Source organism: Panthera tigris, chromosome D1 (genome assembly GCF_018350195.1).
Source record: "Panthera tigris isolate Pti1 chromosome D1, P.tigris_Pti1_mat1.1, whole genome shotgun sequence".
Lineage (NCBI taxonomy): Eukaryota > Metazoa > Chordata > Mammalia > Carnivora > Felidae > Panthera > Panthera tigris.
The window spans coordinates 46,221,089-46,337,743 of record NC_056669.1 but is presented as its reverse complement, the minus strand read 5'-3'; the positions used below and the strand labels follow the sequence as shown (position 1 = coordinate 46,337,743).

The 116,655-nt window shown below is 35.6% G+C and overlaps 1 protein-coding gene and 1 long non-coding RNA gene across 12 annotated transcripts; both read right to left on the bottom strand.

The window, feature by feature from the left end:
- Window positions 1–15,070: 15,070 nt before the first annotated feature.
- On the bottom strand, window positions 15,071–115,708 carry PICALM (phosphatidylinositol binding clathrin assembly protein). Of its 11 annotated transcripts, none has more exons than XM_007078983.3 (22): window positions 115,175–115,708; window positions 82,483–82,625; window positions 79,065–79,140; window positions 75,905–76,007; window positions 69,241–69,334; window positions 65,969–66,080; window positions 64,597–64,703; window positions 62,563–62,604; window positions 60,085–60,170; window positions 57,895–58,018; window positions 57,496–57,632; window positions 55,039–55,142; window positions 49,367–49,516; window positions 41,056–41,163; window positions 38,584–38,715; window positions 38,459–38,489; window positions 38,186–38,285; window positions 34,114–34,137; window positions 32,647–32,706; window positions 31,035–31,139; window positions 17,710–17,812; window positions 15,071–16,442 (listed from the first exon to the last, which is right to left on the bottom strand). In XM_007078983.3, the coding sequence occupies exons 1-21, from the start codon at window positions 115,302–115,304 to the stop codon at window positions 17,720–17,722; spliced, it is 2,061 nt and encodes a 686-aa protein (XP_007079045.1). In that variant the 5' UTR covers window positions 115,305–115,708; the 3' UTR covers window positions 15,071–16,442; window positions 17,710–17,719. The 11 variants fall into 11 exon arrangements, with proteins under 11 accessions (XP_007079045.1, XP_007079046.1, XP_007079049.1 ...); XM_007078984.3 differs by having other exon boundaries at window positions 38,584–38,700; XM_007078987.3 differs by lacking the exon at window positions 17,710–17,812.
- On the bottom strand, window positions 91,163–94,284 carry LOC102951179. Its single transcript, XR_444591.3, has 2 exons — window positions 94,194–94,284; window positions 91,163–93,964 (listed from the first exon to the last, which is right to left on the bottom strand). It is a non-coding gene; the product is annotated as an uncharacterized LOC102951179 (long non-coding RNA).
- Window positions 115,709–116,655: the final 947 nt, after the last annotated feature.

The following is a 116,655-nucleotide window of genomic DNA, read 5'->3' as shown; positions in this document are numbered from 1 at the left end:
AGATTTAATAGCAAACATACACAAACTCTTTCAGAGAACAGAGAAAAAAGAAGCACATCCAAATCATTCTATGAGGCCAATATAATTCTAACACCAAAACCTGGCAAGACATTACAAGAAAAGAGAATTACAGACCAATCTCTCTCATGAATATAGATGTGAAATCCCTGACAAAATATCAGCTTATTGCATCTAGTAATACATATTTCATGATTAAAGAATGCAAGGTTGGTTTAACATTCAGAAATTAGAGTGTAAACACAAATAGAATCAGTGGATTATATCAATGTCAATATCCTGCTTTTGATATTGTACTATACTTTTGAAAAATGATACTATTGAAGGAAACTGGGTAAAGAGTACACATGATCTATTCATATTTTTTTTTAAGTTTTAATTATTTATTTATTAATTTATTTAGAGAGAGAGTGAGCAGGGAAGAGGCAGAGAGAGAGGAAGAGAGAGAGAATTCCAAGAAGGCTCTGTGCTGTTAGTGCAGAGCCTGATGTGGGGCTCAACCCCACAAACCATGAGATCATGACCTGAGCCAAAATCAAGTGTCAGACGTTCAACTGACTGAGCCACCCAGCACCCCATATCATTTTGTACAATTGTGAATTTGTGAATTTATGTCTTAAAATTTTTAAATCAAGGGTATAAAGAACAAAAAAATAAAATAAAAATCAAGGATATAATGAATGGAGCATAGGAGGTAATTCATATGATCATCTCAATAGGTACAGCATTTGATAAAATTCAATACTGTGAAAAAAATCATAATAGTATGATAAAATTCTCAGCAAACCAGGAATATCTAAAAAACACTATAGCTAATTTTAATAGTGAAATATTAAATATTTTCCCACTGAGGTCAGGAACAAGACACACATGTTCACTCTCATACTTCTATTCAGCAGTGTTTAACACAAGTGGAGGTTGGAACCAGTTCAATAAAGGCAAGAAAAAGAAATTAAAAGCATAGAGATTAGAAAGGAAGAAGAAAACTATCTTACTTATAGATATCAGGTTTCTGTAAGTAGATAATCCAAAGTAATCTACAAATTAGTAGAATTTATAAGTGAATTTAGCAAAGTCACAGGGTACAAGGTCAATAAAGATCCATTATATTTCTTTAAACCAGCAGCAAACAATTGGGAAAAAGTCAAATCATTTATAATGACATCACAAACATCAAAATAAATATGTCTAATGAAATATGAGCAAAATTCTATGCTGAAGACTGTGCAACATTGTTGAGAGAAATTCAAGACTTACATAAATGGGGTATAGAGACATATACAATCATAATGCATTGGGAGATTCAAAAGATTCAATTGGAAGATTCTTAACAGAGTTAAGATGTGAGTTCTTCCTATACCTGTAGACTCAGTGAAATCTCAATAAAAATTCCAGCTGATTTTTTTTTCTTAGAAATTACTAGTTTCTAACATTATTATGGAAATCTGTAGCATAGGAATAGACCTATGATAGCCAAAACAATCTTTAAGAAAAACAACAAAATTGGAGAACTTATTATCAAATTGCAAGAGTTTTTTTTTTTTTTAAGTTTATTTATTTATTTTGAGAGAGAGAGTGAGAAAGAGAAAGTGCAGGCAGGGGAGGGGCAGGGAGAGAGGGAGAAAATCCCAAGCAGGCTCCCTGCTGGCAGCACCAAGGCTGACACAGGGCTCAAACTCACGAACCATGAGATCATGCATGACCTGAGCTGAAATCGAGAGTCAGATGCTCAATAGACTGAGCCACCCAGGTGCCCCAAATTGTAAGACTTTTAACATTTCAGTAATTAAGACAGTGTGGTATTGGGCCAAGGATAAAGAAAAAGTACAATGGAACAGAATAAAGAATCCAGAAACCAACCCACAAAATCACTTAAATTCTGACAAACATGCCATTATAATTTGGGAGAAAGGAGTTCTTTTCAATAAAAAAATGATGCTCAGGCAACTGTATATCTATATGGGGAAAAAATGAACCTTGACACCTACATCATACCATACCCAAAAATCAATTCAAAGTGAATGAGAGACCTAAATATGGAAGGTAAAACAATTCAAGTAGGAAATAGAGTATCTTCATGTTCCCCTTTATACACCCAACAGATCCAATAATTAAGCCTATGCTTGAATTAAAACCTATACCTGGTAGGTGGGTAAATGTGGATTTGGCAGTGTTCCAAAAGTCCCCTTCCCCAAGCCTACTGCTTCCTATGCTACCTACCTCTTTGGGAGGAAAAAGGGACATAAAAATCACCAATCATAAATTGACAAATTGAATTTCATGAAAATTAAGATCTCTTTTCATGAAAAGATACCATGAAGAGTCAAAAGGCAAGCCACATACTGGGAAAATATATTTTCTATACATATATCTAACAAAGAAATGTCTAAAATATATAAAGAACTTTTACAAATCAGTTGGAAAAAAGACAACCATTTTAGGAAAAAATGGGCAAACGATTTAAATTGGTATTTAACAAAAGAGTATATCCTAATGACTAATAAACATAAAAAGAAGATTGGTATTATTAGTCATCAGGAAAAAGCAAATTAAAACGATTAGATACAACTATACACCCACTAGAATGGCCAAAATTAAAAGTTAAAAATAGCAAACATTGACAAGGATACAGAGCACTTGAACTATCATATAATTGTTGATGGGATTATAAATTGGCACAAACACTTTGTAATATGTTTGGCAGTATTTTATTAAAGCCGAACATATATATTTGTCATGATCCACCACTTCCACTCTTGGCTTAATATGGAATAGAAATGAGTGCTTATGGGGCACCTGGGTGACTTAGTCTGTTGATAATCTGACTTTAGCTCAGGTTATGACCAAGGTCATGGGAAGGAGCCAGTGTCAGTTTCCACGCTGAGCATGGAGGCTTGCTTAAGATTCTTTCTCTCTCTCTCCCTCTGCTCCTCTCCTCTGCTCAAGTGCTCTCTGTCTCTCTCTCTGTCTCTCTCTCTCTCTCTCTGAAACAAAAACATTTTTAAGAAATTAAAAAAAAAAAGAAATGAGTGCTTCTGTTTACCAGAAGATATGGATAAGAATATTACCAGCAGCTTTACTGATAGTAACCAAAAATTAGAAACAACCCTAATGACTATCAGCAGAATGTGTAAATAGTGACTGATACATGTGTATCAATATATATCAACCTATATACAGGCACATAGTGGAATAGTATACAGCAATGAAAAGGAATAAACAACTACCAAATGTAGCCACATAGATCAATCCTATACACATAAAATTGAGTAAAAGAAGGCAGACACAAAACAGAACATATGTTATGATTCCATTTATGCAAAACAGGACAAGCACACTAACCTTAATGACAGAAGTCAGGATTGTGGCTACTTTTGTGATAGGGAATGCCTAGGATGCTATAGGAAGGAGTTTTCTGGTAATCCTGATCTGAGCGAGTGGCAGTTAACATGGATGGTTCACTTTACAAACATTAAGCAGGACACTTAAGATTTGTGTACTTGACTGATATAATACTTTAAAGTTATCTCTCTGATGGGAATTGAGGAGGGCACTTGGGATGAGCACTGGGTGTTATATGTAAGCGATGAATCATGGGAATCTACCCCTAAAACCAAGAGCACACTGTATACACTCTATGTTAGCTAACTTGACAATATTTTTTTAAAAAGTTACCCCTCCCTCCCCAAATATCCCTAAAATACCCACCTTCCAATCAGTTCCATAAAGTAACAGAATGGAAAGGCCATGCTTATGTCTTGCAGTGTGAACGGAAGCAACAGTGTTTCCTGACTGGAAGGCAGAATACTTTGTTAGGATGGTCTTTCAAAGGTCAACAGAAACAGAAATGCCCTTGGAAAAGTTAGTAACAATATGGAGTGGATTTGCCAATTTTCTTTTTAAGAAAGAAGGGTAAACTTTTTATAGATAAGACTTATCTTTACTTTTCTCTGATAGAGGGGGAAAACTTACTGCCTTTCTCCTGGGACAAATCAAAGAGCTTCCAGTAAACTGACAAAGAAAGGCTATGTGACAGCTTGTTGGTTTCAGTAGGTCAGCAGAAATTGACATTGTTTTTCTATCACTCTTGGAAAGTTCAGACCATGAGATTATGGAAACAAGCCAGGCATAACATGGTAGGACTCCAGCATTAATTTATTAGTTGTGGCAATTTTTACTTTACAATGTGAATTTGAATCAGAAGAAAATATCAAATGGCTAAAAGTCTTGTTTGCTGCCAAGAAGATGTCAGAGTAGAAAAGGCATCCTTTGGAAAAGGAAAGGGAAGAATGTTCTTTCCTTCTGTTAGTATCATTTCTTGCGTTTAGAATTTGCAGAATAGCACTATCTCTAAAAAAAAAAAAATCTGCAGGTTTTTTTTTTTTTAACAACTCAAACTGTAAAACAGTATAGGTGTGATAACTTTCTTAGATGACAACATTCCAGAGCAAATCTCAAAAACGTTGCCTACCACAGCGAACTTCCTACAAGTGTCCCTCATTCAATGAAGTGTTTATTAAACAAGTCCCTCCAGCCACGCACTGTGTGTAAGGCATTCGGGAGGCAAAATGAAATTGTCTCTTTCTTCAAGATGCTAATGGGTGCTGAGAACTGCTTTCGCTCTTCATACTAGCAGCAAAGGAGGAAGCAAGAGAGGTGAGAGAAGACAGGACAAGATACTCTAGATGTGGTGGGTGGTTGTATTTAACTTACAATATTCTATTTTTAGCACCATTAATAATAACTTTGGAAAAGAAATTTAAGATGAGTTTAGGAGGATCTTATGCTTTTTATGTGGTTTCAGTTTTCAGAATAACCAAGCATGTGAGTTTTATATGTTGCTATTCAAGATTTGAGGGGCAGAAGGATAGAGACTGGTGGTCAGCAGCTTTAGCTTCAGGCTGGGAAATTGCTTTTTTGGGGCTAGAGATTAGATAAATCTGGAGAAATTAAGGAGGTGTAGAGATGAGGTAGAGTGTGGGAGAAAACATTTTGTGGAGTCAGGCCAGCTACCTTGAATCTTGAGCAGTCACTTAACTTATTTTAAGCCTGGTTTCTGCAACTTCATTACATGGACCTAATTCTCCTATGGCAGGATTATTTTAAGGATTAGAAAGAGTACATGTAACCTGCACATACTAGACATGCAAGATATGGCAGTTGAAATAATGACTGGCACTTAACGGTAATCACTGGCAGTGAGGCCCAAGAAGTCTTTGCAGAGCATTCACTACAAAGGCATAGAGAGTGCCTGGGTCCCATCCACCGGATGCTGTGAAGCGCTGACCTGTCTCTGATGGTAGCTGTATGAAGGGGTTCATTCTGTCCTGGGTGGCTGGGGACAGGGACTCAGCTGCCACCTGGTGTGAGGGCTCCAAGAGGCCATACCCAGCCTCTGCCAATCAACACCTGGCAGTAGGGACCAGTAGTAAACCCATTTCCAAAATTTTCATGAGTGTGGGGGAGGCAGGGCATGGCACTGTGGGCCAGTGGTTAACATTTTTGTTTCTTTTTGAATCTTCCAGCCAGACACTAGAGCCATTCAGGGAACAAGGAGGCCAGGGGATTTTTGTGGCAATAAAGGGCTGTTTGTTAAAGGCCCGCTTGATCCTTCCTTGTTTTACTAGAGCTCAACACAACAGTTTCTCTGTATTTTTCTTGGAGTAAAACTGGCTTTTGCACTAACTGCAAGGAAATGTGCTCTCAAAGCAACAGAGGCTTTCTAAATATTAGTGACTTTAACTCGGTTAAGTATTTCCATTTCCTATTCCTGGGACTTTATGAGGCTCAAGTTCCCTGAAAGGCTGCTTTTTTGGACTGTGACTCGGTTGGTTATGTTTTAAGTCATTCTGTTCTTAGGATCTGAGTGTTAAAAACCTTCAAGATGCTTTTAAAGAAGCATAAAGAAATGTTTTCAGATTTCCAGCAGAGTGAATGAGTTTGAAAGGGACTGCAGATTCAGAAATCCTCACAGATTCTTAGTAAAATGTTTTGTCAGCATTTCCTTCCTTAAGCTGGGTGCTCAACTCACTGACCTCCTGCCTTCTTGGGTTAGGGCCATCTTTTTGTATAGTCTCAGCTATAAAAATATGCTAGGCCTTGCAACATTTCCCTCCTAAGAGGAATGAAAATTAACTATGCTGGATTCCCCTCTGTGTGACTAACTGAGGCCAGCGAAGCATTTTTACCTTAAAGCCCTCACTCCAAATCCAAGTGCTCTGGCCTCATTTGAGGTTCTGGCACAAGTGTGCCAAGCACTTTGGATCTTTGATGTTCTTTGTTCTTTGTTATGTTTCACTTTTGCATCAGTTTCTTCTAGCCACTTCAAAAAGTGACTTCTGTGACTTTGGTGCTATTTATGTAAAACTGTCAATATGGACTCCTGCTGTGCCTGAAATTTGGTGTGAAGGTACACATTTTCAACATGTCTTGTAACACACACTGAGCATGAGCAGTTTGGATTCACTTTTTAATTTTTAAGCATTTGACACTTTTTCTATTTAATTTCTTTGAAATAACTCAATTGTAAAACTATATATATATATATATATATATATATATATATATGTATTAGTATATCTCAGATCTAAACTTACAATATGTCACATGGGAGGGATTTAAAGTCACTGATCAGAAAAAGGCTCAAGAAATTAGCAATTCTTTTAATGAAAATGAAACGATCGTGATAGTAGCTTCTAGTACTCCTTTGTCCCCCTTACGCTATAATAATGCATTGATTTAGCTATGTTGGCTGAATACATGGTCACCTAAATTAAAGATTATTTCCCAGCCTCCCTTGCAGCCACATGACAAAGTTCTGGCCAATGGAATATGAGAAATTGTGCACAATTCTTCTCCCTTTCTCCCTACTTTCTCTATCCTGCTGCTTGGGGTGGGGTTATGCTGCTCAGCCACAGAGAACTATGAGATGGAAGGAGCTCCTTAAGGACTATGGAACAGCAAGTAGGCACCTATCAATCTGATGAGCAAAGCTGCCATGCCAGCTCAGACTTTTATGTGAGAAAATAAACTTGTCTTCTTTGAATCATCGTATGAATTTTGTTACACAGAAGCCAAATCTAATACTAATACAGAGACTAGCATGAATATTTACCAAACAAGAAGTCAATGTTTCCAATAGTAAAACAGTCTCTTCCACTAAATAAGACTTGGGTAAGTATTTATTCTCTGTTAAAAAGAAAAAAAAGGAGGGGAGCTCAAATGACTTTAGAAAGTATTCTGCTTTATCTGAGGCATCTAAAGCTGCTGACCTAAGTATACTTAGATGTGTGGGGGCTGGCTATTTTCAAAAGTGTGTTCTGTCACACCAGACTCAGGAATTACTGCCGCTGCTTCAGAATCAAGGACTCCTGCTTATGTGAGGACGTGTGGAGTTAAGAGGTTCAGGGTTCTGCTTTGGAATCACGTCATGAGACCTCCAGCAGAGCACTGGGCTAACATCAGCACAATGCAAACAGGGCAGGGTGAACAAGTCCAAAGAGTGACATTTAAAAAGGCTCTTTAGTAATAACTAACAATGGCAAACACCTAAATGCTCTTATTATTGCACTTTACATATATTACATATATTTACATATATATGCACATATACATATATTATATGCACTTTACATATATTATGTATATTATATATTAACCTAATTGATCCTTCTTATAATCCTATGTAGTGGGTCCAGAATTATTCTCACTTTACAGATGAAGAAATAGGCAGAGGGAAATTTAATAAATTTCCCAAAGTCCCCCAGCTAGTAAGGGACAGAGTCAGGATCTGAACACAGATGTTTTGCCTCCAGAATCTAGGCTCTTGACCACAAGCTATTCTGTATTTCAAGAAGTGTACTGAAACTTTATTACATGCAAAGATGTCCTAAATGCCTCCATTTTTAATTCATTAATTACAAACAGCAGTCATATGGGGTAGGCGTTATTATGCCATTTTACAGATGGAGAAATTGAGGCATGGGCAATTATATAAATTGCTCAAACTAGGAGTTAAACCCCCAGCATGGCTGCAGACTCCATACTTACCATCTATGGAGCAACTGTCTCATCAAGCAGCAGGTGCCTCACTCAATGACAGAAATACTCTCTGAAGGGAAGAATGCTCTTCAAAGACAAATATTATGCAAATTGTCTTCTGTATATGTTCATATTCCAGGCTATCCATTTGCTTTTCTTTCGTCACTTACCCCATCTCCTCTCCAGTCTGATAACCACTCAGCATTTCCCTTCCTCCCATTGATTTTGCAACCTATCTCATAATGCTACATTTTTTTCATCTTTGAGACATAATTGACAACATTTTAAAATATTTAAAGTACATGATGTGATGATTTAATATATATATATGTTCTTTGTGAAGGGATTCCTCCCATAGAGTTATATACACATCCAACACCTCACATACTTACCTTTTTGGGGGGTGGTGGGGGGAGAGCATTTAAGTTCATTCTCTCAGCAAATCTCTTTTATATGACACAGTGTTATCAACTATATCACCATGTTATACATTAGATCCTCACACCTTATTCTTTTTATAACTTAAACTTTGCACCTTTTTACCAACCTCTCTCCCTATTTCCCCCACCCTCCAATTTTCTGTTTCTATTATTTTGACTTTTTTTTTCTTTTTTCAGAATCCACATATAAGTGAGACCAGGCAGTGTTAGTTTTTGTCTGGCTTATTTCACTTGGCATAATCCCTCCAGGTTCATCCAGGTTGTCATAAATGACAATAATTTCCCTCATTTTTAAGAATAAGTAATCAATATTCCAGTGTGTGTGTGTGTTTATGTATATGTATATATATCTTACAATTTTTTAAATCAATCCATCTGCTGATGGACACTTAGGTTATCTCCGTACCTTGGCTATAGTGAATAATACTTCAGTGAACATGAGAGTAAGGTATCACTTCAAGATCATGATTTTGTTCCCTGCAGATATATACCCAGAAGTGGGATTGCTGGATCCTAGTTCTATTTTTAATTTCTTGAAGAAACCCCATCCTGTTTTCCATCGTGGCTGTACTAGTTTACATTCCCACCAACAGCACACAGAGTTCCCTCCTCCACATCTTCACCAGCATGTTATGATTTCCTGTCTTTTTGAAAATAATCTTCAGCTCTGTTCTTTTCCTGGCCTTTACTATATATCCCTTAATAATGGAGATAATCTCTGGGATTTATCCCTGAACTTGCCCTTATTCCACACTTACACAGTTGTTTCTTTGATAATCTCAATCCCCCTTCCCCAGATATATGGTGCTGATAAAAACAGCTTGTTAAAAGTCCACCTTCTCTTTACTCCAGATCCCTTAATACTGGGATTTTTATGGAGGCTTCTAATGAGTGGCTTGGTTTTTCTAGTGACCAGCCTTCATCCTCTGAAGGCATCCAGGAGCCAAGAGTTGCCTCATTAGAGCAAGACACCCCTGGCACCCAGGAAATTCCAAGAGATTTAGTAATTTTGTGTTAGGAACCAGGGTCAAAGGCCAATTAAAACAAGAGATGCTCCTAGGACTAACACTTAAATTATAAGAGTTTTAGGAACTCTGTGCCAGGAGTAGGGAACAGAGACTTATATTTTCTATAATTTCCTATTATCCTATTGTATTGTTGCTTTTAAGCCAGAATGACACCAGTTTAACCTTTGTAAGATTAAGTGAACCGTCATTCTTTCATTTCTACTTCAGAGCCACTATGTGACGTAAATTCTATCACAAATTATTAAGGTCCACATATGAGTGTAATGGTTGTAAAAGATCAGCTCCGAGCAACAGGTGTTATGAACACCAAACAATGGGCACAGCCATCTTTATTGGGCTTCGTGTCATCTCTGTTTTTCCCCCCCTCCTACCACAGTGCCTCTGCCTGCCTTTTCCAGGCCCTTGGAACCTCCTTCAAGCAATTACATGGAAGCGAAAAGCTTTTCAATTCCTACCCTACTTCAGGACAAAAGTGACCAGAGAAATACAGATTTCATTTTGTGCCTTTTAACATGACCCCTAAGTTAGCTGGCAGTGCCGTGTGGTGTGCCTGATGCTTCCATGTAAAGAGTTCCAGAAAGGCCAAGGAAATCAACTGGAAGTTCTGCATTAGTGCAGACAGCATGGAGTCCAGGTGCAGGTGGGGAGTGGGGATATCTACTTTGCTGATACTTTCTTCCCTACAGTCCCAGTCGAGGGGCAAGGGCATGATAACCCTGTGCTTGTTTAAATGGGAGTATAAGACAGCTGACAAGTACCCAGTCTCAAGGGAGACAGGCAGGGTGCCTGAGTGTGGAAGGCTCAGACTGAGCTAAGGTTAGCTCCCCAGGCGATTCTCACACGGCTATTTTTATTTCAAAACCAACCTTAAAATAATTTTTGGGGGAAGCCTGGGTGGCTTAGTCTGTTGGTTGAGCATTGGATTCCTGATTTCGGCTCAGGTCATGATCCCCAGGGTCATGGGATTGAGCCCTGCCTCGGGCTCCATGCTGAATGTGGAGCCTGCTTAAGAATCTCTCTCCCAGGAAGATCTCTTATGCACTGCTGGTGGGAATGCCAACTGTGGAGGAGCTGTGGAGGATAAGCTTAGGAATCCCCAGGGCTTACACCAATGGATTAACAAGGCATAAAGAAGTACAAAGCCATAGGTTGCTCACAGGTGAGTTTGGGTAAACAAGATTAGGTAAGGATAGAGAAAGGGGGCTTAAGCCCCCAGAATAGAGAGGGAGAGGCAAAGGCCCCAAAATAGGGAGGTGCCCAGGCACCAATATAGAACATAGGTATAGGAAATAAACAAGATTAGATATTCAAGAGTGGAAGCACCCCCAATTTAGTACTATAGCAGAAAGCTGCTTTCAACAGGAAGAAAGGGCTAAGTTACGTAAACAGGTAAATAGGTCTATAGACCTCTGCGCTGCAGGTGAAGCAGCCCAGAGGAGAGATGGTTAACAAAAGAAAAGGTGCCTTGTCAACCCTGAGGTGATTTCCCCAGTCTCATCCCTTAGGCTAGCTAAGATAAACAGAGGTGCTGCCTCACGTCCCCTGCAAACAACCTTCCGCCAGGCTGCCCGCCGTCAGGATTTTGCTTTCTATTAACCCAAACCCCTAACCCCAAATATCTTGAAGACCCCCTTTCCCTCACGTCCACAAGTTAATGTTCAGAGATTTATTGTCTCTTTGTGCACATCCACCGCCATGTTTGTAAGCCTTCTGATCCTAATAAAAACAGGCAAGGACCCTTATTCGGGGCTCTTGTCTTTTCCTGGACATTTAGCCATCTCCTGCTTTTCATCCTGAGTCCTACTCTCTTGCCAGACAAGAGAGAACTTTAGACCCAGAGTCTATGACAGTGCAGCCATTCTGGAAAACATTATGGAGGTTCCTCAAAAAAATTAAAAATAGAACTATCCTACAACCCAGCAATGGCACTACTAGGTATTTATCCAAGGGATATAGGTGTGCGGTTTCGAAGGGGCACACGCACCCCAATGTTTATAGCAGCACTATCAACAATAGCCAAAGTATGGAAAGAGCCCAAATGTCCATCGACAGATGAATGGATAAAGAAGATGTGGTATATATATATATATATATATATATATATACACACACACACACACACACACACACACACACACACACAATGGAGTATTACTCGGCAGTGAAAGAATGAAATCTTGCCATTGGCAGCTACATGGATAGAACTAGAAAGTATTATGCTAAGTGAAATTAGAGAAAGACAAATATCATGACTTCACTCATGAGGAATTTAAGACAGAAAACAGATGAACATAAGGGAAGGGAAGCAAAAAGAATATAAAAACAGGAAGGGGGACAAAACCTAAGAGACTCTTAAATATAGAAAACAGACAGAGGGTTCCTGGAAGGGTGATGGGCTAAATGGGTAAGGGACATTAAGGAATCTACTCCTGAAATCATTGTTGCACTATATGCTAACTTGGATGTAAATTTAAAAATTTTGGAAAAAATACACTAAATGTGATGAGCACTGAGTAATGTATTCGTTTGTTGAATCATTATGTTGTGCACCTGAAACTACTGTAACACTGTATGCTAACTATATTTCCATAAAAATAAAAGGATTGTAAAATATGTATTTGTAGCTGAAAAAAAAAACCACTCCATCTCCCCTTCTGCCCCTGCCCCACTCGTGCATGCACGTGCACACTCAAAAAAATTACGTTTTGTAGCAGATAACTATTCTATGGTTTTTGTGTGTTTTTAAGTAGGCTCCAAGTCCAATGTGGGGCTTGAACTCATGACCCTGAGATTAAGAGTCACTTGGTTTACCACTGGGCCAGCCAGGTGCCCCATGGAAGAGCTCTTCAAAAATTTTTTTAATGTTTTTATTATTTTTGAGAGACCAAGTGTGAGCAGGGGAGGGGCAGAGAGAGAGGGAGACACAGAATGTGAAGCAGGCTCCAGGCTCGGAGCTGTCAGCACAGAACCTGACGCAGAGCTTGAACTTGTGAACAGTGATATCATGACCCGAGCCGAAGTTGGACACTTAAACGAGAAGCCACCCAGGCGCCCCTGGAAGAGGTATTTTAAATAAGAACCTATTGGAAAACAAAGCTTCTATAAAATTTTCCCTTCCCTTTTTTCTCCTGTCTGCCTCCCATCAGTGTAACCTACTATCCTGCCTCAAGAGAGTTGTACCTGCTCCCTCCCCCATACCACAGAAAGAACTTTACACAACTTTTGACAATGTGAGTAATTTCATATATGGCTTAAGAACTCAACTTGTATGCTTCAATAACATATGGGACATTCACTAAATGCTTACATGAAAATTAGACTACAAATACTAGCTGAAGACTTAGAAAACATTTCTAATTGGTGGCACACCGAAATAGATGATGATACTGCAGCTCTCCATTCAGAGCCCAGACAGCAGAATTCCAAGCTAGTCAGACCCATGGAAGGTAGCAAGTATGGCTGAACAAAGAACGAAGCTACTTGGGGAGGCCACTGATGGAAGCTGTGAAGCCGTCTTTTCTCCAAGAGTAAGTTCATCTGGCTGTGTGCTGTGACCTCTCCATACAGTCTGTGACCCAGCCACTGCTGAACACATGGAGCCACACTCATCCCGAATACTAAGTACATCAGTACTCTGAACCTCAGACTTTGAAAATGTTTGGTGATGATGATGAATAAATTATTCAGTTGAAGGAGAAACTTATCCCATAAAGGCCTATTTTTCAGGGGTCATGTTTTGTTGGTTTGTGGAGAAGTAAAAAATTCCTAGTGTAACATAGGTCTTTTCCTAAATATGGACTCTCACAGTCACTGGTTAAAAAAAGACAGCTTTAAAAAAATGAGTCTGGGTGGCTCAGTTAAGCCACCTGATCTCGGTTCAGGTCATGATCTTGTGGGTTGTGAAATCTAGCCCTACATTGGGCTCCGCACTGACAGTGTGGAGCCTGCTTGGGATTCTCTCTCTCCCTTCTCTCTCTGCCCCTCCCCTGTTCATACTCTTGCTCTCTCTCAAAATAATAAACTTTATTTTTTTTTAAAGATTTTTTTAAAGTTTATTTACCCATTTTGAGAGTGAAAGAAACAGCAGGAGTTGGGGAAGGGCAGAGACAGAGGGAAACAGAGCATCCCAAGCAGGTTCTGCACTGTCAGCACGGAGCCCAATGTGGAGCTTGAACTCACAAAACCATGAGATCATGACCTGAGTCGAAACCAAGAGTTGGATGCTTAACCAACTAAGCCATGCAGCAGGCACCCCTAAATAAATTAAAAAGTAAAAAAAAAAAAAAAAAAAAATTAAATTAAGAAATGCTGAATGATAATAACAAGATGTTAAGCCAAAAGCAAAAGACTAATTTTGAAAATGATTTGGGACGAGTATAGCTGCCCTCCGTAGCTAATAATCTAACTTCACTCTGCAGCCTCCACCAACTTGGTATTTGGGAACTAAGATGGTTTGGGCATGTACAGGTTTATAACCTAATAATATAGTTATGCATTCAACATCTAAGTTACCTCACTTGTTACATTGTGATTAAAGTTAATATGATCATATATTTTGTATATTTCCTAGTCAATAATGTCTGGGCATCAGAGCAGGAAGCAGGAAATGTGCTTCAGAGAGGAAGTCCGTGTGGAAATGAAGAGTAGTCATCGGTCTACACTGCACAGGGATACAAATCTTTGTTTAGTTTATACACCTGAATTAACAACAGCAGGTCATAAAAAGGACAATGGACCATGAAACTAAAGACCAGACTCCTCTATTAGCTTATCAACCTGATCAAGTTCCTTTTCTAATTCCTGATTTCAATTTGTAAAATGGGTAAAATATGGATAATACCTATCCAACAAGCCCAGAAGTTTTTTCAGCAATAGGATGAAAATATTTACAAAGCACCCTCATAAACATACAAAACACTACTGCTGCTGTAATTATAAAAGGAACAAGCCATAGACCTGAAATATGAACATCCACTCAACATAAGACAAATCAAAATCTGTGAGAATGTTAAGGAAGTTAACTACAAAAGTACAATTTCCCAGTTTATATGAAAATGGTTTAATGATAGTGAAACTTAAAAACTAGTAAAGTTAACAAAGTATATTGGCTACAGATGAATTTTTTCCAACCATGGCAAATACTATGCAGATAATTATCAACACAAAGCCTTTAATCCCTCTCTCATGTACTCTGAATCCTACTTACTCTTCAATATGAAACACGATACAGTCAGAGGTTTCCTTGGCACAATAAACACATGCATTAATATGCCAAACATCAAGCATTTTCTCCCTTAAACTTACCTGACTGAAGCCATCTGATCAAAAGACATAAACAATTTTAGTAAGTAGTTTAGATTATCAATGAGTCTAAAAAGTGACACAAAAGTACAAAGAAAAATCCTTAAGGAAATTAAGTTAAAACAAATAAAATTTACATTTTATTAAATCAGCAAATATAATCACCTGGGTATATTTTTATTAGCAAAAAATGATACTGATAAGGAAAAAGGAAAAAGGAAAAAAATGCACCTCAGACCAGAATACCATAACAAAAATTTTGTGGAAGCTGCATTTTATTTGAAAATCCACCCATTTTTGCTAACATACATTTTAATATTGTAAACAAAAATAGAATCTGCAGAGACAATGCAACAAGTATGCTTAAACTCATGTACAGAATTGCTTTCCTACAACGAACTGTCCTTCTTAAGGCCCCTCTCAACCGAAACGTTAAGATGTATTTACACAAAGCACCGATCAACAGTGCAGTTTAATTCTTCGTTAACTAAACTCTTGGCTAGACATTAACTTTAAAGATACTATTTCCCCTTATTTAAAAGGTACATGATCATAACATGGCATGAGCCAAATAAAAGGTTTCAAGGATTTTGTCCCCTTCCCTCCCCCCATAACACCTCCTAGAGTTTTACTGAAAAGAAGGAAAGTCTTGAAGTGAAAGCAATTCCTCACATTCATTTTGGAAAGGCCCTAATGTCAAATGGAAAATAATGACATGCCAAGCACAAAGCAGTAAAGTTCCTTCCCAATGCACTAATGCTGAATTTAAAATGTAGTGCTTTTCCTAGTCAGTGAACTGTTCCCTTGCAAAATCCTAGGCACAGAATTGACTATAAGGATTAATGCATTTATAATGCTTCCCTAAATCCCATAGAGACTGAGAATTCTGAAGCGATTCAGACCTATGGACTTGCCTTAAAATATTTAGTGCTCTGTATGTCAGCTGAAAAGCATTCGGAATCAGATTCATTCTTATGGATAAAAATCAAACATACTGTTTACATCCATACTCATTTTCATAAGGAGGTCTGATACAATATTAATGTTACGTAAATTGATAATCATAAATAAATACAAATACTTAAGGAATGTCTACTGCAAACTGAATATATAATTTTTTAAAAGAAAAGTTAATTTTAGTTACTGTTTCTGTGTCTGTGAGGACTGGAGAAAAGAAAGATACTGCATAATTAAGAATTATGATTTTGATCCCCCCAAAAGAGTCCTGTTGCATTACAGGAAAGGACACAGCTCTTCTCTCCAGGCAGCTTTTCCAAATACAAATTTCACACTTTCCAAATAAGGGCTTTTTTCTTGGTAGGTTACTGATTATGGGTATTAATAAGAGTTGAAAGAACTGAAGGGTTAGTCACCAAAAAGATCTTAGTCTGAAATCATGGCAATTCTCGGCTTTATAAACTGTATTGATACGTTCTCCTATATACTAGTCCCAATTTCCTTCATGGGCCTTCACTGGGTTACTGTAGCATTCTAATGGAAGAAGAGAGTTTAAGAGACAGCAGTTTGGATTTTGCTCGAAGTAAGTATTTGCTGCTTGAGCACTTGTCTTTTTGGAGTAATTCCATTCTCTTCCATCTAGTTACATAAACTGTATCTGGAAAAAAAAAAAAAAGAGTGTAAGTTGATTCACTGAATTCTAGGAAGTCTTCTCACAAATAAAAATGCTTTGTGGCTTTTACCATTCAACTGACCCAGAAATGTTTATAGCATGTTTATCACAACGCTGATCACCAAACTAAGTCAGTATTATCAGCTTATCATGTGTCAAAACTCAATATGTAAAGACTAACTATAGGGACTTCAAATAGATTTTTCTAATTATTAAAAACCAAGAGATGGGGAAGAAAGAATATGAACGAGCAACTTTTCAATAACAAGTTCAGAACATCTCTCCATAAACACAAATATTCTATGTGAAAAATCTCATTTAGAAAAGCAAAGTGTGAATTATTATTTACAAATGATGTCATAAAATTAGAGATAATTGAGGGAACTGTAATATGCTTACTAAATCATTTCTTTACTAACATAAATCAAAATCTCAAAGATCTACACAGGAAAAGATTTCAAATAGGGCATCACTATTTGCTCAGATACTTCACTCATGAATTCCCTTAAACTGTTCCTCCAAAGACATTACTGAAGTAGATGTGCTAATAAACTTGTCAAATCAGAAGAATACAAACTCTCAAAGATCTAGAAGCTATATACCTACACACTGGGGGTTAGAGCACCAAGAAGAACAAATTACACCGTCTTCCAACAAAAAGAGGCAGTGTGAATCAAACACAGAATCCTTCTATCAAAAAGGACAGAAGTGTTCCCTTGCCCTTAATTTAAAAATAAAACAAAAGTCTGTTTTGGGAAAATGTTACTATTTTTAAATGAAAAGGCACACATAAACATAACACTTTAAGAAACTGTTAAAATGAATTCTTCACAACTAACATTCAAGGACATTATATTAAAACTAGAGATGCTCCTAATCAAGCTCTAATCCAGTGTGTAAAATTATGTTTTCTATGCAAATCTTTTAAGACTGATGAAAATACCCAGTTTTTAAGGGTGGTATTTGATCTCATCCATCTGCTGTGGGCAGTGGATGCTCACATGTAAACATGAAAGATGGTTCTTTGATTTCACACCTTCTAATTATGTTAAAGGTATTTTCCAAAATTGTTTGTCCTTATGTCCTATTTTGATCTATTTTTATTCTTCACCTAAAGAACAGAGAAGGAGGAGGAAAAGAGAGAACCTAGAGTCCTTTAAAGAAACAAAGGAGAAGAGTGAATTGTGTTTAACACTTGATAAATTTTTAAAGTATATAAGTCCCCATCTCCCCCAACAAGCAGCAATAATACCTAAAGTGATTTATAAGAAATCCTCCAAAGAGAGCTCTGCAAAAGGGTCCTTTCCTGAAGCTCTGTGAGGACTGTGACTGGAGGGGCTGGATGCTGCCGACAGCTGGGGGAAAAGAAGACAGAGAGAGGGAAAGAAAAAAAGATCTCTGAATGACAGAACATGAAAGCAGAAAATGTAATGAAAGAAGAAGTGGTTTTTGTTTTGTCATCTTTAATAAATATAAAGGCAGCCTTTAGAGAAAATGGAATTATTAAAACAAAAGTTTCAATCACATGTCAATTTAAAGGGTATCCAAATGGCATGTGTTTTTCAGAAAACAAATTGTTTCTGAAATTCCAGAGGAATAAAGTATCTTATTCAAAAAGGTCGATAAAAGCTGACCCACAGTTAAGACTTCTATTGGGGGTGCGGGGGAGAGAAGAAGTGCTTGTGATTTTTTCCTTTTTAATTGAGGGAAGATGGCTTCGTGTATCCAGGCTATCTGTCAAAAGCTGTGCAAAGTCCAACCTCAGTCCAAACCAAATGCATCTAGCTGCCAATAGTCTTTCCTTCCTTCCTCCTAAGAGGTGGAAGGTCACACTTTTTTCACATGGGAGTTGTCTCCTGCCTGTTTCTCTGGATATGCTGTAGTTGATACATATACTAAGAGGTGAAAGTGATCTTTGAGGTCACCTAGTCTAACTGCCCACATAATACCTTGAATATAGGGAATACTTCATATCTTTGATTCTGTTTTCTACTTTATTACATTTGTTTGATTCTTGGAATTAGCTGCTATCATTTAATTTGAGGCAAATCGTTTATTAAACTCAATAACATATCTTTAGTATTCCTTCAAAGAAAGACAGTTCCTGAAGAACAAAGATGTTCATTTCCTTATGTCACCAAACCTACTTTGAGTATTCCAGACCAAACCCGAGCCATTTTAGTTTGGAGTAAACTTTTTTATGGTTTTTTTTTTTTTTTAATGTTTATTTATTTTTGAGACAGAGAGAGAGCATGAGTGGTTGAGGGGCAGAGAGAGAGGGAGACACAGAATCTGAAGCAGACTCCAGGCTCTGAGCTGTCATGGGGCTGGAACCCAAGAACCGTGAGATCATGATCTGAGCCAAAGTCGACATTAAACCGACTAAGCCACCTAGGTGCCCCTAGTTTGGAGTAAACTTTAATTTTTTTTTTTTTCCTCTCCCCCTGCAAAAGAATGCAAAGGCATGCAAGCACGGGGCTATTATGAAATGAGTCGTCCTTTTAGGGATGTTCAATTGAGTACTAAATCAAAGATGATCAAGTGGGAATGGTTTCAATTCATACTTCCAACATTCAAATTCTATAACAGATTTCAAGCCTCATAATCTGTCTTTGCTAGTTGAAGGTGATCTCATTTCTACCTTTAATTTTTTTTTTAAGAAAAGCACTATAGAAAATGGATAGCCAATGACTTTCAGCAAATATTACATCACAAGTACATGCAATTTGTTATTGTAGATGCCAAAGTCAATTTAAAAGTTGAAAAATCATCCTCAGTTATTTTAGTGGTTGAGTCATTTTCCTGATCCATACTTTGTTCTCAGAAATAAATGTTCTAAGACAATGGAAAGAGACAATGGAAAGATGATGGAATTACACAAGCAGCTACAGACGGGAGGATGGAGCAGCTCTCTGGGTTTGGGGATTCAAATAACATCCAGGTAGAGACAGATTAAGGTGCAGCTTAATTGAAAAGACGTCTCCTCCCCACTTCAATTTTGTTATTATTTTTAATGTTTATTTTTGAGAGAGACAGAGACAGAGACAGAGACAGAGCATGAGCTGGGGAGGGGCAGAGAGAGAGAGAGAGAGAGAGACAGAATCTGAAGCAGGCTCCAAGCTCTGAGCTGTTAACAGAGCCCAACGTGGGGCTCGAACTCACGAGCCTGAGATGAGCGACTGCGCCACCCAGGCGCCCCTCCTACTCCCCACTTCAGAGCAATCATGGATGACCATTCAGAAACAAGAATGATTATATGCAAAGTGATCATCAGTCACTGAGCTGGATAGAGTCTAAGATTAACTGGGTTTCTCTCCAAAACAGATTCTTTCACTTGAAGTTAGAAATAAAAACAACAAAAATCCCTGCTTATTGTGGACAGACTGCATCCAAAATATGAAGTCTCCTATGAGAGCCCACAGTAAAATGTCTTCTTAAATCACATGTTTTATGAGGACAGCAGGCAGTCTGAAAACCTGCCAGTCCTAGAGGAAAATGCCCCTTCTATTCTTCTCAATGTGGAGCATACTGATAGGGAGAAGTCCCACAGGCTTACAAATAATGTTTAAGAAGATCACTATCTTTGGAGGGGGAAAGTGCCAGTTTCTAATACTACTACTAGTCTCTTAAACTGGTAAATTTAACACGTTTATCTTACATTTATAAATATGTAGCTAAATTAAAACATGAGAAAACAAGATCTAATACCCCTGTAGTAAGTTTCAAATCATCAATGCTCATCCCAAGCATATGAAATGATGGCCCAAATTGGTTTGGCTGACTGGAGAGTGCTAAGGGAGGGGCCACGAAGCAGCCCTGGACCACCTGTACCCACCTCTTCCTGGCACCTGTACCAAAGCACAGACACACGATGCACTGGTGAGAAGTAGCCAGTTCTGAGTAGTAAATAAGGATAAAAAAGTAAAGGAAATATGCTGTAATAGCCCAATTACTGCTCAAGGAAAGGAGGAAGAACAAAAGAGCAAGACAGGGCAACAGGATCTGGTGGGAGCACCTGCAAGTAAAAGAGCTGACCCTCCTTTACTTAAGTGAGTAAATCAGAGCCTATGTAGGGCTCTAGTACTAAAATACAACTAATTTAAGAAAAAGAAAAAAATCCAACTATCTTCATTAACTGTAAAATCACCAACTTTTAAAAGTCAGCAAAAAACAAACTGTAGGTGACCATTCCAATTAAGTCCTATTACAAATATGCCATCACAAAAAGACAAAACATAGCCAATTACCCATTTATTTCAAGTAATATTCTCTATACCAATTCCCACAGACCTATAAAAAATTAGCATACCTATCACAGTTTGTTCAAATTAAACTGACCTATACCACAAAGGAATATGCCCTTTAAAGAAAGTAGTCATTTACCGTGAGTCTAATACAGACATATTACTTACTCTTCCTTTCTCATTTTATAGGAAAATAAAATACTGAGAAGCAGTCAAAGGGCAGCACATAAACAGAAGCACTAAGATTTACAAGTAACTGATGATGGTAACTCTTAGCTGAAATTCTTCTACCCCTTCCCTCCACCCTAATCAACCTTTAAAAAATAATGTTGACATGAAAACAAAAATTCTAATGTTACCAAAAACTTTTGCTTTTATCTACAGAGCAAAGATTTTTTTGGTTTTAGGTGTGTTTCGTATAATAAAGACAGAGTACAGAAAACAGAAGTTATCTTTAATAAATGGCAAACACACTTAAAAGGTTTTTTTTTTTTAAACAAAGAATTCTACTGCTACACCAAATGTCATAAAACAAAAATGGTTACTCCCTCATTAGACTCCTGTCCAACAGCAAAGAAAGAAAATTTCAGGTTAGAACAAGAAAATAACAGCAGTCTCAGAGAGAGACTAGTCCAAGTGAAAGCTTTGGAGAGAATGAAGAATTGATATTTAAGGATAAACTTCTGACATATCATTGGCTGTGCTTAAAATTCTTAGAGAAGAAGCAACTTTGCCGCATCTTTTCTTTCCATACGAATTCTGCAGTCACCCCAAAGCCTGGGTAGCAAATAGCAATGCTGTAGAGATTCACTTTGTCTTTGGTGGAGAAGTGAAGTCAACATCTTAAGAGAAAAATGGGTATTACTTCCTTTGTCCAGGATGACAGAGTTTCGAAGAAGGATGGCATTGAATCTAATCCTGGCTTTTTTATAAAATGGAGTTTAGACTATCTAGACCTGATATGCGTGTCTCCCTTTAAGACTATCTTGAGAATTAAAATATACATAAAGCAACCAGTATGTTGCCTGGCATATATTAGTAGCTCAAATACTAATTACACCTACAATCAAATGCTCTTCTATTCTTAAATAAGAGCCCAACTCTTAATCTATGTTGCTCATATTCTTCCACTGTGTTCTCAACACTCTGTGTTTCTCTTCTAATCGTTCTTATTGTACCATCAACCAGTCATTTGTTTGTCCATATTATACTCACCTTAAACGGAGAAAATACACTTTACCTGATTCTTGTTCAGGAACTAGCAACCATTTACACATAGTAAGCATTCTATAACATGTTAAATTAAAATGCTTTTTGGTGATAAAACATGCTGTGTATAAAAATAAAAATGATCTACAAAATAGGACATTAGAAATAAAACCTAGAACTTCTCTCTTAATTTTTACCTATTTAACACTTCTATTTTTGTATATTGCTGTAGGAATATATAATTTATAAATATACATACACTATGGGTTACATGCTTAAAAAAAATATTTTCCCGATAATGCTGTACAATCAAAACACTCAGAGGCAGAAATACCAGTTATAAAACTGAACACAGAGTTACAGAACATCAGGACAGGAAGTTGTTTTTGGATAATATGAACATATGAATATGAACAGAACATGGCCAGGACACTAGTGGTGCAACTGGATCCAGTTGCATAGGAACACAAGTATACAGTGTTGCATTCTGGTATTTTATATTAAAGATAAAGCTATTCCTCCTTTGTCCCTGTGAAGTGTGGCTAAAAGGATTTCTTTACTGTGGAAGGTAGAGGGCCTGCCCTGTAGGTTTACTCTAGTACCTCTGATAACTGCTTCTTGGGTTTGTGCTCAACATAACCCCATCTTGGGTTTCTGCCCATCAGTAATATCACAAAGTTATGCCACCATTATTCCTGTCACCCTCAAAGCACTACTCACCTTGAGGGCATCGGACTACTGCTAGAGTCTATAATAATTTACAACTGTTAATACGGAAGCAATAAGTTATTCCAAAATGGCATCTAACGTCATCTCATTAGAATTAGGGCAACCTACATTGACCAATAGTTAAAGAAAACCAAACTGGAGAAAGGGAAATAGATTACAAGATTTCCTAAACTCTGGGAGAAAATATTAACTGACCTAGCTAAAAATAAACATCCTCTGTATATCATAAGTGCTTCCTAGAGTAAGAGAAGTCCTTTTAAAGTCCTACTTAATGGGTGGGCATCACAGAACACTGGCTCAACTTAGTTGAAATAAGTGCTCACTGCTGATTCCTACTAGATTTCAACTTCTTACTCCTCAAAAACCAAGGAAAATGAAAAGCTAAGGTTTATGTCAACTGGTGCCAGAAGACAAAATAATGAAATGTGCCTATAATGTACTACTTATTTGCCATTTATTGGAAATGCAGCACTTCAGCTTGGCTAAAAAAGTTTTTCCAAACTGTCTTCCATATATGAGCTTGCTTTTGCCTGATTTATATACTGAGTTTCCACTAAAAATTTAAATATTGAATATATATTGAATTCAATATATATTGAATTTCCACAAAAAAGTTTACCCCTCCCCCAAAACAGAGTAGTTTGTTTATTTGGTCCAAAAAAATATTTCAATTATTATAAACTAAAGTTTTATACTTCTGGGTAACACTATCTTCCATAAATGGTGAGCCAATTAAGGTGCTTCTGATACAGTCCTGAAGAATGATGTATCTTGGTTCTTAAGAACGATGTCCACAGTACACTGTGCATGTGGACGATCCATGCCCTAAAGCACGCTGTGCTCAGCCCGACTTCCCCATCTCACCACCGTGGCCTATGCCTGCGTATTTACATCTGATGTTGTCAGACAATAGTGAGTCGTAATTAAGGTTTCAAAGTAATGAAGTATGAATTATTTACAATCAAGATTACTTGTAATGCATGGAAAGAAATATAAACTGTATTAGAATTAGAATAAATTAAATTAGAATATGGAAATAGAGACAAGCACTGAACATGAAGCAACCTTATAAAATTTCCTTCTAAAAACAAAAAAGTTCCTTATAATAATCAACAAAGAAAAATAACAAACCTCCACATCCCTAAGTCAATTTCAAATATTTTTATCTGATTCTTATGGCAAACATAAAGTACACAAGGTAAAATTACCATTTTACAGATATGGAAACTGAGGTCCATGCAAGTTACTTAGGCAACTTGCCCTGAAATACCGTTAGTGACAAGGTGACACTATTGAATTGTGTCCTCCCACAAAAACATGAAGACCTAAACCCCAGGACCTATCTCTGAATGTGACCTTAGGGAAACAGCGTCTCTGCGGATGTCATCAAGTTAAGATGAAGTCGTTAAAATGGGCCCTAATACAATGACTGGTGTCTTTATAAGAGGGAAATGCCACATGCAGACAGACACAGGAGGACGCCACGTGACAGAGGCAGAGACTGAAGTGCCAACCAAAAAGTGACTGGGGCTACATCTTTCCCTCTGAAAAGAAGAAAGGAAGGATCTTACTCTGGAGGATCTGGAAGGAGCATGTCCCTGCTGACACCCTGTTTTCAGATTTCTAGCCTCCTGAACTGTGAGAATACACTTCTGTTTTAAGCCATCAAGTTTGTGGTCCACCTTGTTACAGGCAGTCCAAGGACACTTAACAGTAGACTCAAAAGCAGATCTGCTGACACCAAGGCAGGTGCTTCGATTCCTCTCTAAAATCTGCTATCCCAATTAATTTCAACTTAGCTAGAATTTATGGCTATATTTAACATACAGGGAAAAATTATAGTGAGAGTAGAGAAATAATTTTTTAAAAGGGACTTCTCTAGTAAATGTTAAACAGTCAATAAACTGTTGTGTTTTCATCTATACAGTGCTGTATATGGTCACTGATGTTCATCACGAAGATTTTGTAGAACTTTACAGTCATTCAAGATTTTAAGAATATGTTCTGGTTTCAAGACAAGAAATTAGATCTCCACTTTTTACAAAGAAAGTCCTCAGCAAAAACCCAGTAAGAAGGTCTTACTGTACAGGTTGTCTTAATATCTTCAATTGTCAGCAGATGGGACTCCTCAAATTTTTGACTGATTCACGTGTGCCCTGGGGACTACAGAACCACTCTCACCTATGGTGCTAAATCCCAATTCCCAAAATAAATTTCCTTACAGTCTACCAGGCAAGAATAAATGAGCATAACACACTGCTGACAAGGCAAAAGGCCTTTTTCACAGAAATCCAGCTGGACAGATCAGCTGACAGAAGAGGCACTGCCAACACCCACAATTAATGCACCAGGAAAGTTTAAAAAAAAAAAAAGAAAGAAATAAAGAAAAAAAGAGAAAGAAACTAAGCCCCAATAACAAAAAGAGTCACTAATTCTGACACACAAGAAAGTCATTAAAAAGGCAATTTTTTGTAAAACTTGAATTATTCCTATATCTAACAATGTTCCTATTTAGAAGGGTAAAAGGCACTCACAACAAGCCTTTGTTTCCTTTCAGACACTTAACTGATGTCAGACTTATTTAAAATTGGCCAAACTGGCCATTACAAACAAAACACAGCATCCATTTTGCATCTTTAGCCATATCCTCCATAAACAAAACTGGCAAGCCTCCATTTAAAAAACAAACAAAAATACAACAATACCAATCAAAACCAATAAAACTCTTAAAAGCTATTTTAAAAATTAAATACCCAAGTGTAACATTCTGTTTTTCATATTGCTTTTGAGAAAATACATTGGTATGGAATCAGAGTGAGTTTCTCATACAAGGAAGTGATAAGAACATAACTAACACAACATTCACTCCCACCTCCCCCTGCCCCGCCCCGCCTTTAGGATCTTCAACAACATCTAAACTGCCTGATATTCAATAAAAGAGTGTTATTTCACATCATAATGACTTTCAAAAGAAAACTGAAACTAACTAGATTAACTGTCTCCATGCTTCTAATAGAATAGCTGCATATTGCAATGCAGGATAAGTTTAACAAACTACTGGTCAGCAATGGACATTTCCATGTGTACACCAGTAAGTATCAGTAAGATTTACATAAAACACCATTAAGAGAAGGTGTAAGAGTCCCATTCTACTCTAGTTAACAAAAAGGCACACTTGTAACAAGCCATTAAATAGTGAATAAAACTGAGAGGAAGCACAGAAGAGAAAAAAAAAATCACTAACCACAGGGAGCTGGTATTTTCCATGTAGTCAAACATCTAGGAAGATGCACTAATGTAGAACACATATATATTTTTTTAAGCTACAGTGTTGGGCATGAAACAGAACATAATCCCCATCTTTTTAAGCAACTAACAGTTACACAAAACTATCTAAAAAATACAGAATAAGCCTGCACAAAAAAATGAGATGAGAACAGGGTAAGTGTATAGAAAGTCATAATTTCACTACTATAGTGAATACTACAGTGTAGTCTATTAAAGACAATATACTAAAGAACAGAATAGTCTAGTCTGAGCTAACAGCCATCCGGAAGGTATTAGCTAACAGGCACTAATGCAGCACTTATAACCTAGATATAATGTAGGACACAGAACATATTGTTTGGAATGGCTCATTAAATGTAATAAGATGAACATATCTAGGAGGGCTGAGATACTCTCAAAAATATTAACTTTATTTAGAATAATCACAAGACCAGAAGATACAAGTAACGTTCTGGGTGAGTAACAGGACTCAAAAAGGCACTTCAAGGAGCAGGGAAAGATTTTTGGCACTAGGTGTAGTACTGGGAGTTGATTAAAAGGTTCTATTTTAATGGGATTTCATTTTACATTTAAATTACCATTTCATTTACCACGTACAAAGATGGTGTTGGTCTTCAAGTAAGTAGGAATCCAATTGAAAAAAGGGGCGGAGGAAATAATGAGAGAACTAAAAGGTAATTCATTAAGAAAAATTATTCTGGGGGGGCACCTGGATGGCACAGTCGTTTAAGGGTCCAACTTCGGCTCACGTCACAATCTGTTAGTTCGAGCCCCATGTCAGGCTCTGTGCTGACAGCTCAGAGTCTGGAGCCTGCTTCAGATTCATTCTCTCTCTCTCTCTCTGCCCCTCCCCCACTCGTGCTCCGTCTCTCAAAAATGAATAAACGTTAAAAAAATTTAAAAATGTAACTATCTGGTTACAGCTAGCATTTGAATGGACAAAATTAATTCAAGGGACTACCTAAGAACAATTAAAAACTAAAACATGAAAAATACCTACTTCAAACATAAATAGTTTAATTGTTTTAATTATTAAAAACAGTCAATCATAGGGGAGCCACAGTGGCTCGTGGCTCATGAGTTTGAGCACTGTGTTGGGCTCTATGCTGACAGTGCAGAGTCTGGAGCCTGTTTCAGATTCTGTCTCCCTCTCTCTCTGCCCCTTCCCTACTTGGGCGCTCACTTGAGCGTGCTCTCGCTCGCTCTCTCAGAAATAATAAATAAATAAACTTAAAAAAAATCAATCACAAAATTAAAAGTATCTTCATTCCTTAGGTGACAGTTGTCAAATATTTTAGGTTACAATAACCATTAGCTAACAAATTAAACCAATCTTAAACATTGCTCTAAATTATTACAGTGGTCATAAGTAAGTAAAAAGAGAGGTCAATGAGGAACAAGTAAGTTACACAACAGAAAAGGAAAGTTTTTCAACCAGATTCACTTGTTTGACAATGTTCAGAACTATTACGAGTCAGGTACTATTCTAAGAACCAGGGACACAGAAGTAAACAAGCCACATAGAAGCCTATCTCTAGGAGGCTTACAATCTACTACAGGAGTCTCTTGTTACACTGGATGGATGGATGGATGGATGGATGGACGGATGGATGGATGGATGGATGGACGGACGGATGGATGGATGGATGGATGGACGGACGGACGGATGGATGGATGGATGGATGGATGGACGGATGGATGGATGGATGGACAGATGGGACAGATGGGACAGATGAACAGATGTTAGATAGTGGTAAGTTCTATAAAGAAAAATAATACAGGATAAGGAAAAGAACTTTAGATCTCAGAAGTACTGAAAGGGCATGAGAGATGACTAAAGAATTAGTGAAGAATGAACACTGGGACATGTATGGAATTGTTGAGTCACTACACTATATACCTGAAACTAATATAACACTATGTGTTAACTAACTAGAATTAAAATAAAAACTTAAAGAATAAAGAATTAATCTACTTTATGACAGATAAAGGCCTTGTGGCAAAGATAGTAAGTAGCAGCAGAAAACTGGATACTTATGGAGAACTATAAAGGCATGGGAATTGAAGAACCTGAATATTCTGTTTACTCACTATTACTGTTACAAATATGGAGACTTTGTGAGGCAGCTGTTAAGCCAGAAGGAAAGCTAAGGGATGTTCATATGTTGTTATATTTAGATTCACTTCCTTATTTTTAAATATGGAGATAAGACGCTAAAAATACTGCCATATCAGATTACTGGAGTATTTATAAAATAGATTAAATTACAAGGCAAGATACACAGGGAAACTACTGCAAAAGAAACCTGAGATTAAGGGTCCCTGCAGAAGACAAGAAGGGTGGATCTAATGACAGCAGAGGAACAATTAGTAGGGCTTTGTGATGAGACACCTGGAGAACAAAGGGAGAAAAGGAATTAAAAGTAACATTAAAAGATTTAGGATTCTGCCGTTCAACTGATTCAAACTGACTGAAGCTTTTTTGAGTCACTTCATTGCCACCTGATTTGTTTTCCTGGTTATCCATTTGCTTCCTTTATGTGCTTTCTTTAATCTATAATATTCAAAGTTAAGTACTCACATCAAATTTGATTTCTTAACTGGAAGAAATCAGTTAATTATTATCAGCAATAATAGAGCATTATTGCTCTAATGTTTTCATTTCTTTTCTCTTTTGACATAATTTGATTAGGAAAAGGTAGTTCTGCCACTGTCTCTCTTCATGACATGAAAATTCTAGCATGTTTTTTGATGTTTCATGTTTGCATATTTTGGTGTTATGTGGATTTTAGAAGGCAACAGTATATAAAACCTGGATTAAGAGCAGATGCTAGGGAGTCAGCACTTTTTATAAAGGTAGATTTTTACTATGATTTTTTTAACCATATATTTTTTTAAAAAAGCAAAATTCATACAAAATGTTTCAGGAAGGTTGAAAGCATTCCCTACAACTATAGATGTTCTTGACATTTATAGTAGTTATATCCTGAAATGTGTAAATGTAGTTTATAATCCAGCAGGAAACTCAAAAGATTGGCAGAGTGGTTCAGTGCTACATGCTAGTAGAATAGCCATATGGACTCAGTCCCATTAGTACAGAGGCAGAGTGATACAAATGAGCACTGCACCAGAAATGAGGGATTCCTGGGGATAGTTGCATTTCACCATTTACTTGGCTGAAGAACGTTTCCAAGTCTCAGCTTTCTCTATCGGAAAAATAGGATGGTTGACCCATCCACCTTAAGTATTATGTTGAGAAGAGGGTGAAACAGTAAGTGCCTGCAAACAGTCTGGCGTTATCCAAGCTTAAGTTTATGAAGTATTATGTTTCCGAGACAGGAGCCTGCAAGATAAGACCCAGACTGGGGATACAGGGTTTAGTCACACATCAGGGAAAAATTACTGTAGTCAGTAGTTCCTGGTAAATGTATAGCTCTGGACTGTAGCTTTTTCTCTTAAATACATTTCAGGTGCTAATCACTTAGTCCAATCAGCAAAAAAAATAAAAGTAATTTTTAAAAATAAATGATACTGGGGCTCCTGGGCGGCTCAGTTGGTTAAGCATCCAACAACTTCGGCTCAGGTCATGATCTCACAGTTCATGAATTCAAGCCCTGCGTCGGGCTCTGTGCTGACAGCTCAGAACCTGCTTCAGATTCTATGTCTGCCCCTCTCTCTCTGTCCTTCCTCCCTGTGTGCTTGCTCTCTCAAAAGTAAATAAACATTAAAAAAATTTTTTTAATTAAATAAATGATACATATCTGAAGTTAAAAGTATAGATAACAAAGAAAAAACTGAAAAAGAAAAAAACAGCAAAACAAAATGACATGAGGAAGACATATAATCTCAAGAAAACATCTACACCAACAGTTAGGGAAATCATCAACATTTTAAAAGATTATCAAAATCTAATATATTTCTTTCTTTAGCAAGTTAAGTCAGTACTTAGGCCTACTACTGGTAAAAGAAGGGAAAGAAAGGTATACATATCCATAATCCATCTTATAAAAACAAATACATACGAAATAAGTGACTTATAAAAAAGTTACGGCTGCATCAAGTACCCTTACTCCCAGCAACCTTCATGGTAAATACTCTGATAAACAAACAGGAAGATCACTTTAACATGGAAAAAAGAGGCAAGAGGGTAAATACATGAATTGCAAAGAACATGGATTTTACCTTTTAATCAGAACGAAATTCACTACCCATTCCAAGTTACTGGTACTCCCTAAGATGCTAATTTATGAAATGAGTTAAATTCTTCAAAAGGGCTGAAAAACAAAAGGATCGATCCCCTTGTGATAGAAAAAAAATTCTATCACTTCCTGAGTGTCTCATCCACTAGTATGCCAGAAAGAAGGGACTAACAAATTTCATAGCTCTCCTACCCATAATGAGGAGAAACTTTCAAAAAACAAAACAAAACAAAAAATCCAGATTCCTCTAATGCTAACAAAAATGGGATGAAAAACAAACAGTATTTGGGGTGAAATTTCAGGACCTGGGAGAGGGTCTACGAAACATCTGAAAAGTCTCTCCTTCAAAGAAATTAGGTCAGCATGGCATTTCAAGTTTTTGTTTGTTTCTTTGTTTGCCTTCCTCCCCACACCCCCCCACCCCCACCCCCACCAGTTTGTGTTTAAATACAATCCTCAGTGGCAGGAAGTTATCTAATAAAAAAAAATAACATTCACATCTTTTTGTAGACGTGTCTTGTGGTACAAACATCTCAAGGGCAACATCTTTCGTGTAGCACCATTCAAACCAAGGCACTGGAGCTCAGTTTCTAGGGTTCACAAAGGAGAGCAAGCCAGAATCATGAACAGAAAGTAGGTTCCTTAATCTCAGAAAAACCACCCTCTGGATTGACCAACTACAAATTATCAAGAATTTTTCATCTTTAATGTTTGTAATCTGCTTGTGCTTTCCTTCCAAATAATATTCTTAAAAGCTCTTAGATGATAAAGAGGCAAACAAGACAACATCCACCATCAATGGGGAAAAAACACTAATAGCTTGTTTCTCAAGTTGTATAAGAGGAATTCTTAGTATTATATTCTTTCTACATCAAGCACATTAAAAGTTACATATGGCACATTAATACCTGTGCTCCTGATACAGGACCAAAGGGGTTTGGTGGTCTCATGACAGGCTGGCTATATATTAAGGTTGGTTGTGTCATTACAGGTACACTTCCCATTTGAGGAGGCTAAAAAAATAGAAAAATATTAAGTTAAATGATGTTGACGGACATCTTCCTTAAGTAGTACACAAGAAGGATGTCAATAATGAAAAATACTAGTACTTTTGCTTTAACTCAAAGGAAAAATTCTTGTAAATACAGCTACAAATTCTTAAGAGCTTTTTTTAAGTCTTTAATGTACTCACTTCTAAAGTCTGTTTTTTTTTTTTTTAAAAAAAAGCTTAAATTTAAAACATAAATCTTACTACAGTATGACAGAGAAAGCAATTCAAACCAATCCAAAATTTCCAAATTTGTCAGTTTTAGACACAGGAAAACTTAAAAAACTGTAAAATAGTGAAACTATTTCAAAGTAAACTGCCTTTGTATATTAGATCAAGTTCTTACATCATTATGCAAGTAATCACAAGTGAATAGAGTTGTTTCTTTGAAGAGGTTTACTCTCTATGGCTCTTTAACTTTATTTCTGCTGTTAGGGAGAACCAAGAAGAGGTTTAAACCAAGAAGAGGTTTAAATAACACATGAAGAGCTTAGTTCATTCTATAACTGAAAACAGAATCACAACCAACCATCTGTTTTTTTAAAAATCACCACTCCATGGTATAAAATCAGCATAAGTAAGTGACCAAACAGAACATACACAGACCACTATGTTATTTTGGTTAAAATGCCATACTCTGAAGTCTTATCTTTCCATAAGTTCTATTTAACCTTTCAACTAAATTCCTATTTATAGCAAGAGCTTCACTTTAACCTGTGAGATTTTGTGCACACTCCTTTCTTCTATAGTAACCACCCATCCAAAAGCTGTGAAACTTCTTCATATGTGGGAAACAAGCTACTTCCAGAAGATGTAAATAAAGAAGTAGCACAGAGTCTGCAGTAACAATACCAAGGAAGGTGGTGCTGTCTCCTACTGGTAACAGTACCTCAAACATGTGGGGGGGGGGGGTGGGGTTGAAGCCACTACCTCCATTTCTTATCTAAGTGAGTGTATATATTAAGAAAGCTAGGAGAGTAAAGGCACTGTAGAATGTGGATTGTAGGCAGCTTAAAGGTTTAAAGGACTATTTCTGTATGGTAGCAATCACTGTCAAAGGAAAGTTTCTCTGGCCTTTACTGGACTGAATTTGCCCCAATACAATTCAACAAATGTAATTCCTGCCCTTCCCCTACAGTATTAAGGTTTTTATAAGACTTCAATGGTATCAATGTAAGGTCACACAAACGGTTGGAGTTAAAATTAATGTTTAAAAGAGTTTGTAATGAAGTAGAAAATGCTTAGCAAAGTTATGAGGGAAAAAATAAGCTAAGTAATACTGGGAAAATTCATAAACAGTATCAGCTGTATAATGACTATTCTAGAAATATTTATGAAACCAATGCTGTAAGATTCTGTGTTAGGCACTAAGAGTATGTGTGGCACTAAGTGCTTTTTTTAGTTAAGTTTGAATAAATGCATGTTAAACATGAATTAATCTATTTTCAAAATGTGTCTAGAAAGATACTTACGATTCCATATCCTATCATGCCTGTTGGTGTAGTAGCAGGATAGGCCATTACAGGGGGTGCCTGACATGGTGAAGAAAAAATAAACAAGGATGTATATAACTTATGTGTGTCAACTGAGTACATGGAATTAATAGCTTGTGGTTCCACTAAAAAGAATTGCTAAGACAGCTGTGATTAAATGTGACACTTGTGATCATTAATAACTGTGTCAATTAATGCTCAATGAAAAAGAGTGTCTTGAAATTAGCAGAAAAGCAGAATTATTAGAAAGAAAAAAATACCATGTAAACTTAGATACAACAGTGATCTAAAATTTCTATGAGCTTTTTACAGCTTTAAAAATCTTCAGATTTTAAAAAATATTCAAGATTCTAAAAGTTAAAGTCCATCACTATCAGTAGCATAAAAAATGTTTACCTAGAAAAAGTTGTATTACTGAATGTTTTCCTAGGTACTTCATTTTTTGAGCAAGAAAAAATAATTTTTAAAGCTCCCCAATCAAATAACCTGATCTTCCAAAAAATTAGTTTCTAAAGACCTCATTTACTCTTTTCAAAGAGCCCCAATGATTTCAAAACACTACTGAATAGGACTATTTCTATGACGCACACAGTTCTTAACATGGAGTACGTACATTAGCATTCCTTCTAATCTACTCTATAAATTACTTAAACTATCTTCTGCAAAGCACCAATTTGGAGGAGCAATACATTTTTAAATCTGTTTATGCTTTAATGCTTAAAAAAGCCACCTAGCCCTAGGATGTTTAAGTTCCCTTTCTCCTCCTACTTTAACTCATGCTCTGTAAATATACAATCTGAGCACAGAAATCATTTTAGATATATTTGCTGTCTTAACAACATTCCCTGTGTGTATCTTATAATGAAAACTGAAACTGAATACAGGAGAAAGACCAATAACACTGCTGAAACATAAAAAATAACTGAAATTTTATGGCAATTTGAACATATGCATGGAGAAGTTAAATGAAGCATAACTAAAGTGAACAGTTAAAAGTTGAGTATTTGAGTAAGCATGTAGGACTTATTGGTCTCTCCCTACTTAAAAACCAAGAGCTGCAAGAGCAGTAGACAAACTGCCAAGTACAGCAGAAGCCTGTAAGATTTCATGCAATTGTTATTGTCAACATTACCACAATCAACATTTCCCTTCATTCAGAAATCATCAAGTGCATAGTGGCAGCACAGATACACACACAGACACCCAGCCATCTGGCAGCAAATGGCAGAATATTAAGCAAGAAAAAAAAATCTGTATTTCCCATGCCACCATCAGAATCAATTCTGCAACACATCCATGAAATCAGTAGATGCTAGAAAGAATTTTTGGCACATTGAAAATCTGAATGTGAAAACAAGTAATAGCTAGAAGGTTATGAGATTCGGCTACAGCAGTGGTTAATAGCATGCCAATTTATTGCAAAAAGGCTAGTTTTTGGTCACTTACGTATTGTGGAAAATGCATGCCATTCTGTTTTTCCCAGGAAGAACAATTACATAATGCAATAACACTGGATTAGAACAAGTACTTACACAACAGAAAATACACAGAGCATTTTAGTTCACATGTACATTCACTAACTACCTAAAATCTCTTGTATTTCCAAAATCTAATGGAAGAACACCTAAACTAAAACACTATCAAGGTTACTAGGAAAATTTAGTCTCCAGCATAATCCCCTTACATACCTAATAGTTTACTATTACAAGTATCATAAAACATAAATGCAAAATTCATTGCAGCCCATGAACAGGGTTGCATGTCTACCATAGAAAAAAAGCAAGCAGTAATTAAAAGTAATTAAAACCATATCTATTAATAAAATACCAATGAATTTTTTAATTAAAAAATGTTCAAAAACCTTGACAGTGTTTATGGATTAATAAAAAGGTTAGAAATGTAAAGACATGTCATAAGCAGCAGTTTATCTAAGTTGTGAATCACATCACCAGCCCTATATGTTAGTCATTAAAAGGAAACTCTATGAAATACATACATACAAATTTTAACATTTTAACAAAATTCTTAAGAGATGACACACATTGACACAATACCATAAATATCATCAACTTACATACAAATTCCAAATGGCTAAATGCCTATTCCATTCTGGTAGTCAATCTTAAGTCAAGTGTTGTCTACAAACTTCTAATATTTCATATAGTCTAATACTAATTTTATAACAAAATATTCATTGTATTTTCTTATCAGCATTTGGATTTATATTAGGTCTCATGTATTATCAATGTACAATTCACACCTGAGGCTACAAAATCCACTAAACTAACCTCTTGTCATCCCCTGGTCAGTGAGGTATGTTATAGTGTGGATAAACACTGGAATGGATTTAAACTAAAATCTGCTTTCTAGAGGCTTTGTACTTAAAAAAAAAAACAAAAAAACTGCATAACTTTATTCCTATAATTGGGATGATACCTATTCAAACTTCCCAAGAATGTACTGTTAACAGATTCAAGATAGTGAGTGAATACGTATGTGTAAAAACCTAACAAGCTACTTAACTGCAAGGATATATTAGTAGTAATGGCAGTGAACCTTATCAATGAAAAACTGTTGCCTTAAAAAGGTAGCTAAATTTCCTTGTTATTTTCCAATTAAGAAGATGGATTGGATGGAATGGATTTCAGCTAAAATCTGCTTTAGATGCTTTGTACTTAAAGTACTTTGTACTTAAAAAAAAATTGAACAACTTTATTCTTATAATTGGAATGGTATCAATTCAAACTTCCCCAAGAATGTACTATTAACAGATTCAAGACAGTGAGTGTATATGTATGTGTAAAAACTTAACAAGCTACTTAAATGCAAGGATTTATTAGTAGTAATGGCAGTGAACCCTCTCAATAAAAAACTGAAAAATTGTTGCCTTAAAAAAGGTAGCTAGGGGCGCCTGGGTGGCTCAGTAGGTTAAGCGTCCGACTTCAGCTCAGGTCACGATCTCGCGGTCAGTGAGTTCGAGCCCCGCGTCGGGCTCTGGGCTGATGGCTCGGAGCCTGGAGGGTGCTTCCGATTCTGTGTCTCCCTCTCTCTCTGCCCCTCCCCTGTTCATGCTCTGTCTCTCTCTGTCTCAAAAATAAATAAACGTTAAAAAAAAAAAAATTAAAAAAAAAATTAAAAAAAAAAAAAAAGGTAGCTAAATTTCATTGTTATTTTCCAATTAATTTTCCAATTAAGAAGACTAGAGCTGGGGTGCCTGGGTGGCTCAGTCAGTTAAGGGGCTGACTTCGGCTCAGGTCATGATCTCGCGGTCCATGAGTTCGAGCCCCGCATCAGGCTCTGTGCTGATAGCTCAGAGCCTGGAGCCTGCTTCTGTTTCTGTGTCTCCCTCTCTCTCTGCCCCTCCCCCATTTGTGCTCTGTCTCTCTGCCTTTCAAAAATGAATAAATGTTTAAAAAAAAATTAAAAAAAAAAAAAAAGAAGACTAGAGCTAACAAAACTTTTTGGGTATTGTCACAAATTTTATCAGCACACTATTTTTAGCTCAGCCCTAGTAATTTTAACATATGATCAACCCCAGGAGAAACAGGGTAGTGCTCTAGAAGGGATTTAATAACAAGTGGCTGTAACAGGGGTAATGGTGGTCTCTAACAACATCAGGAAGGCTACAATGTGTAATCAAAATGCTTCTATTCACAGTTATAAGAAAGCATGTTTTAAATTTTTCTATGAGAAAAATTTTCTATGAGAAAAAATTGGTTTTCTCTGATGCAGGAAAACTTATTGCACTGATGAAAACAGCAGCTGACCAAGGATGGGGGGGGACAGCCACAAAGCTAACTCTGGTACAACCATACTTCATAGTGATTAAAAATATGTGGGGTGCCTGGGTGGTTCAGTCGTTAATGATCTGTATTCGGCTCAGGTCATGATCTCACGGTTCATGACCTCAAGCCCCGCCTTAGGTGAATTTGAGCCACTGCTTCAGGGTAAAAAACAACCAAAAACCAAAAACCAAAAACCAAAAAACACATGAGCCCCTGCCTTGGGTGAGCCCTGCTCCTTCCCCCCGCCTCTCTCTCCCGCCTCTCGCTCACTTGCGCCCTCCTTTCTCTCTCAAAAAAATTAGTAGGACTTCTTCAGTACTAGATGGTAACTACTTAGCATATACAATTAATCCTCATTTTTCACAGATTCTGTATTTACAAACCTGCCTACTTGCTAACATTTATTTGTGATCCCCAAAGCAACATTTGTGGTGTTTTTGAGGTCACTGACAGACATGCATAGAGTCGTGAAAAATCTGTTGCCCAACGCCTTTGTTCCCACCTAAAGGTGACCAAGGTGAGGTTCTGCCTCCGAGGGTGGGGAACAGGGCAGGGTACTGCAAGCAGCTCTGACTCTGGCTATGGCTTGAGTCTCAAGTCTGGCACTTGTCAGTGCAGCAGCCTCAAGTAAGTAAGTCACCTAACACTTATGAACTGCATTTTCTTTTTTGTAAAATAAATTAAAAAAAATAGCATCTACTAGAATGAGTTTGATTAGGATTTAAAACTATAATATTTGTAAGGATTGTGTATGTGTTGATTCTCCTTATTTGCTGCACTTATGTTGTTAAAGTAACACAACACAAAATCAATGATTGCTAAACCATTACTAGAGGAAATAGGTATGTATGTGCGTGTGAACCTAGCAATGGTCAGTGCTCAGGGGATTTTAAGAATATAATTACAGCAAATAAGGAAAACCAACTGTATGAACTATTTGACAATATTAACAAAAACCAAGCAATGTATAGTTTCTTTACCAATGGTGAGATCAAAAAAATACTAAAGATTTTATATTCTAGATAAATAATAGATTTGAGACCAGGAGTAGAGGGTAATGTTTAAAAGCATTAATCATTAACTGCTCTGAGGTTAGACTGCCCGGGTTCTAAAAATTCACCCAATCACTTAAGAACTCTGGGAGCCAAGGGGCGCCTGGATGGCGCAGTCGGTTGAGCGTCCGACTTCAGCCAGGTCACGATCTCGCGGTCCGTGAGTTCGAGCCCCGCGTCGGGCTCTGGGCTGATGGCTCGGAGCCTGGAGCCTGTTTCCGATTCTGTGTCTCCCTCTCTCTGCCCCTCCCCCCTTCATGCTCTGTCTCTCTCTGTCCCAAAAATAAATAAAAAACGTTGAAAAAAAAAAATTTAAAAAAGAACTCTGGGAGCCTAGGCATATTATGTAACAACACTGTGTCTCCATTTCCTCATCTGAACACTGGGGACAGTAATAGTTACTACCACGTAAGGTTAATTTGAGGATTATACAAAACAAAGCCACATATTATTTATTGAATGATGCCTGCAACAGAGGAACCTTTAAATATATGTTAGCTACTAAAATGTACTCGGAAAAGATAGTCAAACAGATTCCTTTAAAAACAAAACAAGAACAAGTTTCTTATATTTCTAAAACTGAATAAACAATCTTTCCACTTATAGTTATCACTTTAAAAACATTTTCATGTCACACATTCACCTAAATTATTCTCGTTACTGTGAGCTTTTTCAACTCACCATTGTTGCAGCATTCCAAGCAGTTGTTGGTGCAACCTTTGGTTGCCAGTTAGATCCTCCAGTTAGCTTCTTTTCACCTGGCTGACTCCAATTTACATCACTTTAAATAAACATAAGTGAGAACATTAAATGTCTGTAATTATAAACGTTCTTTCCTATACATTGAGATTGAACAAAAAGATGTAGGTTTGGCATCTCTACACATACTTTGGAGATGAAAGCCAAATCAACTTTTAAATGGTACATGAGAAAATAACACAAATAAACACTCACTTCTTAGTGGTTCCATTTCCAATGCCAAGATCTATGACAGGAGAAAAAGAAAGCATTTAAAAACCAGACTCATTTTTATTACAGCTTATTTTAAAGTAGATTAAAAGAATCCAAAGAATACTTACTGCCCACAAGGTTTGCTAAGGATGAATCCAAGTCATCAGATACTAACTTGTTAGGTGGAAGTTTGGCAACAGGAAGACTCTGGTTCTGAGAAGCCACTGTTGGTTTGAGAAGTCCACCTAGTTCATCAAAGCCTTAAAGTTACAAACAGACGAAATAGGATATGTAAGGGACTTTATGGTGCTACAGCTTTCTAAAGGAGATCTTTGCCTTTTCTACTCGTTTGTTTGTTGGAAAAGTCCACCAGAACATTGGACATTAATAAATGTCCTTAAATGAAAAAAGGGAGAAATGCGTCATTTGATTCATGAACTGATTGAAAAGGCAAATTTGCTTTGATAGAAATCATGTCTTACTTCATGACAAAATTGTATTAAGGTTATAAGGATGAAGAAAGAGGCGCCTGGGTGGCTCAGTCAGTTAAGTGTCCGAATTCAGCTCAGGTCATGATCTCACAGTTCGTGGGTTCAAGCTCCACATCAGGCTCTGTGCTGACAGCTCAGAGCCTGAAGTCTGCTTCGGGTTCTGTGTCTCTCTCTCTCTCTGCTCCTCCTCTGCTTGTTCTCTCTCTCTCTCTCTCAAATACAAATAACAAACATAATAAATAATAAAAAAAGAGAGATGAAGAAAGAAGGATTCAGGTAAACAATTTTTATTCCAAAGTGGTGAAAGAGGAGGGAATAGAATGTAATTCTCCCCCTCGCTTGGAAAATTTTCTGAAGACTCACTTACACCTGAAGAAATATAGATAAAAATACATCCCTGTAACTTTGAAAAGTTTTTCTTCTAAGAAATATCTCCTAGACCTCTTTACATTCTTCAGCGTGGAGAATGTAAGGTATCTGTAAACCAGTATGTTACAAGCAAGTGAAAATGAACTGCTTGATCATCACTTTTCTTCTATTTAAAACCAGCTAACCTAAATTACACTGAAGAAACCGCTAATGCCCCAATTGGATGAAAACATCTAGTAAACAAGAACACTGCTTAGAAATGTAAATAAAATAAAATTCCTTAAGGTTCTCTACCAAAGCGAGAAGAGAAGGTAAAGCAAATCCAAACAAACACACTAAAGAACACAATAATAGCGGGATCTAGGGGGCGCCCGGGTGGCTCAGTCCATTAAGCATGAGACTTGATTTCAGCTCAGGTTATGATTTCATAATTCAGGAGTTCAAGCCCTGTAGTGAGATTCTCTGCTCTATCAGCACAGAGCCTGCTTCGGATTCTCTCTCCCTCTCTCTCTGCCCCTCCCATGCTTGCTGGTTCTCGTTCTCTCTCTCTCTCAAAATAAATAAAGCAAGCAAACACACACACACACACACACACACACACACACACACACACACACACACAGCATGATCTAGAAATAACAGAGAATTTGAAAAAGAAAGTCACCAAAAATGGTGGTTTACAAACTATGAACAGTTGATCTCTACTTCCTTTATCCTTCATCTCAGAAAGACAAACTCAAAAGGAAAAAGTCAAATGCATCAAAAAATATAATTATAAAACTACTAGTACGTAGAAAAAAAATCTTAGTTCATACATATTCTTTATAAGCCTGCTTCCTATTTATACATACAACTAATTATATATAAAATTAAAAACACCTCAATGTTTCTTTAAATGGTATGAACTTAATTACTAACCAAAATCAAAGGTCATCGCGTAGTAAGAATAGTCAATTTTATGGAACTCTTATTAATCTGTACAAACTTCGAATTAACAAGATATTATATGAAAACAAATGGAAACCTGGCTCTACAAATTTACAGAAGTTCTTTTAAGACAAATGAACAAGCATACTATAAAAAGAATCATCCTTAAAATAACAAAAAGCCCCCACAGATCTGATCCATTCTAGCTGTTTATACATGGACTATCTCAACCAGTCAAGGTACCACAGGTTTTCTTTTCCTTGTTTTCAAAAAAGCCAATTTCATTTCAGTAAAGGTAAAAATTGTAATGATTACAAAGCACAACACTCTACATATAGTCACTAACAACTTAACAGTCTAATCTGAGCAAGATTCATTTAGGTCTGGGAGAGAAAATCTTCCCAGTGTCAAACTGCCACTAAGAAAAGGGTAACAGTTAAAAATCTCTTGAAGTTCTCAACTAGTGGTTGAAAAAGAAAAACAACTTCATTGGCTATCCCAATTTAATCTATTTACACCTGTTCAGAGGAGTATTATTATCTGTCCTTACACAGAGTCTATATGAGAACATTATAGTTATGTTAGTAAAACAATTTTTTCTGGGGTGCCTGCGTGGCTCAGTCAGATAAGCATCAGACTCCTGATTTCAGTTCAGGTCATGATCTCATGGTTCATGAGTTCAAGCCTTGCATCAGGACCCATGCTGACAATGAGGAGCCTGCTTGGGATTCTCTCCCTCTCTCTTTGCCCCTCTCCCACTGACACGCGCACTCTCAAAGTAAATAAATTACTTAAAAAACAAATGTTTCTTACCCCCAGAATCTACAATAACGTTGGTAGATTTATTTCCAAACACAGATTCAAAGTCAACATTAAGGCCAGCTGAAGGATGTGGCTGTGCAACCGGAGATGGAGTGAATCCTAAGAAAAACCAAAATGGAAAAAGTTCAATTCTTCACTAAATCTACATTTATAGCTCTTAATAATGATGACAATTGAATGGAAAAAGCAATAAATTCCATCAACAAAAAACAAGGCCAACCCTTCAAGCAAAATGTTTCTTAATATTACATTTTTTTGTGGTGATGACATTTTCTGTAACAAAATCATCCTACTGACAAAGAAAACTAACAAAAGAACAACTGAAGTTGAACCACTATTTTGTTTCATTACAAAAAAACCTTTGCTTATCTTTTTACCTTAATTTTGTATGCTGATGATCTTTAAAAAACTAAACACATCTAAAATTCCAGGATTTTGCATGAAGCAAAAAAAAAACAAAAAACAAAAAACACAACGTTAAGTGATCATTTGGTAATGAGCTAAGCCTTCTATGGTGCTTAAAAAATACATGAATCTACTTTAGTATACCCAGGAGTCTTCCCCTCCCTCTACCTACTCACCTTCCTTCCTTCAATGGTTAATCAAATGTAATACAGTTTAAGTTCATTTGAGAGGTAAAAAGATTCTGAAAGTTACAACTCACTAATCCTTACATCCCTCTTGTGTCTAGGTGCTTTCTGAGTATCAAAAACAATAAAAGAGACCATGTTCAACTCCTGACCACCTTCTAACTTCAAGTTGCTACTTCAAGAGTGAAGTGGCCAACTATACAATTAAACACGCTAATTTACCTAATGCAAATCTGAAATACCAAAACATAAATAGGAAACCTTCTTTCCTGTCTGTTACACTGATGCTGGTGGTACTAAGATAACACCCAGCTCATATCTCTGAAACAGGCTATCCTCAGGTAACAAATGAAGATTTTCAAAAAATTGTGAAAGGTTGTATTTTTGTGAGGCAAGGTTCTGAATTTCTAGGGTTTGAAAAGAAGAATTAAAATCATCTAAAAATAGTTGGGCTGCCACATGATTTGGGGAGTATATTCCCAGCAGAAAACAGTCTAGCATCTAGCAAGGATTACAAAGAAGGAATTCTTTTACTTTGTGGAAGGCTATCATAAATGGCTCCTAAGTTCTCTTCAATTCTAAATTCTATAAAGTCAAAATGTGTGTACACATATATGTACATATATATTATATACAGACATTATATATAAACATTATATATGTGTATATATATACACACACACATATATATGTGTGTGTATATATATATACATATAAATTAGTATTAGAAGATTATCAAATATATCATTAGGGAAAGGTTAACCTATTTAGTCCTCAACACGGCCTCTCTTCCCTCCCTCAACTTTCTGCTAAAGGACTTTCCGTCTGTCAGAATCTCACTTTGAATTCTTAAAATGTATACCATCAGGATATAAAGTACAATGATAATTGTACTAAAAAGACTGATTTTTAAGAAAACTGTAAAAAGTAGGATAAGACTTGGTGAAAAGTGCACGAAAGTCCTCAAAGACAAAGAAGCTAGAACAATGACTTATCAATGACTCACAGAGCTGATACACATCAATACTACTACTTTAAAAGTAGCATTTTATTGCTAGCATAAGTATTCCATAGGGCACAAATTTTTAAAAATGTACTTATTCCATAATTACTTAACATTTAAACTACTCTTAAAGACACTGGTCATATAATGAGAACACAAATACAATCAAAATACAAAATAATTTAGTATATAAATCTGGCCATTAATCAAAAGGTTCCCAGATTTCTAGACTTACCAATTTAACAGCATTTTAAAGCGTACAAGCTGTTTAAGAATTTTACCATGGGCTCACTGCTTCTTCTCATAACTCCTTACAACTAAGAACTGATTTTATCTACTCAAGAAAGACAAAAATCTACCATATTTACTTATGTGCCCATCTGTGAGAAGTATACATATTGTTCTTTAAATCACTGTGGAAACAGTATCTTGGCTTTATTTCCAAACTTTAGAAAATACATGGAATAATAATTTATAACTAGGATAGCATATCAAATTCCTATTTTTTCCTGTTATTTTGTCTTAGCTTTGTAGAATTTGGTGATTATCAGAGATAAGCCTATCCTTTATATTAATCCATTCATTACTATGTGTAAAGAGAGGAATCATTTCCTGAGGTCCCTAAGGGCATCAATCTGTGTAATTACAATACTATTATTACCTAAAAGTAGAAAAGGTTTGAAAGGATATTAAGTAATCCAGAGCTAGTACTTCAAATTTAAAGTCTCTAGGTATACATAAGCGAAAAGTAAAATGACTATTTTTAATAAATTGTAATAGCTGACAGGCTACCAGGGAAGAAAGCAACATATTTCACAGTAATAATCTTTTAAGTAAGGAATGTATATAAAACATGTTGAAGGTAAGAGTTCTGCATTATCATTTCAATGAACATTATCAACTTAATGGCCTTTTATCCCAAGTCACTTTTGGGGAGACTGTTAGGATTTAATTTTTAAAAGTTACTTAAAGATAAAAAAACTAGGATCACCATTTCAAAAGGAAAATTTAGGGACAAAAAAAAAGATAAACAGGCTCTCTGAGTTAAGGTTAACTGTATGAAACAATCATGATATTGAACTCCCTACTCTTTCATTTCACCAAGGCCCAGTGAAAAACTCTGCCACTGACCGGCACTAATTCATAGTTTAACATTTAGAAACCACTGCCCTACACGGCAAATCTCAGAAGAACAATAATAAATTAACTGAAAGTACAGGATGAACAAGCTTTGGGGACAAAAAGGCATTCCAAACACCTTCCAGAAAAATTTACTGTTTTGTTAACAGATTTTGGTGGTAGTTCCAAAATAAATTAGACCTCATACTTTTTGTGAAAGTAACTTCTATTTATTAAACCCTATTAAACACTATCCAAAAGCTTTATAAACAGTATTATTATTTAAATCTCACAACAACCCCATAAATAGTTATTATTATTCTCATTTTTACGGATGAGGAAACAAGGAGATTAAACAATTTACTCAAGACCAATGATTTAATAAGTGGCAAAACCAAGACTTAAACCCCAAATTGCCTGATTCCAAAATCTTTTAGGTGTTTTCAGTTTATCCCAAATATTTCATATTATATAAACTAGTTAGTAGAAAATTTTATTATTACAGCTATAATATTTATTCATCAGGACTATTAAAATTGTATGACCTTCTTGAGCTTTTCATAGCAAATGCTGGGCCTAAAAAGTGAAGAACCCATGGTAATTTTAAAACCTGAAAGCAATGAAAGAAGTGTTAAGACTGTATCTGATAATTAAATAATAATGTGGGTAAAAAGTCCATTGCAAATATTAAGGGAGCTGCATACACAAGATGGTTTTAATAGTTTCAATGATAACTCTATGTACCATAGTGCCAGATGTTATATTGTCATATATGTAAACTTCATGGCAATCCTATCACCCATTATTATCCTATTTTTCCTTGGCTTAGAAATGTTAAATACTTGTTTCAAATCATACAGGTAAGGAAGTAAACTGGAATTCAAAAAGGAACTCAAACGTAAATTCACTGGATTCTAAACACATACTTTCCATCAAATGTCCTCATAAATTTCATTTTTATTTATTTAATTTTTTTAAGTAGGCTCTACACCCAGCATGGAGCCGAACGCAGGGTTCAAACTCAGGACCCTTAGATCAAGACCTGAGCCGAGATCAAGAGTTAGATGCTAAACCGAATGAGCCACCCAGGCGCTTCATAAATTCCATTTTTGAATCCTTTAATCATGTCCAACTCTGCCAGTTGTTTAGTTGTGTTAAACATAATTTTTAATACCAACTGACCTAAGGTAATCAATTCCTATGCAAAAAAAAAAAAAAAAAAAATCAGCTGGATTTTGAGGTTTCATCACTACTGCACTGGCCTAGAATATGTCTGCAAAGACAGAAATGAGTATCAAGTTGGCCATGCCTCTCTGGAAACTGTTTCCCATTTCTACTGTCTTGCATAGTGCTAGAAAAGCACACTTGTTTCCAACAGAACCTCCCCACACCTGTGCCACAACTGATCGAGTCGAAATTACTTAGTGTTTGTTCTATCACTAACATCTATACAAAGGGCTTTAAATTCCATAAGCTTGTAATATTAAAATGTTATAAATTCCTCTGAAAATGTGAACCTTTTGAGTATGGGCTGAAGTAGGAAGATGACAAAGTATCCATTCACAAAACAATCCTGTGTTTAATCAAGGAAAACAAAATTAGGCAAAAAAGCTGTTATTCAAAAGTATTTTTTTCTTACAAAATTAAAAAAACAAACCTCATTTTAAGGCAAACAACAACAGAAACTCCCTCCTGCATAAACAGATGATCTTAAGAGATACCATTACCTACCTCCAAATAAACCAGCTACAGCAGAAGACTCGTGGCACATAAGGGTAGAATCAGGATAAGCCTGAGTGCCACAAAAAGAATCTGACAAGGCATACATGGGGGAAAAAAGAACAGGAAAAGAAAAAAAAAAAGAGAGAGAGAGAGAGAGAGAGAGAGAGAAATGAGGAGGAACAGTTAAGAGTAGAATGGAGTAATTAAAAACACACAAAACAAAAACAAAAACAAAAACAGGAGAGTCCAAGCTCTTAGTGTTCTTTAAATTACAACCTACTTAAAAAAAAAAAAAAAAAAAAAAAGCGCCTGTCTCCATTATGAGTGTTATATTTAAAATATATCCACAACAAAATTTTGAAATAACCAACACTGCATTTCCTTAGAGAAATAAAAAGCAGTTGGCTTTTGTCAATATTAACATGTCTTCTTTTAATGGAGTAAGTAGGCCTGAACAAGGTCACAGACATGGGATGGCTAGGATCACAATCCACTCTTCTGGACTTATAATTGCTTTAATAAGGACTAGATAGTACAGTGAGCATCACATCACCAGATCAGTATCCTCCTCTGGAAGGGTTAGAGGGTGTCTAGGTAGCTATTCTGTGATTTTTCTGGGTCATTCTTAATCCTATAAAGCAGAAGCTGGCAAATTACAGCCAGTGGCCTATTTTTATATGGCTGTGTGAGCTAAAAATGGTTTTTACATTTTTAAAGGGTTGTTTTTAAAAATGAAAGAAAACAAAAGAAGAATATACAACAGGGATTTTACGTATCTTGTAAAGCCTGAAATTATTTACTATCTGCCCCTTTACACAAAAAGTTTACTGACCACTGTTCTAGAGCAGTACTATCCTACAGAACTTTCTAATAACAGAAATGTTTTATAAATCTGCTCTGTCCAATATGGGAGCCACCAGTCACATGTGCCACTGAACAACAGAAATGTGGCTAATACAGCTAAGGAAGTAAAATTTTAACTTTAACATTTAATTTCAATTAATTAGAGCTTAAATGACATGTAGCTAGTGGCTAATTGGACAATATATCTCTGGGAATGACATATTTTGGGTGGTCCTTTCATGCTCTTAATACTCTAAGAAAACTTAGAATTTTTATTACACAAATGTACTTCTCAGGAACTTTTAATATGGATTAAAAGCCTTCTTATTAAAAAGCCTCTTCTTAGGATAGGCATTAATCAGCAAACTAGGTGCAGGTCTTTGTAAATAAAAATTTATTGGAACACAACCAAACAACATGTTTACGTACTGTCTATGGCTACTTTCATGCTATAAAGCCAAAGCTGGTAGCTACAACAGAGACTATGTGGTTCGTGAGCCGAAAATATTTACAATCTGACCCTTTAAGAAAAAGTGTGCTGATCCTTGTTCTATACTAATGCCTAACAGTCTAAACCACATGTGTGGTTTTTATTTTGCCATTCTGTAGTCATTTTTACAAAAAGGTAAGTACTTACTTTTTGCTTATGAAAAAAATACCTTTTACAAAAAGGTAAGTACTTATTTTTTGCTTATGAAAAAATCTTGGCAGATTTGTTTGTTTGTTTTTTAAAGTATACTTGATACTTTAGTCCGCACATCCATAAGGGAAAGGGCAATGTAGAGCAAAGCTAAAGGTCTCCTGCTTCGAGCTTTTGCTCCTACTAGCTGGGTTGTCTTAGCGTATTAACTTTTCTGGGGACTCAGGCGATCCATCCAGAAAATGACAGTAATTATCTTACCAATATGAGAGTTGAAACTTGACCAAACATTCTCTGGAGGTCTTTGTAAGCCCTAAAGCACCAATTCTATCATTTTATCTTCAAATGCACCAACTCACCTTGGCGTACACGGCCATCAAACTTTACTTTCTGTGCTTTCTGGTCTTCCTCTTGCCCAAACCCATGGGCTCCAACTTAAGAAACATTTGGAAAATGACATTTCTAGTATATTCCTTTTGTTACAGACTTTCCTTGGATAGCTTTTATACATTTTTACTCTTCTATTTCAATGTGAAATAGCAATGGCCTTTAGCACTTAAGCTTACTGACCTCCATTCTACCCCTCTTCAGTGAATAGAAGATTGACGGCCTGAAACATATGCACTGCTCTGACTTAAATGATGGAAATGATAGCCCCAAAGCAAAGATACCTTTCATACCCCAAATTAAAGCAACTGACTTAAAAAGACACAAGAAACCATATTTACTAAATATATACTAGTTCACATTCAGTAAGCATAAAGAAAATACAAAGTTATTAGAAAACCTGATTCAAAGGATAACTCTAGTAACCCTTTATTACCAGGCAAATAAGGTACTATATTTCACAAATTTTGTAAAGAGTAACAGAATGTGAAATTTGGTTTCAACCATTTTTTATTTAATTTGTAATGAATTACAATGACATACAGGAATTACTGTAATTAATTATTATAATTTGGAGCTATAAGACTAGTTATATATAACTAGGGTACCTGCCTTGGAACTCTCTCAAATCTCCAACTATTGTTTTCTCGTCACCTCCCTTCTGCCCCATTAGCTATATAGAACAGAATGTTCAGAATATGGCCACATGATCTCTTTAGGGTACACAGATAACTTTCTACATGCTGCTTTAAACAAAGATTTAGGGGCGCCTGGGTGGCTCAGTCGGTTAAGCGTCTGACTTCGGCTCAGGTCACGATCTCAAAGTCTGTGAGTTCGAGCCCCGCGTCGGGCTCTGGGCTGATGGCTCAGAGCCTGGAGCCTGCTTCCGATTCTGTGTCTCCCTCTCTCTCTGCCCCTCCCCCATTCATGCTCTGTCTCTCTCTGTCTCAAAAATAAATAAAAACGTTAATAAATAAATAAATAAAAATTTTTTAAAAAAAAAACAAAGATTTAAATTTACATCACTTTAAGCTGTTTCTCTGAATTGAATAAAAGCAATTTCACCAACTTTTAAGGAGCGTTTATCATCTTTTTGGAGGTTCAAAAACATTAATTTCAGGTTAGTGTATATTCAAAAACTTACATTTTCCTGTATTAACTCTAGAATGAAATTCAACCATTTTATGGATTTTTATACCACAATTAAATGCAATTTAGTCAAGTTGTTTTTCATTTTCTACTTGTCATTTATCTCCAAGCTAACAATGAAGTGAAACCCTTAAGAATGGGACAGGGTGCCTGGGTGGCTGACTCGGTTAAACTAACTCTAGATTTCAGCTCAGGTCATGATATCAGGGTTTGTGAGCTGGGGCCCTGTATGGCGATGACAGTGCGGAGCTGTCTTGGGATTCTCTCTCTCTCTCTCTCTCTCTGCCCCTCTCCTGCTCATGTGCGCCCATGTGCTCTCTCTCTAAATAAACTTAAAAAAACACAAAAGAATGAGACATACAGTATGTATTTATTTGAGACAATCTAAAATAGTACTATTCACAGTATTAAAAAAAAAAAAAAAAGAGATAGCTACTAAGAGTGATTAACTACCCTCTCTCCCAAACACAGAGGGGGAAAAACAGAAGCATGCATAAACATGTTGGTAACTTTTAAGAGATGTTACCCTATAACCAACTCTTCGAATTAATAAAATGTGGCAAATGATGTTAGACAGCTTGAGCATCACACTAATATGATAGATAACAAAACACTAAAAAAAGCACAACTTCAAAGGAAATTTTCTTTCCTAAAAACTTGGATTAAATAAAATTAGGGATACTAGTGTTAATTTAAAAATCTCACTACATTAATGCTATTTATTTTATTTTAAAATTTGATATTAAAATCCAAAATTATTGCAGTGCCTTAAAAATAATTGATGAATACGTAAAAAATACTTAGGCAGTATAAACATTAATTGGAAAGAAAGGTTAAATTGTACTTTACCAACAAACATTTCATGAGTAGGTGTCCTAGTAGTAAAAGTGGATACATCTGAAGAAATGGGAAGGTGAACATCACCACTACTTTTTGTGAGGAAAGGATTTAAGCTTGGAATGGCATCATCAACAGCATCTACAGTAGCAGAGAAAGGATCTGTGCAGTCCAAGTGCATTACAGCAAAATGAAGAAAGGAAGTAAATTAATTAGTATTGCAATTAGTCAAAAGATGCAAAGTGAAAAGTAGTAGCTATATTATTATTAATCTCAGTGCAAAATACCTAATCATCAACATCAAGATGGAAGAACTACATTTAATTATTTTAAAATGAATCCTCAGAAGAAAACATTTATGTATCCAATTAACATTGGTAGCATACTAAGGATAGATCTGCTTTCCAACATCAGGAAGCAAATAGTTAAAAAAAGAGAAAGAAACAAAATGCATCTATAAAAGAGCCACCCACCCTGGACCATGTTCCCTGCCCTAGGTGGGAATGCATTGGTTTTCATGGCATAGCTATGTTTACTCAAATAACAGACATAAACAATCAATATGTGTGTGGTATTGAGTAAAATTTCAAAAACAAAGAGAATCAGGGGTCAAGGGGTATTTCTAACAGGTGGAGGTAACTCGTGTATAGGTTCAGAGGTAAGAAATTAAAAAATACAGATGAAAAGGTCTAATGATTTAGAAAAAGGAAAGGAATTTTAGAAAAATGAAGAACAGAGGCATGAGTGGTGGCCATGTAGTAAACTGGGAACTGCTCTGAAGGTCCAGTTAAGGATTCTAAAGCCAAATCATTAAGCCTTTAAACAATTTGCTGAAGGGACGCCTGGGTGGCTCAGTCGGTTGTTAAATGTCTGACTCTTGATTTTGGCTCAGGTCATGGTCTCACGGTTTCTAGGATGGAGGCCTGCGTGGAGCTCTGCACTGACAGTGCAGAGTCTCCTTGGGATTCGCTGTCTCCCTCTCTCCACACCTCCCCCATCTGCACTCTCTCTCAAAATAAATAAACTTAAAAAATAAATAAATAAATGATTTGCTGAAAAATAACAAAAGTATTGTTCCATTAGAATAGTACAAAATATATATTATTACCAAATCCTACCCTAAAGTTATTTTTAGATCAGATAATTACTTTACCTATACCTCATTCAAGATAATCATCATTCTAATGATTGAAAGCCACTCATCCTACCTTAAGTAAACAAGGAGAGAAAAAATAAAAAGCAGCAGAAATACTTTTAACCTGTACTTCCTGTACTTTTAACCAGCAGCCTGTTCTTGCCTATCCTCGTCTAGTTTGTGATCCTCACTTAACAATGTAGTAAGCACTGTATTTTACCCTAAGACTGACAGAGTAAGACAGCAAAGGGCTTAAGGACCAGCTCATTCACTATAAGCATACTTTCCCTAAAGTCAATAAATTCAAATCCTACAACTGGTTAAAAAAGAATACCAAGAAAATATTGAGATCAGTGGCTTATACAGAATCTTTTTATGAAACTTTAATTTTTGTATTATTTTTTTGTATTTTGTATAATTATTTTCTAGGAATTAATCATTTTTACAGAACATCAATTCACACCCCAAAATAAAGTCCTACAAATGTATCAAAATTCATTGATGTAGTGTTCAAACTCATATGATCATGTTTAACATCTTTCCCACCCCTCCACTCCTGAATAAATGGAACAATGGATAGAAGAATCCAAAAAAGTAACTGAGAATTAAGAAGTAGAAAACAGATACAAGAAATGGGTTTTCTATACCAAAATAAAAATGTAATGATAACCAATCTAACTCCTTCCTGAGTAAGAAAGGAGATGCATTATGTTTACAGTTGATCAATTTGCTGTAAGTACTATTTTAAAATACTGAATAGTGGTATGGAGTTTTTGAAGTATATCATACATTGTTAGACTCAAAACATCTCTCTAGTTTTCCATGCCTTTGGCTATGAGAGAAGTCTTTCAAAAAAACACATTTTTCTATTACCAATCTATTGGTTTATGAGAAAAGACATGTTTGGGAAAAGTTGTTACTTATCTGCTACTCTAATGAATGCTTAAGTTTTACCTAAGTACTTATTATCAATCATCTTCTATTATATGAAACATCCTAGAGAAGAATATACAGAACCATGTAAAAATGCCGTATTTAGGTCAATCAGACAATAAGAAAAAAACAGTTCTTAATCTACTGACAAAACACGAGGTAATCTAGATGATGTTAATCTGTTAGTGAACACTATACTATCAATAATAAAAACAGGGCGCCTGGGTGGCTCAGTCGGTTAAGCATCCGACTTCAGCTCAGGTCATGATCTCACAGTTCTTGGGTTCAAGCCTCACGTAGGGCTCTATGCTGACAGCTGAGAGCCTGGAGCCTGTGTCAGATTCTGTGTCTCCCTCTCTCTCTGCCCCTCCCCTGTTCATGCTCTGTCTCTGTCTCAAGAATAAATAAACATCAAAAAAAATTTTTTTTAATAATAAAAACAAGTTCATTAAGATAAAAAAAACAATAATGTTTCAGCTATCCCAACTTACACTTTATTTACCAGACTGGCAACTACTATAAATCCCCTAAACTTTTAAGAATAGTTTTTATCATCATTCATTTGATGGTTTAATTTTGTTACAACATTCAAAAACTAATCCAAAAAGTTGAGGATCAAAATAGTGTTGAGGTCCTAAATACTGGATACCTACATTTACACAAAGACAAATGAGTTTTTCATATAGTGTTGCGTGTTTTGTGCCAGCTGTGAGCAAAGCAAATTAAACTTCAGAAAGGATAGTTCTTTTTTGCCTGAATTAAACTTTGAAATCTTGCTTAAAATATACATCAGTGCATTGAACTGACAATATTGTATATTTTTAGATATGCTGTGACACTAAATTTTAAAGGTGATATAAACTTAAATATTCTCACCTATTAGTATTAAACACCAAGTGCTTGTTGAGACTCCAAACCATTTCTTGAAAAATCAAAGGCTCATTAATATATGCAATGAGGGGAACAGAAGAGCTTGTGTTCTCTCATGTTCATTTTTTAGGTGGAATCTTAAATGCCTTTTATATAAACATGCAAACCTTACTTTAACTCTTTAACTCTACATTCCTAACTTATCTGTGGTGCTTGGGATAAGAACTAAGTTAATACCAATTCTGTTTTAAAAATACCAAATTTGTTATTTAAAACCATTTTTAGCAAATGAAAGCAAGAGAAACATAGAATAAGATCCTATCTTTGTTTTGCCACATGGTATAAAAGCAGCATGATGTAAAATGTCACATTATTTCAAATGTTTAGGTAAATGGTTAATTTCAAAAAAAAAATCTTTAACACGCTACTGTTATGATCAAAACATTTTATATACAGTTTAAGATTTATTTATCTTAGTCTAACTTTAATTTTAAAAATACAGTAAAAAATCTTAATCCGAATGTCCTCGATATAAAAAATACACTGAATTAAAAAGTATTGAAAGTCTTCACTTAAAACACTCTTCAGCTATCCAATTAGGCAGAAGCCAAAACTCTAAAATTATCACCAGCTCAGAAACCAAGTATCTTTATATGAAAGTCAAGACTAGATAGAATTCTTAAATTGAGAGGCTCATAGTAAAAATCACTGTCCTTTCCTCATATGTAATATGCTTTTGGAAAAATAACAGTCAATTGCTATGGCCTCTGTTCCCACTGTACTTGATTTGTATTTTTAATACTTTTAACAGTCTCACTTGTACACAGAAAGCCTAATGTTAAAATATGAAGGAAATTTTGATGGAAATAATACAAAGAGTAAAATAACCTAAAACAGAAAACTAAAACTTGACTACATGTATTCCAACATACTGTTTTCAAAAACTGCTATGAAATAATTTCTTCTGGCAGGACATAAAACAATTCTTAGAGGCTGAAATTACTTGAAATTATTCTCCCACAATAATCATCTACCCACCTTCATGTAAGAGTTCAATAATCCCAAGCAGAAACTTTAACTTTTCATTATCAGAATTAACTATCCAAACAAAACAACTTCACAGTTCAGTTTCTTTGAAGTGTCCTATCAGTTCTCAATAAGCCTACTGTAAAATTTCTCACCTATTTTGAAAAACAACGTTCAGCCTTAACTTCGGAAAAAACAACTACACTGTTTTTTATAAAAGCGGGGGAGGGTGAAGCAAGTTAAAATTGTTTAAATGGACATGTCAATTCTATTAAACTTTTCTAAAACAATTCACAGTAAGCGGAAAATACGTGTGTAATTTTGCCGATTAAAAATCCTAAAATTAGGACTTATCATTGGGATATTAAGGAATTACTTTCAGATAAATAGTTCTAAAGTATTTATTGACTTTAAACTAGCTTACCATTTTTAGAAATTACTTCTTAATCATAAGATTTAGCTAAATTAAACTAATCTTCTAAGTTAGTTTTTTAATCAAGTCATGGCTCACAAAATTAGTGTAGAAATCTAGTGTTCTAGTGTTTCACTATTCCTGTTCCCTGCTGTATCTTGAACCAGAAAGAAGCTGTCCAGAAAAGAAAGAAAACATCCACTCATTCAAAAAACATTAAAAATCAAAGCATCTAGGCATTGATAATACAGCACTGAACAAAATATTTAAAAAGCCCTGCCTTCACAGAGATTATGTTCTATTAAACTAAATAGAGCCTTAAGAATTAACTATAAAAAATAATGAAACAAAAAAGTTAAGACTCCAATCATCAAAATATAGATGAAAAGTCTAGTTCACGTTAACATAAAAACTCACAACAATTAATTTATCTTGCTATGAGAGGTAAACTGATCAATTCAGATTTTACATGAGCAATGAAAATTTTAAGGTAGCTTGCCATTCTCTATAGTTCTGTAGACAGCATCCTCTCAGAATATCTCCCCTTTCTGTCCCAAATAATTTTTGAGTGTCTGTAAAATAATACATATATGCAAACAAAAGCACCAAAACCAAGCAAATGGAATCACTTGAAAACATATTATATGTCTAAGCAAACCTGCTTAAAAACTGACAGGGACTAGGCTCAATCCTTCAAAGATGCCAGGTCAATGATCACGATACAGTCACCTTAAGATCAAAGAACTACTCCAGGGCAGCAAACATTCCTATTGCTATTAGGGGAAAATTCTTTGAATACCAAAATCTTAATGATCTAAATTAAAAGCTGTAAATACAAGTAGCATAAAGTTTGTCATAACATTCCCAGTCAGAACACAGTTTATTGAGTAGTAACACTGTATGCGTTTTATTAGAATCTTATCATACATTTACATAGCACGAGTTTTCTTCCCCCATTAGTCATTTTATTTTCTATACCAAAAGCACAATAACCCTTATGCATTTTCTGATTATGGAATAGATATTCAACATTGAAAGAATGATTTCATACTTCAATATACATTGGGTCCTTCCTTTTCACCTTCATTAAAACCTCATTTCATAATTTAATTGAACAGAAATTCTAAAATTACATTTACAAATACATGAATGTCTTCAAGGAACAAAATTACCTTACTGCCATTTTAAATATGTTTAAAGTTCACACGTATCAAATGTAACCAAAAAGTACACAAATGAGTGAAACACTACAGAATGCAGATGGGAAAGGCTTACATAACAAATAAAGTAGAATTCATTAATGCTTACCTCCCCATGTACTTGCTACCTGAGAAGTAGATGGCATAGGAAGTACAGATGGGTGAAAAGTTGGCTGTTGTAAATCAAGCAGATCATTTGGTAGCTTTGATGTGCTAGAAAATATTTTGAAAAGATTATTTATTTATTTATTAGGTAAACCTTGCTGTATCGGCCACTCCCTTCTGTCCCAGTAAATAAAAACATTAAAAGTAAGAAAAGGCCCCAGTAATGTAAACCTCAAGAGGAGGAACAGTTTCAGCAAGGTAATAGTTGCATACCTTTAATATATACAACAGCATATCTATATTTATAGTAGCATATTTCTACGGAAGTCTGGAAAAAATATTCAAGTACCATATCTTAAATTTATATAGGATTCAAATAATTATACTGTACCCCTTTTGGAATGTATCAGTGACTCTCCTGGGAAAATACTGATTTCCTTACGGAAATGTACCTAAACAACATGATTCTGAAATATGAAACATTATGGCAATTTTAATTTTTTTAAGGAAATTTGTTTTCTTACTTTTAATCTTCAAAGAACTTCCATTATATTTGTAATACTAATCCCTCTAACAAAGCAAATTACCTGTTAATCTCACTTGCCCTGCTTCAATATCCAAACATATCAATAATACAGGAAAAAATTATACATGCATATATGATATAAACTTATAACAGAGCCACCCCATTACACAACTACAGGGGGCATTATTTACATGATATGTATGACTTTTATGTGATAAAGGAATAACAACTAAAAAAAGATACCAGAGGAGTGCCTGGGTGGCTCAGTCAGTTAAGAAGCCAACTCCTGAATTAGGCTCAGGTCACGATCTCATGGTTTATGGGTTTGAGCCCACGTCAGGCTCTGCACTGATGGCACAGAGCCTGCTTGGGATTCTCCGTCTCCCTCGCTCTCTGCCCCTCCCCAACTTGTACTCTCTCAAAAATAAACATTAAAAAAAAAAATCACAGAGTTTCCATGAATTGAAGCATTGTGGACAAAACAACAAACATCATTTTTAACTTATACTTACTCAAAAACAAAATGTCTCTTCGATGTAAAAAACAGTTTTACAGATAAATAAAAATATAAATGCATTTAGTACTTTGGGGGAGAAAAACAGAATAAGGCAATATGCATTCTGTTATAGGCTGTTAAGATCTGCCTTCAATTAGAATTAAAAAGGCAAAAACTAAGAGTGTATTAAGTGAAGTAAAAAATAGCCAAATTAGTTCTTTATCTAATAATTTTTTTCATTCTTAAACATTCAGCATCTTTTCCATTTATTTCCCCTGAGACAGAGTTCTTTCTAAGGTCCTCAAGTGGGGACGTTTCATGGATTCAAAGTTATTTTAATGGGGATTTAAAAAGGCAGCATGCCAAACAACAAACAAAACAAATGAGAAAACAATAATTATAAAGTTGAAAGAAAAACACTAAATTCAACAAACATCTATTAAGACTTTAGGGAACAAGCAGCAACTAAGTAAGTTACATTGAATGATGACAGGTCTCAGGTGGGAGGGAAGACCTTCTAAGGATGAGTTAATAATAAAATAAACAGCAACAACAACAAAATCAAAGATATTGTTTAAGATTGTGTGCTTTAGTATAGGACTGTGCTAAATCTTATGCTAGCCACATGGCAGTCTGTTGGAAACAGAAAATCTTGGGCCTCACTTTATATCTACTGTATCAGAAACTCTGGGGGTGAGGTTCAGAAAGCTGTGGCTTTAGAATCTCTCCAGGTGATTCTGCTGCTTACTAAAGAATGAGAACCACTGACCTATACCATACAATACCTTATGTGGAAACAGGTTTAAAAAAAAAAAAAAAAAAAGATTAAGAAATAACAGCCAGGATTCAAACCAGAATCTGACTTCCAAACTTCTACTTTAAACCACTCTGAGGTAAAAGATAGGACAAATTTAAAATAAACCAATTATTTGAATTTTCCCGGAAATATTATTATTTCCATTATTAAATAGCTTCAATTATTGACACTGCAACAAGATTACTGATGTTGGCCTGGTAGGCCTCAATACCACAGAAATCTGACAACTAAACTCTTACGGTGTTCCAGAGTACGGAGTTTAACATAAGGCAATAAATAGACATGAAAGACATTTAATATCCAATGAAAGGATACTGTGAAATATATTACCATACCCTTATATGTACATATCCATATATATAAATGACACATCTGCCCCATAGATTACCCACTACATTCCAATTAGTATAAATTTGTAACTTAGCCATTTTCCATTTCCTAAATATGCAAGGTATATACTCTTAACATTTTATATTTAATTATAGCATTATCACCATTTATTAACACCACTGTGTGAACTTCTGAATATAAAATCATAAATTAAACTAAATTTGAAAAGCTCTTTCTATTAGAAGCCTTTAGATCTAAGTATTCAAAGGTAATCTTTACCTTCTCCACCTACCTGTTAGAAGAACTAGGGGTAGAAAATATGTCAATGGCTGGTGCAGTCATTATACCCCCTGCAGAGGTGGACACAGGAGAGGCTGCAGTTGTTAAAGAGGTATGAGGTTTCTTTGCAAGTTCTTTTAGGCGCTGTTCCTGTTGAGAAAGGGAACTAGCATAAGGAATCCAAAACCCAGATTTGTTTTATGGCCACTGGAAAAACACATTATCTAATTGTGTTCTGATAGCAGAAAGGTGTTCTTGGTTTCATCAGTCAGTCAATGTCAGGATAAAAAATCAGATCATTGAGTTTCACCCCATTTGGATAACTATCATTAAGTTAGTCTATTTAGAGGTTCCAATTCCTTTATGAACACCTGTACCTGTTTTTCCGAATAAAGAGAATGCAAACACCTACCTTTAAAGCTTTTAAACGAGCCTGTTCTTCCTCTAATGCTGCCTGCTTTTCCCTTTCATCCACTTTGGTTAGAGACAGGCCAGTGCTTGCCAGGGAAGAGACTGCGTTGGAAAGTGTTGTTGCCCTAGGAAATTGGACAAAGGTAATTTGGCTTTCTGCAACCTGGTTATAAAATGGTCTGGCAACACTGCCATGGATTGGTATTACAATTATGAATTTACCTTTTGGAGTAAAAATCAGTACTTCAGATAAAATATTCTACCTAGTGACCCACAGGATTATTAGCAATTAGCTAATTTATACAAATATTCCCTGCTTTTTAAATTGTTAGACTTTGGAAAGAGTTCACAATAAAGGTATGGGACACTGCTTCTTCCAAGCCCCAAGGAAGGGAACTAATGCAATTAGAAAAGAGTTCACATACTCCCAGGAAAACCCTGATGGGTAAAATATATTGAATTTCTCACAGGAAATTACTCCACTAATTTACAGCGTAGGTTTTGGCAGTACCACTACAGGAACACTAAAACATTAGTACCAGTAATAAATAATGTGTGTCTAGAGAGGTTTCCATTATAATAACACCCAAAGATGTCAGTCCCGGAGGATCACAGGTTCCTTCAAAGACAGATCAATTTCATCAGTCCATCTGGCACCTCCTTTCTATCTGCTACCCTCTTGCCAAGCTAGAAGTTCCTTTCCAAACATAGTACACATGCGCAATGCATCACCATAGCAAGCCACCTCCTTCCCCTTATATCATACCATAAACCCCAACAACATATATTCCCGAATGTCAATTCTAGGCAATATGAACACATCTAGGAAGAGTTCTAACCTGAAGAACTACTACTCATGACCTTCACTCATTTTCCTTTTATCACACACCAATCATCATTAATTTATACTTTAAGCATACAAGTGGCAGAACTACTAATAATTTATGTAAAATCAATTTTTATAAAATACAACTCAGAAGACAAGGGAAGAGTAATACAGTTGTGATAGAAATGCAAGAAACCCAGCAAATTTTATGATAACAAAAGTATGAAGTTAAATCAATGTACCTCAACTACTTGGCCATATTTTTTATTTATTTCTTATATAAGTGCCACATAATTTGGCTTATGCTTCTAAAAACCTACTAGAAAAGTCAAAGAACAAATTTGGAATGAAAAAGTACTAAAATCCAGTAACATTTTCCTTTAAAAATTACTTAAATTCTGCCACCACAAATAAAGTTCTGAAACAAAAAAATCTAAAGAAAATGAAGGTTCTCATTACATTTTACAGAATTTTTTTTCATGCCATTAAAAGGAAATCTTCATAAAGAAACCTGAGAATTACTCAAGTCACACTACCCAACATAAAACTCATGTTACAAAGTCAATATGAGATGAACCGTACTATTTTCAGTTTGCTAGGTTAACTGGTTTTAGTCTTGGAAATCCACTCAAAGCCCAACAGACTGATTAAAATATGTCAAATATCAATCCCATGAATTGGTATCAGAGAAAGATAATGATATTTGCTATCAGATATCCTAGGTTTGAGTCCCAGAATTACTACTGCACACTTCACTGGGCCACAGTGAGGGTTAATCAAATTTGTAGACAGGCATCTTATAAGTACAAGACACCACATGAATAAATGAATTATCACTTTTAAGAGAAATACTGACACTGTGAATACAGCTGTAAACCAAGTACTCTGTGTTATCATCTTAAGAGATGCTGCCATCAAGGGGCAACTGGGTGGCTCAATTAGTTAAGAATCTGACTCTTGGTTTCAGCTCAGGTCATGATCTCATGATTTTTGAGATTGAGCCCTGTGTCTGCGCTGACAACGTGGAGTCTGCTTGGGATTCTGTCTCCCTCTCTGTGCACCTCCCTTGCATGCTCTCTTGCTCTCTCTCTCTCAAAATAAATAAATAAACATTTAAAAAGAGAGAGAGAGAGACAGAGAGATGCTGACTTCTATTGAAGATCAGGAACTATTCCAAGAATTTACATGTATTAACCCATCTAATCCTTGGTAGCAGCCCTACCAGGTAGATATCATTAAGTTCATTCTAATATATGATTAAATCAAGATAAGGCAAAGTTAAATGCCTTGACATTTAAAAGGTAGATTCATCAACTCTCTCAGGAACATAAAAACCTGCTCTTTGCCCTAGGAACAGTAATATACCTGCTTGCAGCTGTAGAATCTTTGATTTTCTTTCCTTCCAAGGAAGCTAAATGTTGTTCCAAAGCATCAAGTAGACTGCTTGGGGCCTAAAATTGTACAAATATTAAGATTTTCAGGATAAAGAGACCATTGGTCAAAACAAATTAAGTATCACCTAACATATGAGAGGAAAAAAATAAATAGGTATATTCCTCATGAATTAACAGTGGAGCTTTGTTTTTATTATGCTCTTTTTATTACATAAGCATGACCTAGTAAGGGGTATTAATAAACATAATCAAAAAAAATTGAGACTATGTAAACACGAAACATTAAAGAGTTCTTGCAAGTACTTTCATTAAATATATTAACTTATTTGAATTTTAAATAAAAACATACTCTTAAAAGCTAGACATATCGTTGGGAATGTTTCTGGTATTTTAGTAAGTACTTGAGTAAATCAAAGTGTGCAAAGATTATTTTTGAATAGTTATTGATAAATGAAACTACAGACCAGCATCAAGAAAATGCAAATTAAAATCACGATGAGATAAAATTTCTTAACCACTAGAATGGCTAACATTAAATAGATTAGCAACATCATATGTTGGTGAAGATATGAAACAACTGGAACTCTCATATGATGCTGGTCAAAGTTCATCTTAAAAAATGATCTGATTTTTTTTTTTTTTATGAAGTTAAATATACATCTAGCTTAACTACCCAATTCCATTCCTAATTATTTATCCAAGGGACATAAAAAACTATCTCTACAAGAAAAGATTTGTTGAAGAATGTTTTAAGTAGCTTAATTTACAACAGTAAAAAATTACAAATAATCCAAAAGTCCATCATTTGGAAAATGGACAAACAAAATTGGGGTAAAAGTCACACAATGGAATACTATTCAGCAATAAAGAAGAATGAATATGAGCAATACATTCAATAATAAGGACAAAGCTCAAAACACTATGATGAGCAAAAGAAGCCAGATATAAGAATAAATACTTGCGTGATTCCATTTATATCACATTTAAGATCTAATAAAATTATGCTATTAGAAATCACATCAGTAATTTGTGTTGGGGACTAGGGAAGGACCAGAAGGGGCCATGAGAATTGCGGTGATAGAACTGATTTAAATACTGAATGGTATGCTGGTAACACAAATGTTAATTATCAAGCTTCACTGAAATGGATACTTCACTCAATTTTGTTTTAAAAAGAAAGACTGGGGCGCCTGGGTGGCGCAGTCGGTTAAGCGTCCGACTTCAGCCAGGTCACGATCTCGCGGTCCGTGAGTTCGAGCCCCGCGTCGGGCTCTGGGCTGATGGCTCGGAGCCTGGAGCCTGTTTCCGATTCTGTGTCTCCCTCTCTCTCTCTGCCCCTCCCCCGTTTATGCTCTGTCTCTCTCTGTCCCAAAAATAAATAAATAAATAAATAAATAAATAAAATAAAAAGAAAGACTGGCCTTTAAAGACTATATATCAAATCTCAACTTAATATGAAAAGCTAGTTACTTTCAAAAGGAAACGTTTTCAGTCAGTTGAAAAGGAATTGTCCCCTATCTTTAAGTGAAACAAATGCATCAGGAGCATTTACTTGCCCCAAATATTCTTTAGGATTTGAGATAAAGAGTTACTGGATTGTAGGCATCTAAATCTCTCTACCAATTATGACTTCAACAATTTCCTTCATTCAGTGTTTTCCCTCTACATGCAAAACCTTAGTATAAGAAAGATACAGTAGAAAACCAATTAAAGCCAAAAATATTAGATTATAATATTAACTTCTATGTTGAACAGAGAACACATGTATACCACTTCCCAATCCCAACATAATGTCTGCTAAGACTCCCAAAGACACTAGTATTATCTTCATTTTACAAATAAACAACCTGAGACAGTGAGAATTAAATAACTTGCCCAAGATCACTTGTCTGATACATAGCAGGAGCCAACAAAGGGTCTTTGGTATATATGACTTGAAAGTCTAGATATTAAGTACTATGCTACAGAATCCTTAATTAAAACCAGGCATTTGCTGGGGTGCCTGGGTGGCTCAGTCAGTTAAGCATCCGACTTTGGCTCAGGTCATGATGTTATGGCTTGTGGTTCAAGCCCCGCGTCTGGCTCTGTGCTGACAGCGTGTAGCCTGGAGCCTGCTTCAGATTCTGTGTCTCCCCCTCTCTTTGCCCCTCTCCCGCTCTGTCTCTCTCTCAAAAATAAACATTTTTTAAAAGTTAAAAAAAAAAAAAAAGGCATTTGAACTGTACACATTAAAGGAAATCAACTAAAGGAATGGTATAGTAATGGCTAGCTCCACCAACATAAGAAATGAGATCATAATGTTAGAAGTCAGCAATATATGTTCGAATCTGTCATAAAAAATCACACCAATCCCTTAACAGTAGTAACTGCATATTATTCATCTTTGTACCGTTCACACCTAGCAATACATATAGCAGACAGTGAAATGATATTATAACCATACACTTACCTGTGAAAGGTCTGGTATATCACCTCTGTCAATTCCAACTTGCTGTAAAAAGAAGCAGCATTGTACTTAACAAAATTATAATAAAAAATAAAAATTTAGAAAATGACATTATGGCTAGTACCACGAACAATATTCTAGATTGACTTCTTTAAAATCAGAAGACTATTTAATCTCCAGAGGGATCATTCACTATTTCCATGGGCTTAGATGTTATTTACATGGTTCTAAAAGTTGTAAAAGGAGAAGAACCAGAGTTGGAAATCCAATTAAGAGTATCCACATCTTCTGAGCACCTAATACTTAAGCTACCTTGTCACAATCTAAAAAAATCCATCACTTTTATGTGTCATATGACAAAAAGACTACAGCAAGAAAGAGAAAGGCTGACCATGAACAAGTTTCCTGGGGCATAAAAAAGAAGTTAAGGAACAAATTTGAGGATAAGGACTTTGTCTTTCTACATAAAGTATGCTTTTCCTGGCAATCACCACAGATAACAGTTTTTAAAACCCATGTTCATGCAAGTAGACCAGGTTTTATACAAATGCCAAGTGATCTTCCAACCAGGATATAACTATCTACACAAACCAATTCTAATACACTTTCTTAATGTTCGGGCATTAGGCAATTTCCAGCAAAAATGATAAAAACCATTCATACTTTTCTCGTGACCAAATTAAAAAACTTTTTTCCCTTCCTGTGGTTATGTTTCATTTTCTAATCATCCTCTCTTCCTTTCCACAGTTCGAGGGCAACTCCCAGAATGGTATCAGAAAATTTGACAGAATAATCCATAATAAGATCTTAATAGCTTATCACTAACTGATATACATGAGTCCCCTCCAAACACATTTGAAAAGGTTACTTGTACCTTTACTCAAAGGACTAAGGTCTCATAATGAAACTGCAACCCAAAGACAAAGACAGCCTCATGAAAGAATATTTTATTCCTCAGATCACACAGAGTAAATGGTCTATTTCATCTCAGACTAGAATTTACCAGAAGGTAAATAAAGGCTTAAAACTTAAGTCAGTAACTATAACTATCAAATGCAAAGAACATAAGAGGCCAAAGGGAAAAGTCAGCAAACTAAAACATTTAAAGAATTTACTGAAAACACAGTGTAAACACTACCTTTTTCTTGTTTTAGTATATGACTAACCCTAAAAAAATGGAAAAAATACATTGATCTCTTGAGGGATACTTTAAATCCAATATAAACTTCAGTAGATTTCATAAGATAGCTAACATAAAGCTCTTTTTTTCAAAAGGTCTTATGATGCTGTTTTATTTCATCTGCTAGAGAATGAAATATCACTATGGTAATAGAGCTAGAATCACCAACTTGCAAGTTCCAGATTAACTACTTTGATATAATTGATAAATGATAGTCATCTTCCAGAATTATCCTAAGGTACAGGAAGGGAAAACAAAAACACTTTGAGAGTTGCCTCTGTGCAAGCAAGATAGTGCCTTCTATGATCATTTCAGAAAATTATTTAAACAGATTTATAAAATTAGACTGTTCTACAACCTACATTCATGGTGTTCATAATCAATGACAAACAATAAATACACTAAATTCACTTCTGTGGGGTAATGAAACATTGTGGACCATGTGATTCTAGCTGCAAATCTCAGTGGAAGAAAGAGACTTGTACTCACACTGAAAATTCTCTACCATATAATAAGATAAATATGCTAAAATATATGGCTAATGCCAAACACAAAATTCTATTGCACCACTGTGTGCCACCTTCCTTATTTTAGCGAGAAATAAACAATTTAAAAATGGATTATGTTTCAATATTCAATACTGAATTAAGTATGTAAGATATATCTTAGTCAATACCATATCACATTCATAACATAACAAAGAATTCAATATAGTATATGGATATGACTGAATATATACTTTATTTATTATATTTAAGATGTGACTTTCATTTGGATAATGACTTATTTCTCTAAAATCTATACTTAAAGACAAAAAAAGCAAGTTAAAAGACCTAGTTAACTTAAGGACAGTTTACCTCTGCAACTTTGAGAAACTCTGAGATTCTTGTCATCCTAGTCAGGAACTTCTTATAGATGTCCAGACCTTCTTTGCATTGGTTCTTTTTCATATCAAAATATTTTTCTGCCAAAGGTAAATGTAAAAATACTTTTATTCACATCAAAAGAGAAAATTCAAAAGTGAAAACAAGTAATAGCTCCAAAGAGATCATATAGGTGTCTCAGAGAACAAACTCACCCTACAGGAAAAATGTCAGTGTTAAATTAGCTGAGATATTTAAATTGAATTAATACAGAGATGCTATATTAAAAACAGAAAAATCATTTGACTTCACTCATATTACTAGTTTGTTCTATAATATTTCTATAATTTTTATTAACACATTATACTTTTTTCCATTCCAAATATTCTTACTTTCAAATATTCTTACTAATAATGTATTAACACATACTACTTCCAAATATTCTTCTTCCAAATATTCTTACTAATAATATATTAACATATTAATAAAGATGGCAACTTTACCATGTCCAAATGTCACCTGGAAAGCTTATTTAAACTTATTATATGAACAGCAATAAAGAGCTTAATTTATAAGTAATTGTAGGGTGACTGACTCCCAAAATTATGTAGAAACCTTCCATTTTTTTGTGAAAAAAATAATCCCAATTTCCCTATCTTCACAGAGTAAAGCATCCCTAAATAAGTTTGTGAATAAGCCTATAAACAGCAAATTTAAATAATTTTTTTAAGTGAGGAGGGGAGGGAAAACAAGCACAGTGGAGTGAACACACTGTGGACATCTGAGACCGATACTTAGGCACTCTTTACAGACTGTTACTCATCTACTCCATCCAAATCCCACAGGAAAAAAGGATCATTTCTAGGCAAAATTAAATAACTAGGAATACACACATTCCTAAAATGCCTCAAAAGTAAAAGGCATCCTAAAAAATAAATTTTTAATCCATTTAAAATAATTATCAATTTTAAAATTAGGCCTAGAAAAAATCTATCAATTTTATAATTACAAAATTGTGACGAAGTAAATTGTGAGGAAGTAAGATTCTTCTGGGAGAGAAAATAACTTTAACTTAATTTTAAAGGGATCTTTATATCTCTAAAAATAATAAAACTGACATAAAAAAACATAAAGATATATCTACAAAACAAGTTCATCCAGCTGAACATTCTAGTTGTAAAAATAAGTATTTAATCTCTTAGCACGCGTAACTAGAAATAAAATCTTTTCTCCAAATAAATTGTTACAATCAATGAATAGCCCAAGGAGTGGTTAGGCAGCTCAAAGTAACAACTCAGACAACAATATTTATCCATATGACACAAGATAAAAAAAATAAAATGTATTCAGCTACAACAATATTTACCCAACAGGTTAATAATTCCTTCATTGTATGCTGCAAACAGTCTAATGGCATCTTTGAACAGGAGCATGAAGGCAGCATTTATTACCCCATTTGTAAGTTCATTGCTATTAACCTAGGGAAAAATTAGAAAAAAAGATGAACTAATCTTAATCTTTTAAATGACAGTGACTTCCTTCAAATTAAAATACAGTAAATGCAAATATTTAGGTGTATTAGAGAAAAATACATTTATTTCTTTCAGAGTTACATCCTAATAGTGCAAAAATGTGCCTAAGAGCTCAGATTTATGTAAAAGCCACAAACAAAAACTCTGTAACATTCAATGTAATTCAGAAGTAAGTCATAAAGAAAAAAATCCCCTCTTTCGAAATTCCTAGGCAATCACCAAGGCACAAAGCTAAGCTAGGTAGAAGAAATGTATTTTTTTTTAAATATACCTTTTTCCACTATTATAAACAAACTTACCTTCAAAATGGTTATGATATTTCTATTTCATATGGTTATCTGGGAGAATTAAATGATACACTGATCGTAAGGAGCTTAGGACAGTACCTTACACATAAAGAATCAATAGTATTATTACTAAATATGCTGTAACAAAAAGCCAGCACCTATTTATCTATCAAGAATACAGGAAAACCTTTAGTTTTATCTCAAGAAATGAAATCAAGAAGATAAACCAATGAACTTTAAGTTCTTTTTTAGATTACACAAATAACTACTACATGAAAATTCATTTTTTGGTATAGAAAATCATAAGCACAAAGTTAAATGGTAAACAACACATTGGTCAATACATGCAAAATATCTAACAAGGCTGACTTCCACTGTAGACAATCCTAATAATAAAGCAAATGACAAACAATTCACAATATACAGTTAGTAACATGTGAGAAGACCTTCAATTATCAAGTAAATTAAAATATAATAATCAATTAAATCACTAAACTATCCTTTCTTGAGCACCAGATTGGTAGATACCAAAATAATCAAAACCAAGCTATTATTCAATGCCAACAAGGATGAAGAAAAAGAGGTACCTGTTGACAAGTGACTAGGTTTAAGCCTTCTGTAATGTAAGTTAGCAATATTTATTAAAAATTTTAATGTTTATGGGAATACAAGCTGGTGCAGCCATTCTGGAAAACAGTATGGAGGTTCCTCAAAAAACTAAAAGTAGAACTCCCCTAATACCCAGCAATTGCACTACTAGGCATTTATCCACGGGATACAGGTGTGCTGTTTCGAAGGGACACATGCACCCCCATGTTTATAGCAGCACTATCGACAATAGCCAAAGTATGGAAAGAGCCCAAATGACCATCGATGGATGAATAGATAAAGAAGATGTGGTATATATATACAATGGAGTATTACTCGGCAATCAAAAAGAATGAAATCTTGCCATTTGAAACTACCTGGATGGAACTGGAAGGTATTATTCTAAGTGAAATTAGTCAGAGAAAGATAAAAATCATCTGACTTCACTCATATGAGGACTTGAAGACCAAAAAAGATGAACATAAGGGAAGGGAAACAAAAATAATGTAAAAACAGGGAGGGGGACAAAACAGAAGAGACTCATAAATATGGAGAACAAACTGAGGGTTACTGAAGGGCTTGTGGGAGGAGGGATGGTCTAAATGGGTAAGGGGCATTAAGGAATCTACTCCTGAAATCATTGTTGCACTATCTGCTAACTCATTTGGATGTAAATTTTAAAAAATAAAAAATAAAAAAAAAATTTTTTAAGTTTATGTTCTTTGATCCACCAAATTCTTTTTCTAGGCATTAAACTTATGGAATCAGGTTTATAAGTATGTAGATACACACATTAACACACACAGTATTTAGTGTATCCCTCATGTTTTTTTCCCATTTTCTGTATTGAAAAAAATCAGAAAAATTCTAAATCTCTGTCAATAGGAAGATTGTTACATACAGTGAAGGACAACACAGACCATGAAAACACATAATTTTATAAAGCATTCACAAAATACTAAGTGAAAAAAGTTTCATGGTTGAATCCTCTAATAAAAACCAAAATGAAGCATAATAGTTACATTAATCCCCTACATCCTCCACACTAGGGATCCACAACTGTTTTTTGTAAAGGGCCTGAATCTGAGTACTTTAGACTCTGCAGGCCTGATAGTCTCCATCACAACAACTCAAATCTGGTTATTACATCAAAAAAGCATCCATAGACAATACCAGTGAGCCCCGCTGTAGTCTAACAATACTATTATAGAAACTGAATTGAAATTCCAAGTAATTTTCACCTGTCAAAAATATTTTTTTATTGTTCCAACCATAAAAAAATATATAAAAATCATTCTTAGCTCACAAGCCATACAAAAACAGGCAGCAGGCCATAGTTTGATACAATCTGTCCTAGTGGAAGCATCTACAGAATTCATTCATTGAATGTTTCCTGAACATACACTCTATGTGCCACATATGCCTTGACAATGGAGACACAGTAGAGAAAAAGCAGACCTGGTCCCTGCCCTCAGGAAGTTAAAGACTACCAATTAATAGCAGAAATAAAAGAAAAAAATCTATTTCATCATGAAATTGTCAGTTTCATTCACTAACTTCCACTTATAAGCTCTAAAATAAAATATCTAAAGATAGATGCCTCCAAAAAGAACAAACTTGAAAATGCTAACACTTAACATATTAATAATATGTTAACAAATTACATGTTAACATATTAACAATAACATATTAACAAACGACAAAGCTGGCAACCTAGTTTAAAAAATGATCATTAAAACAAAAATTCCAAGGAACACATTGCTCTTTGATAACAACTATATATATAACAAGCTGTTGTAAGTGTATTTGAACTTCACTGTATTTGTTAACTGTCATATTCTGAGTTCTACGATATAGAGAAAAGTGAAATATTAAGTGGTTTATTCATAAAGAAAATCTTTACACATTTTTAAAATCTAAAAACCTTTATCAAAATACATTTTCAGATCAATCGCTTCATCTCTCCCTCACTTTCTTTAGCTTGGTATACCCTATAATTCTAGAGCTAGAGAAACACTACCAAAGAAATTAGAGTAAATCTTTAAAAATCATATAAATACCAAGTAATCCGATTTGGGACCACATTTATAGAAAATCCTTAGCCAAACAAGATATTAGTATGAAAAAACTAGGGTCGATGGAAACTTGAGAATAAAGACTCTGACCAATTCTAATAATACATATTTTTTAAATCTTAAATTTTTATAAAGTCATTTGTGTATTCAACTTACATTAAAATCAAGAAGGGCATCCATCTGATTTTGAATAATTGGTACAGTTTTAAGTAGTTTTTCTGTGTTCATTGTTCTCATCACACCATCAGCCCTATTTTACAAAAAAAAAGAACAAACTGAATTTGTTATTAAATCTTTATTTTAAGCTCTCATTTGGTTCCCTATTTAAAGAAAGAACAAGTTGCTATGAAACATCACATGTTTTTAAGTCATTATTGAACCTGAAACCTCCAGCAAAAGACATACAGGAAAAACAAAAACAGGAAACACTGTTATGTCCAACATTGAGGAGCTTAAAAAAAAAAATAAAAAAGGTGTAAAAATATGAGACATAAAAGCATACATTAGAGTCAGGTTTATTGCGTATTTTTCACATGAGGAAACCATCTGATCCTCACACTACTCATATGTAAAGGGCAGTTCTACAATTTTTTTAATTGGAAAAAAAGAAATCATTTGCCTCAAATCACTAAACAGGACATGATGAGCCAGCAACTAAACTCAAGTCTTGGTAAGCACTGCTTTATTTAAGGTATTTTATTCATGACTCAAACAGCAAGACTTGTAAGCCAGAATATTATAACTAAAATTGTTCTTTTACAAAATAAAGTCCAATTTTACCAAATCATTTTTAATCCAGCCATTAAAATATGTGATACTTAAGACGAATGTTTTTTAATAAAGTATTCTGTTAAAAGTCCCAAAATAGATTTCTTTAAATATTATTGCTTTGGGGCGCCTGTGTAGCTCAGTCGGTTGATCACCTGACTTCGACTCAGGTCATGATCTCACGGCTCATGGGTTCTAGCCCCTGTCTCGGGCTCTGTGCTAACAGCTCAGAGCATGGAACCTGCTTCAGATTCTGTGTCTCCCTCTCTTTCTGCCCTTCCCCTGCCCACACTCTCTCTCTCTCTCTCTCAAAAATAAAATAAAACATTTTTTAAAATTTAAAAAATAATAATAAATAAATTTTGCTTTAGGTATTTCTAAAAATAGATACAAGAAATATTAACAGTACCAATATAAAGAATTTTACAACAGTGGTACCAAAAACACTAGATAAGAGGTACCTGGGGCTAAAGTACACAGTGACCATCAGGCTCCATACTAAGGGCTTGATGTATGTTTTTCAAATCCTTACAAAAATTATGTAGATAGACTTCTCCCATTTTGTAGATGATCAAGTTCTATGATCAGTGAGATTATATGACTGTCTAAAGTCAGAGAACTACTGGGTGGCAGGGTCATTATGTAAATCCAGATGTAATAGACTCTAAAAGAGTGCTGTTAATAACCCTTTGTGAGAGTAACCATCACTTCTTAAAAGTGTGTAGGCTTTCCCTAATTTACAAATGACCTACTTACTTATAAATAGCCACTCTACTCTGAGCCACTACCCCTTCAATCATAACCCCAGATACCAGAAAAACAATTAAGCTATGAAAATCAACAATAGTGTTTTGCAAGACAAAATCACGTTTAAAGAACAAACACTGGACTGCCTTAGGTAGGCAACCATTATCAGCCTTAGTCCAACAATTCTCTCCAATAAGAAGTGTTAACCCATGGATGCCTGTTTCCCCTCCAAGTACTATACTCCACTGGTTGGTACCAGCTAATGCAGTTTGGCATAAGGACACCACTTGCTCTTCACAACCATTTTTTCGTTCTCATACACTTCACTCTAATTTGATCAGTCTCCTTTTAGTCTCCCTCCTCTCCTTGCTGAAGTTATTTTTGACCTGCTGGTCATTTCCTCTTTACCACAGAAGACCTGAATACTGGCTCAATTTTTCTTGGTTGATTTCAACATCTACATGGACAACCAATGCAAAATTTTAATCTCAAAGTTCCTTGACTAAAGATCCTATTCCTATGGTCAGATCATGACCTCACTGTCCCCAGAAACCACATTACCCCTACCCCACCACCAATATGAAAAAAGATAAAATTTATACATCTTATCCTATGACAATAACCTCCCAGCTGCCTTGGTCAAGTATCACCAAGGCAAAACTATTTGACTTCATCATAAACTTGAATGTTTCAACTTCTACCACTATCCTTCACATTTTTACTTCCTTCATCTAGCTTAGAATTCCACAGATCATTATTGTGATAATTACCTTCCAAATACACTCAACTCTCTTATACCTCTCTTCTTCCCTTGCAGTCACTTGGTAAATTCATAATCCTGGCTAAGCAGCTAAGTGCTGGTAAAGAAAACCACACAACAGAGCAAACTGGTAAAACTCTAAATTTCATTATCATCAACCTCAAATGGGCACTCGGCACTGCCAGCAATCCTCTTAGCCTTCTTCAGTAAATTCCTCCAAGTACTTTGAAATCTGATTCTCCCACCCTTTCTTCCCTGCCTCCCCACACCCACACACAAACTCTCAGCTCATAACTCCCAAATATTTCATTCAAAAACAGAAGATGACAAAAAGAGGTTGTCTAGTCAACTCGCCAACAAAACTACATCTATCTGGTCTGGTCCAATTCAATGGTGGAAATCTCTCTTTCTATGAAATATAAATACCATTCACAGAGGTCCTCTGGATCCCACTCTGTCACAGTCCTTTGGTTGTCTTCTTTTTCTCTAACACAGCACTGTCCAACTATCTGCAATGGTGTAAATATTCAATATGTGCACCATTCAATACGGTAGCCACTAGCCACATGCAGCTATTGAGTATCCAAAATATGGCTGATCCAATTGAAGAAACGAATTTTGTATTTTATTTCACTTTAATCAATTTAAATTTAACTAGCCACATTGGCAAATAGCTACCATATTGGACAGTGCAGCTCATTAACCTCTTCTTTTAAACTAGACCATTCCCATGAACATGCCGGCAAAGTCTCTATTATCACCATTCTTTAAACATACACACTCCACTAAACCCATATGCCCATTCACCTACCGTTTATCTCACAAAGTCAAATACACTTCTCAAAAAGAGTTCCATGCTCATTTTTCATTCATTATTCAGTTCATCTCAAAATCGGCCCCTCTCCTACCACTCCAGTTAAACAGCTCTAGTTTAGGTCATGTAGAAATTCTATGTTGCTTCTCCAATGGGTACTTGTCTAACCTTATCTGACTAGACTTCTCACAGTATTTTCTTCACTATCACTTTTTCAGTTTCTTTTCTTGGCTCCTCATCCTCTGTTCATCCTCTAAAATAAATATTGTATACCTCAAGTGTTCCTGGGCTCTCTCTTCTCATTCTGTACTTACCCCCAAGGTGATCTGTTATTTTCAAGACAGAAACCACCAAGATGCCAATAATGTACTTATACTCCTAAACGAAAACTTTTAAGTTCCAAGTTAGTATGTCCAATTGTCTACTTGATACCTCACCTTGTATAAATCACAGGCATGACAAAACTGGTATTTCCAAAACTAAATCTTTAATTTTTTGCCATTATGCCCAACACTACCCCAATCTAAAATCTTCCCAGTGAAAGGTGCCCATCTCCCCAGTGACTTACACCAGAAGCCATGGGGACAATTTTGATTCCCCTCTGTCACTAGCCTCCACAACATTTCTTTCCAAAGAACTTCAAATTTCTCAATTAAGATAAATCTTAACAGTTACCAAATACTTTTATCAGACTTCAAAACTCAATTCACAAACCCAAATGCTTCAACATGATTTGCACCAAATACATGACAATTCATATTCCAAGAAGAACACAAGTTTTATGACTTCTTAAATACATTTTAATTCAATTCAGACACTTGCTTCTCAAATATAAAAGCAAGAGATTAAAGGCTGACTATCCATGTCCTTATTTACAGAAAATAACTGGATTATTCTGTTTTGCTTGTTACGTAACAGTATCTTGATACTTTGAACCAAACCAATTTAGATTTCAAGATAATTCAACTTAATACTATGAAAAAATGGAATGTTAAACAAAAAGAAAATATAGGGACTGATGTTTAACAATCAACTGGAAAGATAAATCCATAGGCAACTTATTGGATTCATTTTTCATAAAGCCATTTAATAAACTATTTACAAACTGAATTAGTTCTTTTTTCAAGAACTGTTAATCACCTAATATAGTAGTTTAGACTGTACAAAGTCCTGAAGATACAAATGTGAGTAATGCTATGTTGACCTTGTGGAAGTGACAGTGCTATGTAAAATCTAACAGCAGAAATAAGGTTTCCTCTGGGGAGCCTGGGTGGCTCAGTCAGTTCAGCATCCAACTCTTGATTTTGGCTCAGGTCATGATCTCAAAGTTCATGCATTTAAGCCCCTCACTGGGGTCCATGCTGACAGTGTGAAGCCTGCTTGGGATTCTCTCTCTCCCACTCTCTCTCTGCCTCTCCACCATATGCATGCATTCTTTCTCTCAAAATAAATTAAAAAATATATATATACAAATATATAAAAGGATGGTCAGAAAGATGCACTGCTTTTATAAGATAAAAACTGAGAGTAAATCAAATGTACATCTAGAAGAGAATCCCATAGCCATCCAAAAGAATGAGATCTGAGTACAAACTGAAAATATCTAAAATACACAAGAGAGAAGGAAAGCAGTCTTCAAATAATGTAATTCAATTGTCGTGTGATTTTCTATGGGTCTTCCTACGTATATTTATTTCTATTTACACACAGAAAGCGGGTTACATATACTAAAATGTTAACATTTCTTACAAATTTCCTACAAGTTACAACATAGGTTGCTATGCTGCCTCAGTTTTTAAAGTGTATTAGTTTTGTAAACATAAAAAATTATTACCCTAATAAATACAACTTTACTATTTACTACAAAACTCCTCTCCAAAACTGAAAACAGTTCACTGAGGTTCTAGCCACGATATAATAAATTTTAAGTGCTGCCACATTCTCAACTTACATCCCATGTCCTATATTTTTTCTTTAATACAATGATATATATGTGTGTATATACACATACACACACACACACACACACACACACACACACATATACACACATACACGTATCTGTGTGTATGTATCAATTTTGTGCTTCTTGGTTCACTCAATTATGGCTCCTTGATTCACTTTCCCTATCCTCTAAGAGTAATTTCCTCTACGTCAATATTAAATATATTGTGCATTATCAAGGGGTGTTCTCAGCTCTGTTAAATACAGAAATGCAGGGGCACCTAGTGGCTCAGTTGGCTAAGTGTCCCACTCTTGATTTGGCTCAGGTTGTGATCTCAAAGTTCAAGGGTTCAAGCCCCATGCTGGGCTCCATGCTGACAGCACAGAGCCTGCTTGGGATTTTCTCTCTCCCTCTCTCTCTCTGCTCCTCCCCTGCTCTCTCTTTCAAAATAAACTTAAAAAAAAAAAAAGAAAGAAGGAAATGCAACAACTCCCCTCAATCACAAAACTAGTCCTTCAAAGATTAGCTTTACTGAACACACTTTACACTGAAGTGTTAATATAAGCCCAAGTGGAAAATGGTTCACTGGACAGAATACTGGAATTAAGAACCAGACTTCTAAGATGAACTCCTCTATTATCATCTCACAAATGACAGAGTATTTAAATATATGAAACAAAATCTGTGGAATTTAGTTTTGGTAAGTTCCAAACTAATCACCTCCTGATTACTTTGGAATAGTGACACAGAACATTTAGGTTCAATTTTTAAAATGCTTAAATTAACTAAGGGGTTACTTCTATTTTTGTATTAAATTTTCCATTGCAGTCTAGTAATTTAACATTTCAAGAGACCTACTCATTCATTCATTCATTCATTCATTCATTCATTCATCCTTTTAGAGAGAGAGCATGTGCAAGTGGGGGACAGGTGCTTGGCATGGAGCCTGATATGGGGCTCAATCCAATGACCCCCCCTGGGATCATGACCTCCAGTGAAATCAGGAGTTGCATACTCAACCAACTGAGCCACCCAGGTGGCCCCTTAAAAGAAAAATTTAAAGAAACATTAATTGTTTAGATGGAAGCAGGGAAATTCAGAAAGGCATTCACAAAAATATTTCTGCAGAAGCCAGATTCCCCTTAGGGCAGTCTTTCAGACCTACAAGGGTTACCAGTGCCCCTTAAGAATGTCTTTAGTGGCTTTATCCAAGGTCTTCTCATATATCCTAAGAAAAATCTGTATACCAGGCTATATCAGGTAGTGATCCACATTAGAACAAGGATGGTACAACTTGAATATATTTTACTAGGTGAGAAAAGCCAAACTCAAAAGGCCATATAACATATGATTTCATTTATCTAAAATATTCAGAATAAGCAAATCCATAGAATCAGAAAGTATATTTGTAGTCGTCAGGGTCTGGAGAAAGGGGGAAATGGGAAGTGATTGCTAATGGGTATGAGGTTTCTCATAGGAATGATAAAATATTCTGGGATACTTATGCAGCACACAACTTTGTAAATATATGAAAACCCACTTAATTATACACTTTAAAAGGGTGAATTTTATGTTTTGTGAATTGTATCTCAATAAAGCTATTACAAAATTTGAAAGAGCTTTTAAAAATCCTAGCACAAAGCATATGATATACTTCAAATAAAAAATAAAATTCTTATTTTAAACTGGCCTGAAATCATAATTCATAATCTATTAATTTCTATGGTTCACATTTTAAAATATTTGAATCCATTAGATATCAAAAAAAAGGGAAAGCTTAACTCACCCTCTTTTCACTTTTGTGAAATCAAATGCAACTTGTCTGTATGAAACTGCTTTTTCATTAAGATATCTACTATACCGCCTAATAAATGTAGACATGTCATATCCTGTAAGAAAAAAAATAGAAAATGTTTTCACAAATTATTAAAATCCCACTTTGCTTAGAAAACCAACTCATTTCATCCAAAGGCCATAATATCTTGCTATCCCAACTCAATCTAGTGATGTAAATTAAGTGACTAATAATGAATAGCATCACATTAAAAACTCTAACACTTCACATGTTTTAAGTCAGGTATGTCATAGGTGGTTTTGAAAAATCTTCCCCTTTAAAATTTCACTAAAATAATATTTTTATTATACTTCTGATCAACATTCCTATAGGAATTGGAAAACCATGTTCTCTTAAATACTTCTTGATAACTTCATAACTCAAACTGAACATCCTATGGAACCATAAGCCCCTCTCTTCAAATCAGTAAGCAATTTTATAATTTTCATACTTAAGAAATCTTCAGTTATATATTATTTGGAAAAACCAAACTTATGTGTGCCAACCTTATAAAAAGTACAAAAATTACTATATAGTATGACGAGAGAAATGGCAATACCTAAGTTTAAGGCATAAGAAAGAACTATATGATGTTTTCAGTAAAACTTGAAGATTTTCTTTCATCATAATCATGAGATTTGAAAACTTCAGCAACATAAAACTTAATCAATGTTATTAAAATAACAACTTTTATTTTAGTTACTGCCTGGCTTAGGTAAGTTTACAAATTTTTGCTGCTAATTACGAACCAGGTCCATCTTATTTTAGCTCATCTTCACCAACAAATTTCACTTTATTTGATGATCTCTACTACTTTAAAAAGACAAAACAATAACAACAAAAATGTCAAATAACTGAATTTAACATCATTACCAATTCATTTATTCAGCACATATTTCTTGAGCCCTACTAAGTGCCACTGGAGAAAAATGAACAAAATAGAAAAAAACATTATCACCCTCATGTATGCTCATAAGTACTACTGTATTTTATAAGGTGTTACATACTCACATTCCTCAGCTCTTTAGTTTATATTGTTCCCTCTCATCAACTTTATTCCATCCTCCTGCTGGGAGAAATACCTACCATCCTTCAGTCTCTGACACTTTCCCTGAACTCTGTGTTTCCACATTATTCTTACTTCATGTACAGTTCCTAGCTATATGATGTACATAATGTCTAATGCACTAGACTAGAAGCTTATTTGTATTTATATATATACCCAGTATATATATTATAAAATATAATGAAATATACCAGACTCCACCCAGCAAATTATATGAGCAACCAGAACTGCCAAAACCACTGAATTACATACTTTTAATTACTGTTTGTTTTATCTTTATAATCTCTTCAGAATGAGCTTCAAGCAAAAGGCCTAAAAAATGTTCTCTACATAAAAGGAATAAAAATCCTAAAATATTATTACCAGAAATGCTTAATTTCCATCTTAAGTGGAAAATCAGTAGCTAATAAGACACCAAAAACTCCATTTGCATATATGCATATACTCTGTTTTAGAGTAGTGGTTTGCAAATTATTGTCCACTGACTCTTAAAGTTGAAATAAACAGAAATAAAAAGATAAGCAAGTAGCATTTCTTCCACATCCCGGAAAACAGATCAGCTCCAGTTTTATCTGTTATATATTTCTGGTTGCTATTTAAGGTTTTATTTGAAAAAGTGATTCCACTGCTTAATTTTTTTTTTAACTACTTGGAGCACTACATCTTTGTCAAAATAAAATCAATCTTATAACAGTTCTATATACAGATTACTGGCCTTCCCAAATCTCTGGAAGATAGGGTATTTGATTCATTCTAATTAATACTTTCATCTTCCAAAAGTGAACAAGTATTGAACCGGACAGCTCCCAACCCAAACAATGTTAGCCACTAAATTCCACTGATGTTACCTCCACAAAAGCCACAATTCAGGTCATTAACTTTCTACTAGATGACGAAAACGTTCTGCTAGATGACCAAAAAATGACCAGAACAGTCTCAATGTCTTCAAGACTTTATCACTGTAATCAAACTTGTACTTAGGTATGGCACTCTCACACAGTCCTTCTCCCCTTCTCCCTCTACTCAAAAACATGATGGTTTCTCACTGCATTATAAAATCCCAACTCTATCAAAATTTTCTGTGTCTGATTTTGGCCCCAAACAGCTCTAGAGGGCTATCTGCCACTACCTTTTCTCCAATATATCATCCATACATTCTATTCATATTGATTTGCTCTATAAATCTTAAATATCCCATGCTCTTTCATGTGTACTTTTGCTTAAGCCAACCCATGTTCTCATCTAGCTTTCAAAGCCCAGCAGAAAAATCTCCCTTCTCCAAAAACATTTCCCAGATTGAGCCCTACTATTGAATATTCCCAAATCAGTTAGTATGTTCTTTGTGATGTTATTCCTAGAGCTGGCATTGTATAATGTTAAAGACCTAGTTCAGGAACTAAGTATGACAGATCCCAGTAAGACAGAATGTGCATGGAGTACCAATGTAGCAATCTCAAGTTACTGAATTAAAAGCAAAATAAATAACAGGTCTGAGTATCAATGAGCAATTCATCTGAACAATACACCATACTTACTTTTGCTACTAAAATGTATGATATTCACAACTAAATTTCTTGGAATAAAGCATAAAATGGTAACAATAACAATGAAAGCTCATACTTACATGGATGGTGATTCCTGTGTACCAGACACTACTGTAAGCACTTTATAATTATTAACTAGGTTAAGCCTCATGACAACCCTACAGGGTAGGTGCTATCATTATTCCTGACTTTACAGATGCAGAGAGGTGAAGTAACTTGCTCAAGTTCATGCAGCTGGTAAGTGGTAGAGATGGTACTGAAACAAGGCAGTTTAATTCGAGTCCATGCTCTGAAAGCTCTACCCTATTTTATTTCCTAGAGTTCTAAGTGTCAAACACTGAAATCAATCTTAATCTTCACATTAAAACACAGTTTTTTCTTCCCCTACACCTTTTACTAAAATATGAAGTTCCTCCACAACACATGTTCTAAAAGACAGAGTTCAACTCTACAGTAATCATCATACAGGGTTGATTTTCTATAATGAGTAAGTTGTCTTTACCTTGCAATCCACTTTTATCCAAAAAATTGCTTAAGTTAAACAATGTGTTTCTTGAAGCCAAATACTGAATAAAACGCTGGAAAACAAACAAACAATTATGTCAAATTAAGATAATGCCATCTAACAAAGTCTAATTTGAGAACGTGGGGGGTGGTTGTGTTTAATACATTCCATTAAGCTTATCTAGCTTAAATTTCTCATCCTCAGTCCTGTTAACTAGTTACTAAACCTAGAAACATAATCCATATTTTTCACTAGCATACAGGAATTGATTAAAGCCTAATACCCATGGCTTCAGTATCAGCGTCTAAAAGGAAGTAGGAACTTTTAACCTAGAACCAGTAATTTTGGCTTTACTGCAGCATATTAGGGCTACAGCTAGTCACACTCAAGTGGAATCTTTATACAGCTACCTAGTGACCCAAATTTTTATGACCTTTTTAAAAACAAAATTATAATCATACAAGAAAACAGTATTACAGATATCCTCCCTTACCCACTGTCCAGATTAAACACACTGCCATATTTACTTCAGATTTTCTTAGAGAAACAAAACATTAAAAACTCTATTGAAGACACACACCTTCAATCTCATTTCCTTCCCTCTTCAAAGGCAATAATTTTCTAAAGTAGGTTTATATCATTCCCACACACATTTTTATAATTTTTCTATATATATATCCTATAAACTGTACATAATTTTTTCTATTTTAAATTTACAGAAAAATCATACTGTATTCTTTTCCAAAGTGCTTTTTAACAACTTTTTCCCAAGAAAAAGTATTTAATTAATATACGTAGAACCAGTTAATTCATTTTAAATGATGTTCTAGCATTTCAAAGGCCAGTATATCATTACGTATCCATTTCTTATCCAGTTCTTTCCAATTTCACTATTATTAACCATGTTTCATGGACATCTTTGTACTTGGTCTCCATGTGCAAACATACAAAAGTTTCTCATGATATAAACTTAGGCTTGAATTTTTGGGTCAGCATGTATGCAAAAGTTCATCTTCTCAAAATACTGTCAAAATTCTCTCCAAAGTTCTTACCACAGAACACAACCTTAACTTCCCTTTACATACAACCTCTAAAATAGAGCTAATTCCTTTCAATTTCACTTCCCCTTAAGATTTCATTTTTTTTTTTAATACATGCAGAGGGTTACTATCAATTAGGATATACACCAGCACTCCTCTAATTCAATCTTGTTTCATCTGCGTTCACCCCAACTACCAAGCCAGGATTTTGAAAAACAATTTATAAATCAAATACTGATGTTTCATCACTTATCCTAAAACAACTGGTTTCAAAAAGGTGTTAAAATATCCTAAGACAGTATTAGACCCCATGATTTTCATAACCTGTGATAATTCATTGTTGTGGGAAACCCACCCTGTGCATTGTAATGTTTAAAAGCATTCCTGGCCTCTCTACCTACAGATGCCAATAGCAGCCCCATCATTTGCAACAAATGTCCCCTAGCAGGGGCAGGACAGATCACTCTCCTCCTTGCCCTATGGTATTCTCATCACCACAACAGAGTAAAATCCTATGCATACTCTCTCACAGACTACTAAACCTGCCAATAAGAAGAGTATCGAATTTGTCTTAGCTGTTTAAGGGAAATAAACATGAGTTTATCTAAAAACCACAATGAAATACTATCTTTCTCCTCTTATTAGTCAACTGTAAGGAACCGCTGTCAACTTTCTGTTTCCTTACTTTTATCAAAGTTTTGTGTCTAGTATTATCACCTTATTCATAGTCCTGGAAAGCCATGACTAATAGTCTTCCTCTTTATCTGGCATTCTAATTGGTTATACTCGTGGCTTTTTCTTTTTAAAGGATAAACTACATTTTCTTTAAAAAAGGTGAAAAATGATATATAAGCCTGAAATTCTTCACAGTAAATAATCATGATCTTAAGTAAACACAATCCCAATAAAAGCAGAAAACTGTTATCATAGTTAAGATAAAAAAATGCTTCGTTATGCTAAAGTTAGTATATATAAACATTCCTATTGACTCCATACACTGGTTACAATAAATCAGAAAACTGAGTCATGTCTGTTGACTGAGACATCATATTTCAGGTAACTTCTGGGAATAACTTTTAAAACTTAAACACTACAAATAAAGTCATCCAATGTGATGCTGCTGTAACAGTGAATAATCAGAAAGCTAAATTTCTAGGAAAGGGAAAGTTAAGAAAATTATGGAATATATGATCCATTAAATTGTCACTAAAGGTAATAAATACAAAAAAAAAACAAACACAGAACATGGAAATGCTTATGGTGTGACATGATATAAAAAAGCTAAATATAATAGTTTGTCTAAATTATGGTTATAGCTATTAAAAACAAGGACCAGAAGAGAACACCACAATGTGCATGTAGTAAGATCTGTTGCAATGATCAAGTTGAAGGTAAACTCTGGCTTTAATTCTAAACTAATTTAATGATTCTCTATTGGTATCTTCCCAAAATGACAGAAAAGCCTTAGCACTGAAAGCCCCAAATGAGTAACGTGATGGATGTCAGAAAGTCATTATGCTCAAAAGTCTAATACCAACACCTGAAGTCTCTCCCCATCTCTCAACAATTGGTGGGCTGCATTTTTCTAAGGTACACACTAAGTATAGATTTATCTAGTTGCATTCAAGTATTCTTGTAACACAATAAAAAAATCAGCCACTAGCCTATCATGGAAAACAAGATGATTCTCTCCAAACATTAAAACACAAAAGCTTATGCATCTTTTTGTTACCCTTTAGGGCAATGAAGACTTCAGTGAAGGTTTAAGACACCTTTCTGCTTAAGAAGGCACTCTTTAGACTCTTAAACACAGAGGAACAAACTGAGGGTGGATGGGGGAGAGGGGAAAATGGGTGATGGGCACCTAAGGAGGGCACTTGGGATGAGCACTGGGGGTTGAATGGAAGCCAATCTGACAATAAATTATATTTATAAATAAAAAAGGGCACTCTTTAATCAGTCCCTCTCAGCAAATGCCATCTTAGTGCTCAATGTAACAGCTTTGAACTAGACAAAGTGGTTCCAAAGACAACTATATAAAATCAGGGAGAAATCTGATTGGCCATAATAAAGCACACAGATATAGACAAACATACAGTCTATGCACAAGGCCTGCAAAACCTAGTGCTGCTTACGGAATCTACCTCTAGACATTAATCCCTATTTCTTGATCCCATTATTCAAAATGCTCTGGGCTTTGACCCATTATCGTTCCTCAAATTGTAGAAGCTACAATTTTATTTCTGCCTAGCCCCCTTGCCCTTTTTACCTATATAATTTGGTTGCTAAAGCCATTCCTGAAGTTTCCATGAGAGAAGCAAGCTGAATAATCAGTCATCACACCAGTATGCTTGTTAATCAAAAATTTGGCTTACCTCATTTCCATACACCATCAAATGATGAGTTGTAATGAGAGATTTGAAGACCACGACCCAACTACTATTAGTAGTTCTTTCAAATAAACTGTCTGCCAACTGTGGGATGTTCACATTCATCTCATTTGTGCACTGAATTAAGTCTGCAATTAAAAAAAAAAAAAAGACTTACTCTGCAGCTTTAATTTATTATTAATGTCGGATGTGCATGCTAACAGGTGAAAAATCTAACAGTGGAGCAACAATAGATAGTTTGGAGAAGTTATTAAAAATCTCTTAGGAGAATAATTGAGACCACTATAATCCACCTGAGAAGTAACACTGATTAGGAAGGATAATATTAATTACAAAGGATTAGGAAGAATAATATTGATTAGAAGGATATTGATTAGGATCATATAAAGGATGAATACCATTAAGTAAATCAAATTTCCTCAGAATAATTCACCCTCAACTATTTTATTGATCTCAAAAAGAACTATTTTAAGGCCCTGTAGAACTTTCAGTTCTCTTATTACTCATAAACCCTCAGAACTACAATGTTAGTATTATTCATCCCTACCATTCAAAAAAACACAAACAAACAGACATATAGAAGCATGAACAAACTGAAGGTCAAATGACCTTTATTAATATTCTCCCTAGAATGTTGTGTTTGTACTATAAGGAAGATAGAGCAGATATGTGGTCTGTGAGTGGGTAGGATCTCGGTTTATATAAAATTTTCATTCTTCTCACCCTTCAGTTTTACCATTAGCTCAGTCATCAGCTGATATCAACTAGCTAACTCTAACAAAACTGGAAATGAACTGAAGCTTCTTGTTGCATACATGTCCAAGAAGAAATGATCCAAGAACTCTATTTGCTATTACTCTGAAAACAGCTAAAACAATCTAAGTTCCAATTTTATATTTCAAGTGGGAGAGCATAACTATAAAATGGTTTAATATACAATTGTTTCAGCCCCGAAACTGGGGGGGGGGGGGGGGGGGGGAGGCAGCTCTTAATAACCTCAGAGTTTTACCTCCAATCTACTTAAGGGATATTATTGGCAAATTCAGTGAAGAAAATATAAAATACAATCCAATTGAGAGAATAGAAAGGAAGAAATGAGTTGTTTCACTTGTAAAGTAACATATAAAAAATGTATAAATATCTCAGCTATAACTGTGGTAAAGGGAAAGAAACTAAAGTTATTCATGACTCATAAGTAGTTTGTCCATTTTTAATCTTCAGCACATAATGATTAAATAAAAATTCAAGTGACCTAACTTGGCCTTGATCACTAGCAAGAAACACTAATGTAACTATGACCATTTTATCTGCTTACAATCTTTTAAAAACATTTCTTCTTATAGGTCCAATTATTATACAAAGTAACATTTGATAACAAATGAATTTTAGATAAGCAGTCACCCTAGCCAACAAAGCTTAAAGAACAAAGCACAAAACAGTCCAACAGAGTGCCCATGGAACAGAAGAATGACACAAGGCTTTCACAATTCATACTTGCAACAAAAATTAAACAGTACTTTCACAATTTGGTGTGTATGGTTCAGTTTCTGATAGTAAAAAAACACAATTTGATCTCTGCCTTCTCTGAATTTTCTTGAACAGTACTTCATACCTGTCATACAGCACTAAATATATCACATACACCTTATTGCCAAAGTTAAGCTTTCTCTGCCTCTCAAAAAATGAGGGCAAGGCATATATATCTGTCTTGCTCCTTTTGAATCCTTTAGAACCTGAAGCTCATTGATCAAGGTCTGAACCCAATTATAAGGAGTTATCTTAATTTTTTTCCTCCATTTATCTTGATATATCTGTATTTTTTCTTTTTTAATGTTTTATTTTTGAGAGAGAGAGAGACAGAACATGAGTGGGAGGGGCAGAGAGAGGGAGACACAGAATCTGAAGCAGGCTCCAGGCTCTGAGCTGTCAGCACAGAGCCCGATGTGGGGCTCAAACCCACGAACAGTAAGATCATGATCTGAACTAAAGTTGGCCACTTAACCAACTGAACCACCCAGGCACCCCAGATATATCTATATTTTTCTATATCCTTCCAGAAACTATCTTGATAAGCTATTCAATTCTTAAACATGTTTACTTCCCCATGATGGTATCATTTTATACACCTCAGAATCTTTTTTAGCTTTCAAAACTGAACTTGTCACAAAATTTGTCACAATACTACCCCAAAAGTGCTCCTACCTGTGTGTTTATATACACTCCCTACAGCCCATCAATAACTAAGTCTCCTAAATCTCCAGCCATTGTACTTGTTCCTCTCCATTACACTGTCATTGCCAAAGCCAGAATTCAAGTCCTATTTATTTCCTAACCAGGAGGTACCACCACTCCTGAAAGTATTCAGAAATTGGGGAGGGGGATTAACACACAGAGTTTTTACTGGCATTTAATATCAAGTGGGAAACTAACCATCCTGCAATGCACAATCAGCACTTCATAATTTAAAACTACTCTACCCATCGGGGTACCTGGCTGGCTCAATAGATAGAGCACGTGACTCTTGATCTCAGTGTCATGAGCCCAGGCCCCAAGTTGGGCACAGAACCTACTTAAAAAAAAATTTTTTTTAAATAAATAAAACTGCTCCACCCAAAATTGTCCCCACTGAGAAATGTTGGACTGACTGGCTGCTTCACTTCTGATTTGGGGTCTCACTCACCTCACACCCCTAAACAGTCTCTAAACTGACCAAAGAAAGATCTACAACACAACACTGTCACTGCCTAACCTCAGTGAGGTCCCTACTACTTACAGGACGGCACACATTCTGTCCTCGTCAATATCCTCCCTTCTTGACTTTTGGCTTCCAAAACAGAACCACTCTCCAGTTTTCCCTGATGTACCTTGCTGTTTCACACCTGAATCTTTTCATTCTTACTCATTCTTCGAAATGAGTCAAGTGTTCCCTTTCACATTCTAAAGTACTCGCCAGTCACTAAAGCTGACACATAATCCTACACTACAGAATTATTCCATACTATAATTATCTACTTACAAATGATTTTCTTCTAACTAGTTTGAAAGACCTTAAAAGGAGGCTCCAAACATTTTTGTTAGCAATTTCCATACTCTTCATCACAGAGGTAAGTAAAATGCTACATTAGTCAGAAAGAGCCTGATCTGGGGCTCCTGGGTGACTTACTCAGTTGAGTGTCCGACTTTAGCTCAGGTCATGATCTCACAATTCATGAATTTGAGCCCCATATTGGGTACCACAATGACACTGCAAAGCCTGCTTGGGATTCTCTCTCTCTCTCTGCCCCTCTCCCTCCCTCAAAATAAACTTTTTTTTTTTTTTTAAGAGTCTGATCTTAAATGAAGCAAAAAGTAGATTTTAGTTTCAACAACTAGAGGATTTTACATATATTAGAATTTATACATTTTACCAGTGCTATGTAATCCCTCTGTGACCAGCTCTCTCCTCTGTGTAACTTTGCTTCAGTTACACTGACGTTTCCTTTGCAGTGCCTCCCAAAGGCCAAATACTCTTACCACAGGTGCTCAGGACCTGCTGTTCTTTCTACCTAGAATACACTTCCCCCAGATATCTACACTTCTTGCTCCCACATTTTATTCCTATAGATCTTTGCTCAAATGTCACCTTATCAGATAACTCTTCTGAATAATTATACAAAATTACAAAGCCTCAGGGCACTCTTCTACCTCCAAACCATCACTATCCACCCCCTTAACTCTTGTTTTGTCTCCAGAGCACTTACCACCTAATTCATCTTACTGTATTTAATGTTTTTCTCTCTCAATCAAAATCTAAGCTCCAGGGGTGCCTGGGTGGCTCAGTCAGCTAAGCGTCTGACTCTTGATCTCAGCCCAGGTCATGATCTCACAGTTCGTGAGTTCACAAGCCCCACACTGGGCTCTGCGCTGTCAGCTATCTATTGCTTGGGATTCTCTCTCTTCCTCTCTGCCTCTCCTCCATTCTCTCTCTTTCTCAAAAAAATATAAACATTAAAATAAATAAACAAAATCTTAGAGCTCTTAAAAAAAAAAAAATCTAAGTTCCATGTGGGCAGGGCTCTGTTTTGTTCTCTGCTATATCCCTTAAGGTCCAGAATAGTGCCTCATGTATAGTGGTCACTCGTACTTTTTGATTCATTTTAATAAGCATATTATTATAAGCATACACAGCCTTAGCATGACTTTTTTTTAAAGGCATCCAAAATGGTATTTTTTACATAGACTAAAACCAACAATTTCAGACTATCTGCACAATCTGCTATTCCCAAAAGAATAAAGAACCTGAGCCCATTACATGTGGAAATTTTCAAATTTCAAATTTAAGAGTATCTAACAAATAAAGGTTATTATTTGCTTATGAAAACAATACTTTAGAAATTTCTACACTTTAGAAATGACCACATAAAAACTGAAGGATAACTCCAGAAACTAAAATATAGCACTTCACATGAAATGGGAAAAAGAAATAAGCATTCATGTAGAGATTAGGAACCCAGAGTAGAGCAAATGCAAAACCAAAGTTATATAAATACTGCTGAGAAAAAATACTGAATCATTACACCAACTCTACAGACTATACTTCCCCCATAGTATTTTAAGCAGTACTCCAGGCAGTAATTTTTCCTCCGCACAATGTTTCTACTACAACAATAACCTGAAAATGCTTCCAAGTCTGAGCTCTAACAACTCAGGAAAAAAATGTTTTCCCACTTCTGACTAACCAAAAGCAAATAATTCCAAATAAGAATCATGCATATTATGGGAATCTTGACAGCTACTGCTTTCCCTATTCTCAATTCAGAAGACTTCAGTTCTTAAAAACCACAAACTTGGTATTAAATTTCCCTTACCAATCGAAAGGGTTCCAAAATAGAAACACATCTTATATTTTCTTTCAGTTATTTCCCTTAAGAATATAAAAACTAAATACCTTCTTGAATTTTACATTATAAATAATTCATAAACCTCACACTCAAAAAAATTACTACATGGGATACAGGATCTATGCTTTAGGTACAAAAGAGAATTTTCAAGAGGATTTCTAGTATTTAAGGTCAAGAAGAAAATAGGCCTACTAAGGAAATGAAGAGCATTTTTCCAGAGACAGTGGAAAAAACCAATTCTTACTATACAAACAAAATACTCTCCCTTTTACTATTTAATATGCCCTTCCAATGTCTGTGGCAGGTAGACATTAATTGTATCAACACAGGCAAGACTTGCCCAAAGGTTAGGTCACACGAGCTCACTACAAAGTAGTAACAAATTTAGGATCAGAATTAAATTTTGTAAAAGATAAGGTGTTTAGAAACATATATACCAAGTGAATATCCAAATAGCCAATCTAGTGCAAGTACTAAACTTCTAATCAATTTAAAACGAAAATAGTAAAAAAAAAAAAAAAAAAAAAAAAAAAAAAAAGTAATGAAATGCAGAACAGTATTTTTGTATTCAGAGGAAAATGTTCAGCAAAATATCAAAAATTTAGTAGTAACCAATTACCAAATGGCTTCATTAATGTTACAGCCATATTCCTAGTGCAGGCCACTAGCCTATACACATCTCCCAAGGCAAAGTTCACTAACTTTAGAAACTTAAGCCACTTAGAGTTCACTTTCACAACTCAGGCAAACACCATCAGCAGAATGTATAGGGTCTCAAGTTCCCAACTGTACAGGCATTCACTAGGCTATATCAAAACTATGCTGATACCCAAGTAGATTTTTTTAATAAATAAACTTGGCCAAAAATAATAGTAAAAAACAAACAAAAAAACCTACAATGTATCATAATCACTCAGCCAAATGCTACTATCTCTTTCAAAATGATCACTCTGAAACCTACTGGTTTTTTTGGTGTGTATGTGTATCTACCTCGTAAATTTTGAGGATTAGTTAATGCTACTGGAACTACAAAGGAAATGCTCAACAAATACTGGTAATTAAGTACTACTATATAACATATAATATACCTATGTCACATACATTAATAAACATCTGTAGTTTAAACAATTCAAAATTTCTATGTGTTTTATATCAATTACATTTTCCTACTGTTAACCCCCCTTCACCCATTTCTCCCACCCTCATTCCCCACCTCTTGCAACCACCAATCTGTTTCCTGTATCTACGAACTTTTTTTAGATTCCTCAAATAAGAGAGAGAACATGGTATGTGTCTTTCTGTCTGACTTATTTCACTTAGCATAATGCCTTGGAGGTCCATCCATGATGCTGCAAATGGCAAGATATCATTCTTTTCATGGCTGAATAATATTCCACTGTGCATATACCACAATCTCCTTATACATTCATCCATCGATGGACACTTAGGATGTTTCCATATCTTGGCTATCATACATAATACTGCAATGAACATGAAGGTACATGTATCTTTTCAAGTTAATGTTTCCATTTTCTTCAGATAAATACACCAAAATGGAAATGCTGGATCATATAGTTCTATTTTCAATTTGATGAACCTCCATGTTTTCCACAGTAGGTACACCAATTTACAGTCTCACTAACTGTGCACAAGAACTCCCTCTTCTCTACATCCTTGCCAACACTTGGTATTTGTCTTTTTGATAAAGGCCCCTTTCCCAGGAGTGAGGTGATAACTCACTGTGGTTTTGATTTGTATTTCCCTGATGATTAATGATGTTTAGCATCTCTTTACATTCCTGTTGGCTATCTGTATGTTTTCTTTGAAAAAAATGTCTATTCAGATCCTCAGCCACTTTTTAATTGAATTGTTTGGTTTTTGGTTTTGACTTGTATGTGTTATTTACCTGTTAGCCCCTTATCAGATATGACTTGCAAATATTTTCTCCCATTCAGTACATTGCCTTTTGGTTTTGTTGACCGTTTCCTTTGTGGTGCAAAAGCTTTTTTAGTATTATGCAGTCCCACCTATTTTTGCTTTTGTTGCTTCTGCTTTGTGTGTCAGATTCAAAAAGTCATCACCAAAACCTATGTCAGGGAGTTTACCACCTCTTTTCTTCTAGGAGTTTTGTGATTCCAGGTCTTACATTCAGGTCTTTAATCCACTTTTTATTTAATTTGTGTATGGTTAAGACAGTGGTCAAGTTTCTTTCTTTTGCATGTAGCAGTCCAGGTTTCCCAGCACCATTTGATGAAGAAACTATTCTTTCCCTAATGTATATTCTTGGCTCCTTTGTCATAAGTTAATTGATCATATATGCATGCATTTATTTGTAGGCTCTCTATTCTGTTCCATTGATCTATATGCCTACTTTTATGACAATACCACACTGTTTTAACTGTTTCAAACATTTTTATTTTTTAAATGTTTATTTATTTTGAGAGAAAGAGAGTGGGGAAGGGGCAGAGAGAGGGAGAGAGAGAATCCCAAGCAGGCTCTGCACTGTCAGCATAGAGCCCAATGCAGGGCTCGATCCCACAAACTGTGAGATCATGACCTGAGCTGAAATCAAGAGTTAGACCCTTAACTGTTAGAGCCACCCAAGCACCCCAATACCATACTGCTTTAATTACTATAGCTTTGTAATATAGTTTAAAATCAGGGAGGGTGTGTGATGCCTGCAGCTTTGTTCTTCTTTCTCAAGACTGCTTTGGCTATTTGTGTGTGGTGGTTGTTTTTGTGTAGTTTCATACAAATTTAAGAATTATCCTATTTCTTTGAAAAAATGGCATTGGAATTTTGATAGGAATTGCACTGAATCTGTAGATTGCTGTGGGTACTAGGGATATTTTAACAATATTAATTCTTCCAATCCATGAACGCAGAGTATCTTCACATATGTGTTTTCCTCAATTCCTTTCATTAAGCCCTGTAGTTTTCAATACAGGCCTTTCACTTCCTTTAAGTTTATTCCTAGGTATTTTTCTTCTTTTTTGATTCAATTGTAAATGGATTGTTTTATTTCCCTAATTCATTATTAGTACACAGAAATGCAACAAAATTTTGTGTATTTTTTATCCGAACACTTTACTGAATTTGTTTATTAGTTCTAACAGTTTTTTTGATGAAGTCTTGAGGGTTTTCTATATAATATCATGTCATCTGCAAAGAGTGACAGTTTAACTTTTTCCTTTCCAACATGGATTGCCTTTAATTTCTTTTTCCTGCCTAGCTGCTCTGGGTAGGATTTCCAGTACTATGTTGAATAGAAGTGGCAAAGAGTGGACATTCTTGTCTTGTTCTTTCTTGATTTTAGAGGAAAGACTTTGAGCTTTTTACTGTTGAATAGGATGTTCGCTGTGGGCTTATGATACTTTTTGCAACTGCCTTCAGAATCAATTTCAATAACATGACCAATTTCTTCAGTCATCTGGAAAATTGGAGATACACTGAATCTGGAAGGCAAATTCAGTAAATCATCAAATGTTGCTTCACTGATCAGATCTTCGACATCTTTCCTGGGTAGGAGTACAAATAGGTAGGAACAAATATTCACCAAGAAACAGTAACAAAAATAGCCAAGAAACAGTAGCAGACAAATTTCTGAACTTGTGCTTTTTAAAAATACCAGCAACATTATTCTCATTTAGCAAAAACTTGAAAGTATTTCTAAAACATGCTAGTTGAAATCAGACTTAAGCCCAAAGAATTATACACAGAGGCACATCTGCCCTTGTCATAAGCATCAAAAGTGTGAGAATTGGAATGCATGGTTTTATACCTTATTCCACTCAATTTTTTGTGTAAGGGTAACAAATTAAGATGTAACTTACCATTTTATCTTTATAGTTTGCGGGTACTCTGTGTGAAACACAATGCTACACTTTTGCATAATTCCCATTAGAACTAATTCAGAAATAGGGTCTTCATAGATTAACTTATGCCTTAAAAAAAAAATCTAACCAACTTATTAATTTGATGTGAAGATAAAAAACTGGGGAAAGACTTACATACTATAGAATTCAGTACAAGTAGCAAAGATTGAGTTAATTTGAAAAGAGGATAGAAGGGTGCATTTCAAAGTATTAATAAGGAATAAAGATGTCCGAATGGCTTTGATAAAAGTGCTATGAAGTTAAAGGAACTAAGTTACAATGTAAGAGGACATGTTCAATAATGGAGGAAATAGTTCATTACATGACAGTGGTCTGACAATGAAATACTATGAGGCCAACAAACACAGGGCAAAAAAAGCTGACAAGGGAAAAATGCTGATAGTTCATTAAATCAAAGCCATGTTAAAGAACAATACACAGTAAGATTTCATTTTTAAAATTGTAAGCATATAATATTTTCTGATATATACTGATATGCCTAAATAGGTTGATGCAAAAACAACTGAACACTTTCAAACTTATTCAGCAACTAAGTTATATATGAACAGTAATCAAAATCAATATGTAAAGAACTATATCACTATTATTTAATTTTACAAATCTCAGTAAGCACCTCTCATGTCACACATCAAATACCAATCCTGTACCAACTTACTAATTGGATGTGAAGGTGAAAACTGGGGAAAGACTCACGTACTACAGAATGTTTAGTACAAGTAACAAGGACTTAATTTGAAAAGAGGAGGGAAGGGTGCGTTTCAGAGTATTAAAAGTAAATAAAGATATCCAAATGGCTTCGATAACAAGTAATATGAAGCTAAAGGAGCTAAATCAATGCACAAGGACATTCCAGACCCTCTGGGGCATACCATGATCAATGGCAGAAAGGACAGCCACATGTGTTCATTTATTTCCTCAAGCATGTGAGGAAGAGGTGATACACGCACAAGAGTTGCATGGCAAGACAGCTGAAATCTGGTAGCCACTGTTCCATTAAGTAGGCCAATATGGAACAAAAGTTCAAGCTCTCACCATGGTAGAAGGCCCTTAAGTTATCTCCAAAACCCACCAAGTAAGGAAGGCAAAGGCCCACTTTACTAAAAACCAAACCAAAACAAAAACATACAGCAGCTGCAGGAAAAACCAATCTGTGAGCACAGCTAGATATGCTATTTCTGTCACTGTGTTCTCTGCAAAATTAACAAAAGATTCACAAATATGAAAACTAAGAAAAATAAAGATAACTCTACAATTTGGTGATAGTACATGTTATATTTAACCTGTTTATTCCATGGTGTTTCTTTCCTTTTAACTGATTTTTTTAATCACCATGTAAAACGAGGTTTTTCTTCCCTTAAAACTATTCAACAGAAAAATTACTATAACCATGCCATTACAAATTCATTATCTGGCTATCCCTATTTATTTTAAACAAAGTCTTTTTAAAGATGCATTAACTCTAAAAGACCTCTATCAGTGCTAATTTCAGGTGCTTATGGAAGCCACCCAAAAAAATCAATTTTTGTAAATAGAGGAATAAAAAATTTGACATATTTAGAAAGTATTTCTAAGTCTGCAGCATATGTGGGATATATCACATAAATGTCAAGTGTTGTGTTTTCAGAACACTTTAAAAAACAACAAAAAACAAAAGACTGACCTCCTCTATATCTGCAGGAAAGAAATACAACTAAGGAGGGAATACCTAAGAATTCAGATGAAGCTAGGTAAACAAAGTCAACCCTAAGATACTCTACATTAGTATCTGGCTGAAACTTAGCCTCTTAAGTGATAGTGAAAACAAGCCAAGTTTGCTGAACTGTCTATACTTTAATTTTAAAAGTGCAAAATAAAGTGTTTTAGTTAATGGAATCATTACGTAACAGCTCTAAAATTGTAATCAATATACAAGTGTCTTTTTCAAATCAGTCCAACCTATGTCTCTTAAAATCATCTATCTTTATTTATGCATTTGCCTCTTCACCCACAAATCTTTTATAAATACATAAATCTTATGAGAGCTGAAGAAAGTTTAAGTCATAAAAATGCTCTATAGAAAAACACATACTCTTTGAATACTCTCAGAATTCACTACCAATGATTTATATTTTCCAGCAAAAAAGGTCATTCTTTTTTCCCCCATTATCAAAATGTTTTAGCTCCTATATAAGCATTCTTAATATTAAAAAAAAAAATCTGAAAACCTACAGCTGCTCCTGGGTGTTCTGGTGTATTCTGCATTCCTACCACTAGATGGCAGACTGTACAGAGAAACAGTAAGACTCTAGGAAGAACACAGGTGGGTTCAGGTTTATCTCAATTTTGAGACTGTTTAGGATTCCATTCTAGTGCTCCAAAGTGGTGATTTCCAAACCTTGACAACCTAGTCCCATCCCAGATTCCAAATAAGGATCTTAGGGGTGAGGAAAATCATATGAGAGTAAGTACTACCCCCAAAGGCAACTATTACTTCTGTTAATTTTTAATTTACCAGAAAAATGTAAGATGATAAAGTTACCTAACAGAATAAAACACGTGGCTTGATATAAGAATAAAAAATATTTATTTATAGGAAAACAAAATGAAAGCATTACAGTGATCCAACATATAAAAACACCACTTCCACAATATAAACAAAGGTGTTTTCCTTCCCTTCTTTGAAGATCTGAAGTTTCAGAATCATCATCCTACCTGCAGGAAAGGAAACATGTAAGTATCAAGTAATTTAAGAGTAAATACAAAAATTACAAATTCTGTCTTTCTGCATTACATTTTAAGAACTTAATACTTCATCAGCCCACTTAAGAAGATATAACCAGGATTCTTAAAAATAATCTAATACTGGATCAGAAACACAAAAAATGATTTCCTAAGCAAAATAAAAGGTCAAGTAACAACTCATTGCGAGTACTGCACTTACCGCCATCAAGGCTGTAAACCAGAAGAACAGTCCAGTCCAGGGGAGCAGGAAAAAATGAAAAGAATTCCTTCATTCCAACAAGACCAAGAAAAAGGAATCAAAGCTTGACAAGTTCCTCAAATGCAGATCAGAGTACTATGTAGGAAAAAAAATTATCTGTGGTCCAAGGAACTGGGACTAAGTATGGAGAAAAGTATGTTATTAGTAGGAGGTGATCAAGTGTCCTGGTTTTCCTGAAACAGTTCTGTTTTACACCTATTGTCTCAGTGTCCCATTCAAATAGCACATCCTTTCACTCTCAAAAGTGACCCAGTTTGGAATATAAATTATATGTCACCCTAGTTATAAGTGACCTAATAAAAGTCTACATGTAGCTAAGGAATTAATACACTACCACCATGTACTCCTAGGGTATTTGTATTTTCTTTCTGAAGTGCTATACTGTCCTTCTCCAGCCTTCTTAAAACACAAACAAGCTTCGATTCTATTTGTTTTGTCCTCTCACCCTCAACCCATGGGCATTTTCCTAACATCAATCTCTGGTTCTATTTGTTTCACCCTGAGAAAATTATCTCCTAACTTGAGCAAAAACCTCTATGCAAAGCATTCTCAAATTTCTTCTCTGAAAACCAGTCTAAGGTTGTCTGGGGAATTGGAGATACTAGAAAATTTCACCTCTATATCCGAAAATATTTGATGCATGAAAAAAGAGTATCATCTCAACTATAATCTGAGTGTCCCTTTTTTGTTTTAAGCAATCAATATTCATCCTTTACTCTGTTAAAATAAATTCAGGAATATTTTGTTTTCCTGTGTCTTCCACAATGTGTGACATGATGGTATAAATATTTATAGATTTATACGTGAAACAAAAGTCTATTTCTCCATTCATAATACTGGTTGTGGGGGGGAGGGGTGGAGAATAACGGGCAAAAAGTCATACCTAGGTTATACTATAACAGCCCAGCCTATGTCTTAAAAGTAAGTAAGTTAGGTAGTAAGCCCAAAGATTTTCATGGCTTTTCTAAACAATTTAAATTATGCCTAGTCATAGTGAATAATAAATTGCAGTTAGACTCTCTGGGACTGTGCACCTCATCCAGAAAACACAACATGTTCATGTCCTGGATGCAATTAGAACAATAGATGGAACAATATATTCCATCTTCCCATAGCCTTGCAAACCTTAGTATGAGCAAGTAGAAATTCCATATATTCTACAATATTCATCATATGCCAAATAGTCTTAGGAGTTAGAAATTTGCAATAGTGGACAAAGTTGCTGCCCTCAGGAAGCTTATACACTAGTGGGGAGACACAATCAATAAACTAATGAACAAATATATGTCAGATGGTGATAAACGGCTAAGGATTTCTTAGCACTTAAGGAGTATAGGACACGTGTTTGGGTAGGTTGCTAATTATACATGATAATCAGGAGTCTTTGGATAAACAGATTTGAAAATCACAGTAACAATGCTCATGTGTCACCAGTTGCCTCTATGGAACTGACTACCATGATCAATTACATCTCCCAGAGAGTGGGGAAGTATGAAGGTATCCTATTCATTCTGTATCACAAATGTCTGCTCCACCCTTGCCAAACCACCCTTGCCAAACCAAAGTCTCATTGAACAGAAACCTTCTCTTGTTGATTCTACAAAGCCTCCAGTTTCATGTAGATTAAGTAGGGACTGGGAATCTCATTTATTTATTCACGCACTTCACCATTAAATCAAAGTGACCTTGTGTCAAAATTACACCAGCCTTTTACTACAGTTCATTAAATTCTGCATTTGTGGCAAGCAGGTATCAAAAGACCCTTCTAAACCATTAACAAATGAAGGCCTTTTCTAAAAAATCTTTTTTCAAACCCCTGTAAACAGTAATGACATATACAGCCAGAAAATAGTTAAGCACCAAATAATAAGCTATCTACACAGCTTTAAGTTTCAAAATAATGCTCTGTAAGTGAAAAATATGAGTTACTAATATTATAAATCTCCATAAAATGAAATAGAAGTATTTTTCCTAATAAGCCTTAAACCTAAGCCTTTAAGTTTCTACAAGAAGGAATAATCACTAGGAGTGTTTCAACAAAAAATATCTCCACCCTCACACGTTTCGTAACTATACAACTGTTCTTCTAAAATTCCATTATGGCCCATGTTTGCCTATTTCTCAGCATAAAAAACAATTCATCCTCTGACAAATCCCCTTCTTAAAAGGCATACCTTTTGAGATAAAAATTTGTTTTATAAGCTAGCAAAATCAAAATTGAAGATGTTACTTTTTTTAACATAAAAATTCCATATAAATTATGCCTCAATAATGCTGATTAAAGGAAAAAAAACTCCTACCAGTTTGAATCTAAAAGTTCAAGTTCGGGGGCACCTGGGTGGCTCAGTCAGTTGAGCATCTGACTTTGGCTCAGGTCATGATCTCACGGTTTGTGGTTTTGAGCCCTGTGTTGGGCTCTGTGCTGACAGCTCAGAGCCTGGAGCCTGCTTCAGATTCATGTGTCTCCCTCTCTCTTGCTCTCTGCCCCTCCCCCGCTCACACTCTGTCTCTGTCTCTCTCAAAAATAAATAAATGTAAAAGTCCAAGTTCAGCCATAAAGTGTTTGGTGATCTAAAAAGAATTTTTTTTTTTTTAAACTTTGTTCATTTAGAGAGACAGAGAAAGCACACCAATGAGAGTGGGGGAGGGGCAGAGAGAGAGACAGAGAGAGAGAATGCCTCCACTGACAGCATGGAGCCTGCTTGGGATTCTCTCCCTCTCTCTCTCTCTCTCTCTCTCTCTCTCCCTCTCTCTGCCCCTCCCCCACACGCTCGCAAGTGTGTGTGTGCGTGCTCTCTCTCAAAAATAAACATTAAAAAATAAGTTGACAAGATCACAACTTATTCTGCACACTGCACAGTTAATTATGGATTTATTTCCCCTAAATATAGGCTTTAAGTATTTCTCAATACAACACATTCCCATAAACAGACTTCTGCTGCTAGAAAATTTAGAAACAAAAAATTTAACACAACATATATTGTACATAACACAGTGGTTTTTTATTTAGTTCTTCTGCTCCTATGTACCAATGATAACAATACTAATAATAAAAGGCTAAGAATAGTCTCAGTCTCTTTCATACAAGTAGCTATCTATATTTAGGTAGATAGACAATATCACATATATTTTCAAAATCTATATTCCATCTGTAGACAGACATCTAAATAGTCCCTTAAATTTCTGAGATAATTTATCTTTCTCTTGGTTATGAAAAGGCAATATAAATCTTAAATGGTCTAAAGTAGCAAAGAAAAATTTAACCACCTTTCTCCCTTTCCTATAATATCAACCTTTCACCAATTTTCCTTTTGCTATGATGACAAAAGACCCTCAAATAAGCCTTCTTCTACCCAACTAAAAGGCTACCACTTTGAATACCACTGCTTTTCAAGTATGATCTCTTTCTAAACTTGACAAATATTGGAGAACATTAACTACCTTTTTGTTTCACTGCTATATTGGATACCTTCCAGAATGAATCAGATTGACAGATGGAAAAAAGGGGTGTCTATTTTTAGTTCTTTCTATTCTTTTAAAGTTCATTTCTTCCTATTAGAGCTCTTTTCTGACTTACATTCATTTGATAATCTATCCTAAGTACTATTCATTTCCAATCTCTGCTTCAAACAGTGATGATGAAGGTGCTCATCTCACTATCTCTAAAGCTCTGTTCTAGGCTCTCCCATTTCTTTACATGGTGCCATCCATTTCCATGTGCTAGGACTATACTGTAACAGGATGAAGTGACATCAGAATGAGCAAAGGATGTAGAATCAAATTCCAGATCATTATCATTATGACTTCAGGCAAGTTAATTAGCCACTCACTTTCAACTTCTCTGTATTAATAGGAATAAAATTGCCTTTCACAAAAGTATAGGAACATATTTAGAGTATTTAATAAGCTTTAAATATTACAAGTATTGTTAGTTTTACTTAGTATCATATTTTACTGATGAGTTTTCCCTCATCATTTTTCCAATACAGTATTGTGAAACCACTTCCAAATCAATGACTTCTGCACAACCTTCTTTAGAAGGTTTATAAAACTAAACTTCCTCAACTGGAAAATGTAACCATAGTTACATGCATACATGGCAAAATCTTTACACATGCAGATCTCTCTATGCTTTACAAAGTTTCTTCATGTCCTTAGTTTTCTATTACAATAGCCTTGTGATGATGCAAGGGATGCTCTGTTATCTCCATGGTAAAGATTTAAATACTTGCCTATCTAAGTAACACAATACAGTGGCTGTGTTGGAACTAGATTCTTTAAAACAGTAATCTTTCCACTAGAGGGATAAAGATACACACATATTTTCTCTCAATTCTCTCTCTTCAATCCAAGTAGTCTTGTCATCACCTTATCTTCTAAAATTCATACATCTCTCTTTTTATCTCTCATAAATCTAATTCCCAGTACAGACAGTAACCACTTCTTGTTTGGTACAGTATTTTCTGCTCATTGTCATCATCTTCATTCTGGCTTCATTCTTGTCAACTGAAGATGACAAGATATAAGGAAGGCATCATATCATTCAAACCAAGTTCACAAGGAACAGGTTTCAAGAGTTTGGGACATCTCCAACTCCAAGTGCCTCAGAAACTGTAAGCTTTAATTTACAAACAACCTTTAAAAAGCTGAGAATGTTATAAAACAAAGTCAATTCACCAGATTTCAGGTGAGGAGGCCTAACATGGTTTAACATGAAGAACACATAAAGCAGTTTTCCAGTCCTCTGGCCCAGAGATGTAATCATTACCAATTCTAAGAAATAGCAAAAGAGAAAAACTATGTTTAAATAAAAAAAAAAAAAAAAAAAAAAGCTACAGGTTAGTCACTAAGTTAAGAAAACATAACTCTGATGAAGAAGCTCAAAGAAAAAAGCAATTCTAGGTTAAGTCTACAAGCCCCCAAATAGGAAGCAGCTTAAAAGGTTTCCATCTCCTGTTAAGAAGAAATGCTTTTCGCCCTGCACAGCACCTTCCAGCAGTTTATCAAGGAATGTCTCAGCCTCTGAGCTGCTCTCTAAATAGCTTTCTAACTTAGCTGTCAGTTACAACTCTGTAACTAATTTTTAATTCAGTGTCTATGATTGATCTTTATTGCCACTCAGGTGTGTTGTGGGATGATTCTGGGATGTGCTAGAGAAATTACCTAAAAATAATGCCTTGGTCCACTCTAGGTCACCAATTCAAAGCAATATTTTCCAAGAATATGAACAAAAATAGGTAAGTGTTCATACTGTACCAAGTCTAAAAGTTTGTACTGGATACCTAACACAAATTCCAAACCTGGTAACTAATACACAAGTAAGTAGTTGTGAAATAAAGTTACAAAAGCTGATGTTGAGAAAAGAAAAAGGGGGGAATACTGCACGCTAAACCATAATTTCCCATCATTTAACAGCTGGTTTTACTTCTCAAAGTATAAATTGGCCTAAGGATGATGTGGTTACATCTTCCACATCTGAAAATACAAGACAAAGTGATCATATAAAGAACACACCAGATCTTTCCTCCAGTTTCATACCAAAAGATTAAATGCAGCTATCTTATAACCCTCATGAATATGCAGTTAAAAAAAAAAATTGCAGAGCAATATACTCAATTTTGTATTTACCAACAAATCTTCACATTGGCCTTATAAAATTGAAACCAGACCAATTCCCCCATGACAGCTCCCCTGAAATAAAGCTAATAACTGAAATTAGTGAAATTGGTTTTGTTTGCTACTCACCTAATATAAATGCTACAACTTTCCAAAATCCTGCCCGTCTTTCCAAAGATGCTATCTGCAGACAAACTTGGCAGTTAGAAAAGGTATCAGCAACTATTAAAACAAGTTTCCTAGATATAATTATGAATTGAATACAATTAAAGATTATTCTAAACTACACCAGTAAATTGCTTATTTAATTTCAAGTCACAAAAGGTTAAAAAAAAAAAAAAATGGCCAAAGAGAAAGCACCACACTGTATTTGAAAGTCAACTCAAAACTAACTACATATACAAGTAATGGAAGTGAAAAGGTTGAGACCAAAAATGAGGAAGCAGCTAGTCAGAAAAACCAATGCAACGTTGGCCTATTCTAGAATTTTAGTATTAATAAGTAGACATAGCCAACCCTCATCCACAATATGTATACAGTATACATATACGTCAGAAACAAAGTCCTTTCAACAAGCAAATAAATTAAGAATCTTTGAAACAATAATGCTTAGAAGAATCCAATGGTTCTAAAGTTAAGGAATAAAAATACAGTTTGAGAAATAATTCACAAACTCATCATGTAACCAAATAATTTTAAGATGGTGTTACTATATGTAAGAGCACATGGTGATGGATTAGTGATGCTCCATTATATACCCATAACTGATCTCCTATTATGATCAACAGCCACCAAATGCAAGATAATTACCCAGCGTAGATCATTCGGTCTACGGCAATAGTTAAGGCATCACCACCCTAACCTTTTTTAGGTATCAATTCATAATCCTGGAACAAACACTATGACCTGATCAAATGATCCAACTAGCTCAAGACCAAGACCAAACATATCTGGATATTTTCAATATAAAGATGAATTCTATCCAAGAAGTATTTCACATTTAAAAAACAAAAAACTGTTAACTAAATAGTACATTAGCTCAGGACACTAAGTCCATTATCTCCATGAAAGATTTATTTAACATTTACTAAGGTATTATTACACAATTACACTAGGCATTACATTCTGGGTACTAGGGATACCAGGATAAATAAAGCTGAGTCCCTGTTTTCAGGAGATAAACATGCACAGAGTTAAGAAAGAAAACGAAAAAACGGGCCTCTACAGAAGGACAGGGGAACAATTTGATTACAAATGCTACCCAAGCATGCCTCATTTGGCAGGGTGTAGTGGGAAATAGAAGTGTCCAGTCATCCTTCACCAAACCAGGACATCCAACCCAAGCATGCTTGCCCAAAGGGGCAAATCTGAAAAAGAGTTAAACATCCTGTAGTCAACCTGACTGACTGAAGTGAAAAAATGTGGAAAAGCAAGCACGAGACATAGATTGAAAGGCTAGTAGGCAGTCTCTTATTATCAAGTATCCTTTATATTATTCCCATTTTAAAGAACACTAGAAGAAAATTCTCATTTTTGTTGGCAATTTCCTCCTAAAACGAAGTCACAAAAAAACAGTGCTGCCCCTTCATCCCAATGACAGTAAGATATACAAGTTCAAACTGTTTTTCAAATAATGATGATATGATGGTAGGCGGGGCACTCCAATGGAGATTGAAGCAAAAGCTCATATAGAAACTGTCCATAGTCTTAGTTTTCAAAGCACTAAGCCAAGAACCCAAAAGCTAGAGGGACACAAATATATAACATCACAGAACAGCTGAGCAGGGAGACAATTTAGAAAATAAGAAAAGTAAGTAAGGGATTTCCCTAAGGTCAAATGGAGCTGGGGCAGACCCCCCCCACCTCCTCCCATATTTCGGTTCAGGGATTATTCCTTTTGAAGCACATTAATAATTTAAGAAGCAAAGGAAGTGCTGTTTCCAAATGTAATCTTATGTATTTATGAAATTATATTTCTCAAAGAAAGATTTTCTCCTAACAATATCCCATTCCCTAAAAGTCCTCTGTGAGCTAAGAAGTTCTTCAAATCGCCTGACTTCCATTCAAGGTTGTTCACTGAATTTTAATGGTAAAATTTATTCTCTATTTCCTTTTCCTAGTAGAGTCTCAATTTATGTAAGGATTGTGTTATGGTGCAAGACAGAAAGGATTCTTTAAATCTTACTAGCTATTATGCCTATAATGCAAGTTATGCCCTAATTAAATTGATTTGATCAGATTTTGTGAAACACCAAAGACTGAAAAGTCACCTTAAACTTTTATAAAATCTCTATGTCCAGATCAAAATTAGGTATATATCATTTCTGTTTGGAAGACTTTTTCATTAATTCTTGAGCAATCTATGGACTCAGAAATCCAGAAACCTTAGATACTGCCACTATTAATGCAGTCTGTAATAATTAAGGTAACATAAAAAGCATAAAGCAGCAAAATCCCATTTCCAACTTCAAGATCAGCCAAACTCCTTGTCTTCTGTATTTTAGCACTAGTGACAGAAAATAAAGATATAATACAATTTTGAAAATCAGCTCTACAGTAACCAGAAGCTACCTGGAGGTGAGATATATCTAAAGGTTTTATAATTAAAAACCATACTCCACAATCTAGCCTCAAATGCTCCAACTGTATTTCTCCTTACTCCCAAACCAATCTCTTTTCTGGCTCCACAGCACCCCATTCACCCTCTACAATTAGTTAAACAGACTCCTTTGTTCCCCAAACACACTTCCAGCCTTCCTACCTTCAAATGTTTGCTCATGTTGTTTTCCCCACCTCAAATACCTACTGTTCCTGACTACTTCTCATTTAGGGTCCAGTTCTCTCCCTTATCAAAAGCAGTATCTTTGTCTCCTATGATTTTCAACAACATTGATATGAATTTTATCTCACATTACCTGTTAATACAGCTATCTGTATATATCACCTTCCCTACTAGACTGAGGATGTGATCAGCAATTTCACTTTTGGATTTCTCAATAATCTCAAACACAGTAACTCAGATACACAGTAGACACTCACGATGCAATTGCTAATGAGCATATTAATTTCTACAAAACTAGCTAATAAAGTCTTGTTTGGTACAGATCCAGCTTCAGAAAACCTATGAATGACTGATAATTAATATATCATTTGCAGATAAACAGATGTTAGCAATTAAATCACATAAATCAAACATGCCTCCAAGAATCTTGTGACTAACTGGTTTATCAAACCTTTTCTATTCATAGTGGTCATCATCATATGATGATTGTGTTTAAGTTCATTCATAATTTGGAACTCAAAAAAATTCAAAAGCCATGAAGATTGGTGTACCTGATTTTATTTAGCAACCCAAACCACCACGTATAGCAATATTCAGAAGTCCAATTTCATATGCCAAAGTCATCTAACCCCCTGCACAAATGGCAACAGGATTGTACATTCCTTCCTTCCCTATCCCTTTCAATAACCCTACCACAAATTACCTAGGAAAAGGGAAGAACACTTCCCCAGTTCCATAGCACTGGCATCTAAAGCTAGGAGAGCAGCTAATAAGCAGGAAGAAAGGGAACTCTAAAAGGAGGATTTGGAGAAAAGGGCTACAGAAGACCAGATCTATCAAAGTAACTCCTGCCCCAATAAGACCTTTAATGGTTCCCTCTCCAGCCTCATCTCCCTCTTACTCTTATGAACACTTCACATTCCACCACAAAGAACTACTCAAAAATTTCCCCAAACACATCATAATGCTCTTTCTCACCTCTATTGTCACTGCACATGCTAAATTATTTAGACAAAACTTTGTCCATCTGGCAAATCACTATTCGTCCTTAAACCCCTTAGGCTCCTCTATGAAGCTGTCACTAACCTTCAAAATTAATTACTCCAGCCCCTACTTTGAAGCTTTATGTAAAAAGTATTATGCAATTATCTCAATGTATTACAATTATTTGTTTACACATTTTCACCATTAGATCTCGTGTTCCTTTTAAAGTAAGGATGATCAAGTGTCATCTTTACATTCTTTTCTAGATCTTGATCACTTTCCCTCAGTACCCCACTTACTGCTTCAGACTAGGGTTTCTGTTGGTACTGCTTGCTACATGTTAAACAGAACTCCATCTCAGGACTTTTGCCCCATATTCTTGCTCTTACAGCAAGCAAAAGATTTTAATGGTTCCCTAAGGAATTTTAATCCAATAACACAAAATTTTTAAAAAATTATATATATTTGCTCTTACAATTTTTTGTTCTCAGATCTTCTCCCAGAAAAAAAGTCACACAAAATGATTAACTCTTGAATCATTAAGTTCACAAATAAATTAAGATTTACCTACATGTCACTTTCAAAAGAAAACTAATTTGGATTTTCACAGGCAATTCACCAGAGTCCTAAAACCAGCAGAGAAAGGGCATAACGGAAGTGGGTAGTAGGAAGAAACCAATCAAGGTCAATGTTTGACTCATTCAATATAGCCTACTAAAGTCATATGCTTCATTTCTGGGTATCTTTATTTGCACTTTAAATGTTTTGCCAATGTTTTATAACAAAGCACACAATGCTTATTTCGCAAACAAGGCCTTACAGCATTCTGCTATAAGATGCGGATTATCATGGATAACACAGACTGTAAAATAAAGGACTGCCTTGGAATTTACTTTTAACAACCAAAGAAAAGGAAATAATGATGATGATGATGATGATGATGATGATGATGATAGGAAGAAAAGGAAAGCAGAAGTAGTAAACCCAAGATATGACAAGTTTAAACCCATCTGTTTGAAGTTAAATATACCAATAATAGGTAGGTCCTGAAGTGAATAATACTTTGTTAAACTGCTCTAATTTTACATCTAATTCTGGAAACTTATTTCCCAACTTCCATAATTTCTCACATTTTCAACCAATAATTTACTTGATCACAGAAATGGAAGAAGTTGCAACAACCACTACTCAAAGACAACTTCTACAGCAACTATCCTCTTTATTAAAAAAAAAAAAAAAATGCTGTTTGAATACACATCAGAAACCCTTAATGACAATTTCATTCCTTCTTTATTCACTCGGCATCTTTTTACTGCATATTTGTTACATGCTGTTTGTAACACAATAAAGACTACACAAGGGCTCTTCATTTAAGAAATTATAATTATAGAAGCTATAAAGAATTACTACATAGTGCAATTATCTCAATGTATTACAATTATTTGTTTACACATTTTCACCATTAGATCTCGTGTTCCTTTTAAAGTACTCCACTACATAGTGTTTATGGAGAAGTACAAGATACTATGGCAATATACACACTACTCTGTGTGGACAAAAGTAACCACCTATCGATACTCAGACAACTAAGTATTATCTCTTCACACATTTAAAAGACTACATTGGGGGTGCCTGGATAGCTCAGTCAGTTAAGTGTCAGACTCTTGATCTCTGCTCAGCTCACGAACTCACAATTCATGAGTTCCAGCCCCACATGGGGCTTTGCGCTGACAGTGCAGAGCCTGCCTGGGATTCTCTCTCCTTTTCTCTCTGCCCACCCCCTCAAAATAAATAAACTTTAAAAAAAATAAAAGACTACACTGGGACCCTAAAAAAAAAAAAAAAAAAAAATGTGCATTGGATTAGAGTAAGCAGTCCATCCAGTTGAAAGGATGTTTGGTTCAAATATTTCTATTTATCAGTCAACAAACTATGTAACTCAGTACTAGAAACTGCCATCAAGGAGATCTTTTTTCTCCCTCACAAATCTCTATATTTATATTATACAGGAGCACAGTAGAGTTATATCCCATGACAACTTCAGAAGAAGGGAAAAAAATACCCTTAATTTTCCTTACTACCACCTTGCCACCTCACACTACATACAAAAATTAAAATCTGATCAAACCTAAAAGAGTGAGCTAAAAACTATAAAGCTCTTAAGTAGTAGGTTAGGCATAAATCTGAATAACTCTGGATTAGCCAATGGTTTCTTAGCTATTATATCAAAAGCACAATCAAAGAAAAAAATTGCAACTTCAAAATTAAAAATATTTCTGCATCACATCAAAGGACACTATCAAGAACAGCGGAAAGACAAGCCATAGGATGGGGAAAAAAATATTTGCAAATCATATGAGGATCAAGCATCAGGAAAATGTAAAGAACTCATCTAGTACTGAAATATATTAAGGATCAAATTTAAAAATGGGCAAAGGATCTGAATGGACATTTTTTTCAAAGACATACAAAGGTCAATAAGCACATGAAAGATGTTCGACATCATCATCATTAGAGAAATGTAAACCAAATCACAAGATACCATTCATACATTGCTGCTGGGAATGTAAAATGGTGCAGCAGCCGTGGAGAAGACTAGTCGTGTCTCAAAAAGTTAAAAAAAGTACCACATGACCAGCAATTCTTCTCCTAGGGATATACCCGAGAGAACTACTATGAACATTCCTGTACAAAGTATGTTCATAGCAGTATTCTTCTTAGTGGGTTTCAAGAGGGAACTGACCCAAATGTCCATCAATGGATATGCCGCATTTTGTGGCACAAGGGAATATTATTAAGTTATGGATAGAATGAAGCACTCTTATATGCTACAACATAAATAAACCATGAAAACATTAAGCTAAGTAAAAGATGTCAGACACAAAAGGCCACGTTATGTGTGATTCCATTTACATGAAATGTCCAGAATAGGAAAATCCATAGACAGAAAGTAGCTTAATGATTGCCAGAGAATGAAGGAGGGGAAACTGAAAGTGATATGCTAACAGATATATGACTTCTTTTGGGGGTGACAGAAAACATTCTGGAATTAGACAGTGGTGATGGTTACACACAACATTGTAAATATACAAAAAACACACTGAATTGTATACTTTAAAATGGTGAATTTTATGTTGTGTGAATTACCTCTCAATTTCAAAATTGAAGAACTCACCTTGCCTCATAATCTCCTTTTTCACGTTAGATTTGGATTAAATAATATTCCTAATTATTCCATACCCTGCATGAATCAAATTTCTGCAAAGTGTTTCAAGTACATCAAAAATCCTGCCAATCCTGTGTGAGCGGTGTGATGGGGGGAAAACCATCCTTCTACTTAGTTTTTGGTATATACTTGAATTTGAAGATTTTCAAACATTAGATGTATTTAAAATATGGTACATTCGTATTAAGCATCCACAAGACAACTGGCTATATCACAGCATGTAACATTTCTAATATCGCACACACACACACCTCTTATAAAGAGCTTATAGTCACATGAAGAGGTATATAATCAGTAGACACATGTACACTAAGTAAAAATATGAAATCACTTCTAAAGTATACCTGCAATCTTTAGTGAGAGAAAACATTTCTAAAGCAATGCTGCTTCAACCACTACTTGGAAGAAGTGTCCCTAGAGTAAAATTAGAGCCCCTAGAATGCTTTCAGGTAGTAAGTTTATGACTACAAATATCAGTACCATTTTGAAAATTACTGCTGGAATTCCAAATGTTCAGAGAAAACTTTCAGTAATCCCCATTAGTTCCTAGAATCAACTTATGGCCTAGATTCAGTGGTCCTACTATCATGACCATCACTACTACTCTCCAATGCTTGCCTTATATCTCATAAAGCTTCATTCTAAAACAGTCATTTCTTTTCCTTTGCATTTTGACATTAAGTGTACTTTATCCTTCCTTACATCTAAAATAAGCTTGCCATACAGTTAGTACTCTGGTGACTCCCTGCACAGAGACTACAATGTGATCAGCACCTCCTGGAATTGTGTAAGGAAACAACTCTATTGACAAACATTTCACATTTATTTCTGGTTCCCTGTTTAATTCTTAAAATTAATTTCTACTTTCAAGAACATATCCTCAAAAATATGCCTCAGTATAGTTTTCAAACTGAGCAACTGCAAACTCCAATTTTTTTGGCTATGAAAATATTTTAAAAACATCACCCACTATTTTAACAAAACTAACCCTCTTAATGCCTCATAGGTTCCATGAAACAGAGAGCAATTTTGTTATGTTTTTTTATTGATGCTACCAAATGACTTCTACATTTAATTTTGAAACCGGCTAATTACCATTCATTGCAACTAAGAAAATCACCATAAAATTATTAAATGTTTACTGGAATAGATCTCTATAGTGACTGTGTCCCTAAGTTGTTCATGGAATAGTCTGAGCTGGGAAGGCAGATTATGTGTAATCATCTGAAATTTACTGAGCACCCACAGGGTCACTGATTAGGTACTTTGAGAAGAGATCTAAAACAATACAGAAAAGTATAATTCCTGTTCCACAAACACATGTGAACCCAAAATATATATAAAAGCATGATACTAACCACAGTTTAACAAGGTATTATTCAATAACGTCTTTAGTAAAGAGGCTACTTTAACTGTGAGTGTTAAGGAAAGCAAGTTAGTTTTGAGAAGATTTAAAAGGAAGAAGGTATCTGTTTTGACAAAGAAGATGTTTTACGTCCAAAGAATGGTATGTCCAAAGAATAACTGCTAATAGTTTGGGAGTTAGAACTTTTGGCATAATTGGTGACTAACGTGCTTGGCTGAGGGGCGCATAGGTGGCTCAGTCGGATAAGTGTCCAACGTCAGCTCAGGTCATGATCTCAGAGTCTGTGGGTTCAAGCCTGTCGTCGGGCTCTGTGCTGACAGCTCAGAGCCTGGAGCCTGCTTCGGATTCTGTGGCTCCTGCTCTCTCTCTGTCCCTCTCCTGCTTGCACACACTCTCTCAAAAATAAACAAACATCAAAAAAATTAAAAAAAATAATAATAAAGTGCTTGGCTGAAAGGGATAGCTTAGATGTAAAAAACAATGAGGAAAAAATGGACCAGGAGTCCCAATTAATGATGAACTTTATTAAGGCCTTTCAGGAAAAGAATTAGGTATTATTACTGTTAGATTCTTTTTGCCCCCAGCAGTCTCCTTTCCAAGTCACATTTCACTTTCCTTCCAATCTACTTAACAGTATGACCTAAAGGATTATGCCACGTCTCTTCTCAAAGTCCTCCAAATGATGGGTCACTGTTACCTACCAAATTATTCAGAGTTTAAAGGACCTCATATATCTACTTTCTGAGTAGCCTTTTTTCCCCTCTAATATACCTTCTTCTTTAGGGTTACATTTTCTAATCTCAGGACCTTTACAATCTTAAAAACTGAGGACAGACCTCAATGAGATTTTGTCTATGTGGGTTTTCTCAATTGATATTTACTGTATTAAGAATTAAAATTAAGAATTTTTAAAATATTCTTTTTAAAATAATAAATCTCATCCAATGCTAACAGCTTTCATGAAAAATAGCTATATTTTCCAAAACCAAAATTTACAACATTGGTATTGTTTTACCTTTTTGCAAAACTTTTTACTATCTGGTTTAATAGAAAGTTGTTGGACTGTCGTATCTGCTACTACATTCAATCTGCTGCACTATCATGCATCACATAGACCCTGGAAAACTCTATTGTACACTCATGAAAGTACAAAAATTAAAAAGACAAATAATGTCCTAATATATGAACATAGTTTTGACCTCACAAATAAGCTGAAAGGGTCTTGGAAACTCCCAGAAGTGCCCGGAATACACTTTAAGAGCCACTGCCATGAATAAATGAATATTGTTTATTCATTCCCTGGAACAGTAAAGCATTATGTAAAAAGTCACACTGACATGAAAACACAAACCTGATGCTAGACTACCTGGGTGCAAATCCCAGTTTTCCTCTTCCTGGCTGTGACCTTGAGCAAATTACTGAACTTCTCAGTGCCTTCGTTTCTTCTTCAGTAAAATGGGGATAATAATAAAACCTCTCTCACAAAGTTGTTAAAAGGAATAAAGTTAATAAACGTAAAGTGTTTAGTGCAGTGAGTGCCCAGCACAAAATAAAGACAAATAAGTATTAAATATAAATTGAATCAATGCATACAGAATATGATTTGCTGTACTGCCACTACATTCTAGTATAACTTGAAAAATTCTTAATACTATACTTCTGATAACCTGGCAAATTACTAGTCTGGACATAAATTTTAATACTAAGGTCTAGGTTCATCAGCATTCCCTTATAAAGGAGTATCGTTAGTAAAATCTGACTACCCGGAAACGTTTCTCCATTAAAAGAGCCATACACACAATGAACATACAAAATTCTAAAAGGTCAAACCCAAAAATTGCAATTCTCTAGAGAAATGTATAAAGCAGTTTAACGGGGAACATACTGAGACAGAACACAAAGTAACGGAAATGCCACTTCAGCCACTAAAAGAACAGGAAGAGCAAATACTAAGGCTGTATGTACTTTGAAAATCTAACCCTATTTCTTCTTGGTAAGACTCTAGCCTCTTGCCAAGAAGCCTTTAAGTTTATTTTTCTTACTTCTTTGATTTCTAAAAGGGAAATCACGAACACAAGCATTTTGGATATAAAGAAAATACTTGTCTATGCATCATGGTAAACTTTTACATTAAATATTCTAAATCACAGGGTCAAAATAATTTTATTTAAATTAAAGCAATTCTAGTAATTAATTAAAATAGATTACTTTAACTATTAATGTACTTTTAAAATAGCTAATTAAATATTTCATATAAATCTTCACAAATCAAATGAGGAAAAAGAAAGCCTAGTCACCTCTTACCAAGTTTTACTTCTCACCTGCCGCTCTAAATTAAACTCAAAAACACCTTTAAAAACTATTCAAATTGATAAAAAAAAAAACACAGTAAACATAAAAAACCTTGTTATAAGGATAAAAAATACATGCCTAGAGTCTAATATTAGGTATTTTTAAAAATAACAAGTCCACTAGTGCAGCCTAATTACTTTTCAAAGGTATTTGAGAATAAATTTGCTAATTATGCATAAGGCAGCTAGCAAAATGGTTATATACCAAATTCTCTTCTGAGTTTCCCTTTTAAAACATATACAATTTAGAAACATAACTACGTGTAACAAGGAGGGAAAATTACATCTGTGTAGTTCTACTACATAATCTCAGGCCATGTGACATATTTGACTCCATTACCATTTTCTTTTTTCAGAAGTATTAAAGACTAAATAGTAAGGAACAGAATAGGTCAAATAATGAAAAGTGAAAATATAAATCATATGATTAGTTCTTAAGGGAAAGAATAGTAAGCCCATAGGTCAACTACAAAATAACTACCTCTTTAAAACAAGATCCATCCTCAGTTACTTTATTTCTAAACAAGACACATCGTGGGGCAGATTACCCACTTAGTATCTTCCTCACATGCATCTTCTTGTAAATCAGATCCCAGTTACCAGGTACCTTCTTAACAATATGCAAACTAAGCACCCAATCCATGCCATTAATCAAGACACTGAAAATCAATACATTTGCTTAAAAAGGTAATTATTTCAGGTACTTTTTGATATTTTACATACATTTTCAATAGTTATACAAACCACTAATCCAAATACAAATTCCACCTTCTACATATTCAATACATTCACAAATTCTTCCTCTTAAAATTGTTTCCACAACTAAATTTAGGCAGGATATGGATCCAGCCCACAACACACAAATACCCACACTATATCTACTATAGAGATATGCTTATAATGGATGCTTAATAAGAACAAGACCTCAATTTGTTGTCAAGAATGTAAGGCAGAGATGCCTGGGTGGCTTGGTGGGTTAAGCGTCTGACTCTTGGTTTCGGCTCAGGTCATGATCTCACAGTTCAGTTTGTGGGATCAAGCGCCATGTTGGGCTCTGTGCTGACAGCATGGAGCCTGCATGGGATTCTCTCTTTCCTTCTCTCTCTCTCTCTGCCCCTCCCCTTCTCTCTCAAAATAAATAAAACAAACAAACAAAAAGAATCTAAGGCAGATGATAGTTGGAATGAAGTGTCCCTGGAAATTTTAACTGGGAAAAAATATGGATGAAAAAGTGAAGCCATTATAGCCATTAACATAAATATTATGTTTCAATGCAACATGTTGCAATGTAAATGCCCAAAGACAATAAATTAAACAAGTATAGAAAAAAGAAAATTAAGTATTCACATCAAAAAACAAAGGCCAACGGTTGTGAAGTTAGATAAGAATGTTTTTTAAATTAAGAATTTATAAATTTAAATATTGTGTTTTATTTACACTTCAATCATTATGGATGTTTTAATGGAGGTAGAAACTACTTTCTAAGCATGTGGCTTGCCTCTCCCATAGCCATGAAAGAGGATTAAATTAGATAATGGTTAATAAGTGCCTGGCAAATTGGAACACCTTCCAATTTAAGGTTTGCTATTCTTGTGCCTTGATTATGACCATTAGAGGCCGGAAACTAAATGCAAATCATGTTTATTTTTACATATTATTTCAAGCTGGACAACTCTTCACACTAAGGACCCTAGTTAATACCATTATCTACAGCCACCTATAAGCAAAGCAAAAGATCTTTCTTAAACAAGTATATAATGTAGTATGAATTAAGCTGTAATTCGTAGATTATAATAATTACTTCCTAATATGGAAAGACCCTGGAGAAGTACACAGAAACCACCTCCACAGTCTAAAGGCCTATAGGAAAAAAACAGTCCTAAGCATATTTTTGTTAAATACTAATATTTAAAAGATGAAATTGCTTTCACTGAGTTGGACTAAGTAGGCAATAGTCATTCAAGATATTAAAAGGTGCAACAGAACTAAGCACTCACTAGAAAGAAAAATTCCTAGAAGAGGAAAAATTATCTCTACATTAAAGCCTGAAGTTCATGGTGTCAAGCCACAGAAATGTCTGTGAAAGCCTTTTTAATATTCTGGAAACATGTTAAAGTGTGTGGAGAAGGAAGGTGTTTAGAAAAACCATTCACTGGCCAAACTTTACTTAATATAAATCTATGTCATTGCTGAAAACTGGCTACAAGCGCATTTAAAACAATATAGGGAAAATAGTATTTCAAAAGCCCGCAGAACAGAACTAGAGTATAAGTTCTAGAGTATACTAGAGTATAAGTATAAATAAGTGGCTCCTTATTTATGTGGATTAAAAAAAAAAAAAAAATCACACAATACCACATATATTCAAGTTCTAAAGTGGGAGCTTATTATAAACACAGCAGTAGTAGAGAACTACAAATGAGAGTTTATCCTCCAAACCTAATCCCAGTTAGCATCTGCAGTAGCTACCACAAGAGAAAAAGAACAGCACTAATAAAACCACAAACAAGTATCACCCTCCTAACCCCATTTAGCCTATTTTCTGCCCTTCTTGGTAACATGTTAAAATAACTACTCCTACATTTGAAATAGGCAAAGCTATACATCTTTTTGTTATAATTTATCATTTTGAAGAGAGGAAAGAGAAAAATAGTTCATACAGTAACAAGTAGTTTCTTCACCTACCCATCACCAAAAAGAAAAATAAAAAACAATTAACAAGAATTAACACAATGTTAGGACAAACCATTAAGACTGGGACAGCAAGCCAATTAGTCACTTGAAGGGAAGTAAACAGCAAAACTGTCCACTCCAAATATCAGATAATCAAAAAAATCGCGTAAGGGTCCACTATACATTTTAAACAACTTTCCATTTATAAGTGTCACCATTTAAATATATTCTGCATTTTCTAAACAGGCAAGGACTGATGTTAAAAAGCAGCCTGCTCAATCAGCACATTAAAGAACCAAGCAGTATTTTTTTTTCTTTTACTTTTCCACAGTGAAGGAACAAGTCACAATGAATAATGGGTCTGTAGAAATAACTTGTTCTAATAGCGCTTCATGAGCAAAGTATCTTGGAAGAATTCACATTTTGTACATTTCTTTTTAAAAATTGCAGACCTTACGGCCAAAGTCCAAATGAGAAATCCAAACAGGACTCCTGTCAGTGAATTCCCTTTCAGGACATGCTCACTCTTGCTTCAAACAGTAAAGCAAAGTAACTTTCATGTAGAATAAAAGCCAGTCAGGCTAATGTGTCCAGTTACCATTTTAAAAAGGAACTTATTACTGTGCCTATTTCCGTGTATTTTCCTGAAAAGTTTTCGGTCACTCCATTGAGTCAAAGCTTGAGTAATCCACTGAGCTATCTGTACCTCGAGGTAAAGGAAAGAAAAATGAGGTATTATACGTGACTTCCAGGTTTGTAAAAAGTTGGGAGGAGTTAGCTCTGGTAATTGTGTGTAAGTTAGTGAATGGAGTAATATTATGCCGTATAAGAGAAGCTAGTCTCCCCACATAACCAGAATAAATTAAAAGTAAATTGAAACTCAAGTATTATCAATCACCTTTTTAGCATTTTTAAAGACATGTATGTAAATTGTAGTTTTAGTTATTAATCTATGTTTTACTCCAATAATGTACACTTTACACTCAACCTTCTAAATTCAAATCGCCAGGGTTAACAGCTCCAGGAAATGATACCAGTATCACCCAATCCTTTTCCAAATCCCCATTAGAGAAACACGGAGGATGGGGGCCTGACATTCACAACTTATCCAAGAAGCATGAAAATAGAATGATTAAATTCCACCAAAGGCAATTAAAAACCCCAACTTCCCACAGAGCGTTCCCTACACCAAACGGAATCCCTTTATTTTCACTCTCACGAAGAAAGTAATTTGGGATAAAAGTCGGGTATTGAGTATGATATATCTAATATAAAATGAGACGAAGGAACCTAACTGAAGCTACAGAAGCAAAGAAACGTAACCAAAACGGGAGAGGAAAGCTGGAAGAGAAACCCGAGAAGGAAAGGGACAGAAGAACCTAGTGGAGCAAAGGAAGTGGAAATCACTTCAACGGAGGTAGCCTTCAGGATTGCAGAGAAATAGGGATGTAGGTCCACGGAACCGGGCGTTTACGGAACTCCAAGGCTAATGGGGAAACAATGGGGCGGTGAGACCGGGAGCAAGCGGAGAGACGCTCAGGAGAGGGCGACTAGGCAGCACGGGACGGGGGGGATGAAAGAGCAGAAGGCTGCAGTAGACACAGGCGGCAGGGAGGTAAGAAGCTAGGTGGAGAGGCAAGTTGGTCGGGTGTTGGTCAGCTATCGTGGCGCACCGGGTTGGAAGCGAGGGTCCCCTAGGAACCCGGGATGGGGGTGGGGGGGAGTGGCTTATCAGGGATTTTTAGACAGGGAACGGAAGCCGTGAAGGCAGGTGTGATGGAAGCGAAAACACACCTCGGACCAGCACAGGACCCGACGTGCCAGACAAAACGCAAGGGAAGGAAAAGACGGCTGACGGGGGTAAGAAAAGAGAAGAGAAGAACGCCAGTCGCGGGGACATGGGCCGCGGTCGGCTTCACTCACAGTCCAGGTGCTTTTTCTTGGGCCCCATGATCTCGTGGGTCGTGGCCTTGCATACTGTCTTGGATACGGCGGAGCCGGTGACACTGTGCTGGGCGGCGGTGATTCGGTCCGTCAAGCTCTGGCCGGACATCTCTGCGGCTCCTCCGCCACCCTTCCCGCTCGGCAGCCGGCGGGGACTGGGACCCCCAAGCGCCGGAGGACCCCCACCCCCCACCGCACCCCCTACCCCCACCGGCTCCTTCTCCGCCTGCCGGCCTGGGGCGGGGCTGAGGGCCGCGCGCTGCCACCTAGCCCGGAAAGAACCGGCTCGTGTCACCCGCGGGGTCAGGCACAGTGTCGGGCACTCCCCTGCCCCCGCCTCAGCTCAGCCCACCCCTTCCCTGGTCAGCTGGAGCCGGGCTGGGCAAGAGGGACAGGCAGCTGCAGGAAAATGGCGGCGCCAGGCTCCTCCTCGGAGCTTTCCGGGCTGTCCCGGGTCACGTGACTTGGGCGCCGCCCCTCCTTCTTCTTCTCCCGCCCCTTTTCCCTTCCCTTTCCTTTTCGACGCCCGCCCTCCCCTCGCTCCGCGAGGGAAGAGCGGGGCGGCGCCCGCGCGTTACGTGATGGAACCCGCCCGGCGGGCGCAACAGGAGGCCCGCCTGGGGGCAGTGCGCTGCCGGCCGCGTCACGTGACGCTTCTTGCCAACAGGTCGCCAGAGGCGGGACGCTGGGGTCACAGAGGGTAGGTGGGGCGGGGGAAGGGCGGGAAAGGGATCGCAAGTCTGGCGCTCCGGGGCGCGCCAGGGAGTGGCATCCGCCTCTCCCCTCTCCCACCCCAAGGGTCTCTTGGTGCCTGTGGTTGAAACCAACATCTTGACAAAGAGGAGGTGCGGCTGCCTTCACCGCTCTGCGTGGGGAAGGGGCTGTCAAGACTCCCGCTGCCCGGACTTTACTAGCTGAGTCAGAATTGAGTTGAGGAACTACCCCAAAGCCGTCCTCCTGGTTTTAAGCAAAAGGAAAACGCTTCAGTTGGCCCATTTTCGGAGCCTGCAGGCAGGCCTCTCCCTACTGTGGAACTGTTGAAGCTCTCCCTTCTTACTTACCCTAGAAGGGTTGGGATTTTTTTCTCATTTTCTTGAAAGGCTTGCAAATGTCACCTGTTTTTGTTTATCTCTCTCCTGTTAAAAGTCAGACGCGTTGCTGCCGGACTAAATTTAGATACTAACCAGCCCGTGTTCTTTTCGTAGGGTGTCAAATAGGACAGGAAACACATAGCTTCACTGGAATTTGAAAAGGGAAGTAGTAGGATGATGTCAACAGAGATTAGCTTGACCCTACAAGGCTGACTCCTGTGGTGATTAAAGGTCCAGACCATAGAAGGAAGTGAGAGGGCTGGTAAATGGAGAAGTCCCATTGAAAGAATTGAGACATCACTACCTGCCATTTCCCCTGGTTTAGTCTTTCTTCCCTTTGGCCTTTTTTCTCTTTGGTAAATCAGATTT

Excerpts from the sequence above, each read along its gene's own strand:
- PICALM (XM_007078983.3), bottom strand. The coding sequence starts at position 115,304 with ATGTCCGGCCAGAGCTTGACGGACCGAATCACCGCCGCCCAGCACAGT. Across the intron at positions 60,171-62,562 it reads ATATACCAGACCTTTCACAG|GCCCCAAGCAGTCTACTTGA; the intron begins GTAAGTGTATGG and ends GTACAATTTTAG. Across the intron at positions 38,716-41,055 it reads CGTTATTGTAGATTCTGGGG|GCTTTGATGAACTAGGTGGA; the intron begins GTAAGAAACATT and ends TGTAACTTTAAG.